Consider the following 144,179-nt stretch of genomic DNA (forward strand, 5'->3'; position numbering starts at 1 on the left):
TAATCTAGTGGGAAAGTAAAACTCATATATATGTAAAGCATAAAGGAAAAGTCATCTCTTCATGGTCTAAGTTTTAGAAGCTCTTAGGAAACAATTCTATCCTTTAGGATACATGCAGCAAGCTATTATTGATTGGCAGCATCTGAGGCAAGGTAAAGGGCAAAGTGTTCAGGAGTTTACTCAGGAGTTCAGAAAGAAAGCATTGGCGCTTGGTATTTCATTGGATACACGTGAAACTTTGTTAAAATACATCGGCATTTTACATTCATATTTGTAGCATACATTATTGATGTTTAATCCTGACGATTTTGGTTAAGTGTGTGTTCAGGCCATACATATTGAATCAGGTGGAAGACCATTCAAGTTTTCATCACAGACATCCAAAGAGTTGGAAACCAAATATTCCACTGATAGTAAGGGGAAGAACATTTCGAAGAGAAAGAAATCAGTGATAGTTCAGAAGGAAATACCTACTTGTTCTCATTGCCAGAGAATTGGTCATGATGAATCTAAGTGTTGGAAACTTCATCCAGAACTTAAGCCCAAAAAGTTCCTTAAGAGAAAGGATGAAAAGAAGGCAATTGCAGCAATCCAACAATATCTAGGTTCATATTCAGGTGATGGAAGGAGGAGAACTGCTATGGTTATGATAGGTAAAACTTCTAACACTGGTTCAAGTTCGAAAACTATTGCATCTTCATCAAACATAAATCCTTCAAATGAGGATAAAAGAGTTGAATTGTTTAACATAAGGATAACTTCTAAGCATACAGAGATAGATACAATGTTTCACAGTGGATCACAGGTGAATCTAATATCTAAATATTTAGTTAAAAGTTTGGGTTTGGAAACATGAAATCATACAAGACCTTACCCATTAGGATGGCTAAATAAATCAACTCAGATAAAAGTCACCAAACAGTGTCAATTAAGATTTTCCATTACAACTAATTACATTGATGAAGTGGAATTAAATGTGATTCCACTAGACATATGTGGTGTTGTCTTAGGAAGTCCTTATCTTTATGATCGTGATGCAGTATTTTACAGGAGAGAACATAAATATCACCTTAAGAAAGATGGGGTTGAATTTATTGTCAGGGCACATCAAAACAAAAATCACTTGAATTCTATTAATATTAATCAGATGAAGCGATTAATAAGTTCAAATAAAAGATTGGTAATCATGTGTGTAAAGGAGCAACATAACAATCAACATGATGCTTGTTTAAGTTATGAGACTCAACTTAAAGATGGTTTGATTAAAGAGATAAAAACTATTTCAGTTCTATGTAAAACCAAACATCTTACTCATAAGCAGGGAATACAACATGAATTACAGTTTGTGCCTAAAGCTCCTCTTCCTAATGTCAGAATGAATCAATTCAGTTCAAGTTTGGAAATTAATAGTTACAGGGATACAAGTCAGTATTGGGGAAAATCAGTGTTCAATTTCTCTTGTATTTTGTCGCCATTTCATGTTTCGAACAGTTTGGAAACCTCTTTTCAAGTGGAGAGGAAACCTATTTGTTTTCATATCCAAGCCTTTTCTAAAGCAGTGTCAAAGTGTCTAATGGGAACTTATGCATCAGAGGAAAGTGCTAATCAATGGAAACATCATTTAATAAATGAAGGAAAAGTGATTCAAACAAATCAACAACTAATTCAATACTTTCAAAGACAAACTAAGTTGCAGTAGATTTCACCTTACAGTTTGATAGGTTCATTGCAGCAAGTTCACTTAGTAATCAGGAAGCAGGAAAGTATGTTTAATCAAGTAGCTGGTTTGATGTCAAGAGTATCTTTGATTGTCTCTGTTATTCCACAAAATAGATTGTTTATACATGTTGATGGTATTAAACAACATCCAGTAGAGACTGTCGTCAAAGATGTTTATGAATCACTAACTCATGGTTCTTCATGGAAAGAATTCAATTGCCATGTTTATAACAAGTTGTTTTCCCATTGTCGCAAGTTGTTTATAATGCAGATGGAGAGAACAGGTCACCGGATCAAAATGTGCCATGGTCAGCATCATCAAGGTCATCACTTATAGGTGATTGATCGGATGTATTGGTACATCATCAGGTCAAGGTGGAAAGAGAGGGAGTTCTACCCTTATCGACTATTTGTTTAGTCAAAATTTTTGTGGTCCAAAAGCTTTCAAGTGGAGACGATTGATCTAGGAGGATCTCGTCAGATCAGTTGCACAGGTGTTCAAATTCAGTTCAGTGTCATCATCATTCAGTTCAGTTCTGACAGTTTCGACAGTGTTAGTTATGGATCAAGTTGTTCAGGTAATGTTTATGGTTTTTCATGGCGTTCAGTTGATATGGGTTTGTACCTGACTGTCGACTTGTGTTCATCGATAGTTCCGCTAGGATTGGTCGACAACATGTGTCTTTTCGTTCGCATCGCAGGATTTGGGTTGTCGTTCACTCGCAGGTTTTGTTGTCGACAGGTTCGTCGTCATGTGACAAAAGTCGCTAATGTCGCTTGGTGACGTTTGATTGTAAATGGGTTTTGATAAAATTTATATATTAAAACCTAATCTACATCTAAACCTAATCAAAATCCTAATAAAAAAACTAAAGCCTAAAACCCTAGCCCAAAACCAACTCCATTACAAAGATATGCATTACAACTCATGTAATAAACCTAATCCTAAAGTCCTAAACACCAAAACTATGCCTAAACCTAAGTCAGAACCCTTTGGTTAACTCTCGGCATATGTAATTGCAAACTAAAAACATTATAAAACCATAAACAGTCACCTTTGACCGCGCGGGTAGCCTAACCGCGTCGGAGGTCATGTGATCAAAGCATTGATAACCGTTGGAGTGTTAAAAACCGTGGGGTTAACAGTCAGTTGAAAACCGCGTCGGAAGGTCATGTGAACAGGGTTTGGATAAGACCGCGGAGTTAGCACCGCAACATTGAAACCATCGGAGTATTAACGTGGAGGTTAGCTACCAGATGGAACCGCTGGACAGTTGTCACATGCGAGCAGTTAGCGAAGCCATCGCCGGAACCGTCGGGGAGACCGCGGAGGTGGCATCTAGTGGTTAGACCGTCGACACTCACATGCAACGGTTTCAACCTCCGCCCGGTTAGCCTGACCGCCAGTGGTTAAGTACTTATCCAATGTTTATTTTGGGTTTATATGGTTTGTTTTGTTCAGAACTAATTCAAGGACCTTGTAACCAACATCCTAGGTGTCCTCTTGCAATTAGACCGAGCACAAACCTATCCACATTGCAACCAAATTCACCTCGAACTTAGCCAAGGTGGTTTTGATGAACCTAAAAGCCTTTAAAAGGCATTTTTTCTTCATTGAACAGAGAGGAGAGTGGTTTTGATATTTGTTTGCAGATTCTGGAGGTCATAGGCAATTTTGTTTTTAGTGTAATAGGAGCATCCGGAGTCGGAATTGGGAACCGTGACATGCGTTGGAACACTGGTTCAAAGGGCTATCTGATAATATTGATCAGAAGTGCCTTCGTGTACATTCAGACTGATCAAATCTTTGTGTAATCGAACTCATCAGTTTCAATCCTAATAAAGTGGTCGCCCATCTTGAAAGCGAACCTGGAGACGTAGTCCATCAGGGACGAACTTCGTAATCAATTTTGATGTCTGGTATCAATGTGTTTTTACTATTTTCACTTATATTATACATCTATCTTGTGTTTAATAAATTGTCGTAAAGTCTTCTTCTCAAGAAGTTTTCCTCGATTTTTGTGCTTTGAGCTAACATTCAAATCATTAATGGTTAATGAATTCTACATCAATTTAAGTCTATGATCATTTTCAGATCAATCTTTAACACTCATTGTCAATGATTTATTGAGAATATATATTGCATTAGCAATAAATTCAACCAATTCCTTTGAATGAAGGATGCATCTTGCCACATTCATGATTGATTGCTTTTTTCTTTCAACTACTCCATTCCACTGTAGAGTGTATCTGGTTGTGATTTGCATGATGATGCCTCATTGTTGATAAAATGTTGCAAAATCATTGGAACTATATTCTTCTCCTCTATCTGTCCTAAGTACTTTCAAAAACTTGCCACTTTGTTTTTCTTCTTCTGCTTTGAATTGTTTGACCTTTGAGAAAGTATCGAACTTATTTTTAAGAAAATAAATCCCTATTTTATTGCTAGTCATCAATAAAGGTAAAAATAAAATATAAATAAATAAATAAAAATTTACCACCAATTAATTGTGTATGCATTGGTCCACAGATATATGTGTGGAGTAGTTCTAAGGGTTCTTTTTCTCTACTAAAATATGTGTGAAAATTGTCTCTTTTATGCTTTCCAAGAATACAAAATTCCACATTGACAATCTTGTTCTTTCACAACAGGAAGACCTATGACCATAGAATGTTTTGAAGAAGACTAAGACTCTTGAAGGGAATATGGCAGTTATTAATAGATTTAATTAACAGTCACTTGATGGTGGCTTTGTCTACCAAGAATACAGTTTTCCCTAGTTTTTTTTTTTTTGAATCTAGGTATTTTTATTTTCAAAAAATCTAACCATAGAAGTGTTTAGATCATCTTTTTTATTGCAAAAATAGATTCAACAATATCAAAAGAAAATTATAAGTCACCAAAACCCTGAAATTTAACAGATATAATTGTCAAACTTTCTGCCAATTTTTTTTATCAAAATCATATCTAAATTTCACTCAACAAAATTGTAGCCTCTTTCAACTACTCTCTTCAAAATAGTCGATAGTGGATTTAATTATCAGTGACTTTGACAATTGCACGCGACTCCTATGCTGTATTGACACGTTAAAATATTTTAGCAATTTAATTATTAGTCACTTGACAAATGCAGGCGACTCATATACCGTATTGACTCGTGCATGCTAGTCATAACCGTATGGACTGGTTTAGCGATTTAATTATTAGTCACTTGACAAACGCAGGTGACTCATATACCGTATTGACTCGTGCATGCTAGTCATAACCGTATGGACTGGTTGAAATTTATTAGTGGATTTATTTATTACCATTCAAGGCCACTCATATACCATGGACCGTATTGACTCGTTGAAATTTATTAATGGATTTAATTATTAGCTATTTGAAAATTGAAGGCCAATCATATACAATAGAGCGTATTGACTCATTGAAATTTATTAGTGGATTTAATTATTAGCCACTCGACAATTGAAGGCCACTCATATACCGTATGGACTCGTTCAAATTGAGTATGGACTCGTTCAAATTGAATAACGGAAGCCCTACAACATTCGACGTATTGGTCTGTTCAAGCTGGACAGATTATAAGATCAGAGGTCAGGACTATGTTAATGCACAATACGAGTGGATTGTTACGTATTAGAGTATGCTGTGGCAGCAAAGCAGCTTATTGATTTCATAATGGCTACTAGAATTTCGATGACAGAGAAACACCCAATCTCACAGGTTCTGTCTTCTTTTCGTCTCTTCTTAGTGCTCCTACTTCACATAAAATGGGGTTATGCCGCTGACGTAGCTTCAAACAGCATTGTGCTAGGGGCCTCTTTGACAGGCATTGACACCCGCATTTCTAAGGGCGGGACATTCACTTTGGGATTCTTCAATCTCAACAACAACAACAATGCTAAAAATTGGTATGTGGGTATTTGGTATGCCATCTCACCACAGACAATTGTTTGGGTGGCCAACAGAGAGCAGCCACTGCAGAACAACTCAGGCGTTCTCAATCTCACAATGGACGGTAGTCTCCTCCTGTCTTATGGGGGATCCATCCTGTGGTCCACGAAAGGAAACATGAGGAAACCTTCTTCTGCTATGATAATGGATTCTGGTAACTTGGTTGTTCTGAGTTCGAAGAATAGCGCTGATATCATCTGGCAGAGCTTCGACCATCCGGGAAATACATGGTTACCAGGGATGATGGTTAGTATGAGCCAGGCTGTGAAGTCGTGGCGGAGCCCATGGGATCCTAGACCTGGGCGCATCTCCCTTCAAATGGATCCTAAAGGATCCAACCAATACGTTTTGTTGTGGAAGAATCGAATTAAGTACTGGGAAACCGGTGTCTGGAATGGCCAAATCTTCAGCGAAATACCGGAGATGACGCATAATTTCAACTACGATTTCAAATTTTTCAATAACGGTTCGTACAAGTATTTCACTTTTTCTATGAAACCCCACTTTCCATCCTATCTATCACGTTTTGTCGTGGAAGAGGAGGGACAATATCGAATGTACATTATGCTCGGAGATAACAAATGGACCATGTTCTGGGCAGAACCCAAGGATCGGTGCAAGGTGTATGCCCTATGCGGTGCTTATGGATCATGTAACAATGACAATCTCCAGGCCTGCAGCTGCGTTACCTGCTTTGTCCCCAAAGACAGCCATGCATGGGAGTCTCAAAGGTGGTCGAGTGGCTGTGTTCGGAAGATGCCGTTACGATGCATCCACGCTAGAAATGAGACCACCACCGATGGATTTGTAGAGTTGAGTGGCAAATCTACGCCCCCTGAAAGGGTTCCATACAAAGGGAAACGGCAGTGCCAGGCGGTCTGTCTCAGCCATTGTTCGTGCACTGCATATGCCTACCTTGCTAACGGCACTTCGCAGACATGTGTAATGTGGTTTGGTGAACTTCTAGATATCTACGATACCCCCAATGGGATATCTCTCTTTTTACGCTTAGATGCCTCCGATTTGACCGAAAACTATAATGCCAACACAACGGCGACTCTGGCTGGCGTAGTAGGTGGCGTGGTGGGCGGACTTGGGGCTATTCTGGCCATTGTGCTTCTATTTGTCTGGTGGCGTAGGCGCCCTGATTTGTCTGCAACAGAATATGCGCCGGTTGCACTTACTGTATTCAGTTACAGAGAGCTGCAGATTGCAACGAAGAATTTTTCCGAGCGTCTTGGTGGTGGAGGCTTCGGCTCCGTCTTCAAGGGAACTCTACGAGACAGCTCAGTCGTGGCTGTTAAGAACTTGGAGGGGGTTAACCAAGGAGAGAAGCAATTCTGCATGGAGGTGAGCACCATCGGAGTTATCCAGCATGTAAATTTGGTTAGATTGCGGGGATTTTGCAGCGAAGGTTCCAGAAGACTGTTGGTCTACGAATACATGCCAAATGGCTCTCTCAACTGCTTACTCCACAAAAGCCAAAGCGATGATGATGGGATTCAAAATAAGGTGCTGGACTGGAAAACGCGTTTCAGCATCGCGGTGGGGACTGCCCGGGCAATGATGTACTTGCATGAGGAGTGCAGGGACTGTATTATACACTGCGACATCAAGCCCAAGAACATCCTTTTGGATTCCAATTTCTGCCCCAAAGTGACCGATTTCGGGCTGGCGAAGCTTATGGGCAGAGAGTATAGTAAAGCGCTGACGACCGTTAGAGGAACCAGAGGGTGCTTGGCCCCAGAGTGGCTCTCTGGCCTACCAATCACTGTAAAGGCCGATGTCTACAGCTTCGGCATGACATTGCTCGAAATAATTGCAGGGCGAAGAAACGTGGACGTGGACTCAGAATCCAGCGATCAGGTGTACTTTCCTGCGTGGGCTGCAACTCAAATCAATGGCGGCAACGCGATGGAGGTGCTGGACAAGAAATTGATGAACAATGCAGACGCAGATCTGTGATTTTGCTGCTGATTTTTCTGATTTGAATCAGATCTGTGATTTTTATTGTGGCTGCCATCATGCACAGCAAGTGCATGTGCTTTTGGAGGTTTGATTTTCCCCATGCCAATGAGTTTATCTTGCTCAAAAATAAGGGACTCCATAAATTCTTTGAGAGAAGGCATAGTGTAGGATTTACTTGTTGCGAGCCTTACTGAATGAAATGTAGACACAAAGACGGAGTATTCTGGTCCGAGCTTTGACATAATAGAGAGAACTTGGCGACTCTCCTCCTTGGATTTGTCAATTCCACAACCCTTGAGTTGCAGCGATAGATCATTATATTTGGTGAAGAAGTCTTGAATTCTGTCATAGTTCCGTGGATCCAATGATAGTAGTTCCACTTCGAGCAGATGTCCTTTCATCTCATCCTGTTTCCCGTAGAGCTCTTCAACCTTTTTCCAAATCTCATTGGGAGTATTGCAGGCAGATAGATGAAACTGCAACTCTGGAGAGATGCACATGCATATGGATCCGTGGGCCTCATCCATACGGTTGAGGTACTTGGATTTCTCTATGGCTGAAGTGGGTTCCACTTCTGTAGCCATGGTAATCCTGTACAACCCTTTATGACGAAGGTATCGAGCCATTTGATCCTTCCATTCATGATAGTTGTACGGTGTTAGGATCGATGCTTTTGGAAACTCCATTTTTCTGTCAATCTTCGATCTCCAAACTGTAATGCTTGCAAAATAAAGTACTGGTGCACCTTTTATCTAGCAACCTGTGGGCTCTGATACCATGTAAATGTGTTAGAAAACCTGCACAGATGAATCTAGCTAGTAAAGGTTGAACACACAGCTTTGCAGAGCAAAAGCACTAAAAGAAAATCGAAAGAAGAAAAGAATGATTCAATAGAAAATTATGTTACAATGCTCATGATATAACATTACTGGGTGAAGATCCCAAGGTAATGACTATAGTGGTGATCAATGAGAAGACTCAATACCTACAACAAGTTCCGGAGATAACTAGTCAGTTGCGGAGTTAAAGAAGGAGCAAATCAAGGAGTAAATCAAGGAGTAAATCCCATGCTCTAACTAAAAGTCCGCATGTAGATGTGTAGTAGTTCCAACATGCAAAAGGAATCTTGCATGCAGTCACATGCTCTAACTAAGAGTCTGCATGTAGGTGTGTGCAAGATTCCTTTTGCATGTTGGAACTACTACACATCTACATGCGGACTTTTAGTTAGAGCATGGGATTGCATGCAAAATTCCTTTTGCATGATTTACTCCTTGATTTACTCCTTGATTTGCTCCTTCTTTAACTCCGCAACTGACTAGTTATCTCCGGAACTTGTTGTAGGTGTTGAGTCTTCTCATTGATCACCACTATAGTCATTACCTTGGGATCTTCACCCAGTAATGCTATATCATGAGCATTGTAACATAATTTTCTATTGAATCATTCTTTTCTTCTTTCGATTTTCTTTTAGTGCTTTTGCTCTGCAAAGCTGTGTGTTCAACCTTTACTAGCTAGATTCATCTGTGCAGGTTTTCTAACACATTTACATGGTATCAAAGCCCACAGGTTGCTAGATAAAAGGCGCACCAGTACTTTATTTTGCAATCATTACAGTTTGGAGATCGAAGATTGACAGAAAAATGGAGTTTCCAAAAGCATCGATCCTAACACCGTACAACTATCATGAATGGAAGGATCAAATGGCTCGATACCTTCGTCATAAAGGGTTGTACAGGATTACCATGGCTACAGAAGTGGAACCCACTTCAGCCATAGAGAAATCCAAGTACCTCAACCGTATGGATGAGGCCCACGGATGAATCTAGCTAGTAAAGGTTGAACACACAGCTTTGCAGAGAAAAAGCACTAAAAGAAAATCGAAAGAAGAAAAGAATGATTCAATAGAAAATTATGTTACAATGCTCATGATATAGCATTACTGGGTGAAGATCCCAAGGTAATGACTATAGTGGTGATCAATGAGAAGACTCAACACCTACAACAAGTTCCGGAGATAACTAGTCAGTTGCGGAGTTAAAGAAGGAGCAAATCAAGGAGTAAATCATGCAAAAGGAATTTTGCATGCAATCCCATGCTCTAACTAAAAGTCCGCATGTAGATGTGTAGTAGTTCCAACATGCAAAAGGAATCTTGCATGCAGTCACATGCTCTAACTAAGAGTTTGCATGTAGGTGTGTGATAGTTCCAACACCCCCCATAAACACCACTATGGGGAAAAATAAAAAATGGGCCCTGGAAACTAAGGCCAAAGGTCACCCAAAATACAGTGCAACTTGTACTAAAATTGAGGAAAGAGGGAAAACCTCGTGGGAAAAACCCCCCCTCAAAATACAATGTAATCAAAAGAGAAGAGGAAGAAAAATATAGTTGCTAAGCAATCGTGTCCTTCACTCCAAGACGATCACGCAAAGAGCGAAACTTTTGCTCAGTGAATGTCTTGGTGAAGATGTCTGCAGTCTGTTCTGCTGAAGGACAGAACTGCAAATCAATGACCCGATCATGTACTAAGTCTCTGATGTAGTGCATATGGATCTCTATATGCTTCGTCCGCTGCCGCTGTACTGGATCCCTGCAAAATTTGAGAGTGCTCTGGTTGTCACACCAGATGACAATGGGCTGGTGGAACTGGACGCCCAACTCAATGAGGAAGTGTTGTAGCCACAGAGCCTGAATGGTGATGTTGACTACACCTCGGTACTCAGCCTCAGCTGAAGAGAGAGCAATAGCAGCCTGCTTCTTGCTCGACCAACAGATAGGGCCAGATCCTAGACTGAGTGAATATCCGGAGGTGGACTTGCGATCAATGCTGTTTCCCGCCCAATCAGAATCTGTGAAGCCAAGGAGATTCAATGCAGTGCCTGCTGCATAGTGAATCCCGAAGGTGATGGTGCCCTGCACATATCGGAGGATGCGCTTGGCAGCATTCCAGTGTAGCTCATGCGGCTCCTGCATGTATCTGGAAACTGCCCCTATTGCATATGAGAGATCTGGTCTGGAGTGGGTGAGGTACAATAAGCTCCCCACTAGCTGTCGGTAGAGAGTGCTGTCAACTAATGGAGTGTCACCTCCATCCTCAAGGCGGACCCCAGACAGAAAAGGAGTCGGTGCTGGCTTGCAGTCAGTCATGTGAAATCTCTCGAGGAGATCCCGTGCATACTTAGCCTGAGAGAGTTTGATGCCTGTGGCATCCTGGCTGATCTCAAGACCAAGAAAGAAGTGTAATGGACCCATGTCCGTCATCAAGAACCTATCATGCAAGGCCCTCTTGACTGTAGCAATGGCTGAAGCTGAGCTGCCAGTGATTAGGAGATCATCTACATACAAAACTAAGATAAGAAGATAATCATGTGTCCTAAGAATGTAAACATTCGGATCAGACTTACATCTTTCAAAGTTTTGTGATAAGAGAAAAGAATCCATCTTCGCGTACCAAGCTCTCGGGGCTTGCTTAAGGCCGTAGAGAGATTTCTTCAGTCTGCAGACCAAAGATGAATCCTGAATGAAACCATGTGGCTGCTCCATGTAGATCTCCTCAGATAGGTCTCCGTGAAGAAAGGCATTCTTCACATCCATCTGATGTACTTCCCACCGCTGGGCAGCTGCAATGGCAAGTGTAAGGCGTATGGAATCCATCTTTGCTACTGGAGCAAAGGTCTCGTCATAATCAATGCCATGCACTTGTTGGAAGCCTTTGGCTACTAGCCTTGCTTTCCGTCTGGTGATTTGCCCATCTGCAGCACTCTTGGTCTTGTAGACCCATTTGCATCGGACAAGTTTCCTTCCTGAAGGAAGGGGGACCAGATCCCAAGTCTGGTTCTCGAGGAGGGAGTTATACTCCTCCTCCATGGCGGACTCCCAAGACGGATGCCCAGCAGCCTCAGCATAAGACTGTGGATCAGAAGACTGAACCAAATGACAATGCCAGGAGGGCGATGGTTCAGTGGCAGTGAAGACAAGAGGAGGCTCAATAAACTCTGAGCTAGTCCTCTGTAGATCAGAATTATCCCCCACAAGACCATTTCTAGCAGCTGGTTGGTCTTGTGCATATATCTCACGTAAGCTCCTTGTTCTCTGATTTATGACAGGGGAATATGATTCACTGCTGGAAGCCCGATCTGGGCTTGGATGTGGATCATCATTTGCATGCACTAGATTTGTATCTGAAGACTCTGTCTTTGTATCTGCATGCTCTTCCTCGGCATCTGCATGATCTGTATCTGCATCTGAATGCACTGAGTCATCATCTCGGACATGAGTTAGATAAAAAGTGTCTGCATGCGGTGCTTGAGGTGCATGCGAGAGACTTTCCTCAAATTTGACACTTCGCTCAATGATGAGCTTGTCCGTAGAGGGAATCAGTAGTCGATATCCCTTCACACCATCAGGGTATCCAACAAAGATGCACTCAATGCTCTGTGGATCAAGAGCTTTCCTCTTTTCAGAGGGGATTCGGGCCCATGCTCGAGAGCCAAAAACACGGAGGTGAGTGACCTCTGGTTTAGTGCCGCTCCAAGCCTCAAAGGGGGTCTGATCCTTGACAGACCTATGAGGAGATCTGTTCTGGATGTAGTTAGCACAATTAAGTGCTTCGGCCCAAAGCTTATGAGGCAATGACTTGGCATGCAACATGCAGGAAGCCATCTCTTTGAGAAATCGATTCTTTCTCTCAGCAACTCCGTTTTGCTGCGGAGTGTATGGAACTGTATACTGCAACTGTATGCCGGACTGAAGGCAAAGGTTCTGAAGTGCTGTGTTAACATATTCCCCCCCATTGTCTGTACGGAGGGCTTTGATCTTTCTCTCTGACTGTGTCTCAACTAGTGCTTTGAAATCTTCAAAGTGCTCAAAAACTTCAGATTTGTTCCTGAGAAGATACACCCAAGTATACCGTGAGAAATCATCAATAAATGTAAGCACATACCTTGCTTTGTTGATGGAAGGATGAGGAAAGGCCCCATGAGATCACTATGGATCAGATCTAGAGGAGAGGATGCTCTGTGAGTCTTGCCGGTGTCAAACTTTTCTCTAGGATGTTTGCCAAGAACACACCCTTCACAAACTCCTTTGGAGAAACTGATATTTGGCAAGCCTTCCACCATCTCATTCTTGCTTAGTTGCTGCATATACCTGTAATTTAAGTGACCAAACCTCTCGTGCCAAAGCCTACTACTATCATTAGCATGTGTAAGCAATAAGGAGGATTCAGATTCAATAAATTCAGAAAATGTATACAGTCTGGCTCCATTGTTTACCTCACCAGTTGCAATTTTGTCATTGCTATGTAGATCATATATGTTCACTGCATCTGGAGTGAATTCCACTCTCTTTCCGGTGCCGGAATGAGTGATCTGATAAACTGAAAGCAGGTTTACCGAAAGTTTTGGAACATGAAGCACATCTTCAAAGCTTCCGTGTAAAAGTTCCACTCTACCTTTTCCGGTGACCTCAATAGGTGAGTCATCTCCCATGAGGATGGGAGGTCCTTTGCATGCATCCAAAGAGGAATATACTTCCTTTGCAGCAGCCATATGATGTGATGCACCAGAATCTATAATCCATGCATCAGGAGAAGAATTAATTGCAACTAAAGCATGAAAATTGTTACCTTTCCCGTGTGGCGGATCCTCAGTTTTCTTCTTGGCGCCCTGAGGGATGTGGTCCCCAAGGTTGTGCTTCTGAAGAATTTCTGCCATTTGGTCGATTTGTTTCTTCATGCAAGAGGATTCTGGATGGAATCCTCTTTGACAGTAGGTGCATCTGTTTCCTTTCTTCCCTTTCTCATTTCTCGAGCCAGAGGAGTCATTGAAGGGCTTGGTGTACCCTTCCTTCTTTGGATGGGAATGTGCTTTTCCTTTGTCTTTTTGCTGCTGATTTTTCTGATTTGAATCAGATCTGTGATTTTTATTGTGGCTGCCATCATGCACAGCAAGTGCATGTGCTTTTGGAGGTTTGATTTTCCCCATGCCAATGAGTTTATCTTGCTCAAAAATAAGGGACTCCATAAATTCTTTGAGAGAAGGCATAGTGTAGGATTTACCTGTTGTGAGCCTTACTGAATGAAATGTAGACACAAAGACGGAGTATTCTGGTCCGAGCTTTGACATAATAGAGAGAACTTGGCGACTCTCCTCCTTGGATTTGTCAGTTCCACAACCCTTGAGTTGCAGCAATAGATCATTATATTTGGTGAAGAAGTCTTGAATTCTGTCATAGTTCCATGGATCCAATGATAGCAGTTCCACTTCGAGCAGATGTCCTTTCATCTCATCCTGTTTCCCGTAGAGCTCTTCAACCTTTTTCCAAATCTCATTGGGAGTATTGCAGGCAGATAGATGAAACTGCAACTCTGGAGAGATGCACATGCATATGGATCCGTGGGCCTCATCCATACGGTTGAGGTACTTGGATTTCTCTATGGCTGAAGTGGGTTCCACTTCTGTAGCCATGGTAATCCTGTACAACCCTTTATGACGAAGGTATCGAGCCATTTGATCCTTCCATTCATGATAGTTGTACGGTGTTAGGATCAATGTTTTTGGAAACTCCATTTTTCTGTCAATCTTCGATCTCCAAACTGTAATGCTTGCAAAATAAAGTACTGGTGCGCCTTTTATCTAGCAACCTGTGGGCTCTGATACCATGTAAATGTGTTAGAAAACCTGCACAGATGAATCTAGCTAGTAAAGGTTGAACACACAGCTTTGCAGAGCAAAAGCACTAAAAGAAAATCGAAAGAAGAAAAGAATGATTCAATAGAAAATTATGTTACAATGCTCATGATATAGCATTACTGGGTGAAGATCCCAAGGTAATGACTATAGTGGTGATCAATGAGAAGACTCAACACCTACAACAAGTTCCGGAGATAACTAGTCAGTTGCGGAGTTAAAGAAGGAGCAAATCAAGGAGTAAATCATGCAAAAGGAATTTTGCATGCAATCCCATGCTCTAACTAAAAGTCCGCATGTAGATGTGTAGTAGTTCCAACATGCAAAAGGAATCTTGCATGCAGTCACATGCTCTAACTAAGAGTCTGCATGTAGGTGTGTGATAGTTCCAACACAGAGGAGGTCAAAAGGGCCGCCATCGTTGCGGGATGGTGCATCCAGGACGACGAAGATGAGAGGCCATCGATGAGTCAAGCGCTGCAAATATTGGAAGGTATTGTAGACGTGCCCTCTCCGCCCCCAATTCCCGTCTCTCTACAGACCTTTGCCTTAAAACCCGAGAGTCTGGTGCTTTTCTTTTGGGATAAAGATACTTCTGCGCATGCACGCAACAACAACCGTGATCATCCGTCGAATCCTCTGTAGGATTTCACTTGGTATTCTATCTTCATTTCCTTTACGTCTAAATATTTTAGACTAGAGTTTAAAGTAGATTACAATCATCCCAAGAGTGGCAGCTTAATTTTGAACGACTTCAACGCGGGCTTCCCCGTGGATATTTTTTCTTTGCTCTTTAATAACAATTTGTACATGGTCGAGCGAGTGGGGTAATGTGTGTAGGTATGGCGGGATGTTATGTTGTCTTCTTTCCGATTATTGTTGGAAGCTTACGTTATGACGTTGGTTTATAATGTGATTTTTATATTAGGAATTTTTTTGGCAGGTAGATGTTGTTTGTGGACATATATTGTGTGTATATTTTTTATTTAGTATAATTAATTATATTTTAAAAATTTATTATAATAAATTTACATTATTAAAAAATAGTATACATCACAATTTTAGTTTAATTTTTAGAAAAAATAATTTTTTTATTAGAATTTATTAAAATCTAAAATATAATTTCAAGATTTTTTTGGTCGTCTAAAATATATATTAAAAAATATAATATATCATTTTTATTTTTCCAAAAGCAAAACAATTAAAGCATATTCAAATAAGTTTATAGCATATTCAAAAAAGATAAACTTATTTGTGAAACAATTTTTCTAAAGTAATTGTCACACTTACTTCATAGAAAAATAATTACTAACTGCGCCTACTCAACTTAATAGTAAGAGTATGGAAGTTTACTAATATTTATAAATTTTGATATAAGTGAAAACATTCAATAAAATCGACAACTCACTTTAAATTATATTCATATTTTCAATTTACTAATGCAATATTCTTCAAAATGTCATACATTTGCTTATATCTCAATTTCTATATTTATTTTTCCTAAAATCAATGCCAAACTCACTTTAAATCATATTCATATTATCAATTACACTTTAAATCATATTCATATTTTCAATTTGTTGATGCAATGTTTCTCAATTACTAGATATGTAGCTATATCTCAACTCCTATGTTTGAGTGCCAAAGTCCATTAATCATTAACCAACATGTATCCATTAAGCATTACGTTGGAAAGAAACGTTAGTAAGATTTGGGTTGGCATGAAGTATCGACCAACAAAACCCTCTGAAGCATCGACCTTTTCAGTGTCACCGACAAAGTGGATGAATACTCACTCGAGGTGCATATGGGAGACTATTGGAAGTAGGTTTTCTTAGGTTTACAAATTATTTTCTTATACTCCTCAAATATAAATGACAAGGTTATGAAAAGTGTACTTAATTGCTAAGTTGTACAACACTTTACGAAAGCATAGGCATAAAAACATTAATTATATAAAGCAACAACATAGAGTATGCATAATTCACATATTGGGATCCAATAAAAACATAAAAAAAAATATAGAGAATACCCCAAACATGACTTCCATTATTCCTTCAAAACAATGCGTAGTGTGCTACAAAAATGTACTCCATACACTGACTGACTACCCTTACATACACTATAAGCAAAGACAATGATAGAGTTCAACACAATAGAGTATTAACTAGCCATGCACACATCAAACAGTCAGACACAGGACTAACATAGAGACTCAAGCATTAAACATTCAGATACAAAAAGCCAATGAGAACAATCTCTGGAACAACAAAACTTAGGTTGACAAAACTCTTCACCACTTGAACTCATCGACTGACTAACTGACTAAACTACAGAGCCAACTAGATTGAACTAAACTCCCTTGAGCTCAACCTCCCTTCCTTCCAACCCTCCAACCCCCAAGCTAAATAAATCTCATCCTTTTGTACACCTACAACGTCGTTCTTGTCATCATTCATCCAGATTTTGTCCAGCGTGACGAGTCTCCCATGTCGGCCCAACTACCCTAATAGTTTTTGACACCATCATCCAACTATCCCACACAACTTGCTTGATAGGTGGTCCATAATTGAATTATCTCCTAATTATTTCTTCTCCACCCGTTGGCTTTCCCTTTCAAAATATCTTCAATGTCACCTCATCATGGAGATTCATTCCACTTCTGTGTACCACCTTTGGATCTTAACTGTTGTGATTTCCCTCTACATGCATTATCGCCTAGCTAGCACTCGGTATGTTGCATGCGATATTCTCCATTCTTCGGTAAAATTGAAGGAAAAAGCAAATATTTTACTCCATGGCCCCAATACTTCCCGCTGATAGCGATAGTGCATTGAATTATGTCCTTGATTGTTCCATAAACACAACATGACATCTACTTTTAACTATTGAACCATCACTTGTAATTGATATAATTTAATATAGATGTGGTTATTGTGGTTTCACTGAACTATTCACTTGATTTGAGTAAGACAAACCATGATTTGAATATGAGGAGTCTTTTCCAAAACACCTATGAAAAAATGAAAAAATCGCAACTCCTATGTTTGAGTGCCAAAGTCCATTAATCATTAACCAACATGTATCCATTAAGCATTACGTTGGAAAGAAACATTAGTAAGACTTGGGTTGGCATGAAGTATCAACCAACAAACCCTCTGAAGCATCGACCTTTTCAGTGTCACCCACAAAGTGGATGAATACTCACTCGAGGTGCATATGGGAGACTATTGGAAGTAGGTTTTCTTAGGTTTATAAATTATTTTCTTATACTCCTAAAATATAAATGACAAGGTTATGAAAAGTGTACTTAATTGCTAAGTTGTACAACACTTTACGAAAGCATAGGCCTAAAAACATTAATTATATAAAGCAACAACATAGAGTATGCATAATTCACATATTGGGATCCAATAAAAACATAAAAAAAAAATATAGAGAATACCCCAAACATAACTTCCATTATTCCTTCAAAACAATGCGTAGTGTGCTACAAAAATGTACTCCATACACTGATTGACTAGCCTTACATACACTATAAGCAAAGACAATGATAGAGTTCAACACAATAGAGTATTAACTAGCCATGCACACATCAAACAGTCAGACACAGGACTAACATAGAGACTCAAGCATTAAACATTCAGATACAAAACCATTAGAGAGACTCAAGCCAATGAGAACAATCTCTGGAACAACAAAACTTAGGTTGACAAAACTCTTCACCACTTGAACTCATCAACTGACTAACTGACTAAACTACAGAACCAACTAGATTGAACTGAACTCCCTTGAGCTCAACCTCCCTTCCTTACAACCCTCCAACCCCCAAGCTAAATAAATCTCATCCTTTTGTACACCTACAACGTCGTTCTTGTCATCATTCATCCAAATTTTGTCCAGCGTGACGAGTCTCCCATGTCGGCCCAACTACCCTAATAGTTTTTTACACCATCGTCCAACTATCCCATGCAACTTGCTTGATAGGTGGTCCATAATTGAGTTATCTCCTAATTATTTCTTCTCCACCCGTTGGTTTTCCCTTTCAAAATATCTTCAATGTCACCTCATCATGGAGATTCATTCCACTTCTGTGTACCACCTTTGGATCTTAACTGTTGTGATTTCCCTCTACATGCATTACCGCCTAGCTAGCACTCGGTATGTTGCATGTGATATTCTCCATTCTTCGGTAAAATTGAAAAAAATTCAAAATTTTACTCCATGACCCCAACACTTCCCGTTGATAGCGATAGTGCATTGAATTATGTCCTTGATTGTTCCATAAACACACCATGACATCTACTTTTAACTATTGAACCATCACTTGTAATTGATATAATTTAATCTAGATGTGGTTATTGTGGTAAATTCCTTGAACTATTGACTTGATTTGAGCAAGACATACCATGATTTGAATATGAGGAGTCTTTTCCAAAAAACCTATGCAAAAATGAAAAAATCCCATATGTCAACAATTGCATCGGTAAGGTCTTCAGTAATGAAATAAAAATAAAATGAAAAATAACATGTTAAATACCTCATTGAGTGATTTTTCTTCTACCAATTTTCTATAAGGACTTTGTAGTTGCCTAAATGGGGTGGGAGTGGAATTTTAATAATGGTATGACATACAATAGCTATATTGAGAGATATTCCCATTACATTATGCAATCACATTGAAGGAAAATAGTAATAACTACCAATTTCACGAAAATAGTAATAACTACAAATTTTACCCTTTAATGGAAGTTTATGTGTAATCTCTTCCAAGTGGGATTGGGATCTTGGTCCCTAGCATTACCATCTTGCCATAGTTTTTTCTTTGTTGAATTTCATTACCATCCCAATAGAGAAATGTATTTGAAGCCTCAAGTACAAACTAAAAGCAAGCATATTAAGACACTGTCTAGAGAGACCTAGCAAATAACTTACAGTAAATTTCACTTACATGGTGTTGTATTCTAAGGAAAAGTATGCATGGTTAATAGTATTAAGGACATCAAACATTCACGTAGAAAAGAACATAATTAAAGGGAGAAGGAAAAGACACAAGTAGCGGAGAAACAGTGGAAGCACACTTTGCATTATATCTCTTAAAAGCCAATAAGTACTAAGACATTGATACATTTGTAGATATTTATACCATGTCGAGAGAGTTACAACAGTCTAATTGTCCGACCAAACTTAGCTTGATACAACTTAGTCGTAGACTTAACAGGTTTGTCGACTGACTTACAATATGTTTTTTTCCACTCGACTTGGTTAGTTGTCTCATTCGACTAGCCTCTCCAACATCTCCCCACCCTTAAAGCCTTCTTCATTTTGAAGAAGGGGGTATTTTGTAACAACCCATCGGTGAATGGCTTGATTTGGCCATGTAATTTTGTCATGTAATTGAATTTTAAAAATTAAATGGGCTGGGAGGGACACAGATTCCAAAAGATATAGGGAAGTCAATTTCTTGGGAAACGCAGCGTGCTTAAGGGAAGAGATAGATAGTTTTGGAAAACCATTGAAGGATGGTGGTTAAGCCTTAATTGTGTTGGAATCATGTGTTGAATGGAACGACTTTGGTACATTTATTAACTACAAAATAAAGGACAAAGCCCATGCTGGCTTAGGAAACCCAGCACAACAAGAGGACAAAAATCACATGCTACAGACTCTGCGTTAACAGGAACTATGTAGCAACAAAAAAAGAAAAGAGTAGGGAGGGAAAATGGGGTCATCATTTTTTAGAGGAGAAGCTCAACTTCAGGAGAGGGCCATAGAGAAAAAGGGGCAGAGCTCTAATTCTACATAGGAGATCGCTAAATCTGACTGCATATTAAGAACAAAAAAGGAAGGGATGAAGAAACGAGGAATTCTTGTTAGCAGAAGGTACACCAAGCAATGAAGGGGATAGCTAATCCTAATTTACAGATTTTGAGCAGATAGATGAAAACAAGGGGGGCTCAAATTTTGTAGGGGATACAACAAAAAGAGTGAGAGGGAAACAAACGCAAGCCATAAACAAAGTTGGGAAGGGAGCTCGAATCAACAGTGACAACCATAGAAAATTGGTATCTGGGCATTTGGTTTGCCACGGCCTCACCACAGACAATTGTTTGGGTGGCCAACAGCGAGTAGCCACTGCAGAACAACTCAGGCGTTTTCAATCTAAGCGAGGACAGTAGTCTCCTCCTATCTTGTCGGGGATCCATCCTCTGGTCCACTAAAGGAAACATGAAGAAGCCTTCTTCTGCTGTGATAATGGATTCTGGTAACTTGGTTGTGCTGATCAGTTCCAAGAATAGCTTTGATATCATCTGGCAGAGCTTCGACCATCCGGGAAATACATGGTTACCAGGGATGAAGGTTAGTATGAGCCAGGCTGTGACGTCGTGGAGGAGCCCTTGGGATCCGAGTCCTAGGCGCTTCTCCCTTCGGATGGATCCAAAAGGATCCGACCAATATGTTTTGTTGTGGAAGAATCAAATCAAGTACTGGGAAAGCGGTGTCTGGAATGGCCAAATATTCAACGAAATTCAGGAGATGACGCAGAATTACATCTATGATTTCAACTTTTTCAATAATGGTTCCTACAAGTATTTCACTATTTCTGTTAAACCCAACTTCACGTCCTCTCTCTCGCGTTTTGTCGTGGGAGAGGAGGGACAACTTCGAGTGTACATTATGCTCGGAAATAAAAAATGGAGCATGTTCTGGGCACAGCCCAAGGATCAGTGCAAATTCTATGCCGTATGCGGGGCTTATGGGTCATGTAACAATGACAATCTCCAGTCCTACAACTGTGTGACAGGCTTTGTCCCTAAAGACCGCCATGGATGGGAGTCTCAACAGTGGTCGAGCGCCTGTGTTCGGAAGACGCCATTACGATGCATCCACGACAGAAATGAGACAACCAATGATGGATTTGTAGAGTTGAGTGGTAAATCTACGCCCCCTGAAGGGGTTCCATACAGAGGGGAAGGGCAGTGCCAGGCGGCCTGTCTCAGCGATTGTTCGTGCACTACATATGCCTTTGTTGCTAACGGCTCTTCGCACACGTGTGTAATGTGGTTTGGAGAACTGCTAGATATTTACGATACCCCCAGTAGGATATCTCTCTTTTTATGGTTCGATGCCTCCGATTTGACCGAAAACTATAATGCCAACACCAAGGTGACTCTGGCTGGCATAGTATGCGGCGTCGTGGGCGGGCTGGGTGCTATTCTGCCATTGTGCTTCTATTTTTCTGGTGTTGTAGGCGCCCTGGTTTGTCTGCAACAGAATACGCGCTGACAACCATTAGAAGAACCAGAGGGTACTTGGCCCCAGAGTGGCTCTCTGGCCTACCAATCACTGTAAAGGTTGATGTCTACAGCTTCGGCATGACATTGCTCGAAATAATTGCAGGGCGAAGAAACATGGACGTGGACTCAGAATCCAGCGATCAGGTGTACTTTCCTGCGTGGGCTGCAATTCAATTCAATGGCGGAAACGCCATCGAGGTGCTAGACAAGAAATTGATGAATGTTGCAGATGCAGAGGAGGTCAAAAGGGTCGCCATCGTTGCGGGATGGTGCATCCAGGACGACGAAGATGAGAGGCCATCGATGAGTCGAGCGCTGCAAATATTGGAAGGTATTGTAGACGTGACCCCTCTCCCACTAATTCCCCTCTCTCTACAAACATTTGTGTTAAAACCTAAGAGTCTGGTGCTTTTCTCCTTGGATGAAGATACTTCTGCACGTGCACGCAACAACAACGATCATCCCTCGAATCCTCTGTAGCATTTCACAGAGTATTCTCTCTTCATTTTCCAGCTATAGTGCATTGAATTATGTCCCTCATTGTTTCATAAACACGCCATGACATCTACTTTTAACTATTGAACCATCACTTGTAATTGATATAACTTAATCTGGATGTGGTTATTGTGGTAAATTCACTAAACTATTTCACTTGCTTTGAGTAAGACAAACCATGATTTGAATATGATGAGTCTTTTCCAAAACACTAATGCAAAAATGAAAAAATCCCATATGTCAACAATTGCATCGGTAAGGTCTTCGGTAAAAAATAAAAATTAACATGCTAAATATCTCATTGAGTGATTTTTCTTCTACCAATTTTCTATAAGGACTTTGTAGTTGCCTAAATGGGTGGGAGTGGAATTTGAATAATGGGATGACATACAATATTTATATTGAGAAATATCTCGCTTACATTATGCAATCACATTGAAGGAAAATAGTAATAACTACCCATTTGACTTTTTATTTGAAGTTTATGTGTAATCTCTTCCAGGTGGGATTGGGATCATGGTCCCTAGCATTACCATTTTGCCATAGTTTCTTCTTTGTTGAATTTCATTACCATCCCAATAGAGAAATGTATTGGAAGCCTCAAGTACAAATTAAAAGCAAGCACATTAAGAGAATGTCTAGAGAGACCTAGCAAATAACTTGCAGTAAATTTCACTTACATGGCATTGTAATCTAAGGAAAAGTATGCATGGTTACTAGTATTAAGGACATCAAACATTCACGTAACAAAGAACATAAGTAAAGGGAGAAGGAAAAGACACAAGTAGCAGAGAAATAATGGAAGCACACTTTGTATTATATCTCTTAAAAGCCAATAAGTACCGAGACATTGATACATTTGCAGATATTTATACCTTGTCGAGAGAGTTACAACAGTTTAATTGTCCGACCAAACTTAGTTTGATACAACTTAGTCGTCGACTTAACACGTTTTTCGATCGACTTACAATATGTTTTTTTCAACTCGACTGGGCTAGTTGTCTAATTCGACTAGCTTCTCCAACATCTACCCCACCATTAGAGATTTTGTAACAACCAATCCCATGAATGGCTTGATTTGACCATGTAATTTCATCATGTAATTGAATTTTTAAAAGTTAAATGGGTTGAGTGAGCGACACAGATTCCAAAAGGTATAGGGAGGTCAATTACTTGGGAAATGCAGCTTACTTACTGGAGGGAGGAGATATATAGTTTTGGAAAACCATTGATGGTTGGTTGTTAATCCTTAATTGCACTGGAACTGTGTTTTGAATGGAACGACGTTGGTACATTTATTAACTACAAAATAAAGGACAAAGCCCAATGGCTTAGGAAACCCAACACACAACAAGACGACTAAAATTATGTGTTGCCGATTCTGAACTCATAGGAACTACGCAACAACAAAAATTTTTAGAGGAGAGGCTCAACTTATGGAGAGGGCCATAGAGAAAAAGGGGGAGAGCTAGAATTCTACATAGGAGCTTGCTAAATCTGACTATGTATTAAGAAAAAGGGAAGGGATGAAGATGTGAGGAATTCTTGTTAGCAGAGGGCAGAACAAGCAAGGAAGGGGAGGTTTTATTCTAATTTACAGATTTTGAGCAGATAGATGAAAAAAACAAGGGCTCGGATTATGTAGGGGATACAACAAAAAGAGTGAGAGGGAAACAACTGCAAGCCATAGAAACAAAGTTGGGAAGGGATCTCGACTCAATAGTGACAACCATATAAAACTAAATGATAAGAGAGACTTTGAAGTGGAGAGAGGAGAGAAAATAGGGGAAAGCTCGAAGTTTGTAGGAAGAAGAAAAGCAGTAAGTTCGATCTCACCCATCACATAGCCATAAGAAAAAGAGTAGAGAAGCTCGAATTTGTAGACAACAAACTTACAAGCAAAAAGGAAAAGAGAGAGACAACACAAAGGTGGATACACGCAACAACAAGCCTTTGGTTCTCTCCGTTAATTGTTTAGCCATTATTGGATAGTTAGTGGGTGGATGCATTTGGAATATTGAATTTCCTGAACATCATTGAACTGTTTAGTAGTTTGTGGGTGGAGGAAGAGGAACCTTTGGAGTCCCTATTTTAGCTTGTATAATGGTGTTTATTCCCTTGAGCAAGACCACCTCAGACCCTTGTAATATAGCTCGAGGGTGACAATTGTAAGTAGCTTGGTTGCATCTTGTCTATGGTTGGGTGTAGAGTTGAAGTCCCAAACTCATATTCATTGTAATCCAAGATAAGTTTCCTAGAACATACTCATGTGTAGATATCATTTTGCAGTGTAAAGGAATGGAGTGTTATTTCTTGCATGATAGGTTTGGCTTACATATGTTTATCTGTTGAATGGATGGTAATGATCCATGTAAGGATGTGTGAGTGAATATGGATGTTTCATGTTCTCAATGGCCACTAATGAGTGTTTACATTTCTGATGTGAGCTGATATTATTCTTGTTTGAAGTTTGGGTTGAGTTTCATTGCTTAGGTAGGCTAACTGATTATGTTACTTGGCAGTATTGAAGAGTTGTTGGAATCAACCAATGGCATTATGAATTGTGAGTTGCCTATGTTTCTGATGCTCAACCAAAGTCTCCTTGCGAATAATATATATATGTTGATCATCCCTTGATAGCTTGAATGAATTGATTTATACCCATGTATTTAATCCAACATTGCATCCCTATTATGCACATGAAGAGCTCATATTTCTCATAGATGTATGTTCTCCTCCATGTGTGTTCCTTGGTATGGTAATGGTAATGAAGTCTAGGTTGAGAACCTTAATGGATTACATATGCTAGAAAGTGGGTTTGGAATGCATTGCATTGTTTTTATGAAGTACTACCGGAATGGCATGTAAAGCATATTAACTGTTACATAAATTTTAGCATGAGTATCTTTATTGACTGCTCACGTTAATGAGGTGCACATGTTCATTGTATGGGTTATATTTCTATGTTGTTTTCAAGGAATGTGGTTTCTTGTTTGTAGGAAAGGGAAGTTGGATTTCGTGGAGTGACTCTTGTTGAATGGTTAATACATTGATTATATGCATGGGATGGTTTGTCACTTATATTTATATATTGAATGGTTGATAATTACCCACATGAGATTATGTGGATGAACGAAAACATTTCACAGAGTTATTAGTCTTATACTAACATTATGATGCAGGGAAGGGGTTCACCACTATTAGTGTTGGGATTACTCTAGTGATATGTTTGAGCCACGAGGAGAATTTCCTTATAGTCTAATTGTTTTAGCATGATGACTGAATGTTATGAATTGAGCCCTATTATCATGGAAGTGTTGTAATTTCTGCATTGCTAACTCCATGGTTGTATGTTTGTTGTTAATAACACTAGTTAGTGCATCTATTTCACTTGGGTATGAATGTATGCATGGCCATGTGCTTCTATGTTCACTATTGCTCACTTGGATAGAATGATAGAGCCAAGAAGGCTAATTTTCATGTTGTTATAGAGTTGTTTGTTCCTCTGTGTCTTTAGGAGAATCACTCTTAAAAGGAACTATATTTTTGGTGACTTTCCTTGAGGGAATGATCATCATTTGTTCATGAGAATTTTCCCTTAGAGTTCAGTGGCCCCGAGGTGTGGTTATCAGTCCTTAAAATCCCTTAGAATGCTAAAAAACCCTTGAAGAAAACTAGCACCGGAATGCGTTGTAATGCTAGAAAAGCAACAAAATTTGTAACTCTTTAATGCATAGGCCAGAGGTTAGGACCTTGACCTAAGTCGGAGGTCAAGGGTTGGGGCAATGCAAAAGGGAGTAGGAAGATGGCTCGAGTTGACCTCAGCTAAGTCGGAGGTCAGACGTCGGGACCCCAACCAATGTTGGGAGTCGGGGGTCGAGGAAGCATTAAAAAGGTAACTAGCGGGTAGATTTGTGGGTCAACCTTGACTAGGTTGGGAGCATGGAAAATTTTAGGGGCTAATGTTCGCCTAGTGGGCTAATTTTCCATTATTTTTCCACAAAAAAGATTCACCAATTTCCAATTTTATAAAAGGTGATTCGCCCAAATTTAAGAATATAAATTTATTTTACCTTAAAAATCGCCAACATTATATAAAGACTATATATAAAATCATTATAAATTTGAATAATTTTGCAAATATATCAATAAACATTTTATAGTTTGCATATTAGGGATTAGTGAGATTCACCAATGTTTTTAAACTTCAAGAAAAATTTCCGTCCTTAAAATTTTCCTTCCTTGGGAGTTAGTGGTCGGTGTAACAACCCTAGTCAAAATTCCATTTAAAAATTAATAAAGGAAAAATAAGACCTTGGTCATGGGACACATATTCCAAGCTAAATGTTGAGCGAAAACATGGTGACAAGGATCACGTTTGATTAATTAATGGCCATGGAAATTGGCAAAGGTAATGGCTAAGGCTTTGGAAAGACAAAATGACATTTATTGGCATTTATTTATAAAAATAGTGGAAATTAGGACAAAAAGAAGGTGAAAGGTCATAGGTTGCATGTGAGAAAGAAAATGAAGGAAAATAATGGAAAATGAAGAAAATAAAGGCCTCATTAATAAAAAGGCTTCTGAGGATCAATTCATGGCTTTTGATCAATTCAATGTTGGAGCTCTCTCTCTATTCTCTCTATCATACTCTTGGACACTTAGAGTTTACTTGGAGAACTCTTGGAGGAGTGTGGCATACTTTAGATTTGGAGCAAGAAGGAAAAAAAAAAAAGGTAGGAATGCGCAAGAGGACATTGGAATCAATAAATACATCAGGTTGTGCTTGCAGGTACCGAGTTGCATGTATGATTTCCTTTATATTTTTGGCATGCATGACATATGCATGTGGTTATTTGGTTATGATGTATCATTGGCATGGAAGATTTCGTTGATTGACATTGGTTTTTCCTAGCCTTGACATTTCTTGGATAGTCATGGTGTTGTGGGTTTCTCTTTTGTTTTATGTTTGGTTCTCTTGTGTCTTTGGCTGTGGGTTGGGTTATTAGTTCCTGGAAGCCTCGGTTGGATAGACACTCTCCAAGACCTATAATAACTTGGGTTGATTTAGTAGTCTTGGAAACTTTGGTTGGAAAAACACTTTGGAATCCCTTAGTGGGTTGAGTTACTAGCCCTGAAAGCCTTGGTTGGACAAACATTCTAGAAGCTCGATGATAGCAGTGGGTTGAGGTACTAATCCTGGAAGCCCTGGTTGGAACAAGCGCTCTGGAGCCCTGGACAACTTGGGTAGAGACCAATCCGGTGATGGTTAGTGATGTCCGACCATGAGGTGGAATCATTGGTTGAGGGTTGAGCTAGTTTGGCCTTTGGAAGCCTTGGATGGTTTTGATTGATTTGTTTTATGAGATCCCACATTCATGCTTGGAATATGGCATGGGGGTGACTGGCTGAAAGAAAGATTTGGTTTAGCCTAGTCTATGGTCAGGTGGTTCGTGGAAGTCTCATACTTGGTTGACTTATGCAATCATCAATAAGATCTCTCTTTATCCTAGGTATTTCATGTGTAAATATACTTGTTTATATGTGGCTTATATGGTTGTTATATCCTTGATATTTCTGTTGGTTATATTGTGGTTATGAAAGAGTTTTATGAAAGTGAAAATGTATGGCTCTCATCATGTTTTGGTTAATCATTGAATGTACAATTAATATATGGTAATGCAATTATTGTGATGAGAAATCAATGCTTCTTAGTGATTATCAGATAAGTATGAGACCCCTATGCTTAATTTCTTGTTTAAAAATGTAGAATACATATTTGTGACATGTTTGAAAAAATGCCTGTCATGGTTAGTAGGGGTCTATTCAAGTCATTGTTCAAGTATTTTCATTCGTATCATTTTTTTAATGCTATTTTTCATTTCTGTAAGTTTCATGGAGTTTTGGGAAGTGCATGAGTCCTGGCCCTAAAAAAGTGGCACGGAAACCGGAGTCGCTGGCACAGAACTACCTGGAAAAGTCCCGAGGTCGCACACATGCCTTTCCATGGGAGTGACTGGAGGGTCCCAGTTGCATGCATTCCCATGTCAAGGGAGCCAATGAGGCTTTAATATAGCAAAAAGTCAGTTTGTCTCAGGGGTTGGTCACCTGGATAAGTTGGGTGGCTCCTGGGGGTTATGTTGCATGTGTAGAAGGTCAAGTTGTTCATGTTCCATAGGTTCCACTTCCTTAACTACTACATATTGAGGTGAGCACCATCGGAATTATGCAACATGTGAATTTGGTTAGGTTGCGGGGATTTTGCATCGAGGGCTCAAGAAAATTTTTGGTCTATGAATACATGCACAATGGCTCCCTCAACTCCTTACTCCACAAAAGCCAAGGCGATGATGATGAGATTGAGAACAAGTTCCTAGATTGGAAAACACGCTTTAGCATAGCGGTGGGGACTTCCCGGGAAATTGTGTACTTGCATGAAGAGTGCAGGGACTGCATCATTCACTGCGACATCAAGCCAAAAAGCATCCTTCTGGATTCCAATTTTTGGAAAAGTTTATGGACAAAGAGTATAGTAAAGTGTTGATGACCATTAGAGGATCAAGAGGGTACTTGGCCCCACGGTGGCTCTCTATGTTATCGGGAAAACTAGTGTCTATGCAGAGTTGCTAGTCCCACTAAGGCTGGTAGCTACCTTGGAAACAAACAAACTAAAACCACTTTCGTTTTCCTTTATGAGAAGTAGATGAGAGAAGAATAAAGGGGACCAACCTCAGTCTTGCGCTTGATTCCTTGCTTGATTCCTCTCCCTTCTGATAGTCCTTTGCTACTTGCTTCCTTGTATACCCAGCTTCAAAGAGCACCTATACAATCAAAGAAGCATAACACTATCCGAGAACATAGATCTACTATCATAAAAAATATAGGACCAGATATATATTAACCACACAAATGCATATAACATCAATCATACAAGAATGTGGAGGAAAACTTGAATAGCTTTATTGATAATCAAGAAAGAGCAAAGAGAATTACAACCAATTGTTCTGACCTAGCATCATCCTCTCAGCAAGAAGCCCTTCTTCACCTCATGAAAAGCTTAGATCACCCAACACTATGATATTGCACTAAGAAACCAGCAGCACTTCCTTACAAGATACAAAATTCCAACCTCTGGATCTCTGGGATGAGGGATCCATATATAGATGTTTGCAAGGGAGGTGAGTAAGCTTTTGAGATTTGATTAGTGTCCTCCCTCTGATAGTTCTTGATTCCACTTGGAGACTGATGATCTCTTACTCACCCCTGGGCGAATGCAGAGAGGCAAGTGTCACAGGGGAAGTTTCTGGAAGATTCCATGCTCCTCCACCTTGCGGATTGACCCTGCCATTTGTCCACTCTCACCCATCGCAACCCATAGAAGGGCTTTTCAACATGCATTGCACCTACTGTGTGTCAGTAGGTGGGATGCAATGCAATGCACTTTGACTATGGAGCAGGTGAAATGGTCCAGTTTTGACCAGTTCTAAGTAGTTTTTCATGGAAAACTTTTGGAAGATGCTGTAATCAGTTGAACTTGTTCTTTTACGGGTTGGAAAAAAACATTTAGGGACTTAGGAGCCCTTGGTTTATGGACATTTATGATTGGGGTTGCAGTGCCCAAAAACGTCTATAACAGTTGCCCCCTAACGCATGAGGTCGCTAATCTGTTGATGTCGGGTGAAATTCTTTATCATGAGGATCCGAAGTTTTTTCAAGCTGGAAGGTGACCTGTAATAAGATACAATACAATACATTATCTTCATAATATTTTCATGATCTAGTTGAGGCGGGAATTTCCCATGCTCAGCTTTATAAATTCATTTTCATGTACATGAGATAGACAATTGTCTGAGTGTAGACTGATGATTCTGGTAGAGCCATCATCCCTTAGATTGGATGATCATGTGTGCAGCAATGATGTACATTTGATGTCTTTATTTTCCTGAATATATATCGCATCCCGGATGGATGAAACTAGATCCGGGGTCTTCAATCTCATTCGATCTTCACTTAAAGTACAAGTCGATCCATGTGAGAGATGTTCTGGAGTCAAACATGGAAAGACATCGCCTGATTACCAGCCAATGATGTAAGTTGTTAACAGGCGTGAGAGGAATCACCGATAATGATGATGACCCTCAAGGTACTACAGTACAATTCACGTGGTGTGAATAAGGGACTTGGCATTGAACCCCACGTAAAATCTTTCGGTCGAAGGCCATTGATGTAAACCTATCGTCGGAAGTGAGAAACTTGCCATTAAGGCATGCAAGCTTCAAAGTACTGAAAGGGTTGTTCCTATATCGACTTCTTGGATAATGAGCTGATGTCGACAAGAAGCGATCTGTCATAGGAGGGCCTTAGTGAATCCCACATCAATGACATGGAACGGAGCAAATGATTTTAATGGAGGTGAAAACGATCTGGTGATATAAGGTTTAGGGTGGCGGTCATAAAAGAATGGAGCGTAAATGTATTGCAGTGGGTGAGACACACGTGAATTCTCTGAGCGACTTCTCTTGAACATATCGGCGACACTGACATGATGGATCGGTAGCATTAACCCCAAATATGGATGGTGTGACGGAACCATGGTGATATGACCAGTGAATGGAACAACCCAACCCGACTCAGATGCAGAGTGAAAGTGTCATGTTCAAGAGCGACTTGCTACGAATAAAGTTTCTTCAAGTTTTCTTCCCAATTTTTCCCCAGTCATTGCTGACCAGTACCTATTTATTTTTGTCAAGCTTGAGGAGGATAACATATGCTTGTTCTATAATTTTCCCTTCGGGAAAACCCATCACTATGTTTTAACGAGCCTAGCGATAGTGAAACTCGTTCTTGTCTGTATGGACAAGTTTGTCGCTATTCAGTTTTAACGAGTTTAACGACAAAGATAACTCAGTCCTTTTCAATTTTAGAGATTCTGAAAAGGGACGTAAAGGAAACTCCAAAAATTCTTTTTCGTCACATAATCCCTTGAGTCCGAAAAAGTATAAAACAATACAAAAGGGATGAATTTTTGGTATTTGTAACGAGCCGAACAAAACAAGCGCTCGATATTTTTGTGTAATAATCCCTTAGGTCCAAAAAGATTAAAATCTAAAGGAGGGATAGCACTTCCGGTCACTTTAATGAGCTGGAGAGGCCAATGGCTCGACAATCTTTTCATATTTTACGAGTCAGTTGAAAAGAGCTTAAAGGAGACTTGTTTCTAGAGGAACAAGTGATAGATTCGGGTAGCAGCTGATTCCAGGTAAGGGTTGGAATTTTCCAATCACGGCAGTGTCACAAGGATGGCTAACAGGATCATTCTTCGCAGTTGTTCCGTAAAAGGGGTAAACAATCAATTGGAGGTGAATGATCGGCCAATACAGAGTGGAGGTGATGATGAGAACACGACCAAGGCTTAGAAGGCTGATGATAATACATTCACGATGGTTATTTACCGGAGATTGGTTCATTTTTTATTTTAAAATGAGCTTAAACTCTGGAGGAACATTTGCTCATTGCTTATGTTTATTTTTTAACAAGCTTGAATTCCGCATTAAAACTGCTCGATCTTTTGGTCATTGATTTTCTTGATTTTACCATTAATAACTTTGTTCCTTCAAAGGTTGTACTGCCTGCTCAATTGCTTCATCAAACTAGTTATAAATGAACAATATATGTTTGAAAAATGAGTCAAGACACTAATATTTTACTTGAATTACGTAAAAAGTAATTTGAAAGTGCTTATTCCCCTCATTTTACCATTTCATTTGAACTTTGGTTTTTTGGAGCTTTGGAGGTGCTTTCCCCCTTGATTTTCACTAGCTGATTCCGGGAGATTCTGTGGACAATTCTTGGTGCCGTCTGAACCAAGTAGGAGCTAAACCTGAGCTCTTAAGTTTCATTCTTTCCTTTTTGAATTTTGAGCATGTTTTCTGGTTTTTCTGAGCCTCTGGGGTTTGAAAAACTCGCCCTGGCTCCATCGCACCATTTCTATATCGAAAGGTGCATTGCATGTTGGCCTGACCATTGGCTAGTTAGCATGCAACACACCCAGAACACTGTTGGGGGTGCGATGGGCGCAAGGAGGGAAATTTTTGCACAGTTTTCCATGGAAATTTTTGCCTGTTTTTCACCAAATCAGGATCTAACTCTTCTCTTGTTCGTTTTCAGAGATTCATTGGAGCAAAATGCCTGTTACATGGAGAGAATGTGAGCATGAAGAAGAGGACATGCTTGCTTTACATGATCCAGTTACGGTAAATGCACTGCGGAACTGTGGCTTGTTCAAGTTTTTCCGCATCTCAAGCATGAGGCAATAAATCAACTTTTTGCAATATTTGCTCGATGCATGGGATCCTACCAGCCAGGTGTTCCAGATTAGGGGCAAATCTATCCCCTTGACTGTCGTGGACATCTATTTTTTGACCGGATTATTGAGGCGGGGTGCCCCTATCTCATTATCAGGTTCAGCCCGTGGGGGTGAATCTGTGAGAGATTACGTTCGTAGGTATTGCAGAGAGGGATCTCAGCTGAGTAAGGACGGAAAGATCAATATCCGAGATGTCATTGACAGGCCCTTGAGGACCATTCTGTTCACTTTTTCTAGGATGGCCGGTAGTGCGGCTCTTCATGTGGCCAATCGGTCTTATATGCAGTATGCCTTAGAATGCCTTGAACCAAATGTGTTCAACTGGTGTGATGCAATACTCTTTGTGATGAAAGAACAATTGACCAAGGTGAAAAATGGAAGATTGAAGAGCTTTGGATATGGTTCTATTTTGACCACTTTTGCCTTGGAAAAGATCTCGCTGTTGCAGCCGCAGTATATTTCACTTGGTTTACCTCCACCGACTGAGCCACGAATGCAGAGATGGGTCGACCATATGTCTAGACATGCTGGTAAATCTCAGGTTTCCTTTTCTGATACCTTCTTCAGGTGGTTCGATCGTCAGGAGATGGTTTTTTCCGAGTATCCATATGTTGGCGTGGATTTCCAGGGTGACCCGGATTTGGTACTGCTGGCTGGCGAGCAGTGGGGCGCTATTGGTAAAATTTTTGACCATATCTCTGTTTATTGTTTCTCTTTATAATTTTCTTGTGCTTTATTATATCAAGACTAATCAGAACTCATGTTCTCATGCAGATGTTGGACCATTCGGCCAGTAGTACGCCTGAGAGTGCCAGCTGTCACTCCAGTAGGAGAGGCTGTGGGAAGGGCTATCCTTCGCGACCTTGATGTGGCCGAGACTCTTTCAGCATTACAGGATCAAGTCAAGGGCCTCACTCTTGGTATTCTAGATGTGAGGACTAACGAGCTCCCTTTGAGGTTGCAACAACATACTACTGGCGTGCCGAGTCAATGGACTAGGCATTTACGCATGATTGCACAGGCGGTGACTTGTTATCACCAGCATCATTAGACTAGGGTTCCCCCTAGCGTTTTGAGTTTTGGGTCATTTGACCAATTTTTTCTTGGTTACAGAACATTATGTGTAAACCATAAACAATTATGTATATATTTTTGATTTTCGGAGTTTTATTTTGGTTAAGTTACATGATCCTGATGCAAATATTGATGAAATGGTTCTTTTTATAAATGTTGCAAATGTCTATCTAACACATAATTTGCCAATGAGTTTGTTAATGTGTTTAAGTTTCTGGAAATATGCTGATATTGAATAAAATCAAATTGCCTTTCCAAAATCTTGACCCTTAGGAACATGTGATAGATAGCTGGATTTCGGACGGAGTAGATACCAATGAGTTGTAGTATGACGAGCTGTGAGTCTAGCCTGACGAGAAGTCGGCGTATGCCATGTGTGATGGCATCAAAGAGAAGTTCTATCAACGAGCTATATTCAGTGATGTTATTCGTTGATCGACCAATACATACCCCTCTGAAACTTACTAACTCGCCGCTTGGATCAAAAGTGGCCCAGGCCGTAGAAGATAGGTTCCGCAAACTACGACTTGCTCTATCGGCATATCCAACAAAAGATTCCAATAGGTTCGACATCTACAACAAATGTAAAAAGTGGATTACTTGACCAAAACGATTACCCTTAGCGAAAATAAAAATGTAACAAAAGCATATGGGTTACTACACTGCATCATGCGTAGTAACGCTTAAGGTACAACCCGTTACGGGGTTGCGCCAACGGAATCCCATCATAATCCATTAACTCGTAGGCTCCTTTTGCTAATACATGTTTAACAATATAGGGGCCCATCCATAAAGACTTGAACTTACCTGCTCCCAATTTATCGGATTCTTGGTCGTAAAGTAAGACCAAGTCACCTTCTGAGAAGACACAGGGTTTGAAATTCTTGTCGAATTGCGCCTTGACTCATTTCTTATGGGCTTCGTTAGCCAAAGAAGCATCACGGAAGGTTTCATCCAATTGGATTAGTTCCAAGAAACGAGCCTCCTCTTTTGAAGTTCCAGGGAGAAGGTCGACTGCGAGTTTGAGGGACGAGATTTCACACTGAACTGGTAAGATTGCTTCTAGGCCATACACCAGTTGGAAGGGTGTAAACTTGGTTGCATTCCTTACCGATGTTCGGTATGCCCACAAGGCTGAGTACAGGATCAGGTGCCAACTCCTTTTGTGGACTCCAATCATCCTTTGCAGCATCCGCTTTAGGACCTTGTTGATTGCTTCAACTTGTCCGTTGGCCTGCGGATAATATGGAGTAGAGCTGTCGTGGGACAACCCTAATTTGGCAGCCAATTCAACCATCATGTGATTGCGAAAATGCGATCCATGATCTGTGACTATAGCCTGTGGAACGCCGAATCTGGTGACTACATGATTGAAAAAGAAAAGGGCAGTTGTTTCACCAGTGTTATCTAATGTAGGCATCGCCTTGGCCCATTTGGTAAAATAGTCTACTGCGACTATGATATACCCATGCCCCCCAGTCGAGGTGGGGTTACATGTCATGAAATCAATGCCCCATTTGGCGAATGGCCCAACAGCAACTATTGGCTGCAGAGGTGCGGGTGGTCTTCTGGTTTTGCTATCGAAAATTTGACATGCATGACAACTTCTAACTGTGGTTATGCAATCTTTGAACATTGTTGGCCAGAAGTATCCTGCTCTTAAAATTTTTGGCACCGTAGCGTAACCAGATTAATGCCCCCCACACGCGCCTGAATGGCAATCATTCAAGACTTTTTCAGCCTCCTCATGGGTGAGGCACCTCCTTAGAACTGTGTCGACACCACGACGGTAAAGCGTGTCACCGACGATCATGTAGTCTTTTGATTGGTATCAAATACGTTTTTTTTTTCCAAGCGGGAGGTATTAGGCCTATATTTTTGGGTTTGGAGATAGATGATTATATCTTCATACCACGAATTGCTTGAAGATATCAGAAACAAAGATTCATCCACGATGGTTTCTTCGGATGTTTCATCGTTGGACGACGATGGGAGATCGCATAGTAATTCTGCGAATACCAGGGATTTCTTCGATTTGGATTTTACGAATTCCAGATCGAACTCTTGAAAAATTGCTATCCATTTTGAATATTTTCCCCCCAGCAACTGTCGTGACAATATATAAGTCATGGGGTTGCAATCTGACAGAACGGTAGTTTTTCAAAAGAGGATATAGTGTCGAAATCTCTGCATCGCTTGAACAGCTGCGAGAGCCAGCTTTTCAACATAGGAATATTTTCTTTCTGTGTTATTTAAGTTTCTACTTAAATAATATATGGGATGTTCAATTCCAGTGTCTTCTTGAACTAAAACCATTGCTATGGTTGTATCTGTTGTAGCCAGATACAGGTTAAAGTCTTTTTGATAATTAGGAGCGTACATTAATGATGCTTTCATTAGGGATTCTTTTAAAGCATCAAAGGAAGCTTGCGCGACCTGATCCAAAATGAAGGGCACTTCCTTTTTCAATAGACGTGTATAACCTTTAGCAAGTTCGGCGTAATTTGGAATGAACCTCCTTAGAAAGTTTGCTTTCCCTTGGAGTTTCAGAATCTGAAGCAAATTTGAAGGTCGAGGCAAATTAATGATTGCCTGAACCTTACATGGGTTGAGACGAATTCCGTCCTTTGAGACTATAAAGCCAAGCAAACGACCAGAACTGACACAGAACACACATTTGTGTGGATTGAGTCATATTTTGTAGTGTCGGAAACGTAGAAATATCGCTCTTAAATACTGTGGATGATCGGTCTGCTTTCGCGAATGAGCTGGAAGGTCGTCAAGATATGGTTGAAAGATGTTTTTTATGTCATGGAAGGCATAATTCATTGCCCTCTGAAAATGTTGCCCCTGCGTTCTTTAAACCAAAGGGTAATTTGCGATATGCAAATGTGCCCCATGGACAAATAAATGCAGTCTTTGACTGGTCCTATGGGCGGATAATTATTTGATTATACCCGGAGAATCCATCCATGAATGAAAAGATTTCACATCCAGCGCATTCATCAATTATCTGGTCAATAAAGGGTGTAGGATAGTTGTCTTTTGGACAAGCTTGATTTACATCCATATAATCGACGCACACTCTAATCGTTCCTTGTTTTTTCATAACTGGAACAATGTTCGATACCCAATCAGTTAGAGGAACCGGGTAAATGAAACCAGCATGGAGAAGCTTTTCAACTTCTTCCTTGATGGCAGCGGCTTTCTTAGGGTGCACCTGCTGTAGCCGTTGTCGTATCGGTTTGACATCTAGATACATCTTGATTTCAGGTTCAACTATACTCGAGTCAATGCCTGGAATTTCATCATATGACCAAGCAAAGACATCTTTGAATTCACGAAAAAGAGCGTTATATATTTCCAGTTCTGAAGGAGAACAACATTTTCCAACATAAATATTCTCTACAACATCCGTTTTGGTCGAGATATTTATGGTGATAGTCTCTTCAATATTTGACAAGTTTCGCTCTGAATCCACCGTGTTTACAGTATTTGATAGGAAATCAAAAATTGAAGGATGATGAAGGTCATCAGGAGTATCTTCTTGATAATCCAGAAGATGGGAACGATGGTGGTAATCTTCCCATGGCGCCCCTTCAGTTATCATTGACTGAACAATTATTTCGTCGGTGTGATGCACTTGCGACCAAGGATCTAAAGGGGTGTCATATTCCTTAGACCTATCTATCCAGACGCTTGATGAGCATTGATTCGGGTCTGCCTCCCATGCCGAAAACATTGATTGCTACAATATTTCTATTGGGCTTGGAGGCAATACCTGCGGATGATCCATGTTAATATCATTTTCTGAGATCTTTTGAATTGAAGATATCATATTGCAGGTTCCTACCATCACCACTTTCGCCATATTGATTGGAGGTGGGAGGGCAAAAGTCCCCATTAATATAGGGTCTTTTAGTAGGCCTACTTCGATATTTTGAAGCGTATGGGGGCTTCCATGGATCATCGGAATGCTTCTTGTAACTTGGGAACTATTGGGGAGAAATGTTTGTTGGTCGATGATTGTAATTCCTCCTTGAAAAGGAAATGCAATCTTCCTAAAGTAGGTCGACACAACTGCAGCCATAGCATATATCCATGGTCTTCCCAGTAGGATGTTGTAATCGAGGTTTTCGTCGATTACTTCGACATCTATTTCTACTATTTTCCCCACTAGTTCAACTTGCAAGTTACTTAGAATACCGTATGGGGTATACGTTCGTCTGTCAAATGCTTTTAATGTTGTTGAAGATCGCGACAAGGTTGGAGATCCTAAAGTTTTCCAGCAACTCATCGACATAATACATGTAAATGCCCCCTCATCAATAATTGTTCGATGAACAGTTTTGTTGAGGGCTTTCACTTGAATGAGGAAAGCTAGTTGAGCTGGTAACTGAGGATTGTATCCTTTATGATTAAAGGACACAAGATTAGAATCCTTTGGGTCTATCCCATCGATAGCTAATAATAAAGCCTGCTTTTGGGATGGGCAATTTTGTAGTACCTCAAGTGTCGACATAGCGGATGGCGATTGGGCCAGATCTTCCACTATATTACAATACTGTGCTGCTCTGGCATGAGGATTAAATGTCGACTTGTGTACTACTCCCTTTGGCGGTTTTATTGTCAGTTCTGGAATGATGGGCGGCGCAACTTCTGTCAAAGTTGTTGTCAAACTACTAGGTTAATCTTTATCCTTGTTGTTCGACAGCTGTGGATTCCCATAATCTTTATTCCTTGTCGATATCAAAGCATCATTTTGTTGTTTCGAAACTAACAACATCAGCACTTGGGACAGGGAAGCATTTCCTCTGGCAACCAGATTTGTTCCTGGATTTGGAAACGGATCAGTTAATACTGCCGAGGTTTTTGAATTCTTGCAGAATTTCTTAAGCTCAGCTTTATATGGACAATCTCTTGTCCAATGATCCTCATCACATACTAACCATGGATATTTTGGTTTCCTATCTCCAAGAGTATTTGCAGAAGATTTTTCAGGTGATGATTCCTCCTATTTCTTCTTCTTCCCTTTGTTTTTCTTCTTGCCTCCTGGTCGCTTGGTTTCTTCGCCTTTATCAGTCGAGACGACGTTTACTTCCGAGGCGAGTTCTTTCGCATTTTGACTGGAAATCTTACGGGCCTTTTTAGATGTAGCCTTTGTCGATTTCATGTCTGTCGCACCAATCACACCATCGCCAGCATGAGAGTCATTGTTTGATTTAGGAGGAGGGGGATGGAAAATTCTGGTCTGGGAGCATCAGGGATTTTATCGTAGAGCGTGCCAGACTGAGTATAAATCAAGTCTAAATATTGCGCACGAGCAATAACCTGCTCTTTAGTGACGACTCCTCCTTTTTCCACATCTTTTGTAATGGAAGGTAATAATGACTTAATAAACAATTCAGCTAAAAGCTGATCAGGAACATACGTTTTTACCATTCTACGACAACGTTGCCACTCATGAATATGATCGGATATGTGAGTGGCAGTTGTTTTTTTGAAATTGGTAAGAAGTTCTGTTCTCGTTTCGTACCTTATGGGTAACTGAAAATGGGTTAAAAAGGTTGTGGCTAGGGTACTGAATTTGTCAAACGAAGCTCTGGGTAACTCGATATACCATTTTGCTGCCGGACCAGTTGATGTCCTCTTAAAAAGGCGAAGCCTAATCGAATCATCATTTAGGGTGTTTGATGAACACCACAGATGAAAGGTCATCACATGATTCGACAGATCTTTACCCGGATTTCCATTAAATTTAGGAATATCTTATGGAAGTTTATGCGGAATCGCTAGCCACCAAGGGGCGTAAGCAATTGGATCGTTTGTTAGCCGATTTAGATCCGGTAACTCTAAAGTCGCCACGAAGGGTAACTGTTGATTCAGGTTTGGCGAAGCATACCTAGGATAATATGGAATCGCCTGAGCCGTTGGTCTTTGCATACCAGCATAATGCATTTGATGTTGGTAACTTTGGTAAGGTTGATGGGCATAACCATTGTAGAATGGTTGATTTTGACCGTTTTGAATATACGGCTGCCCACTATTTGCAAAGATTTGTTGCTCGGATCCTTGGTATACTTGTTGGAATTGCGGTTGTTGGTATTGCACCAGCCATGGTTGCGAAGCCATGTGCTGTTGTCCAATACTGACTGTTTGACCAAGATGAGGGGTAATTGTACTCGTTTGGGCATGTGTCATTCCACTACTTGGTGATTGTGGTTGAGTCACAGGGACAAGAGGCTGTTGCATTACAACATGAGAAACCTGAGGTTGGCATACAACAGACAACGCTTGTACTTGCGACACCGTCACAATAGCCGGTGTAGTTGGTATATTTGACATAGGTAAACATTGTGGCATCGAATATACAACTCTTGGTTGTTGAGGCAGTATTGGCACCCAATCGCTAGATGTAATTCCAGCATAACCTGAATTTTGTTGTAAACTCTCATATGGTTGTCCTCCTGGAGGAGACAATGAAAGGGTACACTGCCCCCCATACGGCGGTAATCTAGTACTTAAAGGTATTGTTTGCCCTTGAGGACCAGACTGCCCAAATTGACACCCTGAAGGATCAATTTGCTGAGACTCAACATAAGAGTTCCTGGATACTATTCCGGATGAACAAACAGGAACGGACCATACTGTCGAAATAGCCCCTGGGTGGGCTCCTTCTAGCGATTGAGAGCTAGTTGGGATAGATGGTATGCTGGCAAACATTGTTGGAGTGACAGCAAGAAGCTCTGTTATCGCTGTGTCGGATGACACAGTCCTAGATATCGACGGTTGTTCAGACATTTCTAGTCTATCCAAAAGATTGCCTAGTGATTCTACAGGAGCTTCTGATGATGGTAGACTAATTTCTGATGAAGAAGGATATAGAGTGATCCCGACTCCAAATCGCGATGGAGTACTAGATGGAGGATCCTCCATAATTTCTTCTATAGCAATCAGACTAGGTGGAAAAGGTAGACCGTCTAGTCCGTAAAATATTTCTGGTGTCGAAGAAGGTATAGAATCTGCAGCGACAGATGCTTGGGGAATAACACCTTCCGAATCAGTTGTAGATGGAGCTGGTTCAGTAATACAAGTGTTTACCTTCACACTAGGATCAGTTCTACTGTCCTCTGGTGGCTGTTGAACTTCTTCTGTAAAGGCAGGGATACCAGAAATGTTTGGATTAACTGGAGTCTCCGATGGTGTTGGAACACTTGTTCTAACTTTACCAGGGGATTTGGAACCGGTTAAATGAGTTCGTTTTGTCCGTAACAGTTTCGACTCTGGAGACAAAGACAGTTGACTCGTAAGCCTCCGCGAATGACGGGGTTTCAATTGACTTTCTTCCACGATTATGGATTACTCGATCAAATAAAAATCAAGGGGAAGTATGTTTCCGAATTAGATGAATTTTAGACGCTTTGACACAGCTTGATTTTTCAATTTTTAAGAGTCGAGAAAAAATAAAAGATGACTCTAGTCGCCTTCAATTTTTAATGAGCTTGAAGTGAGAAGTGCTCAGATGGACCTTTTCTGTTAAGGAGTCTGAAAAAGAATGAAAGGGACTGCTCTGGAAATCTAGACAGAGGGACTACTAAACCAATCACAAAACTGCAGAATACTTTTTATGGTACGACAGTCAATCTTCCCGAATGCTGTGTTCAGTGCATTGCAATCGATAAGGCGGCATACACGGCTTCCTATGGATAAAGGATAAAGCCTATTGTGGTCTCCCAAAATATACTCGACGGTACGTGGGAGCACAAGTCCGTACTGACACTTGTCATCTCAAAGTGGAGGAATCACCCAACCAATAGTGAAAACAACAATTACCAGGCTTTACGACGTCGGAATACGTCTCTAGCCTAGACTTCTAGATGTTGTGCGTTAGGTTCCAAAGCATTTTTAGATTAATTAAATTTATTTTATAGTTGATCTTGCTTAAGAAATTTTCCTTTCAGGTTCACCGCGTGATGTAGATGTACAATTCCTAAAATGAAATCTAAGATGATAAACAATCGTTTAATCTTCTTTTTGCAATGAAAATCTTAGCTACTAAGGAAAGAGAGATGATTCTTTCAACAAAGAGAAAAAAGCACACACTATATGCACTGTCCCAAATCAAACCAACAAACAGTCTAAATGCAAATGCACATGCATGTATTTGTTTTCAGCCTTCTTAATGTGTGAATGATAAAAAGAAAGCTAATGCACAAATCTGAATTATTTTTCAAAGCGACAATTACTAACAAGCTTCTTTTCAAAATAAAATGAAGACAATGAAGACACTTTGCGATTTGGAATTGAAAACTTGCTTTTGACACTAGAAAAACTACTAATTCAGATCAAATACAAGAGTAATAGTGTAATCGACTATCAAGAACAATCAGATTCTCTTCTATGACTGAAAATGACACTTGCAACACTTTCAAATCAAGAAACGACAATATAATTACGCTACTTCTTTGTAAAGGAGAACTGAAAATGACTCAAAATACACAAAAACACTTACATTTCTTTGCACAATGGAGGCGGAATAATGGCAAGGAAGGGGATTTCAACAGAGGTGTACTGACTACAGGCAACAAAACTCCTGAATAGAGCTGAAAATAATGAACACAGAAGCCAAAATCTAAGAGCAGAAGAGGTCTGATTAGCGCACCTGTAGCACGGGGAAACTGAAATGCAATGCACTTATCACACTCGGGAAGTGCGATGCATTCAAGTTTCAAAGAAGACACAGTGCGATGGACCAGGGACGAGACTTTAGCTGGGTTCCGGGTCACAGTTTGCAGCTCAGTTCAGGGATTTAGGCCGGGTAAGTGGTAATCAGTAAATCAATCACAGGGGTATATCTAAGGAGGTTACTAGAGCCACCACAAGGGCAATTAGAGAGCTTGTAAATCAATTGTTTAATTCATAAAAAAAACCCAGAGATAGACTGAAGTAGCATTGATCTACTTTGCACTTGCATAGCAAATGCAGTTCGAAGGCTAGCTGGCTTGACTTCAGGCTCCGTCTCTAAGTTTATAAAGTAAACAAATGTAGATAAACAAACAATCTATTTTCTCCCCAGTGGAGTCGCCATTTTGTTATCGGGAAAACTAGTGTCTATGCAGAGCTGCTAGTCCCACTAAGGCTGGTAGCTACCTTAGAAACAAACAAACTAAAACCACTTTCGTTTTCCTTTATGAGAAGTAGATGAAAGAAGAATAAAGGGGACCAACCTCAGTCTTGCGCTTGATTCCTCTCCCTTCTGATAGTCCTTTGCTACTTGCTTCCTTGTATACCTAGCTTCAAAGAGCGCCTATAGAATCAAAGCAACATAAGACTATCCGAGAACATAGATCTACTATCATAAACAATATAGGACCAGATATATATTAACCACACAAATGCATATAACATCAATCATACAAGAATGTGGAGGAAAACTTGAATAGCTTTATTGATAATCAAGAAAGAGCAAAGAGAATTACAACCAATTGTTCTAACCCAGCATCATCCTCTCAGCAAGAAGCCCTTCTTCACCTCATGAAAAGCTTAGATCACCCAACACTATGATATTGCACTAAGAAACCAGCAGCACTTCCTTACAAGATACAAAATTCCAGCCTCTGGATCTCTGGGATGAGGGATCCATATATAGATGTTTGCAAGGGAGGTGAGTCAGCTTTTGAGATTTGATTAGTGTCCTCCCTCTGATAGTTCTTGATTCCACTTGGAGACTGATGATCTCTTACTCACCCTTGGGCGAATGCAGAGAGGCAAGTGTCATAGGGGAAGTTTCTGGAAGATTCCATGCTCCTCCACCTTGCGGATTGACCCTGCCATTTGTCCACTCTCTCCCATCGCACCCCATAGAAGGGCTTTTCAACATGCATCGAACCTACTGTGTGTAGGTAGGTGGGATGCAACGCACTTTGACTATGGAGCAGGTGAAATGGTCCAGTTTTGACCAGTTCTGAGTAGTTTTTCATGGAGAACTTATGGGAGATGTTGTAATCAGTTGACCTTGTTCTTTTAGGGGTTGGAACAACACCTTTAGGGACTTAGGAGCCCTTGGTTTATGGACATTTATGATTGGGGTTGCAGTGCCCAAAAATGTCTATAACACTCTGACATACCAATCACTGTAAAGGCCAACGTTTACAGTTTTAGCATGACATTGCTCGAAATAATTGCAGGGCGAAGAAACATAAACATGGACTCAGAATCCAGCGATCAAGTGTACTTTCCTGTGTGGATTGCAACTCAAATCAATGACAGAAACGCCATGGAAGTGCTTAACAATAAATTTGTGAACGATGCAGATGCAAAGCATGTGAAAAGGGTTGTCAACATTGGAGGATGGTACATCCAAGATGGTGAAGATATGAAGCCATCGATGAGTCAAGCGATGCAGCTATTGAAAGGTATAGTAGACGTGCCCCCTCTCTTTACAAACCTTTTCCTTAAAAACTGATAGTATTGTGCTTTTATTCTGGGCTAAAGATACTTCTGCACATGCACGCAACAACAGTTATGATCATCCCTTGAATACATTGTAGCATTTCACTGAGTATTCTCTCTTCATTTTCCTTTATATCTAAATATTTTTCGGAAGTCTAAAGTAGAATAGAATCACGCCAAGAGTGGTAGTTCACAATAAAAAAAACTTAAATAGATGAATGAAAGACTTAGACTCACATTCTCGATAAAATGATTGCAACGTAGTCATCGCCCGTGGGTATTTTCCATTATTGTTATACCTAATGTAGGCATTGTATAACGCATTTAGTTTTTCCTTTGAATGGATATTAGTTTGTCTTTGACCAAAAAATTATGACGCTTATCCATAGTTTAACATTAGGAATTCAATTTTTATTGTTTTTTATTATTAATGAAATTTACTTATTTGTAAAGTGATTGATTGAGGTCTTATTATGGGTTGCTTAGTAACTTCCATTTCTATTAGTTACTAATTTTTTGTTTTTTGTTTTATTTACTTTTTATTTAATTTTTTTATTTATTTCTTTTTCTTTTTCTATTTTATGAATTATAATTTTTTCACAATATTTTCAATTTAAGGTGACTTATTATTATATTAAAAACATATTTTAATAAATTTAATTATAGACAATTATATATATATATATATATATATATATATATATATATATATATATATATATAATGCACATATAGTTATGTGTATTTTAATATAAACAATATTAGTTAATCATATTTCTTAATTTTTGGTGATGGCATTCAACAATATAATATTTTATTAGTTGTTTTATTTTTGCGTTGAAATATTTGTATTTGTTTATTTTTTGTCTCATTAAACTATATTTACTCTAAGAGACAGGTACTAGCTACTATGTAATTTTTATTTAATAATCATTTGTACACCAAAAAACAATATAATTATTAATTATTGCAATTTAAATTATATTTCATTAATAAATTAACTATTTTTTAAATTTATTTTTATATAAAATAATATTACATTTTAATCATTCATTTTTAAAATGTTTTACGTTAATAATGATATATAATATATTGAAAATAAAATAAAATAATGGTGAATGTATATAGTATATTGAAAAATAAAATAAAATAACGGTGAATGTATAGCATGAAAACTTTGAAATTATATATATATATATATATATATATATATATATATATATATATATATATTATTTTTCTTAAGATTTGTTTTTTATCTTTTTGTTAAGGTTAGTAGTTATTATGGGTTCAAATTATGTTCACACGTTGGAGATTAGGTAGGTTAGTTTGTTTTTTAATAATAATATTTAATTTTTGTATTTTATTAATTTATTGTTATAATATTAATAAGAGTGTTTATTTTAAAATAAGATTTTTAGAGTTTTAATTTAATTAGTATATTTATATAAATTAAATTTTTAATAAATATAGATAGATATCAAAATATTTATTTTATAATAAATTTCATAAAATTAGGAAAAAATTCACTTAACTAAAATATGGAAATTTATCCATGACTTTTTATAATTATAATTTATTTAATTTTTATGATGTTTTTTAACCTTGGCAATGTGAGATGTATGGTGAAATAAGTGTTTTGATATTTTTTACTAATTATTTAATTTATATATATGCTTTATATACATTTTCATGTTGAATATTTATAATTAAAATTAATTGTTTTTAAATAAATTAAAAAAAGTAATATAATGCAAATTGAAATATATTTGAGGAGTCCACATGGGGTAGCTCAACCGGCAAGGGCCGTGGAAATGAAGTCTCAGCGAACCGGAAGTCTTGGGTTCAAATCTTGGGCTACCCTTCCCCCGTAGAGGGGTACATAATGGACATGTAAATCGGAGAATCCCACCCCAGCTTACAAAAAATATATATATATATATATATATATATATATATTTGAGGAGGAAATATTTACCAAGATATGTAGATAAATTAAGATTTCTAAAAATCTTGTACACTATATTTTCAAATATTTTTTAAAAAACTAACTACCATTTAAAAAATGAAAAATAAAATACAAATTCTGGATACACGAAACCAAAATATATGAAACAATAAAACCAAAAATCAGTCATATTAAAGAAATAGATCCACTTAACTCTATATTATTAAAGAAAGTTATATATATGTATATACACACACACACACACATATAGATAGATAGATATATAAATATATATAACCTTTTATTTCATTAATAATATATAAAAAAATCATAATATATATTTTATAAGAAAAATAACTAACCACATTAAAATAGGATAAAATTATTTATAAAATAAATTTGTTGGAGTAATGGTCATATTTTTCTCATCAAGAATCAAGTTCACTAACCTTTCTCTTGAGAACATGAGGTTAACCTACATTCTAGAGAATGGTAAGGGTTTGGAAGCTTACTAATATGTATGGATTTTTGTGAAACAAAAACCTTAATATGTTATTAGAGCCTTGGCCAGACTTGATTTTCCAACTTACTTTTGAGAAATAGTATTGGAGTAATTATCACACTCACATTATAAAAAAATCAATTACTAACCCCACTCAAAACAATAATAAGACTTAGAAATTTTACTAATATTTATAAATTTTAATATAACTAAAACATTCAATAAAATCAACAACTCACTTTAAAGTTTAAGCCATATTCATATTTTCAATTTACTGTTGTAATATTTTTCAAATTTCAAAAATCTAATTATATTTCATTTCCTATATTTATTTTTCCTAAAATCAATATCAAACCCACTTTAAATCATATTATTTCGTTAATTACACTTCAAATCATATTCATATTTTCAATTTACAAATACAATATTTCTCAATTTCTAAATATATCTCGTTATATCTCAACTCCTATATTTATCTTGCATAAAATCAATGTCAATTAGTAAATATCTAGTTATATCTCAACTTCTATGTTTACCTGGCATAAAATCAATGCCAATTAGTAAATATCTAGTTGTATATCAACTCCTATGTTTATCTTGCATAAAATCAATGCCAATGTCCAACTACTAGAGCAGTAAGAGAGAATAATATGTTTATCTTGCATGAAATCAACGGCAATGTCCGACTATTGGAGCAGTAAGAGAGAATAAGAAATGATTACATTGAAACGAATAACTAAATTTTGGATAAAAAATAATCAACCGACACACATCCATTAATCACTGATATAACTGAACTGTCAACATCAGTAGGGGCTTCAATGATGGCCGTTACAAGGTATACAATAATTGTCATCTTTATGTTGTCCGTATAAGTAAGGCATATCAGATTGCTCATCTATTTCTAACAAAACTAATTTGTGTTTTTTTTTTTTTCCTAATTATCACCGGCTTAATTTTTCACTTTCTTTTTTCTTGGTTTATGCGAAAGAAAGCAATGCACATTTGGAGCGCTATTTCTCTACAAATTTAATGATTAAAAAGTATATGCACAAACTATCAACCAACATAACTATGTCATATAAATTAATGATTTAAAAGTATATGCACAAACTATCAACCAACATAACTATGTCATATAAATTAAATTATCAGGGTAAAAAAATTCATTAAAAAGGTAAATTATGACTCTATTTAATTATTAGTTATAAAAATTATTAATATATTGAATATATAATAAAAAACAAAAAAATATAGTAAAATAATTAAAAATAATATGAGTTTAATGTCATAAATAAAAATTAAATGGATATTTGTGAATATGGCGGTTTTTTAATTGAAAAACAAAAAAGACATAACTATATTTGAAATAAATCTCAACACTCTATTAATGGCTAGCACTAAAAGTATTCCATGGATATTACGTGGAGGTCTAACATCCATCTAATAATTATTGACAGTTAAATTAACATTCTCGAAGCCCTATTCCAAAATAGACAGTCTATCAACATAATAAAATACTTTAATAACTTCCAAATAAAACAAAAAATACATCCAATGTTACATGAAATTAGTGTGTACAAAACCACATTATGCAAAAAAGGTTCATCACTGACTTTTGAGATTAGCAATTATTGATTCTAGTTAAGGTAGGAAGAGGTGGAGTAGATACACACATTTATTAATTAATATAGCATATAAAAGAAGTATCGATTAGTATATGAGTGGTGTACTATGTAAATGCAACTAGGTAATGGTGCCAAGGAAACCAGTTTGCAATGATGATTAAAAAGGAGGATTCAGACACACTGATGTCTAAAGAGTCCTATATATTTTGAATTCTATGAGACCCTTCCACTTCCTCTACCTTTATTTTATGCCCTTAAAAATTTAAGGTTAGAGAGCTTGCCAAACCCACATTGGATCTATATAAACACATATTCCTTTCCTATGAAATGTTAAATTTCAGTGGTTAGTATTTTGATCCAAATTGAGTTAAAATTACATGTTTTCATTGCAAATTTGATGAAACATATCTCCTTTCAAGGATCCAACAATTAGGTAGATAATCTACAATAAACGATGTTCCAATTAAGGCATGACTGTTTGTGAGAAACCCATCAGGGATGTCAATGGAAACCAAAAAACACCAGAGAAAAATGTTTGTGAAACACAAATAACATAACCCCATTAGATAGTAATGAAATTTAAAATAAAAATAAATACAAAACATGTTAAAGACTTCTTCGAGTTCTTGTACTCGTTTTCTATAAGGGCTTTGTATTTTCCTACATGGGGTGAGGGTGAAATTGGAATCATGAGATGACTTAGAATCTTTATATTGGGAAATATTCCCATTACTTTGTAGAATCACAATGAAGGAAAGTAGTAATAAATGTGAATTTGACCCTTTATTTGAATTTTATATGTGTAATCTCTTCAAGATCGGATTGGGATATTGGGTCCTAGCATTACCATTTTGCCATAATTTCTTCATTGTTGAATTTCATTACCATCCAAATAGCGAAATGCATTAAAATCATCAAGTACAAACATAAAGCAAGAATATTAATAGAATGTCAACATAGACCTAGAAAATAACGTACAATACATTTTGGTAACATGATAATAGCATTTAACAACCATGAGAGAAGGAAAGGGTCATGGAAGTTGTTAAAAACATTCACAATAACATTATCATTTGTTACACTGTCAATTGGAGGCCTTAGAAATTAGTCATTGATAATAATCCCTACCATATATATATGTATATATAAATAACAAGGAAATGAAGTATCCTTCCATTTTTATAACTACAAAATTAAACACCATTTTTGTATAACATTATTTCCAACAAAGCATTAAATGAAGCAACAATTAAAACATTAAATGGAGCAATAAATTACCATTTTCAACTCTCAAAGGGAGTAAATACTTCCATAAGTAATGTTCCATGCTCTACAAATTTAGCTATGAACCCACAAAAGGATGTACATGTTTTTCGTGATCCCTTTTAGAATTGTTCAATATAGGAGTAAAGCTAGTCTAACCTCAAATAAACAAAAGCTAGGCATTTCCTTTTCTCTTGCGATAAACTTATATGTTGTGACAAACTCATAAAATGGAAATACAAACCATGAAATGTAGATGGTTAGTCAAAGTGGAAAATATAGTTGAAGCCCTTTTTGGGTGATTGGTTTTGTACTAATCTTAATATTATGTATTGAATGTAAGAGGTGGGAGTGGAAATATAATTAAGGGGTGAGCTACAATATTTATATTGAAAAATCTCCAACTAATTTATAGAATTACTTTATAAGAAAGTAGTAATAACACTCAATATGAGCCCTCATCCATAAAATATTTGTGAAAATCTTTCAAGACAGGATTAGGTAGTTAGTCCTTGCCATACCATTTTGCCATGGATTTGCTCCTTGAATTCCATTTCTACTTCAATAAATAAATGCATTGTTAACCTCAAGTACAAACTAGAAACACACATTTTAAGAGAATCTCTGAGCAGCCTTAAAAACCAAAGAGAAGGAAAGGATTGGGAAAGTTATTGAAACCATTGATGATAATGTTATTATTGGCTACATTGTTAATTGGATGACCTAGAAATTGGCCATTAATAAGAATCTTACCAAACTTAGAAAAATATGTATAAATTTCAGGAAAACGTAAACGACTATGATTGTTATAGCTAAAAAATCAAATATAATTTGCATCTATGGAGTTATTACCAATAACAATTTAAATGAAGAAACAAACTACTAATTCAGGAACCTCAAGGGGGTAAATAGTGTCATAAGTAATGCTGCATGTAAAGAACTTGTAAAGATGTTCTATATTAACAAACAATCTAACAATTCTAATGCAAATATGGATATCAACAACTCCCATGAATTTCTTTGAACTAAATCTATATGGGATTATTAACACCTTTGTTGCAATTATGATAAACTTTGTTTCTTCAAGACTACTTGATATAGTAACTGGTCTAAAAAGGATAGAACGATCATGAAGCTTGAGGACATAATACACAATTCAACTATGAATCCATGAAAAAAGAACATATATGCCACAATTTCATCCACATTTGTTCACTTCACGAGTAAATAAAGCACCTAAAATGGACCAAAGTTGGACATTTCCAATTTTATTGCAATAAACATGTATACCTAAACATAACTTTTAAAATGAGAAACCAAACCTTTAAATGTATATCATGGCTCAGAGTTGAAAATATATGCATAGATTTCCATTTTTCTATAAATGTATCCATCAAATCCATCCTTTCATCCAAATATTATTAATAAATACCTTATAGTGGCTATGTAAACTATCCTTACTTCTGCCATATACCACAAATGGTCTATTTGCATGAGAAATTTTTTTTTAGAATTGGCTTAAGAGTTGACATCACTCCATATCTATTACCTTTTTAAATGACTTTTCCCATTACTTTCCTTATCCACGTAAGAGCTGACTATATCCCTCAATGGTAACACCAAAGGAGTTTTACATGACTTTTTCAAGCCTTTAGTACTTTCATCAGAGCACTTTTTCATGAATTTTCCAAGCCTTTCATAGCTGCACCAAAGGAATTTTTGCATGAATTTTCTATGCCCTTAATAATTTCACATGATTCCATTCTTTTTTACCAAAAACATGTACATGGACTAACCCGCGTTTATAAGTACCATACCCTAAATGAAAGGGAAAGGGAAGATTTAAGTGAATCGGGGTGGTTATTGTTGGAAAATCAAAGATATTATATTAAGGTTTGATTTTCATTTCTTAATAATTACTTGTGAGTGTGTTTCCTTCTTTTACTTCTTTATTATATTATCTTTCATCAAGAAATTACTATATTATGTGTGTATAAAGATCACAAAACAAGAGACACAAGATATATGCACATGCTAGGGAAAAACGCCCTCGAGGGGAAAACCCAGTCAAGATAATTTTTCCTTTCAAGAGTATTATTTGAGACTCTTTACCCTAGACCAAGACAGACTTACCCTCCACACCATGCCAGCCTCCCAGATCTTCAACTCCTTCCAACAACTTCAACTATGCAATAGCTTCTGACAATAGTGAAATGTTAGGAGACTTCGATCTCCCAACAAAGACCTTGAAACAGAGAGAGATAGGGACCAAAATCTTGATTTTCTTCCTCTCTATAGAATTCCCCAAACTTACACTTCTTTCGACCTCCCGACAATAGACTTCGCACTTCTCCAACTCTTCTTGAGATATCAAACTTGCTTGAGAGTGAATGCTTCAAATGACTTCGACCTCCTTGTATATATAGGCTTCTTATGGGTCAATTGAGGGTCCTTAGTCCAACTTGATCTCTCTTAGGCTAACATGATGTGGAGGGTACATAATTCATATTTGACTTGATACAAAACCTTTTTACATGGTTCAAAAGCCCAAGAACGATGTCTTTAAATGTAGAATGACTCTATAAACTCAATATTAATACTAGGAGTCCACAATGGGGACTTTGAATGATATAATTATGACCCAAGCATGAAACCCATGCTTTAATAAGTAATTGTTACAATAATAAAAATGATTTTCTTTATTCTTTTGACAAGTACATTACATAATGACTCAAGTAAATTATTGAAAAACGAATATAGTTACATTTTTTAACACTCCCTCTTAACTAAGGAGGTATTCATAATGTACAGATACAATGGAAGATCTGAAACTATATGAAAACATGAAGAAATTTTAGGCACCACAATGCCATGGACTAGATTCTTAACCAAGGCAATCTATCCAACCAATCACTCAACAATTTAGGCATGGCAATGCCATGGACTAGATCCCTAACCAGGGAAATCTATCTAGGTGGGACTAAGGTGGACTCGAGCTTTCATCCCATCTAGGTGCCATCAGCCTTACTTGCTAACCACCAACCCAAACATACAAGTGTGTATCCAAAACAGAGCTCAAAAACCAACATCGCCCTTTCAACGTCAGGATTTAGATATCAACATTGAGTGTTGACGTGATGTCTCCCCAGGAAATGATTCACTCACAAAGCCTCGACAAATCTCTTCCATTTCCTTATCATAAATACAATCACCAATATATACCAAACCCAGCAAGTTCCTTAGATATTCAAACTTCTTATTAGGAAGAGCCTTTGTTAGTATGTTTGCTACCTGTTCATCTATCGGGACATACTCTAACTTCACGATCCCATCCTACACCAAGTTTTTGAGTTGGGATTTTCTTTCTATCATGAATTCACTGTGTTACATATTTCACCAATAAGGCTTTCTTAACTTCTTCCACCATGCTATGGTTAGAAGGCTAAGATAAAAAGGTAGTTTTGTTTTATACTAATTATGGCATAATTGAAATTATATTGCATTTCATGTTTTATTTGGAATGCTTGTTTTATTTATAATGCTTTATAGAGACAAAGGCATAGTTTGCTTCAAATGATAGAACTTATGTGTAGAGAGCTCATAGCTCATGGAGTTCCAAGTACCATAAGTTCAAACAATGATTTAGTTCTGTTGTGCTTTGTGTGGAGAGCATTGAAAGAACACAAATAATAGTCAATAGTTATGCATATGATAGAGCGAAGTACAAAGAATTCTTGAGCGAATCCAATGTGTACATATATGACTCATATTTTTTATACAATATTTGTTAGTATGTTACCGCATAGTGTGTGGATTTTAGGGTTTATTCATCTATTGCAGAAGTCTATGATGCCTTTATATGCATTTCAATTGCAATTGCTAAGTGAGAGAGGCTTTTACTGCTTATGTTTCACATAACAGACTTACCAAAATATTGACATTTGATGTTGAGCCATCTCTTGCAGCTAGGTGACCCTTCACAATATGAAGGTTTTTTATTTCTATAGTGATGAGGAGAGTGGAATGGATAAGAAACCGTGAGATCATAAAATTGCAAAAATTTTTCTTTTTTCTTCTATGCTACTCTTTGTTGTTTCCTTATGGCATTTCCTTTGCAACATGTGGTGCAATTGCTGGTTTAATAAGTTAAGAATAAAAGCATAAAAGTAATCATAAACTGTTAAATCAATATCTCTAACAAATTCACTCAACTAAAACATTCATAATAAAATTCATTAACCCTTAGCAAATTGTAACCGATAAGCCCCATGGGTTACTTGAAATGGTCAGTCCCATTCTATAAGCACCTCACTAATAAGAGGTCATGGGTCAATTCTCCTCAACACTCTTGGGATTAGGCTAGTTAAATAAGCCTACGGTATTTAAAGTGATCCTTCGGGGATTAGCCCATGATTATTTTCGTAGACGTAATAACCATAAACCATATTAAAAATAAATTGTAACCAATATATATATATATATATAACCAAATATTGATAACTCATTATGTATATTAACTTGTCATTCTCACCCTTGATAACACATTATTATGTATATTAGATTGCGATTCACACTTTTTTAAAATTAATTTACGAATTAAATAAAAATGTTTCTTTCGTTACCAAATTGATCAAATTATCAAGCGTCACCCTCTCGTAGGCAGCGTATGTATCCAATGACGAAAAACAACGTTCGGGAAATCACGTCTGACTACAAAGGGACCTTACTGAATTAAGAATGTTTTTCCGCCGTGAGGGTCGTCATTGCTTTCACTTGAAGAAACAGGAGCCCCAAATGCCACAGTAATGACATCAACCCGAAGTATTATTGATGTTACGACAATAAGGACAGAATCGACCCACTCTTATAGCATGGTTGTTTTGTTGCGACTAATCACTTGGTCAAAGGAGTTAGCCGATGCCTTTGCCTAGAAGCCAGAGAAAAGCACGTGGAATCCTTCTCTTAGGATAGAATACCCTCAGATCTAAACACAGATGGTTGATGAACCTTCTACATAATACGTAATCCATCTGGCCCGAAATAAGATTGGTTTGAACATGTCATGTGTTGTTGATGATTGAATATAATTGTCACAAAATGTAAGTCATGGGTTGGTTTCATTTTATATTGTAATATTTGATTATCATCGCCATCGACTTGCTTTGCTTCGTTTTATCCAACACATGATCAGTTTTGTTGTTTCTAGTCAGTTTAATTATGCTATGATATCTCGATATCAAAAACTTTTGTGGTCATAACCTTTGGCGATGGGAAACTAATTAAACTGGGTTGAATCTTGTAATCCAAGAAACTTCCTGAAGGAATATAAATTGGGGTCGTCAAAAAAAAAGTTGATTGACATAGATTACTTTAAGAATATTGGAGCTATGCGTGTATACTTATGCTAAATAAAACGACTCATTTAATTAATATGATTTACTGTTATTGTTAATTAACATTTTGGGTTTTTTTTTTTTTTTTTCAATCTTTGCTTTGTTCCCTATGCCTACATACCCGAAAAATCATCCATATATGTCTCATGATATAGCAATGTGTCCATCTGTTACAAAAATATCAACGCGTCCACCTTTTACATAAAAGAGAAATGTATCTAGGATGGTAAAAGACACATAGATTACTTTAAGGATATTGAGCTATACGTGTATACTTATGCTAAATAAAATGATTGGTTTAATTAATATGACTTATTGTTAATTAACGTTTTGGGGTTTTCTGTGTTTTTTTTTCAATTTTTTTGTTTCCCTATCACTACATAACCCGAAAAATCATCCATATGTCGCATGATATGGTAATGTGTCCATCTGTTGCACAAAATATCAACATGTCCACTTTTTACATAAAAGAGAAATGTATCTATGATGGAAAAAGACATCTGCCTCAACCCTCTATCTAACTCTATGTTAACAAAAACATTGAAGACTGTATGAAAAGAGCTTATTATTTCATTACTAAACATTGTTATTTATAGATACATACGCAGGAGTGTTGGCTTGAGGGGGCTTGACCCAAGTTCAGAGTTAATTAGCCAAACAAATCCCTGTACTATTGTCTCTTTCGGCAACAGCCTGCAGAGCGTGCACTGAGGTCTCGCCCGAAGCAGTATGGGGGGATGCTGGAACCAAATTTCTGCACCTTTGAGATGTCTGAGGGGTCGGTTTAGTCAAACTGTGAATACCTTCGTGCAGGTTACTTCACGCATTGTCTTCACATGCGAAACCTTCACGATCTGTTATAATCATCTTTGCGGAGCCCTAACTAGGGGCTGACATGATTTTGTGCTGCCCTAGCAACGCTCTGCGCTACTTCCCCAAGTTACACCACGTATCTTACTTATCTTCTTATAACAGTTAGTTACCTTTGCATAAATAGATACTTTATCTTATATTCACTTTATCAACACATTCATGTAGGTTCGCACATCATATAAACAATAGAAATGCAATTTATATCTGATACATTCAATGCACAAAACAGGAAAAAGATACAGAGAAACGATGTAAGACTTTTCTTTATTACTTCTCCAACAGTTACAAACTCGAATCGCCCTACACACTCAGCTGCAGGGGTCCACGCACTCAGTTGCGGACGACTAGGCCTCTGCGCACTCAGCTATAGAGCCTTCTGATACTGTACAACCCAAAGACTTGACTCTACACTTATATAAGACTTAATTCTCTATCTATTGCTTTCTTTTCTCTAACTTATCTACAACTTAGAGCCTCACTCTATTTATACAATCCCATGGTCCGCGGATTTCTAAAGCCAACATTACATTACAAAAATGAGGGCGGACAACCCTATGACTCATTTACAATCTTCACGCTCCGCACCCACAAAACGAGGAGTATTTACATTTAATTTGGTCAAAATATGGGCTTTAAGCCCCAAAACTTCCCTTATGGGATCTTGCGCCCAACAGGGCCTTGTTGACTTGAAGGGGTCTGACCCAGGTTCGAAGTTAATTAGCCAAACAAATCCCTGTACTAGTGGCCCTTTTGGTAATAGTTTGCAGAGCGTGGACTGAGGTCTCACCCGAAGCAGTATGGGGGGATGTTGGAACCAAGTTTCCACACGCTTTAGATGTCTAAGGGGTCGGTTTAGTTCAACTGTGAATACCTTCGCGCAAGTTACTTCACGTGCTGTCCTAACCTATGAGACCTTCGCGCAAGTTACTTCACGTGCTGTCCTAACCTATGAGACCTTCGCAATCATTTATAATTGTCTTCACGCATCTCTAACTAGGGGCTGAGGTGAGGGCAGAAATTTGCGCTACTTCCCCAAGTTACACAACGTATCTTACTTATCTTCTTATAGCAGTTAGTTATCTTCACGTAAACAAATACTTTATCTTATATTCACTTTATCAACACATTCATATAAGTTCATGCATCATATAAACAACAGAAATTCAATTTATATCTGATACATTCAATACACAAAACAGGAAAAGGATACACAGAAATGATGTAAAACTTCTCTTTATTACTTCTCCAACAGTTACAGACTCGACTCACCCTACACACTCAGCTACAGGGGTCCGTGCACTCAGTTGTGGACTACTAGGCCTCTGCACACTTAGTTGCAGAGCCTTCTCCTACTCTATGATCCAAAGACTCGACTCTACACTTAGATAAGACTTAATTCTCCATCTATTGCTTTCTTCTCTCTTACGTTTTTTTTACAACTTAGAGCCTCGCTCTATTTATACAATCCCATGGTCCACAGACCATGGGTAGATCTCTAAATCCGACATTACATTACAAAAATGAGGGCGGACAACCTTATGACTCATTTATAAGCTCGCGCTCCACGCTCACAAAACGTAGAGTCTTTACATCGGATTTGGTCAAAATCTGGGCTTTAATCGCCAAAACTTGCCTTGGGGGATCCCACACTGACAGAGTGACTCGAGGGTGAGTCACGATGTTTGTTTTGGGGGTGCAAAGGGGTCGGTTTAGTCCAACTGTGAATACCTTCACACGGGTTACTTTGCACACTGTCCTGACCTGCGAGACCTTCGCAATCTATTATAATCATCTTCACGCAGCCCTAGCCGTGATCTGCGCTACTTCCCCAAGTTACACCGCATATCTTACTTATATTCTTATAACAGTTAGTTATCTTCGCGTAAACAGATACTTTATCTTATATTCACTTTATCAACACATTCATATAAGTTCGTGCATCATATAAACAATAGAAATGCAATTTATATCTGCTACATTCAATGCACAAAATAGGAAAAAGATACACAGAAATGATGTAAAAATTCTCTTTATTACTTCTCCAATGGTTATAGACTCAACTCGCCCTACCCACTCAGCTGCAAGGGTCCGCGCATTTAGTTGCGGACTACTAGGCCTCTACGCACTCAGTTGCAGAGCTTTCTCCTACTCTACGACCCAAAGACTCGACTCTACACTTAGATAAGACTTAATTCTCTATCTATTTCTTTCTTGTCTCTAACTTATATACAACTTAGAGCTTTTCTCTATTTATACAATCCCATGGTCTGCGAACCATGGGTATATTTCTAAAGCTGACATTACATTACAAAAATGAGGGCGGAAAACCCTATGACTCACTTACAATCTTCGCGCTCCGCGCCCACAAAACGTGGAGTCTTTACATCGGATTTGGTCAAAATATGGGCTTTAAGCCCAAAAACTTCCCTTGGGGGATCCCATGCCCAATAGGATCCCAACACAAACATCATGACTTTCCCTCGAGTCACTCTGTTGATGAAGAGATCTTCACGCAGAGACCTCCCAACTCTGCTCAGAGTGTTGCAAGGTCAACAACGCACTGAGGAGCTGCCTGTTGTACCTCATGCACGCGTTATTTAGAGACTACGGTATCTGAGTTATTCCTTACATCTACTCCTGCGTTCCCTGCATCTGTGCGAGCTTGGCTTCGATCAAAATTGTAATGACGAATGCCTCATCAATCCAAGGTTGGCCGCACACCTTCAAAACCTCTTCTTTGTGTCACACCACATCTACCTGCTCCTTAAGCACTTTTTCCTGTTCCATTCACGTGAGCCTCTGTGTAAGGGCCACCATCTGCATGTTCCCTTTTATATCATCATACTATTGCTGCAACTCACGCACTTCTGTTTCTAAGCGTTGTATGTTAGGGTCCTCCTGTAGAGTGGTGAGGACCTCGAACGACTCTTCCAACATTTTGGTGCAGTTCTTCACTGCACTACTGATCTTCTACATCCTCGATGTAATGGCGTTGGCGCGATTTTCCCTCACCTCTGGAGAAGTTGAAGGTTGTGTCTTCAACCACAGCTCTGATATCTAAAGGTTTAGCTCCGGCTGAACCATAGCCATCTCTTCTCGTGCTTCGCGCACCCCTACTGCTAACCTTTGTATGTGCACCTTTGTTGGGATGACCAACTCAGGGACCATCTGACAAGCCTCCTCAATCACCTGCACCATCTACCGGTTCTGTGCGACTACCTCATCGCACTGTAGGCTCACTTGTTCCATATTAATTTTCTTTTCACTCAACACCTGTAGTGCGTGACCCTCCATAACTCGCAGCTTTGTAGTCACTCCGTCCTGTAGGACATAGAGTGTCTCCGAAGGGACCACAGCCATGTGATCGCTACTCCCTTCAATGCACTGACCGTAGGCCTATTGGCCTCATTCTCTATAACTAGTGCCCCCTCTGGCAGCACTATGGTGTTGGTCATGTGGGCGCACAGCATTTCCCCAGCCGCAGTTGTTCCTACCGCAAGGATAGTCGAGAGAGTACCAGCGTAAGGAGTGCACACCTACAACTCCTGTATCTCTGCCCGGAGGTCCCCCAACACAATCTGATTCTCCTTCGCAAACTGTTGGAGGGCCTCTGTGGTGACGTCATGCACCGTCTCCCCTATATCATGGAGATCTCCTTCTGTGAGGGTGATTGGGTCAAAAGAAGTCTTAGAATCTTTCGACTTCTTTCGCAGCCCCACCTGCTCTCTCAAGCACCGACGCTTCAACTGTGTAGATGTTTTTTTTGGGTCCGTGTCACCTTCCTTTATCTCGGGCTCTTCCTCAGGCGAGGGTGACTTATGGCCTTCGCGCTCCTTCTCTACTGCCTATTGTTGCTCGGCTGTTGCTTTCTGTTGTTTTGCTACTGCCTTCGCGGCGTCTCGTGCCTCCTGTGCCTTTGTTGCTGTTGACTCTTTTCTTCTTTTCTCTGCCAACTGTGCCATCCACATTTTTGCCTCCTCCTTCTTCCGTTGTGCAACATAATTTTCCGTTTCCAACACGGAGATGGTTGGTGCGCGCCACTATGGCAACCAGAACTCAAGTATGGAGAATATGACATCGTCCATGGCCAAGTACAAGAGTTCATTCCACTTCTTCACGAGGTCCTTGCCTGCCTTGACATACACGTGGTGGAAGTCTGCCTTGAACTCTGTGAAGATTTGTAGGCTATTGTAGACAGTGAGAGATAACCGCGGCTTGTGGTTAATCCCCATTCTGATGTTTATCTCCATGAACACCTAGAATATCTTATTGTTTTGTTTTGTTTTTTAATTAACATTTTGGGTTCTTTTGGTTTTTTTTTCAATCTTTGTTTTGTTTCGTTATCCCTACATACCCGAAAAATCATCCATATGTCTCATGATATAGCAATGTGTCCATCTATTTCAAAAAATATCAACGCGTCCACCTTTTACATAAAAGAGAAATGTATCTAGGATGGTAAAAGACACATAGATTACTTTAAGGATATTGGAGCTATACGTGTATACTTATGCTAAATAAAATGATTGGTTTAATTAATATGACTTATTGTTAATTAATGTTTTGGGGTTTTCTGTGTTTTTTTTTCAATCCCTTTTTGTTTCCCTATCACTACATAACCCGAAAAATCATCCATATGTCGCATGATATGGTAATGTGTCCATCTGTTACACAAAATATCAACATGTCCAATTTTTCCATAAAAGAGAAATGTATCTATAATGGAAAAAGACATCTGCCTCAACCCTCTATCTAACTCTATGCTGACAGAAACATTGAAGACTCTATGAAAAGAGCTTATTATTTCATTACTAAACATTATTATTTATAACTACATACGTAGGAGTGTTGGTTTGAGGGGGCTTGACCCAAGTTCAGAGTTAATTAGCCAAACAAATCCTTGTACTATTGGCCCTTTCAGCAACAGCCCGCGGAGCGTGGACTGAGGTCTCGCCCGAAGTAGTATGGGGGGATGCTGGAACCAAGTTTCCACACCTTTGAGATGTCTGAGGGGTCAGTTTAGTCAAACTGTGAATACCTTCGTGCGGATTACTTCACGCACTGTCCTGACCTGCAAGACCTTCGTAATCTGTTATAATCATCTTCGCGGAGCCCTAACCAGGGGCTGAGGTGATTTCACGCTGCCCTAACAACGATCTGCGCTACTTCCCCAAGTTACACCGTGTATCTTACTTGTATTCTTATAACAGTTAGTTACCTTTGCATAAATAGATACTTTATCTTATATTCACTTTATCAACACATTCATATAAGTTCACACATCATATAAACAATAGAAATGCAATTTATATCTGATACATTCAATGCACAAAATAAGGAAAAGATACACATAAATGATGTAAAACTTCTCTTTATTACTTCTCCAATGGTTACAGACTCGACTCGCTCTGCGCACTCAGTTGCAGGGATCCGCGCACTCAGTTGCAGACTACTAGGCCTCTGCGCACTCAGCTGCAGAGCCTTCTGCTACTGTACAACCCAAAGACTTGACTCTACACTTAGATAAGACTTAATTCTCTATCTATTGCTTTCTTTTCTCTAATTTATTTACAACTTAGAGCCACACTCTATTTATACAATCCCATGGTTCGCGGACCAAGGTTAGATTTCTAAAGCTGACATTACATTACAAAAATGAAGGTGGACAACCCTGTGAGTCATTTACAATCTCTGCGCTCCGCGCCCACAAAATGCGGAGTCTTTACATCGAATTTGGTCAAAATATGGGCTTTAAGCCCCAAAACTTCCCTTAGGGGATCTCATTCCTAACAAGCCCTTATTGGCTTGAAGGGGTCTGATCCAGGTTGAGAGTTAATTAACCAAACAAATCCCTGTACTACTGGCCCTTTCAGCAATAGCATGCGGAGCGTGGAATAAGGTCTCACCCGGAGCAGTATGGGGGGATGTTGGAACCAAGTTTCTGCACCCTTGAGATGTCTGAGGGGTTGGTTTAGTCCAACTATGAATACCTTCGCGCAGGTTACCTCGTGCGTTGTCTTAACCTACGAGACCTTCACGATCTGTTATAATATCATCTTCATGCAACCATAACCAGGGGCTGTGGTGATCCCGAGCTGCCCGAGCAGTGATTTGCGCTACTTCCCCAAGTTACACCGCTTATCTTACTTATCTTCTTATAACAATTAGTTACCTTTGCATAAACAAATACTTTATCTTATATTCACTTTATCAACACATTCATATAAGTTCACGCATCATCTAAACAATAGAAATGCAATTTATATCTGATACATTCAATGCACAAAATAGGAAAAAGATACACAGAAATGATGTAAAACTTCTCTTTATTACTTCTCCAACGGTTACAAACTCGATTCGCCTTACACACTCAGCTGCAGGGGTCCACGCACTCAATTGCGGACTACTAGGCCTCTACGCACTCAGCTGCAAAGCCTTCTGCTACTGTACGACCAAAAGACTCGACTCTACACTTAGATAAGACTTAATTCTCTATCTATTGATTTCTTTTCTCTAACTTATTTACAACTTAGAGCCTTGCTCTATTTATACAATCCCATGGTCCACGGACCATGGGTAGATTTCTAAAGCCAACATTACATTACAAAAATGAGGGCAGACAACCCTATGACTCATTTACGATCTTCACGCTCCGCGCCCACAAAACGCGGAGTTTTTACATTGAATTTGGTCAAAATATGGGCTTTAAGCCCCAAAACTTCCCTTACTGGATCTCGCGCCCAATAAGGCCTTGTTGACTTGAAGGGGCCTGACCCAGGTTCGAAGTTAATTAGCCAAACAAATCCCTGTACTAGTGGCCCTTTCGGTAATAGCCTGCGGAGCGCGGACTGAGGTCTCACCCGGAGCAGTATGGGGGGGATGCTGGAACCAAGTTTCCGCACGCTTTAGATGTCTAAGGGGTCGGTTTAGTTCAACTGTGAATACCTTTGTGCAGGTTACTTCGCGCGTTGTCCTGACCTGCGAGACCTTCGCGATCATTTATAATCGTCTTGACGCAGCCCTAACTAGGGGCTGAGCTGATAGGGCAGCGATTTGCGCTACTTCCCCAAGTTACACAACATATCTTACTTATCTTCTTATAACAGTTAGTTATCTTCACGTAAACAGATACTTTATCTTATATTCACTTTATCAAAACATTCATATAAGTTCACACATCATATAAACAACAAAAATGCAATTTATATCTGATACATTCAATGCACAAAACAGGAAAAGGATACACAGAAATGATGTAAAACTTCTCTTTATTACTTCTCCAATGGTTACAGACTTGACTCACCCTACACACTCAGCTGCAGGGGTCCGTGCACTCAGCTGTAGACTACTAGGCCTCTGCACACTCATTTGCAGAGCCTTCTCCTACTCTACGATCCAAAGACTCGACTCTACACTTAGATAAGACTTAATTCTCCATCTATTGCTTTCTTCTCTCTTACGTTTTTTTACAACTTAGAGCCTCACTCTATTTATAAAATCCCATGGTCCGCGGACCATGGGTAGATCTCTAAATCCGACATTACATTACAAAAATGAGGGCAAACAACCTTATGACTCATTTACAAGCTCGCGCTCCACGCTCACAAAACGCGGAGTCTTTATATCGGATTTGGTCAAAATTTGGGCTTTAATCCCCAAAACTTGCCTTGGAGGATCCCGCACTGACAGAGTGACTCAAGGGCGAGTCGCGATGTTTGTGTTGGGGGTGCAAATGGGTTGGTTTAGTCCAACTGTGAATACCTTCATTCAGGTTACTTTGCGCACTGTCCTGACTTGTGAGACCTTCGCGATGTATTATAATCATCTTCATGCAGCCCTAGTCGCGATCTGTGCTACTTCCCCAAGTTACACCGCATATCTTACTTATCTTCTTATAACAATTAGTTATCTTCACGTAAACAGATAGTTTATCTTATATTCAATTTATCAACACATTCATATAAGTTCGCGCATCATATAAACAATAGAAATGAAATTTATATCCGATACATTCAATGCACAAAATAGGAAAAAGATACACAGAAATGATGTAAAAATTCTCTTTATTACTTCTCTAATGGTTGTAGACTCGACTCGCCCTACGCGCTCAGCTGCACGGGTCCGCGCATTTAGTTGCGGACTACTAGGCCTCTACGCACTCAACTACAGAGCCTTCTCCTACTCTATGACCCAAAGACTCAACTCTACACTTAGATAAGACTTAATTCTCTATCTATTTCTTTCTTTTCTCTAGCTTATTTACAACTTAGAGCTTTGCTCTATTTATACAATCCCATGGTCTGTGGACCATAGGTAGGTTTCTAAAGCTGACATTACATTACAAAAATGAGGGTGGACAACCCTATGACTCATTTACAATCTTCGCGCTCTGCGCCCACAAAACGCGGAGTCTTTACATCGGATTTGGTCAAAATATGGGCTTTAAACCCAAAAACTTCCCTTGGGGGATCCCACGCCCAATAGGCTCCCAACACAAACATCGTGACTCGCCCTCGAGTCACTCTGTCGATGAAGAGATCTTTGCGCGGAGACCTCCCAACTCTGCTCAGACTGCTGCAAGGTCAACAACGCATTGAGCAGTTGCATGTTGTACCTCATGCATGCATTATTTAGAGACTACGGTATCTGAGCTATTCCTTACATATACTCCTGTGTTCCCTACATCTGTGCGAGGTTGGCTTCGATCGAAGTTGTAATGATGAATGCCTCATCAATCCAAGGTTGGATGCACACCTTCAAAACCGATTCTTTGTGTCTCACCACATCTACCTGCTCCTTAAGCGCTTTTGCCTGTTCCATCTGCGCGAGCCTCTGTGTAAGGGCCACCATTTGCACGGTCCCTTTTATATCATACAACTCACACACTTCTGTTTCTAAGCATTGTATGTTCGAGTCCTCCTGTAGAGTGGTGAGGACCTCAAACGACTCTTCCAACATTTTGGTGCAGTCCTTCACTGCAGTACTGATCTCCTCCATCCTCGATGTAATGGCATTGGTGCGATGTTCCCTCACCTCTGGAGAAGTTGAAGGTTGTGCCTTCAACCACAGCTCTGATGTCTAAAGGTTCAGCTCCAGCTGAACCTTAGCCATCTCTTCTCGTGCTTTGCACACCCCTACTGCTAATCTCTATATGCATGCCCGTGTTGGGATGACCAACTCAGGGACCATCTGACAGGCCTCCTCAATTACCTACACCATCTACCAGTTCTGTGCCACTACCTCGTCGTGTTGCAGGCTCACTTGTTCCATATTAATTTTTTGCTCACTCAACACCTATAGTGCGCAACCCTCCCTAGCTCACAGCTCTCCAGTCACTCTGTCCTATAGGACATAGAGTGTTTCTTAAGGGACCACAGCCATGTTGATCTCTACTCCCTTCAACGCACTGACTGAAGGCCTGTTGGCCTCGTTCTCTATAACCAGTGCCCCCTCTGGCAGCACTATGGTGTTGGTCATGCGGGTGCACAACATTTCCTCAGCCGCGGTTTTTCCTACCGAAAGGCTGGTCAAGAGAGTACTAACCTAAGTAGTGCACACCTACAACTCCTGTATCTCTACGCAGAGGGCCCCCAACACAATCTGATTCTCCTTCACAAATTGCTGGAGGGCCTCTATGGTGACACCATGCACCGTCTTCGCTATATCATGGATATCTCCTTTTGTAAGGGTGATTGGGTCAAAAGAAGTCTTAGAATCTTTCGACTTCTTTCGCGGCCCCACCTGCTCTCTCAAGTGCCAGTGCTTCAACTGTGTAGATGTTGTTTCTGGGTCCACGTCACCTTCCTTTATCTCGGGCTCTTCCTTAGGCGATGGTGACTTATGGCCTTCGCACTCCTTCTCTACTGCCTATTTCTACTCGGCTGTTGCTTCCTGTTTTTCTGCTACTGCCTTCACGGCGTCCCGCGCCTCCTGTACCTTTGCTGCTGCTGACTCTTTTCTTCTTTTCTCTGCCAACTGTGCCATCCACAGTTTTGCCTCCTCCTTCTTCCGTTGTACAGCAGAATTTTCCGTTTCCAACACGGAGATGGTTGGAGCACGCCACTATGTCGACCACAACTCAAGTAAGAAGAATATGACATCGTCTGTGGCCAGGTACAAGAGTTCATTCCACTTCTTCACAGGGTCCTTGCGTGCCTTGACATACTGTTAAAATTGGAAACCAGGGAAAAACTTCATGTGGGTCATCTTATTCATGGCTAATAATATTTTTATTAGATTCCTCTCGTCGAGAGGTGTAGGATTGATATAAAGATCATCCAATTCCGATAAGTATTCATGGAGATATGAATTTATTTTGATTATGGAATTATTATCAAGCCGACCTACAACTCATGTAGGCTCAAAAGCCCAACAGTCGCATCTATTCACCCACCAACATTGTGTATAAATATAAGAGGACTTTTCCTCATTTGGACTCACTCATCTCATCACATCTCTCTCTCTCTACTGCGCAGATATGAGTCTCTTCTCTACTGCACTGAAATGGGTCTCTCTCTCTCACACATGTGAAGCCGGAAGCTGTTGAATTTGAAGTTGCAACTGCAGAAGTAAAGATTGACTTGCATGGCCTAGAAGATATCCTCTTTGGAACTGCGTTGTAGGTTCATCTGAACCTCCTTTGAAAGCCGCAACTTTTGGTGGTGGAATGAAGTCAATCCGACGAACGGTTGGCAAGATATCGACTGCCCTAGTTTGAAGCCGGAAACTGCTGAAACTGAAGCTGCAACTGCAGAAGTAAAGATTGAATTGCGTGGCCTAGAAGATCTCCTCTTTGGAACTATGCTGTAGGTTCATCTGAACCTCCTTTGAAAGCTGCAACTTTTGGTGGTGGAATGAATTCAATCCGACGAACGGTTTGCAAGATATCGACTGCCCTAGTTTGAAGACGGAAACTGCTGAAACTGAAGCTACAACCGCAGAAGTAAAGATTGACTTGCGTGGCCTAGAAGATCTCCTCATCTGAACTGCGTTGTAGGTTCATCTGAACCTCCTCTAGAAGCCAAAACTTTTGGTGGTGGAATGAAGTCAATCCGACTGTCGGTTTGTGAGATATGGTCTGCCCTAGTTTGATAATGAAGCCGCTAATGCTGATGCTACTGATCTAGGGTTTGCTACTGCTGATATGAATAAGATTTATTGTACTATTTCTCTCTGCTGAATTATTGAAGATAAAAGAAGATTTGATCAAAGGGTTTCCCCACACATTGTGGGGTTTGTCCCTGGCTAGCCGCCACATCTTGTGTCTCTTGTCTTGGCTTGTTTTCTGTCGATCGTTTAATGTTCTATCTGCACTTTACTTTATGTACATGTGATTGCTAATCGGTGGAATATAATAAGAAAAAGAAGTAAATTGTTATAAGCATAGAACATACCATAACTTAACATGGTGTCAGAGCTGAGGTGAAGACAAAGCCCAAGCAAGAGTAAGAGCAATCATTGAAGAGAAGATTCGCAAGGCTATCTTAAAAGAACTATGGGGTCCTCAACACTCTTTCCTGCCGAAGACAAGCTCCGTGAGAAAGCTGACTATCACGGATGAAAGATGTCTATCGATCTAACCCTTGAAGATCAAGGAGTGCTGGACCATGTAAGAGGCAATATTGTTGAGCCTTCATCAAATGCATCTGCTGCTGCCTGGAACAAATGGAAAAATGGAGAAGTCAAAACAAAGAAGATCATCCGGGACTCTATCGACAAGTGCTTGGTGGCCTACATCTCTAATCTAGACACCTCCAAGGAAATCTACGACAGACTGGTGAGTTTATTTAAAGTTAATGATGCAAATCAAGTTTTTTTTTTAGAAATAAGCTAAGGGAAATCAAGAAGGGTAAAGATGAAAGTATGCAAGCATACTTCTTAAGAATCATCGAGATCAAGAACGATCTCCTATCTATTGGGGAAACTATTAATGACAGAGAAATGGCACTCACAACTCTTGAAGGATTACCATCTGAATGGTATGTGTTCAGGACTACTCTTCTGAACTAAAATGTAATTCCTGGTTTCGAGGAATTAATGGCTAGATGCATTCAAGAAGAAACAAGGGAAGAAGTGTAAGAAATGCCCATGCCTAAAGGTCCTCCTGTTGCCTTTTCTTTTCATGCAAAGAAAAGAAATAATTTCGGGACTAAATCAAAAGGAAAGGCTGGACCTAAGGCTAGAAGAAAATGATGATGTTACATTTGCGATAAAGCAAGTCACTATGCAAGGGAGTGCCCTGATAGAAAGGACTCACTCTAGGACGATGATCAAAATCCCTCTGATGGCAATCAAAGGAATGACAAATTCAACAGCAAAGGTAAGAGGAGAGCTGGGAATCAAGGAAGAGGACAAGCATTCAAGAAGGCCAGAAATTCCAGGATGTATTAAATGCACCTGACCTCAAAAAGAACCTAGTGTCCATCTCGGGAACAGAAGACAAAGGCTTCAAGGTAACCTTCAGCGATGGCAAGGTATGTATATGGAAAAATAATGTTAAAGATGCCTTTACTCTTGGGTTTAGTGTTGATTCATTATATCAGGTCAATGGAAGTATGCTAGGTGTCATGTCTTATGACACATCTCTTCAGTTCGAACTTTGGCATCGGAGGTTTGCCCACCTTCATTATAAAGCTATACTTGGTGTAAGACAAATGGTGATAGGGATGCCCGAATTCTAAATAGAGAATGAAGGTGTATGTCCAGGATGTGGTGAAGGAAAGCTCAAAAGGGGACCATTCCCCTCAAGCCAAAGCAAGACCTCTGATATATTACAATTGGTTCACTCAGGCATATCTGAGGTTGGCATTAAGAGGGAGACTACTACACCACATACTCCTAAGCAGAATGGTGTGGTGGGAAGGAAGAACCGCACGATGTTGGAAGCTGTCTGGGCCATGCTACATGATCAAAGACTTTTGATGTTTCTATGGGATGAAACTACAATCACCGTTGTATATGTACAAAATTGATGCCCACATCAAGCATTGGGTTCCAAGACTCCTGAAGAAAAATTCACCGGCAAGAAACCTAATGTTTCTCATTTTAAAATTTTTTGGAAGCCCTGTATACTTTCATGTGCCGAAAGAGAAAAGAAATAAATTGGGAGCATCTGGAAAGAAGGGAATTTTCGTGGGCTATGGTGAAAATACTAAAGGCTATAGAATCTATGTAGCCAGTCAAAGGGAAGTCATAATTAGTCATGATGTCACCTTTGACGAAGATATGGCTCTCAACAAGGTGATCAATCTTTCGACTTTGAGGAGCTCTCAAGAAGCCGACACCAGGGAACCGAAAGAAAAGGATGATGAATCAATGCCTGATGTAGAAGAACCCATGGATCTAATTGATCCTCCTCCATATGAGCCTTCCTCTTCTAGGAAGAGGCCTTCATGACTTAAGGGGTTACTTGATGATGCTGAAGGACATGCTGCACCCTGAGGAACCTTCCGTCAAAGTAAGAAACTTAATAGGTATCAAGGATACCTGACCATCATGAGCACGATCATACAAAACGAGCCTTCGTCATTCTCAGATGCCGTCAAGCATCAAGTATGGAAGGATGCTATGACCGAAGAATATGAGTCTATCATAAAGAATGATGTTTGAGAAGTAGTTCCCAGACCCCAGGACAAGACTGTTGTTACTTCCAAATGGCTTTACAAGATAAAGCATACAGCAGATGGAAGCACGGAAAAGTATAAGGCTCGTTTTGTTGCTCAAGGTTTCTCCCAAAAGGAAGGTATAGACTATGATGAGATATTTGCACCTGTTGCCAGATTTACAATCTTCGCGCTCCGCGCCCACAAAACACGGAGTCTTTACATCGGATTTGGTCAAAATATGGGCTTGAAGCCCAAAAACTTCCCTTGGGGGATCCTACGCCCAACAGGCTCCCAACACAAACATCGTGACTCGCCCTCGAGTCACTCTATTGATGAATAGATCTTCACGCGGAGACCTCCCAACTCTGCTCAGACCGCTGCAAGGTCAACAACGCACTGAGCAGCTACCTGTTGTACCTCATGCATGCGTTATTTAGAGACTGCAGTATCTAAGCTATTCCTCACATCTACTCCTGTGTTCCCTGCATCTGTGCGAGCTTGGCTTCGATCGAAGTTGTAATGACGAATGCCTCATCAATCCAAGGTTGGACGCACACCTTCAAAACCGCTTCTTTGTGTCACACCACATCTACCTACTCCTTAAGCATTTTTTCCTATTCCATTCGCGTGAGCCTCTGTGTAAGGGCCACCATCTACATGGTCCCTTTTATATCATCATACTATTGCTGCAACTCACGCACTTCTGTTTCTAAGCATTGTATGTTCGGGTCCTCCTGTAGAGTGGTGAGGACCTCGAATGACTCTTCCAACATTTTGGTGTAGTCCTTCACTGCACTACTGATCTCCTACATCCTCGATGTAATGGTGTTGGCGCGATGTTCCCTCACCTCTAGAGAAGTTGAAGGTTGTGCCTTCAACCACAGCTCTGATATCTAAAGGTTCAGCTCCAGCTGAACCATAGCCATCTCTTCTCATGCTTCGCGCACCCCTACTGCTAACCTCTGTATGCGCGCCTTTGTTGGGATAACCAACTCAGGGACCATCTGACAGGCCTCCTCAATCACCTGCACCATCTGCCGGTTCTGTGCCACTACCTCGTCGCGCTGTAGGCTCACTTGTTCCATATTAATTTTCTGCTCACTCAACACCTATAGTGCGTGATCCTCCATAGCTCGCAGCTTTGCAGTCACTCCGTCCTGCAAGACATAGAGTGTTTCTGAAGGGACCACAGCCATGTTGATCGCTACTCCCTTCAATGCACTCACCATAGGCCTGTTGGCCTCTTTCTCTATAACCAGTGCCCCCTCTAGCAGCACTATGGTGTTGGTCATGCGGTTACACAACATTTCCTCAGCCACAGTTGTTCCTACCACAAGGCTAGTCGAGGGAGTACTAACCTAAGGAGTGCACACCTGCAACTCCTGTATCTCTACCTGAAGGGCCCCCAACACAATCTGATTCTCCTTTGCAAACTATTGGAGGGCCTCTATGGTGACGTCATGCACCGTCTCCCCTATATCATGGAGATCTCCTTCTGTGAGGGTGATTGGGTCAAAAGAAGTCTTAGAATCTTTCGACTTCTTTCGCAGCCCCACCTACTCTCTCGAGCACTGGCGCGTCAACTATGTAGATGTTGTTTCTGGTTCCATGTCACCTTCCTTTGTCTCAGGCTCTTCCTCAGGCGAGGGTGACTTATGGCCTTCGCTCCTTCTCTACTGCCTGTTGCTACTCGGTCGTTGCTTTCTGTTGTTCTGCAACTGCCTTCACGACGTCCTGCACCTCCTGTGCCTTTGCTGTTGCTGACTCTTTTCTTCTTTTCTCTACCAACTGTGCCATTCACATTTTTGCCTCCTCCTTCTTCTGTTGTGCAGCAGAATTTTCCGTTTCCAACACGGAGATGGTTGGAGCGCGCCACTATGGTGACCACAACTCAATTACGGAGAATATGACATCATTCGTGGCCAGGTACAAGAGTTCATTCCACTTCTTCATGGGGTCCTTGCATGCCTTGACATACACGTGGTGGAAGTCTGCCTTGAACTCTGTGAAGCTTTGTAGGCTATTGTAGACAGTGAGAGATAACCACGGCTTGCGGTTAATTCCCATTCTGATGTTTATCTCCATGAACACCTAGAATATCTAATTGTTTTGTTTTGTTCTTAATTAACATTTTGGGTTTTTTTGGTTTTTTTTTTCAATCTTTGTTTTGTTTCCCTATCTCTACATACCCGAAAAATCATCCATATGTCTCATTATATAGCAATGTGTCCATCTGTTACAAAAAATATCAACGTGTCCACCTTTTACATAAAAGAAAAATGTATCTAGGATGGTAAAAGACACATAGATTACTTTAAGGATATTGGAGCTATATGTGTATACTTATGCTAAATAAAATGATTGGTTTAATTAATATGAATTATTGTTAATTAATGTTTTGGGGTTTTCTGTGTTTTTTTTTCAATCTTTTTTTGTTTCCCTATCACTACATAACCCTAAAAATCATCCATATGTCGCATGATATGGTAATGTGTCCATCTGTTACACAAAATATCAACATGTCCACTTTTTACATAAAAGAGAAATGTATCTATGATGGAAAAAGACATCTGCCTCAACCCTCTATCTAACTCTATGCTGACAGAAACATTGAAGACTTTATGAAAAGAGCTTATTATTTCATTACTAAACATTGTTATTTATAGATACATACGCAGGAGTGTTGGCTTAAGGGGGCTTGACCCAAGTTCAGAGTTAATTAACCAAACAAATCCCTGTACTATTGGCCCTTTCGGCAACAACCCGTGGAGCGTGCACTGAGGTCTCGCCCAAAGCAGTATGGGGGGATGCTGGAACAGGGTTTCTGCACCCTTGAGATGTCTGAGTGGTCAGTTTAGTCAAATTGTCAATACCTTCGTGCAGGTTACTTCACGCGCTGTCCTGACCTGCAAGACCTTCGCAATCTGTTATAATCATCTTCTTGGAGCCCTAACCAGGGGCTGAGGTGATTTCGCGCTGCCCTAGCAACGATCTGCGCTACTTCTCCAAGTTACACCACGTATCTTACTTATCTTCTTATAACAGTTAGTTACCTTTGCATAAATAGATACTTTATCTTATATTCACTTTATCAACACATTCATATAAGTTCACACATCATATAAACAATAGAAATTCAATTTATATCGGACACATTGAATGCACAAAACAAGAAAAAGATACACAGAAATGATGTAAAACTTCTCTTTATTACTTCTCCAATGGTTACAGACTTGACTCACCCTACACACTCAGCTGCAGGGGTCCGTGCACTCAGCTGTAGACTACTAGGCCTCTGCACACTCATTTGCAGAGCCTTCTCCTACTCTACGATCCAAAGACTCGACTCTACACTTAGATAAGACTTAATTCTCCATCTATTGCTTTCTTCTCTCTTACGTTTTTTTACAACTTAGAGCCTCACTCTATTTATAAAATCCCATGGTCCGCGGACCATGGTAGATCTCTAAATCCGACATTACATTACAAAAATGAGGGCAAACAACCTTATGACTCATTTACAAGCTCGCGCTCCACGCTCACAAAACGCGGAGTCTTTATATCGGATTTGGTAAAAATTTGGGCTTTAATCCCCAAAACTTGCCTTGGAGGATCCCGCACTGACAGAGTGACTCAAGGGCGAGTCGCGATGTTTGTGTTGGGGGTGCAAATGGGTTGGTTTAGTCCAACTGTGAATACCTTCATGCAGGTTACTTTGCGCACTGTCCTGACTTGTGAGACCTTCGTGATCTATTATAATCATCTTCATGCAGCCCTAGTCGCGATCTGTGCTACTTCCCCAAGTTACACCGCATATCTTACTTATCTTCTTATAACAGTTAGTTATCTTCACGTAAACAGATAGTTTATCTTATATTCACTTTATCAACACATTCATATAAGTTCGTGCATCATATAAACAATAGAAATGCAATTTATATCCGATACATTCAATGCACAAAATAGGAAAAAGATACACAAAAATGATGTAAAAATTCTCTTTATTACTTCTCTAATGGTTGTAGACTCGACTCGCCCTACGCGCTCAGCTGCAGGGGTCCGCGCATTTAGTTGCGGACTACTAGGCCTCTACGCACTCAGCTACAGAGCCTTCTCCTACTCTACGACCCAAAGACTCAACTCTACACTTAGATAAGACTTAATTCTCTATCTATTTCTTTCTTTTCTCTAGCTTATTTACAACTTAGAGCTTTGCTCTATTTATACAATCCCATGGTCTGTGGACCATAGGTAGGTTTCTAAAGCTGACATTACATTACAAAAATGAGGGTGGACAACCCTACGACTCATTTACAATCTTCGCGCTCTGCGCCCACAAAACGCGGAGTCTTTACATCGGATTTGGTCAAAATATGGGCTTTAAACCCAAAAACTTCCCTTGGGGGATCCCACGCCCAATAGGCTCCCAACACAAACATCGTGACTTGCCCTCGAGTCACTTTGTCGATGAAGAGATCTTTGCGCGGAGACCTCCCAACTCTGCTCAGACCGCTGCAAGGTCAACAACGCATTGAGAAGTTGCCTGTTGTACCTCATGCATGCATTATTTAGAGACTACGGTATCTGAGCTATTCCTTACATATACTCCTATGTTCCCTACATCTGTGCGAGGTTGGCTTCGATCGAAGTTGTAATGATGAATACCTCATCAATCCAAGGTTGGACGCACACCTTCAAAACCGCTTCTTTGTGTCTCACCACATCTACCTTCTCCTTAAGCGCTTTTACCTGTTCCATCTGCGCGAGCCTCTGTGTAAGTGCCACCATTTGTATGGTCCCTTTTATATCATACAACTCACACACTTTTGTTTCTAAGCATTGTATGTTCGAGTCCTCCTGTAGAGTGGTGAGGACCTCGAACGACTCTTCCAACATTTTGGTGTAGTCCTTCACTGCAGTACTGATCTCCTCCATCCTCGATGTAATGGCATTGGTGCGATGTTCCCTCACCTCTGGAGAAGTTGAAGGCTGTGCCTTCAACCACAGCTCTGATGTCTAAAGGTTCAGCTCCAGCTGAACCTTAGCCATCTCTTCTCGTGCTTTGCGCACCCCTACTGCTAATCTCTATATGAATGCCCGTGTTGGGATGACCAACTCAGGGACCATCTGACAAGCCTCCTCAATCACCTACACCATCTACCGTTTCTGTGCCACTACCTCGTCGCGCTGCAGGCTCACTTGTTCCATATTAATTTTTTGCTCACTCAACACCTATAGTGCGCAACCGTCCCTAGCTCACAGCTCTCCAGTCACTCCGTCCTATAGGACATAGAGTGTTTCTGAAGGGACCACAGCCATGTTGATCTCTACTCCCTTCAACGCACTGACCGAAGGCCTGTTGGCCTCGTTCTCTATAACCAGTGCCCCCTCTGGCAGCACTATGGTGTTGGTCATGCGGGCGCACAGCATTTCCTCAACCGTGGTTTTTCCTACCGAAAGGCTGGTCGAGAGAGTACTAACCTAAGTAGTGCACACCTGCAACTCCTATATCTCTACGCAGAGGGCCCCCAACACAATCTGATTCTCCTTCGCAAACTGCTGGAGGGCCTCTATGGTGACACCATGCACCGTCTTCCCTATATCATGGATATCTCCTTTTGTAAGGGTGATTGGGTCAAAAGAATTCTTAGAATCTTTCGACTTCTTTCGCGGCCCCACCTGCTCTCTCAAGTGCCAGTGCTTCAACTGTGTAGATGTTGTTTCTGGGTCCACGTCACCTTCCTTTATCTCGGGCTCTTCCTTAGGCGAGGGTGACTTATGGCCTTCGCACTCCTTCTCTACTGCCTATTGCTACTCAGCTGTTGCTTCCTGTTTTTCTGCTACTGCCTTCACGGCGTCCCGCGCCTCCTGTACCTTTGCTGCTGCTGACTCTTTTCTTCTTTTCTCTACCAACTGTGCCATCCACAGTTTTGCCTCCTCCTTCTTCCGTTGTACAACAGAATTTTCTGTTTCCAACACGGAGATGGTTGGAGTGCGCCACTATGTCGACCACAACTCAAGTAAGAAGAATATGACATCGTCTGTGGCCAGGTACAAGAGTTCATTCCACTTCTTCACAGGGTCCTTGCGTGCCTTGACATACTGTTAAAATTGGAAACCAGGGAAAAACTTCATGTGGGTCATCTTATTCATGGCTAATAATATTTTTATTAGATTCCTCTCGTCGAGAGGTGTAGGATTGATATAAAGATCATCCAATTCCGATAAGTATTCATGGAGATATGAATTTATTTTGATTATAGAATTATTATCAAACCGACCTACAACTCATGTAGGCTCAGAAGCCCAACAGTCGCATCTATTCACCCACCAACATTGTGTATAAATATAAGAGGAATTTTCCTCATTTGGACTCACTCATCTCATCACATCTCTCTCTCTCTCTACTGCGCAGATATGAGTCTCTTCTCTACTGCACTGAAATGGGTCTCTCTCTCTCTCACATGTGAAGCCGGAAGCTGTTGAATTTGAAGTTGCAACTGCAGAAGTAAAGATTGACTTGTGTGGCCTAGAAGATCTCCTCTTTGGAACTGCGTTGTAGGTTCATCTGAACCTCCTTTGAAAGCCGCAACTTTTGGGGGTGGAATGAAGTCAATCCGACGAACGGTTGGCAAGATATCGACTGCCCTAGTTTGAAGCCGGAAACTGCTGAAACTGAAGCTGCAACTGCAGAAGTAAAGATTGACTTGCGTGGCCTAGAAGATCTCCTCTTTGGAACTACGCTGTAGGTTCATCTGAACCTCCTTTGAAAGCTGCAACTTTTGGTGGTGGAATGAAGTCAATCCGACGAACGATTTGCAAGATATCGACTGCCCTAGTTTGAAGCCGGAAACTGCTGAAACTGAAGCTACAACCGCATAAGTAAAGATTGACTTGCGTGGCCTAGAATATCTCCTCATCTGAACTGCGTTGTAGGTTCATCTGAACCTCCTCTAGAAGCCGAAACTTTTGGTGGTGGAATGAAGTCAATCCGACTGTCGGTTTGTGAGATATGGTCTGCCCTAGTTTGATAATGAAGCCGCTAATGCTGATGCTACTGATCTAGGGTTTGCTACTGCTGATATGAATAAGATTTATTGTACTATTTCTCTCTGCTGAATTATTGAAGATAAAAGAAGATTTGATCAAAGGGTTTCCCCACACATTGTGGGGTTTGTCCCTGGCTAGCCGCCACATCTTGTGTCTCTTGTCTTGGCTTGTTTTCTGTCGATCGTTTAATGTTCTATCTGCACTTTACTTTATGTACATGTGATTGCTAATCGGTGGAATATAATAAGAAAAAGAAGTAAATTGTTATAAGCATAGAACATACCATAACTTAACATGGTGTCAGAGCTGAGGTGAAGACAAAGCACAAGCAAGAGTAAGAGCAATCATTGAAGAGAAGATTGGCAAGGCTATCCTAAAAGAACTATGGGGTCCTCAACACTCTTTCCTGCCGAAGACAAGCTCCGTGAGAAAGCTGACTATCACGGATGAAAGATGTCTATCGATCTAACCCTTGAAGATCAAGGAGTGCTGGACCATGTAAGAGGCAATATTGTTGAGCCTTCATCAAATGCATCTGCTGCTGCCTGGAACAAATGGAAAAATGGAGAAGTCAAAACAAAGAAGATCATCCGGGACTCTATCAACAAGCGCTTGGTGGCCTACATCTCTGATCTAGACACCTCCAAGGAAATCTACGACAGACTGGTGAGTTTATTTAAAGTTAATGATGCAAATCAAGTTTTTTTTTTAGAAATAAGCTAAGGGAAATCAAGAAGGGTAAAGATGAAAGTATGCAAGCATACTTCTTAAGAATCATCGAGATCAAGAACGATCTCCTATCTATTGGGGAAACTATTACTGATAGAGAAATGGCACTCACAACTCTTGAAGGATTACCATCTGAATGGTATGTGTTCAGGACTACTCTTCTGAACTATAGTGTAATTCCTGGTTTCGAAGAATTAATGGCTAGATGCATTCAAGAAGAAACAAGGGAAGAAGTGTAAGAAATTCCCATGCCTAAAGGTCCTCCTGCTGCCTTTTCTTTTCATGCAAAGAAAAGAAATAATTCCGGGACTAAATCAAAAGGAAAGGCTGGACCTAAGGCTAGGAGAAAATGACGATGTTACATTTGTGATAAAGCAAGTCACTATGCAAGGGAGTGCCCTGATAGAAAGAACTCACTCTAGGACGATGATCAAAATCCTTCTGATTGCAATCAAAGGAATGACAAATTCAACAGCAAAGGTAAGAGGAGAGCTGGGAATCAAGGAAGAGGACAAGCATTCAAGAAGGCCAGAAATTCCAGGATGTATTAAATGCACCTGACCTCAAAAAGAACCTAGTGTCCATCTCGGGAACGGAAGACAAAGGCTTCAAGGTAACCTTCAGCGATGGCAAGGTATGTATATGGAAAAATAATGTTAAAGATGCCTTTACTCTTGGGTTTAGTGTTGATTCATTATATCAGGTCAATGGAAGTCTGCTAGGTGTCATGTCTTATGACACATCTCTTCAGTCCGAACTTTGGCATCGGAGGTTTGCCCACCTTCATTATAAAGCTATACTCGGTGTAAGACAAATGGTGATAGGGATGCCCGAATTCTAAATAGAGAATGAAGGTGTATGTCCAGGATGTGGTGAAGGAAAGCTCAAAAGGGGACCATTCCCCTCAAGCCAAAGCAAGACCTCTGATATATTACAATTGGTTCACTCGGGCATACCTGAGGTTGGCATTAAGAGGGAGACTACTACACCACATACTCCTGAGCAGAATGGTGTGGTGGGAAGGAAGAACCGCACGATGATGGAAGCTGTCTGGGCCATGCTACATGATCAAAGACTTCTGATGTTTCTATGGGATGAAACTACAATCACCGTCGTATATGTACAAAATTGATGCCCACATCAAGCATTGGGTTCCAAGACTCCTGAAGAAAAATTCACCGGCAAGAAACGTGATGTTTCTCATTTTAAAATTTTGTGAAGCCCTGTATACTTTCATGTGCCAAAAGAGAAAAGAAATAAATTGGGAGCATCTGGAAAGAAGGGAATTTTCGTGGGCTATGGTGAAAATACTAAAGGCTATAGAATCTATGTAGCCTGTCAAAGGGAAGTCATAATTAGTCATGATGTCACCTTTGACGAAGATATGGCTCTCAACAAGGTGATCAATCTTCCGACTTTGAGGAGCTCTCAAGAAGCCGACACCAGGGAACCGAAAGAAAAGGATGATGAATCAATGCCTGATGTAGAAGAACCCATGGATCTGATTGATCCTCCTCCATATGAGCCTTCCTCTTCTAGGAAGAGGCCTTCATGACTTAAGGGGTTACTTGATGATGCTGAAGGACATGCTGCACCCTGAGGAACCTTCCGTCAAAGTAAGAAACTTAATAGGTATCAAGGATACCTGACCATCATGAGCACGATCATACAAAATGAGCCTTCGTCATTCTCAGATGCCGTCAAGCATCAAGTATGGAAGGATGCTATGACCAAAGAATAGGAGTCTATCATAAAGAATGATGTTTGAGAAGTAGTTCCCAGACCCCAGGACAAGACTGTTGTTACTTCCAAATGGCTTTACAAGATAAAGCATACAACAGATGGAAGCACGGAAAAGTATAAGGCTCGTTTTGTTGCTCGAGGTTTCTCCCAAAAGGAAGGTATAGACTATGATGAGATATTTGCACCTGTTGCCAGATTTACAATCTTCGCGCTCCGCGCCCACAAAACACGGAGTCTTTACATCGGATTTGGTCAAAATACGGGCTTTAAGCCCAAAAACTTCCCTTAGGGGATCCTACGCCCAACAAGCTCCCAACACAAACATCGTGACTTGCCCTCGAGTCACTCTATTGATGAATAGATCTTCACGTGGATACCTCCCAACTCTGCTCAGACCGCTGCAAGGTCAACAACGCACTGAGCAGCTGCCTGTTGTACCTCATGCATGCGTTATTTAGAGACTGCAGTATCTAAGCTATTCCTTACATCTACTCCTGCGTTCCCTACATCTGTGCGAGCTTGGCTTCGATCGAAGTTGTAATGACGAATGCCTCATCAATCCAAGGTTCGACGCACACCTTCAAAACCGCTTCTTTGTGTCACACCACATCTACCTGCTCCTTAAGCACTTTTTCCTATTCCATTCGCCTGAGCCTCTGTGTAAGGGCCACCATCTACATGGTCCCTTTTATATCATCATACTATTGCTGCAACTCACGCACTTCTGTTTCTAAGCATTGTATGTTCGGGTCCTCCTGTAGAGTGGTGAGGACCTCGAATGACTCTTCCAACATTTTGGTGTAGTCCTTCACTGCACTACTGATCTCCTACATCCTCGATGTAATGGTGTTGGCGCGATGTTCCCTCACCTCTAGAGAAGTTGAAGGTTGTGCCTTCAACCACAGCTCTGATATCTAAAGGTTCAGCTCCAACTGAACCATAGCCATCTCTTCTCATGCTTCGTGCACCCCTACTGCTAACCTCTGTATGCGCGCCTTTTTTGGGATAACCAACTCAGGGACCATCTGACAGGCCTCCTCAATCACCTGCACCATCTGCCGGTTCTGTGCCACTACCTCGTCGCGTTGTAGGCTCACTTGTTCCATATTAATTTTCTGCTCACTCAACACCTATAGTGCGTGATCCTCCATAGCTCGCAGCTTTGCAGTCACTCCGTCCTGCAGGACATAGAGTGTTTCTGAAGGGACCACAGCCATGTTGATCGCTACTCCCTTCAATGCACTCACCATAGGCCTGTTGGCCTCGTTCTCTGTAACCAGTGCCCCCTCTAGCAGCACTATGGTGTTGGTCATGCGGGCACACAACATTTCCTCAGCCACAGTTGTTCCTACCGCAAGGCTAGTCGAGGGAGTACTAGCCTAAGGAGTGCACACCTGCAACTCCTGTATCTCTACCCGAAGGGCCCCCAACACAATCTGATTCTCCTTTGCAAACTATTGGAGGGCCTCTATGGTGACGTCATGCATCGTCTCCCCTATATCATGGAGATCTCCTTCTGTGAGGGTGATTGGGTCAAAAGAAGTCTTAGAATCTTTCGACTTCTTTCGCAGCCCCACCTACTCTCTCGAGCACTGGCGCTTCAACTATGTAGATGTTTTTTCTGGTTCCATGTCACCTTCCTTTGTCTCAGGCTCTTCCTAAGGCGAGGGTGACTTATGGCCTTCGCGCTCCTTCTCTACTGCCTGTTGCTACTCGGTCGTTGCTTTCTGTTGTTCTGCAACTGCCTTCACGACGTCCTGCACCTCTTGTGCCTTTGCTGCTGCTGACTCTTTTCTTCTTTTCTCTACCAACTGTGCCATTCACATTTTTGCCTCCTCCTTCTTCTGTTGTGCAGCAGAATTTTCCGTTTCCAACACGGAGATGGTTGGAGCGCGCCACTATGGTGACCACAACTCAATTACGGAGAATATGACATCATTCGTGGCCAGGTACAAGAGTTCATTCCACTTCTTCATGGGGTCCTTGCATGCCTTGACATACACGTGGTGGAAGTCTGCCTTGAACTCTGTGAAGCTTTGTAGGCTATTGTAGACAGTGAGAGATAACCACGGCTTGCGGTTAATTCCCATTCTGATGTTTATCTCCATGAACACCTAGAATATCTAATTGTTTTGTTTTGTTTTTAATTAACATTTTGGGTTTTTTTGGTTTTTTTTTTCAATCTTTGTTTTGTTTCCCTATCTCTACATACCCGAAAAATCATCCATATGTCTCATTATATAGCAATGTGTCCATCTGTTACAAAAAATATCAACGTGTCCACCTTTTACATAAAAGAAAAATGTATCTAGGATGGTAAAAGACACATAGATTACTTTAAGGATATTGGAGCTATATGTGTATACTTATGCTAAATAAAATGATTGGTTTAATTAATATGAATTATTGTTAATTAATGTTTTGGGGTTTTCTGTGTTTTTTTTTCAATCTTTTTTTGTTTCCCTATCACTACATAACCCTAAAAATCATCCATATGTCGCATGATATGGTAATGTGTCCATCTGTTACACAAAATATCAACATGTCCACTTTTTACATAAAAGAGAAATGTATCTATGATGGAAAAAGACATCTGCCTCAACCCTCTATGTAACTCTATGCTGACAGAAACATTGAAGACTCTATGAAAAGAGCTTATTATTTCATTACTAAACATTGTTATTTATAGATACATACGCATGAGTGTTGGCTTAAGGGGGCTTGACCCAAGTTCAGAGTTAATTAACAAAACAAATCCCTGTACTATTGGCCCTTTCGGCAACAACCCGCGGAGCGTGCACTGAGGTCTTGCCCGAAGCAGTATGGGGGGATGCTGGAACAGGGTTTCTGCACCCTTGAGATGTCTGAGGGGTCAGTTTAGTCAAATTGTAAATACCTTCGTGCAGGTTACTTCACGCGCTGTCCTGACCTGCAAGACCTTCGCAATCTGTTATAATCATCTTCGTGGAGCCCTAACCAGGGGCTGAGGTGATTTCGCGCTGCCCTAGCAACGATCTGCACTACTTCTCCAAGTTACACCACGTATCTTACTTATCTTCTTATAACAGTTAGTTACCTTTGCATAAATAGATACTTTATCTTATATTCACTTTATCAACACATTCATATAAGTTCACACATCATATAAACAATAGAAATGCAATTTATATCTGACACATTCAATGCACAAAATAAGAAAAAGATACATAGAAATGATGTAAAACTTCTCTTTATTACTTCTCCAATGGTTACAGACTCGACTCGCTCTGCTCACTCAGCTGCAGGGATCCCTGCACTCAGTTGCGGACTACTAGGCCTCTGCGCACTCAGCTGCAGAGCCTTCTGCTACTGTACGACCCAAAGACTCGACTCTACACTTAGATAAGACTTAATTCTCTATCTATTGCTTTCTTTTCTCTAACTTATTTACAACTTAGAGCCACACTCTATTTACACAATCCCATGGCCCGTGGACCATGGGTAGATTTCTAAAGCCGACATTACATTACAAAAATTAAGGTGGACAACCCTATGACTCATTTACAATCTCTACGCTCCGTGCCCACAAAATGCGGAGTCTTTACATCGAATTTGGTCAAAATATGGGCTTTAGGCCCCAAAACTTCCCTTAGGGGATCTCGTGCCTAACAAGCCCTTATTGGCTTGAAGGGGCCTGACCCAGGTTCAAAGTTAATTAACCAAACAAATCCCTGTACTACTGGCCCTTTCAGCAATAGCATGCAGAGCGCGGAATAAGGTCTCACCCGGAGCAGTATGGGGGGATGCTGGAACCAAGTTTCTGCACCCTTGAGATGTTTGAGGGGTTGGTTTAGTCCAACTGTGAATACCTTCGCGCAGGTTACTTCGTGCGCTGTCCTGACCTACGAGACCTTCACGATCTGTTATAATATCATCTTCGCGCAGCCTTAACCAGGGGCTTAGGTGATTTCGAGTTGCCCTAGCAGCAATTTGCGCTACTTCCCCAAGTTACACCGCCTATCTTACTTATCTTCTTATAACAATTAGTTACCTTTGCATGAAAAAAATACTTTATCTTATATTCACTTTATCAACACATTCATATAAGTTCACGCATCATATAAACAATAGAAATGCAATTTATATCTTATACATTCAATGCACAAAATAGGAAAAAGATACATAGAAATGATGTAAAAATTCTCTTTATTACTTCTCCAACGGTTACAGACTTGACTTGCCTTACACACTTAGCTGCAGGGGTCCACGCACTCAGTTGCAGACTACTAGGCCTCTGTGCACTCAGCTGCAGAGCCTTCTGCTACTGTACGACCCAAAGGCTCAACTCTACACTTAGATAAGACTGAATTCTCTATCTATTGCTTTCTTTTCTATAACTTATTTGCAACTTAGAGCCTTGCTCTATTTATACAATCCCATGGTCCATGGACCATGGGTGGATTTCTAAAGCCAACATTACATTACAAAAATGAGGGTGGACAACCCTATGACTCATTTAAAATCTTCACGCTCTGCGCCCACAAAACGCGGAGTTTTTACATTGAATTTGGTCAAAATATGGGCTTTAAGCCCCAAAACTTCCCTTACGGGATCTCGCGCCCAACAGGGCCTTGTTGAATTGAAGGGGCCTGACCCAGGTTCAGAGTTAATTAGCCAAACAAATCCCTGTACTAGTGGCCCATTCGGTAATAGCCTACGGGGCGCGGACTGAGGTCTCACCTGGAGCAGTATGGGGGGATGCTGGAACCAAGTTTCTGCATGGTTTAGATGTCTAAAGGGTCGGTTTAGTTCAACTGTGAATACCTTTGCACAGGTTACTTTGCGCACTGTCCTGACCTACGAGACCTTCGCGATCATTTATAATCGTCTTCACACAGCCCTAACCAGGGGCTGAGGTGATAGGGCAGTGATTTGCACTACTTCCCCAAGTTACACAACGTATCTTTATTATCGTCTTATAACAGTTAGTTATCTTCACGTAAACAGATACTTTATCTTATATTCACTTTATCAACACATTCATATAAGTTCACACATCATATAAACAACAAAAATGCAATTTATATATGATACATTCAATGCACAAAACAGGAAAAGGATACACAGAAATGATGTAAAACTTCTCTTTATTACTTCTCCAACGGTTATAGACTTGACTCACCCTGCAAACTCAGTTGCAGGTGTCCGTGCACTTAGCTGTGGACTACTAAGCCTCTGCACAGTTAGTTGCAGAACCTTCTCCTACTCTACGATCCAAAGACTCGACTCTACACTTAGATAAGACTTAATTCTCCATCTATTGCTTTTTTCTTTGTTACGTTTTTTTACAACTTAGAGCCTCACTCTATTTATACAATCCCATGGTCCGCGGACCATGGGTAGATATCTAAATCCGACATTACATTACAAAAATGAGGGCAGAGAACCTTATGACTCATTTACAATCTCGCGCTCCACGCTCACAAAACGCGGAGTCTTTACGTCGGATTTGGTCAAAATTTGGGCTTTAATCCCCAAAACTTGCCTTGGGGGATCCCGCACTAACAGAATGACTCGAGGGCGAGTCACGGTGTTTGTGTTGGGGGTGCAAAGGGGTTGGTTTAGTCCAATTGTGAATACCTTCACGCGGGTTACTTTGCACACTGTCCTGACTTGCGAGACCTTCGCAATCTATTATAATCATCTTCACGCAGCCCTAGTCGCGATATGTGCTACTTCCCCAAGTTACACCACATATCTTACTTATCTTCTTATAACAGTTAGTTATCTTCACGTAAACAGATACTTTATCTTATATCCACATAATCAACACATTCATATAAGTTCGTGCATCATATAAACAATAGAAATGCAATTTATATCCGATACATTCAATGCACAAAATAGGAAAAAGATACACAGAAATGATGTAAAAATTCTCCTTATTACTTCTTCAACGGTTATAGACTCAACTCGCCCTACGCACTCAGCTGCAGGGGTCCGCGCATTTAGTTGCGGACTACTAGGCCTCTACGCACTCAGCTGTAGAGCCTTCTCCAACTCTGCGACCAAAAGACTCGACTCTACACTTAGATAAGACTTAATTCTCTATCTATTGCTTTCTTTTCTCTAACTTATTTACAACTTAGAGCTTTGCTCTATTTATACAATCCCATGGTCTGCGGACCATGGGTAGATTTCTAAAGCCAACATTACATTACAAAAATGAGGGTGGACAACCCTATGACTCATTTACAATCTTCGCGCTCCGCGCCCACAAAACGCGGAGTCTTTACATCGGATTTGGTCAAAATATGGGCTTTAAGCCCAAAAACTTCCCTTGGGGGATCCCACACCCAACAGGCCCCCAACACAAACATCATAACTCGCCCTCGAGTCACTCTGTCGATGAAGAGATCTTCGCACGGACGCCTCCCAACTCTGCTCAAACCGCTGCAAGGTCAACAACGCACTGAGCAGCTGCCTGTTGTACCTCATGCATGCGTTATTTAGAGACTACAGTATATGAGCTATTCCTTACATCTACTCCTACGTTCCCTACATCTGTGCGAGCTTGGCTTGGATCGAAGTTGTAATGACGAATGCCTCATCAATCCAAGGTTGACGCACACCTTCAAAACCGCTTCTTTGTGTCGCACCACATCTATCTGCTCCTTAAGCGCTTTTGCCTGTTCCATCTGTGTGAGCCTCTGTGTAAGGGCCACCATCTGCACGGTCCCTTTTATATCATCATACTATTGCTGCAACTCATGCACTTATGTTTCTAAGCATTGTATGTTCAGGTCCTCCTGTAGAGTGGTGACGACCTCGAACGACTCTTCCAACATTTTGGTGTAGTCCTTCACTGCAATACTGATCTCCTCCATCCTCGATGTAATGGTGTTGGCGCGATGTTCCCTCACCTATGGAGAAGTTGAAGGTTGTGCCTTCAACCACAGCTCTGATATCTAAAGGTTCAACTCCAGCTGAACCATAGCCATCTCTTCTCGCGCTTTGCGCACCCCTACTGCTAATCTCTATATGCATGGCCTGTTGGGATGACCAACTCAGGGACCATCTGACAGGCCTCCTCAATCACCTGCACCATTTACCAGTTCTGTGCCACTACCTCGTCGCGTTGCAAGCTCAATTGTTCCATATTAATTTTCTGCTCACTCAACACCTGTAGTGCACAACCCTCCCTAGCTCGCAGCTCTCCAGTCACTCCGTCCTGCAGGACATAGAGTGTCTCTGAAGGGACCACATCCATGTTGATCTCTACTCCCTTCAACGCACTAACCGTAGGCTTGTTGGCCTCGTCCTCTATAACTAGTGCCCCCTTTGGCAGCACTATGGTGTTGGTCATGCGAGCGCACAACATTTCCTCAACCGCGGTTGTTCCTACCACAAGGCTGGTTGAGACAGTACCAATCTAAGGAGTGCACACCTGCAACTCCTGTATCTCTACCCGGAGGGCCCCCAACACAATCTGATTCTCCTTCGCAAACTGTTGGAGGCCCTCTATGGTGACGTCATGCACCGTCTCCCCCATATCATGGAGATCTCCTTTTGTGAGGGTGATTGGGTCAAAAGAAGTCTTAGAATCTTTCGACTTCTTTTGCGGCCTCACCTGCTCTCTCGAGTGCTGGTGCTTCAACTGTGTAGATGTTGTTTCTAGGTCCATGTCACCTTCCTTTGTCTCAAGCTCTTCCTCAGGTGAGGGTGACTTATGGCCTTCGCGCTCCTTCTCTACTGCCTATTGCTACTCGGCTGTTGCTTTCTGTTGTTCTGCTACTGCCTTCGCAGCGTCCCGCGCCTCTTGTACCTTTGCTGTTGCTTACTCTTTTCTTCTTTTCTCTGCCAACTGTTCCATCCACAGTTTTGCCTCCTCCTTCTTCCGTTGTGTAGCATAATTTTCCATTTCCAACACGGAGATGGTTGGAGTGCGCCACTATGGCGACCACAACTCAAGTATGAAGAATATGACATCGTTTGTGGCCAGGTACAAGAGTTCATTCCACTTCTTCATGGGGTCCTTGCATGCCTTGAAATACATGTGGTGGAAGTCTGCCTTGAACTCCGCAAAGCTTTGTAAGCTATTGTAGATAGTGAGAGATAACCACGGCTTGCGGTTAATCCCCGTTTTGATGTTTATCTCCATGAACACCCAAAATATCTTATTGTCTTGGATCCTCTTCGCATCTTTAGTGGTCCACAGTGAAGCGTACTTCGCTGCCTCCAGCACTATGGACAACAGAAGCCATGCAGAGTGGAAGGTCTTCCCCTGTTCCTGTGCCTCGTGGAAATTCTCAAGGAACTCCTTACACAAGTACTCGGACCAGTTAAACTGGACCCCATCTATGCATTGCGCAGGAAGTGCTATCACTGGCGTGGGCACCTCATCTGTGCGACACTTCCACATAACCTTGACAGCTAGTATCTGGGTGGCAACTTTGACTGCCTTGTTGTTGATACTAGAGATCGTGTACCCTCTCTTCTTTTTCTCCAGCTTGAATTTTGCCTTCATGCCCTCCGAGATGGCCAAGTCGTTGCTCTTACCCTCCGAAATATCTGTGGGGTCCTCCCCCTTATAAGGGAGTCGGGTAATTCTATGAATCAGGTGGTCCATGATGGGGATGGGCTCCCCCAACCATAAACACCCATCATGCACCAGGCAGAGTAGTTGCCTGATGAAAAATATAGTTACTAGGGCACGTTGGTAATACGCACCTAGAGCAGGTTTAAAAACCCTACTTTCTCAACTCCGTGTAACTACTTATGCGGCTCCAACTTTACGACTCCTGCGGCAATGTTTTCCTTTGGCCTCATGAGTTGGGAGGTTTCCAAGTGTGGGAACTTCTTGTGCTCTGTGAGATCCCAATCTTCAAACTTTAGACTTGGCACCCGTCCCAAGTGCGCTCCTTCAAAAACAATATTGTCAGGTAGCAGCGGAGTCTACAGAGAGCTCTTTCTCTCATCTAGGTCCTTGGGCACTCTTGCCTTTCCCTTCCACGGAGGAACATACACGGGTATCCTGGTTAGAGGGTCCGCGCCCTTGGTTTCCACCTCCATGTCTTCATCTTCCTCCTCTTCAACAAGGATTTCCTCAATGTCTTCCTCCTCCTCATTGATTTCCACATTAACTGCTTTCCCCTTTTCTTCCATGGTCAGTTTAGTTCGCAGCAGGTTTCTAGGGGACATGCACACCAAAACCATGGGTTGCTTATATTTCTTGGGTCTCAGTGTGCTCAATGATTTATGGATTTCTGCGACTATCTCGGTGCTCTTAGGGGCATCTCTTGTTGTCATGGCTTGCACGGCTTCTTCAACAGCCATTTCACCGCTCTCCATGGCTTCCTCTGGTGTGGTCTTACTGTTGTTCCACAAATATCTCAATGGATTAGGTAAGTGCTCAATCAACACCTTCAAATTCAAAAAATCAAAAAAATATGGGTTCATAGATCTCTAGGCGCGCAATAGCTCAATTCTCAAATGGCCAAGTTTTGTTTGTTGGGCAGCCCTTTGCAATTTATAGCACCTTTTGAATTCGAATTTGACCATTCCCCCCAAATATGGTTCATTAATTCTCCCTTGGCAGCAGATTTTCCCAAATCTAACCCATAAATCCTGCCTTAAATGCCTACTGCCAGCTCCATTTGGTCTCAAACTAAGCATCACATCATGAATAGTGATTATAACGGTCACTTTCCAGCTAACCCGTGTGATAGCACAGCTACCCTTGCGCTATCATGGACCTTGTGACACTTCGCTCCTGTGCACAGCCCTGACATCGCGTAGGTACCGAGCATAGTGGTTTATAGTCTCGTACCTCCTTTCAATTGCCTGGGGCACTAAGATTGTGCTTCTTATGGGTAGTCAGGTGGCTAGGCCACCTATATACGGCTTCAACTGACCATCACTCACTTTTCCTGAGAAATGTTTGCCTTTTAACTCTACTATCTACATCACACACTTTACCATCTACATCGCACCACCATCAGTGATCCCTTTAGTAACATATGGCCTGATCCAAGGCATCACACTGATCAACTCTTGGCAGTAGCTCCTAAATTTGTCAATGGAATCGTGCGCCTCCTGTTTTATCACCATGATTTTCTTATCAAGAAAGTCCTTCTATATTCCTCCCTCAAGCTTCTTGACTTCTGCTTCCACCATGACACTTTTCTCCCTCAACCGAACCCTTTCATTCATGAGTTCTTGGTTCCTAAGATTACCTTGTTGGATCTCTTCATTAGGTCCCAAGCATTCCTCTTCGAGCTCTTCCAACTGCGTGATCCCTTCTTCCAAGGCTCTACGAACTGTCATATCTGGGGGCGCTGCTACACACGGACTAGGCATGATATACTCCATTGGCATTACAACGTTCGCTCCATAGGTCAACCTAGAAGGCATCTGTTCCACCAGTTTATTGCACGTTTCCCTATAAGCCCATAAGACTGTTGGTATGCGCAGGTCCTAATCACTTCGCTATGCATTACATACCTTGTTCAGTGCTTCACACACTTCGTTAAATGCTTCCGTGTGGATAACCTTCTGCACGCTCGTTCTCTCCACAGTCTATCATTCCAATTTGAGGAATCGTTTGCACATTTCCCCCCCCCAACACATGCTTATTGACCATATTTTCCAACGCGCAATTCATGTGTATCCATGCAGGTTGTTTACCATATGCCTGTACCCACCTGGACAGATGCGCGCGTGGACCATCCCGTCTATTCTATTTATCTGCCAATCACACTATAGGTTTCCCAAATTGTGTGTGCAACATTTTTCTACATGCACGCCAGTCTTCAAAGCTTCCTCTGTGCATACCCCACCACCTTGCAGGCGTAGCACGCAGTACCCAATTCAAGGCCCGTAAACGTTGCTTTTCTGACACCTTCCTTTCGAATTTGTCCAAGAAAGTATCTACCTCACCTAATCTATCATAAGTAGGGAGATCTCTCACTTCTATTGTTACGCAGTGCATTGACCTTGTCATCATGTTACAATTAAGCGTAGTTACCTCGCGTAACTGATTCTGCCATTGTTCTATCTCTTCATCAGAATCTAAAGTGTAGGAGCTTTCGCACTCCCCTGATATTCGTCCATCCACGGTGGGATTTACCTAGTCATGCTCTTGCGCAGTTATCTTGTAGATGCAGTCCAAATCATCGTCGCTTTCATAGTTGCGCACTGACTCAGTGTAGTTCGATCCCTCAGCAAGGTCTAAGGGTATAGCTATGCGCAGAGACTTCTTCTCAAAAATTATCTTATGCTTCTTCAGATTAATCACCCTGTTCATGTTAGTGGCCCAATCAATTCCTATGAGCGCAGGGTAGGGATCGTTTTCATCAACAATCTCTATCACCTCAATGTCTGCTAGCGCACTCGCTCCCTCAATATCCACGGTGATTCCCTACAATCACCGCAGGGGTATTACCTTCTGTTGGTTCACCATTCACGGTTCAATAGGAGACCACTGCAGTGTGGGCCTCCCCATGCGCTCCCATGTTTGCTTCGGAAGAACGTTCATGTCTGATCCTAAGTCTAGAATTACTTGGTCCATCTCATATCCTCCAATCTGCGTGGTTAGCCTCATTTCTCTCCCCATCCTTCTCTTATGCCTTCCAATCTTTCGAATTACATGCATTTCTCCTGCCGCAATCCCAACACATCTATTAATGAGTTCTTGTAGTCCCTTTACAGCCTTATTGTCACGCAGTAGCTTCATGCATGTTTCCAAGAATGTCATAAGCATAAATGGGTCCATTTCTGACTCCGATCTATCTTTTCTTCCTGAAGTAGAGGCATCATCGAAGCTCTTCGTAGCTTCCATGAAGGTTTCCTTAGCGCGCTCCAAATCAAACTCTGCTTCCTTTGCCGGAGCTTTGCGAACCCAAGTGCTATCTTCAGGTTTTTTTCCTTTGTCATCTCCCATCATAATTCCACTTCAGAGCACAATATTCACATTCGGATCTTCCTCGCGCGTCTCAAACCTCATCATCTGCAGGTTCTGATTCGGGGGAGGTGGTAGCGCTCCCTTGTCACGTATCCTAGCTATCAGCGTCGAACAATCCTCCATCTCATGATCAAACAAAGTACAATACAGACATGATGGGTGCGTTGGATTCGTACAAATGCGAGCATAATGTCCTGACCCACTACAATTGTAGCATATTAGTTGTCCGCGACCTCTTCCAGGTCCTCCTCCACCTCGGCTTCGTCTGCGTCCCTGAAATCTTGTTCGTGTCATCATTGCACTCGGGTCTAAGGGTCGCAATTCAGCCTAAACTCTGTAGGTGGGAGTTCTATCCATCATTAACTCATAGCTTCTACAAGTGCACTCATCATGTCCTACTGACCTACAAAAGTTACAGAACAATTGTTGCGAATTTTGTGTATACTTTTGTAACAAATGGCAGTTTCTTGTATCATGTTTCCCTCCTATTTTTCAAATCACGCACCACAAAGTAGGCATCGCACTAGGTCCCGCTTGTGCTTCCGACCTTAGTGGCATCGGTCTTCCTCCCGTGAGGTAATTCATGAACATCAGGAAGTGGTCCTTGTCATGACCCTAACCCTTACAGTTAACGCACCATACCTCTTCACGCACTTCTGGTCGAGTTGTCCTATCCTGTTTCAGACTCTACATTTCAAGGCATAAGTTTTTCAACTGCGCGTGGATCTAATAAACTCCCAAGTTAGGATCCTGTATTGGGGTCTCATGCAGCCTCATTGTGATCTCCAAGGCCTCTACCTGAGTCGTTAACCTCCATTGCGATAACACGTTCCTCAAATGCGGCGTTAACGATGCTACAAACCATTCACGGTGTTGTCCATCCATTAAAGTCATATTAGCTTCGCGAATTATGCACTTCAGCCTCTGATCCAACTCCCATGGAGTCTCGCCTGGTAGCACTGTGATCTCTTTGAATCTAATGATCAACTGTGCTTCTCACTTCAGCCTGCTAAATTCCTTATTTACTGTAGTTTGGATATCCACGATCCTCGTATTCAAATTGTCATTAGAATGCTTAATATACTAGGTCCACATGCGGTCCTGCAGGGTGCTAACCTGTGTCTCTTTCTTTATATTGTCATTTGTAACTCCCTGTGCTTCCCATATGGCTCTTATCATGAACCAAAATTGGTTCGAATCTTCATTTCCTACTCCCTTGAACACAGGCAACCTTATCATCTTGCCATATTGACTTGTGGTGGTGGTAGAGGTGGTACGGGTGAAAATGGAGGTGAAGGCAGTGAAACTAGTGGTGGTGTGGGCGAGGGTGGTATGCATGGAATCCTTTGCCTTATCAAATGGATCGCACTTCGTGGCAAGACCTTTGCGAGCTCTTCCTCGTCCCCTCGTGGAGGTGAAATCAAAGGGTTATTATCTGGTCCCTTACTTCGTTCGTTACTGTAGGTTTTTCCACTTCGCGTAGCTTCGGACATCAAGGTAATTCCATAACCCTCTTTTCACACAATAACATTTTAATCCAAGTATTCAGAGACTTTACATACTTACCTCATGGTCCTTTGAGAAAGCATCGCTCTGCCTTGCTATAGCTAACTGAAGTATCTACGTGAACTCAATAATGAATCCTCCTATAATTTAGCCAGTGATTAATAGTGCGCACGAACTTATTCTCTGATGCTTCCAATTTGCACACCAATTCTAGGGTCCACACAATACGGTTGTCGAGTTTCCACCTTCCTTAGCTATCTGCTAACTTTGCGATCCACTCGTACAACTCAGTAGGGAAAGATGCGAAGAATATTTTATATATCTCTATGTACAGGTAGCAGTCTAACAACTCTTCCTTTGATACTCACAGATTCCTGTTCTCCTGCGCTGCGAACTCTTGAATTCTCCTATCCAACCAACCTTCAATTTCCTTCTTAGTTAGATTCCAATGATATGACATCAGACATCTCTATGCAGATTCTGGTTCTGGCAATAGAACCATTTGTTGGCTTGAGGGGGCCTGACCTAGGTTTGGAGTTAATTAGCTAAACAAATCCCTGTACTACTGGCCCTTTTGGCAACATCACACGAAGCTCGGACTGAGGTCTCACCCGAAGCAGTATGGGGGGATGTTGGAACCAAGTTTCCGCACCCTTGAGATGTCTAAGGGGTCGGTTTAGTCCAACTATGAATACCTTTGCACAGCTTACTTCGTGCGTTGTCCTGACCTGCAAGACCTTTGCGATCTATTAAAATCGTCTTTGCGCAGCCCTGACCAGGGGCTTAGGTGATTTCACGCTACCCTAGCATCGATCTGCGCTACTTCCCCAAGTTACACCGCGTATCTTACTTATCTTCTTATAACAGTTATTTATCTTCACATAAACAGATACTTTATCTTATATTCACTTTATCAACACATTCATATAAGTTCGCACATCATATAAACAATAGAAATGCAATTTATATCCAATACATTCAATGCACAAAACAAGAAAAAAATACACAGAAATGATGTAAAACTTCCTTTTATTACTTCTCCAACGGTTACAGACTCGACTCGCCCTGTGCATTCAGCTGCAGGGGTCCGCACACTCAGCTGCGGACTACTAGGCCTCTGCACACTCAGTTGTAGAGCCTTCTCCTACTCTACGATCCAAATACTCGACTCTACACTTAGATAATACTTAATTCTCTATCTATTTCTTTCTTTTATCTAACTTACTTACAAATTAGAGCCTCGCTCTATTTATACAATCCCATGGTCTGTCGACCATGGGTAGATTTCTAAAGTCGACATTACATTACAAAATTGAGGGTGAACAACCCTATGACTCATTTACAATATTCACACTCTGCGCCCCAAAAATGCGGAGTCTTTACATCAAATTTGGTCAAAATATGGGTTTTAAGCCCCAAAACTTCCCTTGGGGGATCCCGCACCCAACAAGGAGAATTAATAATGATCTCCGCCAACTTGAACTGATGTCTTACTGACTCCTGCATACTTACATTAAACTTTTCGACTCACATTAAACTTGATGACGTGGGAACTGTGGGCGGCACCATTGGCGCCATCGTGATTAATGTTCTAACACCTCCCCTTAATCATGATGACCTAAACTTTAATTTGCCTGCTGGTCTAAGTCTCAGCTAGGCTTACAACAAAACATTTCATTTTTTCCTTCTTGCTAAAGGGTCAATGCTTGTTCATTTACTGGTACAGTTTCATCTTCACCTTTCTTGTCATAAGATAGTGATGGAGGTTCTCCTTTCTTGATTGCGGGATAACATTCTTTGTATTCAACATCGCTGCAGGTTCTTGAGACTTATACTTGTCCTTAATGCTTGCAATTTCTTCAAGTTTTGTTGCTTTTTATTGATTGTCAATATATGAACACTCAAAAACAACATTAGATTCATAAAAAGAGCCATACTGATTCTTGTCATCGTGCTCTTTGAAGAGAGCTTTGCTTCCTTCATTTTTCTTTGCTGACACAATTGGTTGATTCATGTCTTCAACCTCTTTAGTCAATTTTGTTGCTGCAAACATGTTGTCCTGCATTTGATTTGTGTATGGAAGTAGGCAACTCTTCTCACCAAACAACAGTTCATCAATAAGATGCTCTTCATGCATCATATTGAACCACTCTTCATGAGATACATTATTCTCATCAAATTTGACTTCATAAGTCTCTGCATCACAGGGAGATTACTTAATATCACATACTACTCTATTGTCATCTACAAACATATTTTCATCCTTAATCCTAGTTATGATGTTTTCAATACAATCAACTTTAGCAACAACACCTTCATCAACTTCAACTTTCTCACTCATATCCATACTGTACTTCATTTCAAGAACATCCCAAAATATTTTTGCATTATATATTTCACCAAATTCATGCAAAATATTAGACAAAATGTTTTCATCTAGAGTTGATATAATGAGAAGTAATGCTACTGCACTTCTACACTTATCTTGGGGATTTATGGATGTTTCTTCAACAAATTGCCATAAATCTACTTAACCAAGTAATCCTTCCATTATCATTGCCCAAAGCTTAAATTTTCTACCCGAGAATGATGGTAGAATTGGAATTAATCGCTTCAATATTACCTCTGTCTCTTCAAACTTTTTTGGCTAATCTAGATTTGCATTTTGATACTCAAGTATGGATTCCTCTTGGAAATATTTCATATTTTCTAGCGGCTTCTTCCATTTGATTTTTTTTCAATGCTCTTCAAGACTTTTTGAACCTCCTTTGCTGACCCATGACTTGTTCCACACGCTTTCACTTGTTCGCAAAAAGTTTTATCACTTTTTGGTAACAACTAACCACATGATGCTCCAATATATGGCTCACTTGCCTCTCCTTAAACACACAAACTTGCTTCTCATGATTCCAACAGTGCTCCAACATTGCTCCCTTAACCAACAACACTCTACTTCTCACAATCTACGCTAGCTGCTTCTCCAGGTAGTTCCTCTCCTCCTTTACGCCTCTTCCAATGGCTCCACTAGACAGCAAAACGATGCAAGGCTTCTCTGACTTCAAAGCCTATGCTTGCTGCTCCTCATCATTGCTTCTCCACACCTCTTCCTAGCTTGTAATGCAGTGCCCAACAGCACGACACACTGTCTCACTTCACAAAATAGCACATAACACTTCCTCCACACCACACTCAGCTTTTCTCCAAGTAGCTCACCGGCGCCAAGTGTTAAGTCATAAAGAGCACACAACTCCATAACGTTCCCACACTTTCGACTATGTCTCCACACAACTATTACTCCACACAACAGCGTCTACTTAATAGTCACAAGCGCTTCCAACTCAAGGGGATCTACTATTCTTATCACACCACTTCCCCTTTTAACATTGCTCAGTCACTAATGTTCAATTTATAAAGCTCGAGAATAGCAATGCACTTAGCTCTTCACACAACTGATTCCTCACAACCTTAAAGCACTTGGCAGTGTCTATTAATGGCACAACGAACTCACAATAGCCATAACGGGCATAATAATTTGCTCAGCTTTGCAACTCTCCAACATATTACAGCGCCAAACAGTATGCTCGCATTCTGGCCAGCTCCACGAGTGGCTCAGCGCTCTACGATCACTGCCAACTCCCTCACACTGCTCTACGCACAACAACATGTTTTCTCCACACTTTGATTTGTAGTGGCTCCGACAACCACTCTGCATGCACACAAGGATTAACTAGCCATTCATGCTGTCGCTAGCTCCATTCTTACACACAACCACCTCAGAGCCCACAACTCTCTCTCTTCCTCAAACAGCAGCCACAGCCAAAACCCTCGGCTCTGATACTGTAACACAAACATTGAAGACTCTATGAAAAGAGATTATTGTTTCATTATTAAATATCGTTATTTATAAATACACACGAGAATCAATAAGGATCTTCGTCAACTTGAACTGATGTCTTACCGACTACTGCAGACTCACATTAAACTTGATGATGTGGGAACAGTGGGCGACGTTGTTGGCGCCGTTGTGATTAATGTTCTAATAGATGGTGGTTGGAATTAATGTTTTCCAACATATGCCTCCTCTTGAATAAACAATAAAACCCTTGGTGTCTGGCCGCTAGTTTCTCCAAAGACCCTTTCTTTCAAGCTTGGTTTGAAAGCGCAGTTTCTGAGATTAAAGGGAGAATCGAAAATTCAATTTCATCACAACGTCTACCATGGTGAAGCCCACTCAAATGTCACAGAAAAGACTTAAATTTATGGTTTTGGGTCGTGATTTTTCCAGGGATTGCGTGAATGCCATCGAGAGCTAAATTTTCAAGGCTAAATTCAGGTTGGATCCATCCACAAATGAAGCCTTACCATCTCGAAATGAAGAAAAGTTTTATGTTAACGAGAGAAGCGAAGCTGTAAGAAAGAACTTGGATCGGTTGGACTCAAAGAAGAGGCCACCAAGAGAACTCATGGTTGTAGTGTAGGTGTTGATAATATTTTTCTAGAACATGCTTTTATGTCGATTTGTGGAAGGAGAAGAGAAATGGAGGACGTTGTTTCAATTATCACAACTTTTAATTCCACAATAAAATGAAAGCAATACGAAGAGCATTCTTGCGCTGCACTTTTTTGGCATCTACGATGGCCATGATGGATTGCAGGTCTGTACCATAGTGTTTTCTTTGCATTTCTTGTCCCGTTTCTTCATAGTTTTTCAACAAAATGATGAATGTGCTCATATGACTCCACTAGGCAGCCTTGTTCTGTAAACAATGCCTCCGCGAAATTCTCACGACGGAGTTGAAGATTCTCGGAGTTGAAGATTCAAACATCATCAAAGGTTGGTTAACATTTTATTTCCCCTCCCATAACGTTTCATTGAACAACAGTGTCCAGGGGATAAATTCTATGGGTGATGGGTACACCTAACTCAATTTTTTATAACAAGAAACCTCTCAAATGACTTAGGGACGACGAAGAAATAGGGACTGCTTTTAGGGATCATCTTTGTCATTTTAAATTATTATGGTATTGTTTAAATATGATATATTTTAGAGTTTTTAGTTTGAATTTTGTTGGGGACTACTTTTAGGGATCATTTGTCATTTTAAATTATTATGGTTTGTTTGAATATTATATATTTGGGAGTTTTTAGTTTAAATTTTGTTGGCAAAATTCCTTCTTCTGATTCATTCTTCTGCGCTCATTGCTTCCATGAAGGCATGGAATTTGACAGAGGAATTGCCCGACATGGGGCAATGCCGTCAAAACTCTCCAATTCCCGTCATCAAAGCTTGTTGAAATTCCTAATGCAGGGACAAGTTCATATTAATTCTAGAATTAGTATCAAGGATTTGATATTAATTTCTGAAGTAATATTAAGGAATTATCAATTTAAATTTAAGTTCTTACAAAAATTTAAGTTTGTTTTTTTGAATTGGTCAGAGTCATTTTTAAAAAGGGCGCCTAGGGTTTCTACGAACGAAATAATTATTAATATTATATTAGTTTTTATTATTATTTAAAATACGATTTTTTTAATTTCTGCTATAAGTAAATAATAATTACTACATGACTTCTATAAGGAATTAATAATAATTAATTTGATTGCTATAAATAATTAATAATTAAGTTGATTGCTATAAATAATAATTAATAATTAAGTTTTACTAATATAAACGTATTTTCAGCATTTTTGTTTAAATGTTTTTTTGGGGTGGCTATTCTGAAAATTTTCTGAGACATTTCAATATAACAGGTAAGCTACGTCAGTTATTTGTCGATTTAATTATTAATAACTTGACAATCGCAGGGGACGCATATACCGTATAGACTCGTTCAAATTTTTTAGTAGATTTAATTATCAGTTACTGACAATTGCAGGCGACACTTATAGCGTATTTGACTCGTTTAAATTTTGCAGGGGACTCTTATAGCGTATTTGACTCGTTTAAATTTGGCAGACGACTCTTATAGCGTATTTGACTCGTTTAAATTTTGCAGGCGACTCTTATAGCGTATTTGACTCGTTTAAATTTTGCAGGCGACTCTTATAGCGTATTGACTCGTTTAAATTTTGCAGGCGACTCTTATAACGTATTGACTCGTTTAACTTTATTAGTCCATTTAATTACCGGTCACTTCACAATTCTAGGCGAGTTATAGACTGTATTAGTGTATTTAATTACCCGTCACTTGACAATTGAAGGCCTACTCCAATATACCGTATTGACTCGTTCGAATTGAATAGCCTCTAACATTCACCCTATCCATTTGTTCAAATTGGGCAGATTACAGGATTCTAGTTCGGGATTAAGTTAACGCACAATACGAGTGGCTTGTTTTTTTCAGTTGGTCACTTGACAATTGAAGGCCTACTCCAATATACGGTATTGACTGACTCGTTTGAATTGAATAGCCTCTAACATTCACCCTATCCATTTGTTCAAATTGGACAGATTATTAGATTCACAATACTAGTGGCTTGTTCTGTTTCAGTGTATGCTGTCGCAGCAGAGCAGCTAATTGATTTCATAATGGCTACTACAATTTGCATGATACAGCAACACCCAGACTCGCGGGTTCTGTCCTGTTTTTTTCTCTTCTTCGTTTTGCTACTTCACATAAAACAGGGTGACGCCGCTGACGCCGCTTCAAACAACATTGTGTTAGGGGCCTCTTTGAAGGGCAATGAGACCCGCGTTTCCAAGGGCGGGAAGTTTACTTTGGGATTCTTCAATCTCATCAACAACAACAACAATGTTAAAAATTGGTATGTGGGTATTTGGTATGCCACTGCCTCACCACAGACACTTGTTTGGGTGGCCAACAGCGAGCAACCACTGCAGAACAACTCAGCTGTTTTCAATCTCACAATGGACGGTAGTCTCCTCCTGTCTTATGGGGGATCAATCCTGTGGTCCACGAAAGGAAACATGAGAAAACCTTCTTCTGCTATGATAATGGATTCTGGTAACTTGGTTGTTCTGAGTTCGAAGAATAGCGCTGATATCATCTGGCAGAGCTTCGACCATCCGGGAAATACGTGGTTACCAGGGATGAAGGTTAGTATGAGCCAGGCTGTGACGTCGTGGCGGAGCCCTTGGGATCCGAGACCTGGGCGCTTCTCCATTCAGATGGATCCAAAAGGATCCGACCAATACGTTTTGTTGTGGAAGAATCGAATCAAGTGCTGGGAAAGCGGTGTCTGGAATGGCCAAGTCTTCAGCGAAATTCCGGAGATGACGCATAATTACATCTACAATTTCAACTTTTTCAATAACGGTTCGTACAAATATTTCACTATTTCTGTGAAACCCAAGTTCACGTCCTATCTGACACGTTTTGTCGTGGAAGAGAAGGGACAACTTCGACTGTACATTATGTTGGGAAATAACAAATGGAGCATGTTCTGGGCACAGCCCACGGATCAGTGCAAGATGTATGCCCTGTGCGGCGCTTATGGATCATGTAACAATGACAATCTCCAGTCCTGCAGCTGCGTGACCGGCTTTGTCCCTAAAAACAGACATGCTTGGGAGTCGCAACAGTGGTCGAGCGGATGTGTTCGGAAAACGCCATTACGATGCATCCACGCCAGAAATGAGACCATCACCGATGGATTTGTAGAGTTGAGTGGCAAATCTACGCCCCCTGAAGGGATTCCATATAGAGGGGAAATGCAGTGCCAAGCGGCCTGTCTCAGCAATTGTTCGTGCACTGCATATTCCTTCGTTGCTAACGGCACTTCGCAGACGTGTGTAATGTGGTTTGGTGAATTGCTAGATATCTACGATACCTCCAATGGGATATCTCTCTTTTTACGCTTAGATGCCTCGGATTTGACAGGACTCTATAATGCCGACAAGAAAGTGACTTTGGCCGGCGTAGTGGGTGGCGTGGTGGGCGGACTGGGTGCAATTCTAGCCATACTGCTGCTATTTCTCTGGTGTTGTAGGCGCCCTGGTTTGTCTGCAACAGAATATGCGCCGGCTGCACTTGCTGCATTCACTTACAGAGATCTGCAGATTGCAACGAAGAATTTTTCTGAGCGTATTGGAGGTGGAGGTTTCGGCTCGGTCTTCAAGGGGACTCTACCGGACGGTTCTGTCGTGGCTGTTAAGATGTTGGAGTGTGTGAACCAAGGGGAGAAGCAATTCCGCATGGAGGTGAGCACCATCGGAATTATACAGCATGTGAATTTGGTTAGGCTGCGAGGATTTTGCACCCAGGGCTCCAGAAGACTGTTGGTCTATGAATACATGCCCAATGGCTCCCTCAACTCCTTACTCCAGAAAAGCCAAAGCGATGATGATGAGATTGAGAAGAAGGTGCTGGACTGGAAAACGCGCTTTAGCATTGCCGTGGGCACTGCCCGGGCAATCGTGTACTTGCATGAGGAGTGCAGGGACTGCATCATCCACTGCGACATCAAGCCGGAAAACATCCTTCTGGACTCTATGTTCTGCCCCAAGGTGGCCGATTTCGGGCTGGCGAAGCTTCTGGGCAGAGAGTATAGTAAGGTGCTGACCACAGTTAGAGGAACCAGAGGGTACTTGGCCCCAGAGTGGCTCTCCGGCCTACCAATCACTGTGAAGGCCGACGTCTACAGCTTCGGCATGACATTGCTCGAAATAATTGCAGGCCGAAGAAACATGCACGTCGATTCAGAATCCAGCGATCAGGTGTACTTTCCTTCGTGGGCCGCAACTCAAATCAATTGTGGAAACGCAATGGAGGTGCTGGACAAGAAATTGATGAACGATGCAGACGCAGAGGAGGTCAAAAGGGCCGCCATCGTTGCGGGATGGTGCATTCAGGACGATGAACATGCGAGGCCATCGATGAGTGAAGTGCTGCAAATATTGCAAGGTATTGTAGACGTGCCCCCTCTCCCACCGATTCCCCTCTCTCTACAAACATTTGCATTAAAACCCGACAGTCTGGTGCTTTTCTTCTGGGACAAAGATACTTCTGCACATGCAGTACATGCACGCAACAGCGATAATCCTTAGAATCCGCTGTAGAACCTTCACAGAGTATTGTCTGTTTACTTGCAGTATAGAATCATTCTCAACCATAAAGATCCTTTTATGATGGACGAGTCACGAAAACCCTAGTGACCTTCTGATAAAACGAATTCAACGCCGCGTGGCGATTTAATTTGTATTTCATTAATAATTTAGTTATTTTATGGATTAAGCTATATAATTGTGGCGATTTATTTGTATTTCATTTATACTTTAGTTATTTTTTTATGGATTTGAATTTATTTATTTCTAGCATGTTAAAAAATAATATTATATTTTAATCATGCACTTTTTAAAATTGTTTTAATATAATAGTATACATATTTTTAATGAGAAAAAAAAATACCATTCCATATTTTTCGAAATTTAAAATTAATATATACATAATTTATTTTTATAATTTATAATATTTTTTTTTTATTCAAAAAAATCTATTGATATTAATTCACAATAAGTATCAAAATATTTTATTACATGTCGAGTTAAAAAAAAATATGATAGTTAATTAAATTATAATTTTATTTAAGATAATAATTATTATTAATGATAAAAATAATTAGTTCATAAGTTAAATATATATTCATAAGTTAAATATATATCTATGTTAAAATAATATGTAACAATATTATTAATTATAAAGATTCATTGGTATTTAGAGATTTTTAATATGTAAATAAGTGTTACATGGAAGAGTAGTACATGTCACTTAAGTCCTAATTATGCTTTCATAAAATTTGCAATTTAATATGTGAAATGGAAAAATAAATTTACATCTAAGGGGCATGGAGTTGTATAAATTTTGATGGGTAATAATGATGGTGAGCTAAAAATATGTTGTACTAATTAAGTGAGCCTAAAACCCACCATGTCAATCTTTTGGTCAAAAGGCACTTCCTTAATACCAATTTAAGAAGATAAATCCTTGTGTAATCCTCGTTTGAAATTAAGTGGAAGGATCCTCAAGGGTGGAGGATTTCCCCAAAAAATCACCGAATTCAAGAGTTTTGGGTATAACCCCAAAGCCAAAGCTTTCCATATAATATGTACGGCCCAAACCATAGAACAACCATAGAAAAAACTCTCCGATATAACAAGCACATGAGGAGAAATTACAACTTTAAAGGCCTTACCTTTCTTGTAGCTCATTTGGAATTATTCCCAACGATTTCCCGCAACAAGCAAATCTTTGATGCCTCGATTAACTCATAAGCGACCAAGGTCTATGACCTCGGTCTCTTTGGCTTCCTTATATGCACAACATTAAACCTTCTGGGATAGTTCAACAATTATGCCACATACCCATGTCCTACTTGTCGTTTCTCTCTTTATTTTTCGTTGGACGTTTGTTTTCGCCTTTCCACGTGAGCTTGGATCTATGCCACCCCGACCTTCCTCAACTATGTACTCAACTATTCCTTTGGTGAAAAGATATGATGTAAATAGATATGCAGGACCCGACTCCACTTGCCTTTGCTTTCTTCTCGCCTTCCCATACTCAACTTGGCCCAAATGCCATGTTTGCCTAGTCCTCTTAAGCCCAGTCATCTCTAAAAGTGTGCACAAGTTTCCTCTTTCGTGAGACAGATTCAGGGAAATGGAAACATTTCCATTTGCTATTGATCCCTGCTCTTGTGAGCTATCATCCCCAGTTCTTTTCTAAATGTGTGCACGCCTTTTTCCTCAGGGATGAGTCAACAGTATTTGTGGCCCACTTTACTCTGCTTGTTCCATGCAAAAGGTTTCCACGTCACCTCTGTCCTCTTTGTATTGGCCAATCTTCACACGTCGACTCGATGCCTAGTCAGCCTGGTTGTTTCTTTGTATGTTCTTCTCTTTATCTTTCGAAGGAGACCTCTAAGGACATGTCATCTCGGTGCCACCAATTGACGATATTTTTTTGATAGAACTCGGTTTCATCTCCTCCACCTTCGTTAATTAAAGTACTCTAAAAAAAGTCGTAATAAAACTAAGTCTTTTTCTCCTCTCCGTTACATTTTGCGATCGGCTTCTACTACAAACTCACACTCTGTACTCAATCTTTCATCTGCAAGCTCCACTTAAGTCTCACACTTCTTATCTCTCCCTCTTCTGGATATTAGATTCCACTGCTTTTGTTGTGCCACTCTAATATTTGCTATAATTGGCCTTGTCATAGGTTTATTGTCTCAATCACATCTTTGTCATAGACTTGCACTCCTCTTTAATTCTTTTTTGACTCTAGATCATTGACCATTCTGTGAATCAATGATAAACAACTTTGACCATCCTTATTTTAAAGGTAATGGTTTTTCCCATTTCAAAAGCTCTCATTCCTCATCACAGATTCTAATGCCCGTTCTCAAAATTCTCTCCCCTAGAGCTTAAATCTCACCCAAATATGTAATCAAAATCAATGCTTGATGACTATAGGGAATAACAATGCATATAATAGATAAGGCTCGATTTACACAGATTCCAACTACTCGACAGAATGTTCAATTATATTATTATATATACAATTTACAAAAGTCCCTTCCTTGGCCTAATTTACATTAGTTCATCCCTTCTCTGTCTTGTGGCCCTACTTTTCCTCACTCCTATACTCTAAATCTCTCCACACTTATACTTACACATTACATCCTTTGATTACATAATTATACATAAAATCCTCAACTATTCCTATTTCTAGATCCTCTTGATCCACATATCCACCAAGAGATCTAACTTACCCTCAAACCTCTCGAACTCTCTAAAATATTCTCAATACTTCTCTTGTTTAATATATTCATCACTTTAATACATGAAAGCATAGGAAAATACAATAAAATAATTAACTAGGGAATCAACTTCCTTGCTAATTGAAAGACCCTTATCTCTAGTCAAAATGTGTTTTTACTTGGAGGTAAGATGATCCTGCACCATTCTCCCAAGGCAGAAAAATTTCATGGCCACCTGACCATGTGCCTTCATATGCTAATAAAAATCCTCCTGGATCCCAAAATTTATGTTGCAGCTGGCCTTTTGCTCTTTTTTGTTACTTTCATGCTTTTGTTGTTGTCTCCTTTCCTCTTCCAGGTTTTCGAATCTTATGTTTTAGTTGTCCACCTTCTTTGTTGATGTATACTTGTTCAGCCAAATGCAATATGTTGTTAACCTTCCTTCTTTATGCAATATGCCTCCTCTGAGACACCTTCATCATTAGCTTCCTCATTTCTTCAATCTCTATGCTTAGATGGTCTTTTGGTTGATACATACTCTACAAATCTCTATTGCTTTCTTGGTGAACTTTTCTACTAATATTCCTCATTGGTTGTTACTGCACCTTCACCTCATTTTTCTTCAAACTACCGAAACTTGTCACTTTTGCACTTTATTCGTCTCTTGGTTTTAGATTGTCCAACCAATCCTCTAAAAATCTATGGTCTTCTACGAGATCACTAACATTTACGATGCTAGTCTTAAACTCTAATTTATTTGTCATTAAATTTCTCTTCCTTACTCTATCTTCCATATAATCATCTTCTTAAATAAATTTAGCACCATCATCATCTTCCATGGTAGCTTCTAATAATTGTCCATCATTGTCATCTGCAAACACATGCTTAAGCATGAATTCCTCAATCTCATCCATCTCCTCCAACATCTTCATGTCTTCATCAATCTGTATACACATGTCAATTGAGTGTTTTTCATTACCTGTAATCACACAAAATCATTATTTTAAAAAACACAAGGCTCCTTAGCCTCATTTAACGTGTTTATTAGCACACCCTCATGGTGATCTCAACTAATCCAATAGTTAATCATACTCTCAATAAATCTCTCTTCTACATCTCTGGCTTATTCTTCATTAATGAACAAGCCTTGTCCATAACCAATTAAATTATACTAAACTGCTATGAGTTCTTCCTTCACCTTCTCATATATTCTTACCTCAAATATTTTTGTAGTGGAGGCCATCTCACAGTATTTTGCTTCATTGTCCAACCATAACTCTGATATTCATGGCTTTTCTATCACAATTGCTTCACATGAATGGGTTCTTCCCTTAATTCAACCATCCCCTTCTCGAATTCCTCATCACCCATCTCCTTTATTTCAGCCACTTTAGCACTCTTTCTTCTTTGATTGCGACTTTCCTGTGAACCTATCACATGACCATTAATAGTCATATTTACCTTTCCTTCTTATGAACTCTCCTTGTCCACATGTGAGCTGCAACAAGCCTTCTTCATCATGTAGCAAGTTTTCCACTTGCCACAGTAACAAGTTCTCATCATGGTATCCTTCTCTTCTCTTTCTCTTGGCAATTCTACCCACACTCATTATGGAATTGCCTTTGGAAACTTCTACCCAAACTTTGCTTTTGGAAGTTGTTCTCTTCTAGTTCTCTGTAGGAGAACCTTTTCTTCTCCTAGAGCACATATACTCAGCTTTCAAACTTTTCAGGCTTCTGCAATTTCATCAGCTCACTTATATCTTCCCCTTTACTATCCTTGCTTCAGAAATTTCATCTTGATGTTAGGTTCCTGTCAAACACAAATACTTAAGGCCAAGGTTAACATAAATCATAAATACTTGTCAATATTCTCTTCAAGACCTTATTCTTTTGATAGTCCTCTACACATCGCCTCTGTATTTTCATTATGCATTCCTCCGTATATATTCTCCCATTTAGGAGCATTTCAACCTTCTCCATTATCTGCAACTTTTATTCTTCCAAAATCAACTTCAATCCTCTATCCTCCCAAACAAACATCCTTCAATCCAGAAACAAATTTTACACTCACTCAATGGCTTAAAGAACACAATTGTTCTACCCGCAATCATCTATATTTAGTAAAAAAATTAAAACAACACCCAAACCTACTTTTCTGCAAAGTCTATTTCTTTAAAGAGCTTCATGTATCCTCCTATTGTTGTTGCTACAACACCCTCCAAAATTTCACTACATTCAAACTTTGGAGTGTACTTTATCGACGTGTCAAGCATCTCCTTAATTGTCAAGTGTTGTTTCATGTTTTCCTATGTGTTTGAACATTTCTTGAATGCTCTCAAGTGTCATCGCACTAATTAGAACATCTTATGTGCATTTCAGAGTCGTAACATCTTTGTTGTTGTAAAATGACACTTTTTGGTCACAGTCACACAAACTTCACCCGTTGTACTTGGGGAGTTCATGCAAAGTGGAATTTTGATGTATACTTATCATTGTTCAAGCTTGTCTAAGGTTTCTTGATGAGTTGGTATGTGTCACACATGGTTTTATGTCTAAAACATATCATGTTCGCCCCTTTTCCTATCTTCCAGACTTAGAAAATTTGTGGTTTCAAAGAAAACCCATTGAGGCCAAGAGCACATGAGCACACTCTGAAACCTTGATCAGGAATCCTTCATTTTTCACCCTCCAAGAGCACAAAGAGTACTCCTTAAGCCCTTTCTCCTTCCTTGTTCTCAACTACACCCTTCAAGAAACCTAGTATTTCTTTGAGTGCACTCCTTTGGGTTGAAGAAGTACACCCTCATTGAGCACATGAGAATTCCCTAAATGCCTTAAGCTCAACCCTTCAGCCTTCCACAATGTGTCATGCACCCTCCTGTTCCTTTGAGCGCATGACCACACTATGAAGGCACAAAACTCCACCTCCATTGTTCAGACTTGCACCATGCTCCCTCTTGTGCCTCTTGAGCGGATGGGCACACCTCGAAGGCACAAGGCCTTCCTCCTTCAGCCTTCAAGAGTGCTCCCTATGCCCTCCCTCTCACCCTTATGTGCACAACGCACTTGGGAAGCCCAATGCCTTCCCCTTTTTCCTTTGGACTCACGCCATGTGCTTTGCCTATATTTTCTCTTTCTCTTGAGTCAATGAGCGCATGTCAAATCCCTGAAGCCTTTGCCTCTTAACCCTTCATCCTTTAGAGGTGCACCCTTGTGCCAAGAATCTCTCATTTCTCTTTCAAAAGCACAATGTTAAGGCATCAACCGAAAATCTACATGAACATGTTAGAATGGGAAATTTTCAGGTTGATGGTTGCTTGTCAGGATTGATTGCAGAAACAAGTATTTCAGGAACATCATGGTAGGCATGCATGAGGATGATCAGGTAAAAAATACAGATAAAGGAATAATTAAAGAAAAAAGAACACCTTGAAATCTTGATGATCGAAGCACCCTAAAGACTCCAAGATCAAAGACCCTTTCGAGGGTGTAGACATCAATGATCAGAAGTTGCATAAATAATGAAGACATAGGTGGCAACCATGTTACTACTGAAGAAAGTCCATGTCATCAGTCACTTTTAGTCCCAGTGATCAAAGATAGTGACTTGTCATTTTTTCATCACACGATGAGGTGGAAGTTATAATGTAATGTTGTAGTCATTGTAAAGACAAATAAGTTGAAATCCAAGAGTCATATGTGGACAAAAGATCCATGGAAGTCCAAAATAAATGTTCATAATTGATGCCTAAGTTTAACTTCTCTTGGCTCTATGTGTCCAAATACAACCTCCCTTATACTTGAGAACCTTGCATGAGGAAACCATTCCTAAATAAGAAGAGGACACAGAGAGAAATATCTAGGCAAATGCTAGTGAAATTCTAAAGGGAGTCTTTTTGGATGTCCAAGTTAGCCAAACTGTGAATTATAACATAAGGAGGATCCAAGTCCAAGGTACGAGAGGGGTAGATCTCATCTAAGGTAACCATTGTATTGCATTCTAATTTCCATAATGTCACATTTAGTATATGTCCCATAACATTTGTTACCATTTGAATGCATTTTATTGGATTTGGATTCCTTAGAAAATATAACTTAGACCTAGTGATTTAGTCTCATATATATTTGGTAGTAGTGTACATATAAGTTCTTTGGTTGCAATGTCTATAATATATAGTTGGGAATAGTAAGGACAGGATATCTATTAGTTGGAGTGGGATTCTTAGCAACTACATCAACTAGGATCTATAATACACTTTATAGGTAAAGGTATGCAAGTCACGCCTCTCTTCTTTGAATGTATCAAATATTAATAAAGTCCAGATGTAGAGAATCTATTGAATTGTATATCCTTTTATCTATACAAATTTTGGGTTGATCTATAGAGTATAACTCTTAGACATAGGAAGAAAAGTTGGATAATGATACCTTAGGAAGTTAGGGTTTGTTACTAATCTTGAAATCACTTCCCAATGCATAATCTTGGTGATTGTACTATAATTTTTTTCTTGAAAAACTTCAAATATGTATTTTTTTGTGAAACTAAGGAGATATATAAAGATACATGTGGTGAAATTTTCAAGTACATATTAATTTTACTTTCAAAGATACCACCTTTTGTAGGGTAGGGTTGGTAACTAATTCAAAAAATCAATTTTAGATAAGACATATTGATATTTTTGTTATAACCTTTCTTAGAGAAATTTTATACTACGAAATTTATAGCACTTTGAAATAAAATACTAAAGTACCTTTGGTATAAATTTCATCATCATATTTGAAATTTTGGAGATGCAACATGTTGTATAGGTGTGTTCATGAGAAAATGTAAAAACTAAACAAGTTTGGGAATGTTACTATAAGTTTCTCCTAGCACCTCAATTTTTTCTCATACTTATATACTTGCAAAGAAGGCATGCCATCATATCGTATACCAAAATTTCTCACTCATAACCCATGTCCATTTGTTCTTGCATGTTGTGTGGTGGTAAGGGTTTAACACTGTCACCTTTCATTTATTGAGACTCAATCTCCTGACCTACTATCTAGCTTACATGATTGTGCCCAAACATTCCTTATCGAGGGATGTGGTTCCATGACTAATATCAAAGACACTGAAAATATTGTTAAGAAAAAAATGTATAATTACACTTCGTCTCATCATACAGGCTAACTAAACCTACTTGTCTCAAGTGTCTTTGCCCTAAATATTCCAACACAAGAGTAGGATGATATTTGACCTTGACCAGAGCCTTAGCACTTGCTACAAACATTTGACGAAAGAGGGAGATGCAAAAATGTGAGGCTTTGACTTATCATGTCATATGAGACCCCACTCTAATACCACAAACAACCAACTCCCATAGGCTCCTATCCATTTTACAAAAAGTGATTTGATTTGAATTATTGAATTTAAGGAGTCGATTGGGATTATTTTGTTCCAGAAGTGGAGGAAAATGCCAACAATAAAGTGTTTCATAAGTGCAAGCACCACGTTTTACAAAGATTGAATGCAACTATAAATGTAGGTATCACGTTTGACAAGTTAAGGAAAAATAGTTTATATTTTCTTCTTATTTGATCCAAGTCACCTTAGTTGTGAAGAACATTTTTTAATGTAAAGAAACCAAACATCCAATGTACCTTCATAATTTTTTTTTGTTTTTTTTTTTTAAATTTCATTTTCTCTAATTATCATATGTAGTGATAGACAATTCATACAATAAATTTTTAATCATATTTTTTTATCATATGTAATGATAAACAGTTATTAGTGAAGATTCTATTAGTTGATTTAAAAATAATTAGAATACACCGCATCTTATATTCTCAATTCTAAAATTAAAATTTCTAATTAAGAAAATAATTAATATACCCACTTTCAATAATAATAATAAAAAATACATATCAACATAAAAACCTACTTTCCAATTGTATAAATCAAAGTTTATATATCAAGCAAAATTCAATTGACTTTAAACTTCAATAATATACCATACATATTGAAACTCCATTATCTCTTGGACTTTAATAATATATAATGTTTTAATAATATATCATACACATTAAAACTCCATTATTTGAAGAGAATTTGATGATATTACTCCTTTCTCATGCAAACAGAGTACTTTGATATTTATCAATTTAGAATGACTGCATAGCTCTTCGAGCTCGAACTGCGAACATTACAGAAAAGAGATACACCTACATACAAAGACAAGGCAATTCTGAACGTTATATATATATATATATATATAAGTGATATATATATATATGAGAGAGATATGCTACAGTGGGTAGTAATCATCATGATGACTGCTATATGAATCTATGATAATTATGAAGACCATGTGAAAGAGGTGGGGAAACCAATCACCAGATTGTATAGTATGTTTTTATGGGATAGTTTTGGTATTTCATTTTATTTATTGTTAATTTTATTTTTGAAATTTGAATTGTTTTATTATTTATATATATATATATATATATATATATATATATTATACAGTGGGCGGTAATCATTATGATGACTGTTATCTGAATTTATGATAATTATGAAGATCGTGTGAAACAGGAAGAGAAAACAATGACCAGATTGTATAATATGTTTTAATGGGATAATTTTGGTATTTCATTTTATTTCCTGTGAATTTTATTTCTGAAATTTGAATTGTTTTATAAAATTTAAACTTTATATTTAATGGAAGATGAGATATTACAAAAATTATTATTCAAAATTAAATATTATAAACATTATTATTCAATAAAAATAAAAATTTATAAAAATTAATTAATTTATATTAACATTTCTATATTATGACAACTATATTTCAAAATTCTTTTGGACACATGCATAGAGAAGTTTTAATATGATAAATGTTATTGCTCTTAAATTTTTATAAAAGATATGGAGAAGATTTAATATATCTATATAATTTGCTTGATAAGTTCATATTAACATTAATTCTAATTTACATCAAATAAATTTTCATTTTTTTTATTTAATCTTTTTTTTATTTTTTTGTTTTTCTAAACCATCTTGTAAGTTAATTACTAATCTAGTATTTTTCAATTTATATCTAAAGCATATCAAAGAAATAAGTTATTGATTAATTTATAAAATAGTGTTTAGTATATGTCTATCACAAACCATTTTAGCGCTTTTTCAATTTATATCTAACGCATATCAAAGAAATAAGTTACTGATTAATTTATAAAATAGTGTTTAGTATATGTTTATCACAAACCATTTTATTGCTTTACAGTTTTTATGAAATGCATAAAAATAACCACCTACATCTATTTTAACATTAGATCTACCAAAAATAAAAATAAAAATCAATTTTTTATTTTAAGAAAATTAATATAACATAGATATATTTGGTAAATCTATAATGAAGATAAATATATGATTATTTAATTATTAATTATAGTTATTTTTTATTTAATTTTTATATAATTAAATAAAATCAAAATATTTTAGTTAATAATTATAATTATTATTTTTCTTATTTTAATTTTAATTTTTTATACATATTTACACACTGAACTCAAAGGATCCAACAATAAACCAATCATTCACTAAAAAAAAATGATTAATATTTGTTTATCACAATCATGATAACGAAAAATAATACACTTACTTTACATTCCCACACTCTGCATTGAGTTGCTTGTATCAGAAACATATTTGTCACGGTGCTCGTGTTAAAGTCGCAGCCTGTGGCTTTTAACCCAAAACATGATATCATATCAAACGACATAGAGTAACGAAATGGATAAAACGATTTGGTAGATGAATCTTGATTCCTGGGATAAACCGACATCCTTTGCTCCAAATACGACCTTAGAAACGAAGAGGGATACATTGATGATCTGGTAAATCGCTATGATCTCAAACCATTACGCACTGATCCACTCGTGCCTCGGCTGCACGAGGCAACACTGCTCATTAAAACCTGCTTTGAAAGGCGAGGGTCGGTTTCAGAGGTGTAAGGGCCCTGAGAAAGCGCAGTAATTCCTTTGCAGACCTGGTTTCAGGCCTTCTGCTGTGCAAATATACCATTTCGTGGCCAACTGATCGGACTCCTTGCGCAGCCTCACCAGAGAATGCCCCGTGGAGTACGAGTGACGAAATTTCTTTCCCTAATCCAGGTCGAGCCTGGAGAGAGATTCTTTAGAATCGGCTCCCTCTGGTGCCACGGGGGTTTCGACATCGTTGTCAATGCGAACTCTCCAGTTCCTCGCTCCATCCACCACAGTCGTTACCTCCTATGGTGGCGTGATCTTGGACGGCTCTATGATTCGGTAGCCGGTGCCTGTGGGGTTCGTGTCGTCCGTCGTCACTGTATCGGCTCAGTAGATTGGACATGTTATGTGTGAGAAGAGCCACATATCAATGAAGAGCCACATATCAATGTAGTCCGGGTGGAAAACGTGGTTGCATCTGGGCAGGAAGCAGAGGTTCTCTAAATTTTATCTGTAGTAATGTTGTAGTTTTCATTCGTTGGAACAATGATAGTATGTTGCTGACAACTTGGAATTACGAAACAATGGTTATTGGATCCTTTGCAACCGCTAAGCGTCATCTTTTTAATAGGTCCGCCTGTTGTTGTGTACATTTGAGAATTGTTCCGGTAACATATCCTTGAGACAACTTGAAGAATCGGCCATTAATTAACCAATCATACATAGTAGAGGGATCACCTATATAATCTTGGGAGATTTCGAGGGTGTGGGACCTCGGCCTCAAGGCCCAGATTCTGTGTGTCAACAATTTTGGGGATGCCCGGCCTTTCGGCAAAAGTTCCGTAACATCCAAATCGTCAACGGTGACGTCATGCTATTTTCTACTAGTTCATGTAAAACGTGGCGTCCATGAATTTGACGGGCATCGAGACACGACAGGGGAACTGAGGGCATTGTGCGAGTGGGGGGCCGGGGTCTATGCGGATCTCGTGAAGGTGAACGATGCCCACGCTTTTCATTCAGCGTGGGTGGATATCAATGGGGGGAAGCCTTATTTTATTCATATTATAATACACTGCGGAAGTAATGCGCCTTTCTTAATGTGCATTGAGTTGTAAGAAGTTCTTTCGTAAGAGTGATCTTAATGGGTATCTTGTTTATGTTTGATTTCAACCCGGGCCAGGTTTGCAGTGAATCCTGGATCAAAGTTGCGGGTGGAAATCCTTAGAGTGTTAGAAGTAAACAAGAATGATCATGACAATGGAAACCCTTTGTATTTGTGGCTAATATAATGAAAGATCAGTGCCACCACATCGTGTAGATACAGAACCCATTATACCGATTTGTAGAAACCAACCAAAAAAGTTATTTAGAAAATCATGTTCCAACAGCATAAGACCTATAGGTTTGGTTATCAAAAAATAGGATTTCATCCTCGAACAAGTATCTTATTGATTTCTATAGCATATGAACATTATTTCTGGGATTGAGTGTATACCCTCCCACTGCAACTGCAGCATCATCACCATATTTGAAGCTTTTCATGCACGACCCACTCACGGACTCGTCCATTATTTTAGTTGGGCTATCATAGATTAATGTACTGTTAGGCAGGCAGTACCAAAAACATGAATCTGAGCCATTGGAAGAAGTAAATTGAAATTGGATAACTGGTTTTGGCGAAGATGAGGAAATCAGACTTATAACGAATTTCAAAGGACATCGTTGCGAAGCGGATCAATTTCCTTCTTCTCATGGATTTCTTGCAATCTTTTATCCATGTTGATAAATTGTTGAAAAAAAAAAAAGGGAAAATTGAACTTGAGAAATAACCACCGGTCCAGTCACGAAGCAAAACACCCAAGGAATATCACTTATGTAGATCTCGTTCTTTTTATTCCAAATATGCAATTTACAAATGAAACTCTTCACACAGAGCACTATGAAAGAAAGCTTATAAATTGGATGATACCCTAAAACAACATTCGTGTTAGAAATTGTAATTACTTCCACATCAGGAGTTAGCTAAAATTAGAGAGTGAGTTAATTAAGCGTTGAGTGTTGAGTCAAGTTAAGTGATGGATAAAGAGTTAAGTGCAGACTGTATTTAGAGTGTGTATTTAGAGTGTGAGTTAACTGAGTTAAGTGAATATCAAGATATTTTAGGCAAGTTGCTATTGGAAAAAGGTTAAATACATTTCACCGGGTTCATTGTAAGAATCATGTTTTGTGTGATCAATAGAACAACAGCAATTAGTGGATTTGTGTTTAAATTTGTGTTTTATCTCCTGTTTTTCCAACAAATTGATATCAGAGCCAGGTTTGAAAAGTTAAATTGGAAAATCTGAGGATAGTTGGGAAATTAATCGGAAATTTTTCTGCTCGAGCTGGTTTTTTTTAAAGAGGGTGGTAACCGTAAGGTCATAAACCATATTTAGTGTCGCCATATAGGCCCGTTCTCATCATCGTTTCCGTGAAGAACAATCAAGCTCTGGCAAGTCAGACATCTGCCTATCGAAAAGTCCAAGCCTGTGTTAGCCTGGGCACTGCCGGTTGATAAGCCACATTTGCAAAGAATCCACATGTTCGTAAAAAGTGTCGCCCTACCATTGTGAGTTTGGGTAGACTTTTCATTGCCGTAAAACAACTCGGTTGAAATTATTTTTTGGAAACTTTATTTAATATTATTTCACTTTTAAGTGCTTTTTAGTTGTCATATGAAAAGTTCATGGAAGTAAATGGTTGAAGGTGAAGCCTATTATACGTTGGTTAAAGGATTATTGAAGTTTCATTTTTAGGTTGGAGATATTAAAAGTAGGTTCAAGAAAGTGTATGATTTATTTGAAAAATAATTGGAAATTTTATTGGAAAGTGAGTTTGGGAATTTGCAAAAGTCTTGTCGCGTACAAAAGTATTTTAGCTGTTTTTTGAGTGATTATTGTGCTTTATGTGGGTGAATAGTGAAAATTATATTTTTTCCGGGGGCCATAGACAATTTCATGTAATCATAAAAAAAAACTATAAGAAAAATAATGACAAAAGTCATGAGATTGAGAAGGTGGTGTTGGACTGGAAAAATCGCTTTAGCATTGCCGTGGGGACTGCGCGGGCAATCGTGTACTTGCATGAGGAGTGCAGGGACTGCATCATCCACTGCGACATCAAGCCAGAAAACATTCTTCTAGACTCTATGTTCTACCCCAAGGTGGCCGATTTCGGGCTGGCAAAGCTTCTGGGCAGAGAGTATAGTAAGGTGCTGACCACAATTAGAGGACCCAGAGGGTACTTGGCCCCAGAGTGGCTCTCCGGCCTACCAGTCACTGTAAAGGCCGACGTCTACAGCTTCGGCATGACATTGCTCGAAATAATTGCAAGCTGAAGAAACATCGAAGTGGATTCAGATCCAGCGATCAGGTGTACTTTCCTGCGTGGGCTGCAACTCAAATCAATGGCAGAAACACAATGCTGAACAAGAAATTGATGAACGATGCAGACGCAGAGGAGGTGAAAAGGGCCGCCATCGTTGCGGGATGGTGCATCCAGGACGATGAACATGCGAGGCCACCGATGAGTGAATCGCTGCAAATATTGGAAGGTATTGTAGACGTGCCCCCTCTCCCACCGATTCCCCTCTCTCTACATACATTTGCGTTAAAACCCGATAGTCTTGTGCTTTTCTTCCGGGACAAAGATACTTCTGCACATGCAGTACATGCACACAACAACAAGAACAACGATAATCCCTAGAATCCGCTGTAGAACCTTCATAGAGTATTGTCTGTTTACTTGCAGTGTAGAATCATTTTCAACCATAAAGATCCTTTTATGATGGACGACTCACGAAACGCTAGTTGTAAGGTCCTTGAGTTCTAACCAGACACGGGGGCGCGGGCGCACAAGTGGACAGGGCGCGCGGTTGGAGTGTACATGGGCGCGGGCGCGATGGGCGAACATGGGCGCACGGTGAACGAGCGCGGGCGCGCGGTGAACGAGCATGGGCGCGCGGTGCACAACCCGGGCGGGCGATGCGACGGAGGGCGCGCACGACCGAACGCGGGTGGAGCGCGGGCAGAAGTGCGACGAGAAGGCGAGCTGCGTGCAACGATGGAAAAATGACTAAGGCAAAAGTGCGATGGTGACTTATACCCAACAAGCGTGGAGGAGTATGGGCGAGGCCGACTTGCAAGTGCGGGCGGGCCGACACATACATGGGCGCATGTAAGGGTGTGATAGCATTGTTTTGGGGGTCGGCTGGAGAGCCATCACCCACGGTGGAACCACAATGAAACACATATATATTGTGTGCGTTGGAACTTCATTTGCAATGAATCAAGTCGAACAAGACAACTTCGCATAGAGCTCAGGAGTAAAAGGAAGTGCGCAGATTTGAAGGGAATGCGCATTATTCAAGAGCGCATTCTTGGTGATACTTAGAGCCGGTCGAAGGTTGGGCAAGGTGTGCCCAGGGTTGTCTCAAGTGCAGATTTGTGTCGGGATTGACAAGGGTGTCTTGGTGGCTCGGGTGAGCACCCACCCTTCGTGCAAGGCACGCACATGGTTATTGTAAAAGGATGATTTGCCTATATTGTAAAAAAAGCTAAGTATTGGCTTGGAGTTTGCCAAGCATTACTTGTGATGATTGTATTATTAAAAGAAGATTGATTATTATATATTGTTAGGCAAACTCATTGTTCAGGGAGTTGCCCCTCCCTTTATACTGTGCAATTGTTGTTCTTGTTATAATTGTTGTTGATAATGAATGGGTATGGGTGTTCATTAGTATAAAGGATAAATATAATTTTACTTGGTTGTGAAACACAAACTAAGTAAGGACAAGAGAATTAGGCGTAGTCCATGAATGTTAGTATTGGTGAAAAGAAAGCATTCGATGGTGCCGCACCTCGCTATAAGCGGTTGGAAGACTACCGCAGGTGTAGGGGCGTGACAGGTGGTATCAGAGCACGTTCACAATGAGTAAAGCCGGTGTATGATGAAGATGATACACACCTGCACTTCGTGACAGGTGGTATTAGAGCAGCTGGTTCAGGGTATTGAAGGTTGAAGTTGCTACACTGAAGTTTGTGAACAGGTTCAAGTGTTGAAGCATTGAAGCTAACACACACTTGACAGGTGGGAACAGAACTTCGGTTTGAAGCCGGTGAGTAGGGTTGCTTGTGACAGTGGAAAGGGTACTTGCAGGTGAAGGAAGCCGTTTCACACAAGTGGAACAAGGGTTGGTTCAGGTTGCAGGTGACTTGGTGAAGCTGGTAAAGAATCGTGAAGGATGTCTATCTTGCAGGAAATGGGTTTTGCAACCTTCAAGGAATTTGAAGGGAGTCTACTTGAAGAATCAAGGGAGGTTGAACAAAAGTTTGCAGAATGGGGCAAAGGCTTGTTCAAAGCAAAGGATGCTCTTCGTGCCTTGGCCAAGGAAGGGATTTCTGACAGGAATAGGGACGAAGCCTATCAACTTGCAAAGGAAGTGGACTTGTTTGAAGCAGAACTCAAGGAATTGGAGATAAGGCGGAAATTGATTCGAAAGAAGTGGGAATGGCTAACTCTTGAGGTGAAGCATTCCATAGCTTTGACTCATAAGGAGAAAGCTGCAAAAGATAAGAAGAATGAAGATGCTTCTGTGGGGATGATGCAGATACTTGGTGCTTCTGCTACTACGGAGGTGGCCTCTAGGAGGGATCCTGAGAGGAACAGATTAGAGTATGTTCGAATGAAGGTTGGAGGTGCTGATGTACTCACTATGGTGGATAGTGGGGCTTCTCACAACTTCATGGGTGAAGATACTACGAGAAGAATTGGGCTGAAATTTGTACCGGAAAAGGCACAAATGAAGACAGTGAATTCTCCTCCTATTGAGATTCTTGGTATAGCTGAGAGGGTGGACACTACACTTGGTGAATGGACAAGGAAAGTTGACTTCAATATAGTGCGGATTGATGACTATGAGGCTGTATTGGGGATGGAATTCATGAAACAATTTGATGCTATGATTGTTCCACATTTGAAGAAGCTCTATATTTACGATGGAAGAGAAGATGTACCCATTGGTGTGACAAGGCCTGATTGTAAATTGGGAGTGATGCAAATGGAGGATGAGAAGAGAATGGGAGACATGAGTAAGTGATTGTCTACTATTGAGGCAAAGCTTACCGAGCAGTCATTAGTCATCAGATCACTTTCAGATAGCATCTTGGACTTGTCAAGAAGGCTAGAGTTGGTTGAGGATGATGATGATGATGAGGAGGTATATGTGAGGCCGGATGTCTAGAAGGAAGACCAGGTTGCTTATCTACAAAGGATGGAGATTGAGGATCCTAATAGGTGGATCGAGTTGATTAGTGAGGGAGAGCCTTCAGGCTCTACTCCCTCTACATCTTCTTAGATGGATGAGAAGATGGGGCTCATTGTTAGCTACTCATGGCAGTGAGTCCCTAAACATGTGGAGCAGGTATGATTGATGATGCAGGGATGGCTTGGCATCAAGCATCATGACATGTTGCAGAGGGATGGAGTTCCATGGACCTGAGCATGGATTGTGGAGATAGATTCTTGACGAATCAAGAATGTGGCAGGATGTTTGAGGAACAACTGATGATGGCATGAGGATGTTCACTCTCATGGTTTGAGCGTGACAGTTGGATTAGCTACCCAACTAGTTCAGACATGGGGTCGCGAAGTGTGCAGAGATGTGTTAACATTTTGTTGGAGTATCACGACAGAGGTTCACATGACACATGATGAGGTCGACACGAGATGTTGCAGTGAAGATTGTGACAAAGGGGTCGATGATCATGGATCGAGATGATATCTGATGGAGGACATACCGTTGAGGTGTATACCTTGGTATGGTGAGCTTGGTGGCAGTTGGTCACTAAGTTGGAGACATGATGGAGATGGGGTCCTACATATGTTGCAAGGATGTTTGCCATATGAGGGGAGAGTTGACATCATGGATATAGGTACTTGGAGGATGGGATGTTGTCGAGGACGACAACGACTTCAGGTGGAGGAGGATGTAAGGTCCTCGAGTTCTAACTGAGCATGGGCACACGGGCGCACAAGTGGACAGGGTGCGCGGTTGGAGTGTACACGGGTGCCGGCGCGATGGGTGAACATGGCCACACGGTGAACGAGTGCGGGCGTGCGGTGAACGAGCATGGGCGTGCGGTGCACGACCCGGGCGGGCGATGCGACGGAGGGCGCACACGACAGAACGTGGGTGGAGTGCGGGCAGAAGTGCGACAAGAAAGCGAGCTGCGTGCGACAATGGAAAAATGACTAAGGCAAAAGTGTGACGGTGACTTATACCCAACAAGCGTGGAGGAGTATGGGCGAGGCCGACTTGCAAGTGCGGGCAGGTTGACACATACATGGGCGCATGTAAGGGTGTGATAACATTGTTTTGGGGGTCGGCTGGAGAGCCATCACCCACGGTGGAACCACAATGAAACGCATATATATTGTGTGTGTTGGAACTTCATTTGCAACGAATCAAGTCAAACGAGACAACTTCGCATAGAGCTCAGGAGTAAAAGGAAGTGCGCAGATTTGAAGGGAATGCGCATAACTCATGCGCATTGTTCAAGAGCGCATTCTTGGTGATACTTAGAGCCGGTCGAAGGTTGGGCAAGGTGTGCCCAGGGTTGTATCAAGTGCAGATTTGTGCCGGGATTGACAAGGGCGTCTTGGTGGCTCGGGTGAGCACCCACCCTTCGTGTAAGGCGCACACATGGTTATTGTAAAAGGCTGATTTGCCTATATTGTAAAAAAAGCTAAGTATTGGCTTGGAGTTTGCCAAGCATTACTTGTGATGATTGTATTATTAAAAGAAGATTGATTATTATATATTGTTGGGAAGACTCATTGTTCAGGGAGTTGCCCCTCCCTTTATACTGTGCAATTGTTGTTCTTGTTATAATTGTTGTTGATAATGAATGAGTATGGGTGTTCATTAGTATAAAGGATAAACATAATTTTACTTGGTTGCAAAACACAAACTAAGTAAGGACAAGTGAATTAGGCATAGTCCATGAATGTTAGTATTGGTGAAAAGAAAGCATTCGGTGGTGCCGCACCTCGCTATAAGTGGTTGGAAGACTACCGCAGGTGTAGGGGCGTGACACTAGTGACCTTATGGATAAAACAAATTCAACGCTGCGTCAGTATATCATTGTTTCATAACAATTTGCAGATACAAAAAGCTATATAATTGTGGCCATTTAATTTGTATTTCATTAATAATTTAGTTATTTTATGGATTAAGCTATATAATTGTGGAGATTTAATTGTATTTCATTAATAATTTAATTATTTTTATGGATTTGAATTTATTTATTTCTAGCATATTATAAAGTAATATTATATTTTAATCATGCACTTTATAAAATTGTTTTAATATAATAGCTATATATATATATATATATATATATATATATATATATATATTTATGAGAAAAGAAATTTACCATTTCATATTTTTGGAATTCTAAAATATATTTATATAATTTAGAATTATATATATATATATATATATATATATATATATATATATATATATATATATATATTGATTATTTATAATTTACAATATTTGTTTTTTTCTCTTAAATATTTATCTACATTAATTCACAATAAGTCTCAAAACATTTTATTAGATTTCAAGTTTAAAAAAACATGAGAGTTAACTAAATTATAATTTTATTTAAGAAAATAATTATTATTAATGATAAAAATAATTAGTCTATAAGTTAAATATATATGCATGTTAAATCATATATAACAATATTATTAAGTGGTAATTATGCTTTCATAAAAATTATAAATTAATATATAAAATGGAAAAATAAATTTACAACTAAAAACATAGAGTTGTATAAACTTTGATGGGTAGTAATGATAGTGAGCTAAAAATATGTTGTACCAATTAAGCCAGCCTAAAATCCTACAATGTCAATCTCTTGGTCAAAAGGCACTTCCTTAATCCCAATTTAGGAAAATAAATCGCTATGCAATCCTTGTTTCAAATTAAGTGGGACGATTCGCGAGGGTGGAAGATTTCTACAAAAAACCACCGAACTCAAGAGTTTTGGGTATAACCCCAAAGCCAAATATTTCCATATAATATGTGGGGCCCAAACCATAGAACAACCGTAGAAAAAACTCTCCAATATAACAAGCACACAAGGAGAAATTACAACTTTAAAGGCCTTACCTTTCTTGTAGCTCCTTTGGAATTATTCCCAATGCTTCTCCGCAATAACACACAAACCATTGATGCCTCGATTAAATCATACGCAACCAAGGTCTATGACCTCGACTAACATTAAACCTCCTGGGATAGTTCAACAATTATGTCACATACCCATGGCCCACTTTTGGTTGCTCTCTTTAATTTTCATTGGATGTTTATTTTTGCCTTTCCACGTGACCCTGGATCTATGCCACCCAGACCTTCCTCAACTAAGTGCTCAAGCATTCCTTTAGTGAAAAGATATGATGTAAATAGATATGCAGGACCCAACTCCACTTGCCTTGCTTTCCTCTCGCCTTCCCATACTCAACTTGGCCCGAACACCATGTTCACCTAGTCCTCTTCAATCCGGTCCTCTCTAAAAGTGTGCACATGTTTCCTCTTTCGCGAGACAGATTCTGGGAAATGGAAACATTTCCACCGGCTATTGATCCTGGTTCATGTTAACTATCGTCCCCGGTCCTTTTCCAAATGTGTGCACGCTTTTTTCATCTAGCATGAGTCAGCAGTATTTGTGGTCGACTTTACTCTGCTTGTTCCATACAAAAAGTTTCCACGTCACCTCGCTCCTCTTCATATTGGCCAATCTTCACACGTCGACTCGATGCCTAGTTAGCCTGATTGTCTCTTTGTATGTTCCTATCTATATCTTTCGAAGGAAACCTCCCAAGACATGTCATCTCGGCACTGCCAATTGTGATAGAACTCGGTTTTGTCTCCTCGACCTTCGTTAATTAAAGTACTCTCAACAAATTCCTAACAAAACTAAGTTTTTAACTCCTGTCCATTACATTTTGTGCTCGGCTTCCACTACAGAATCACATTCTGTACTCAGTCTTTCGTCTGCAAGCTCCACTTAAGTCTCACACTTCTTATCTCTCTCTCCACTCTAATATTTCCTGTAATTGGTCTTCTCATAGGTTTATTATCGCGGTCACGTCTTTGTCATAGACTTGCACTCCTTTTGATTCTTTCTTGACTCTAGATCATTGGCCACTCTATGGATCAATGATAAACAACTTTGATCATCCTTATTTTAAAGGGAATGATTTTTCCCATTTCAAAAGCTTTGATTCCTCATCACAGATTCGAATGCTCATTCTCAAAATTCTCTCCCTCGAGAGCTTAAATCTCACCCAAATATGTAATCAAAATCAATACTTGACGACTATAGGGAATAACAATGCATATAATAGACAAGGCCCGATTTACACAAATTCCAACTACTCAACATAATGTTCACTTATATTATTATACATATAATTTACAAAAGGCCCTTCCTTGGCCTAATTTACATTATTTCATCCCTTCTCCGCCTTGTGGCCCTACTTTGCCTCACTCCTCTACTCTAAATCTCTCCACACTTATACTTACACATTACATCCTTTGGTTACATAATTATACCAAATTGAATTTTCTACTAAATTCTGGTTCAGATCCATAAATCCTCAACTATTTCTATTTCTAGATCCTCTAGATCCACATATCCACCAAGAGATCTAACTAACCCTCAAACCTTTCTAGCCCTCTAAAATATTCTCAATACTTCTCCTATTTACAATATTCATCACTTATATACATGAAAGCATAGGGAAATACAATAAAATAATTAATTAGATAATCAACTTCCTTACTAATTGAAAGACCCTTATCTTTAGTCAAAATGTGTTTTTACTTGGAGGTAAGATGCTCCTGCATCATTCTCCCAAGGAAGAAAAATTTCATGGCCACATGACCATGTGCCTTCATATGCTAATAAAAATCCTCTCAGATCCCAAAATTTATGTTGCATCTAGCCTTTTGCTCTTTTTTGTTGCTTTCATTCTTTTATTGTTGTCTCCTTTCCTATTCTAGGTTTTCAAATCTTATGTTGTAGTTGTCCACCTTCTTTTTTGATGTAGACTTGTTCAGCCAAATTAAATCTGTTGTTAACCTTCCTTCTTTCTGCAATATGCCTCCTTTGAGATACCTTTATCATTAGCTTCCTCATTTCTTCAATCTCTATGTCTATTTGGTCCTTTAGCTAGTACATACTCTACATATCTCTATTGTTTTCTTGTTGAACTTTGCTACTAATATTCCTCATTGGTTGTTACTACACCTTCACCTCATTTTTCTTCAAACTATTAAAACTTGTCATCTTTTCACTTTCTTCATCTCTTGGCTTTAGATTGTCCAACCAATCCTCTAAAAATCTCAGCTCTTCTACGAGATCACTAACATTTACCATGCTAGTCTTAAACTCTATTTCTTTGTCATGGAATTTCTCTTCCTTACTCTATCTTCCATATCATTATCTTCTTAAAGAAATTTTGCACCATCATCATCTTCCATGGTAGCTTCTAATAATTGTCCATCGTTGTCATCTACAAGCACATGCTTAAGAAGGAATTCCTCAATCTCATCCATCTCCTCCAACATCGTCATGTCTTCATCAATCTATATAAACATGTCAATTGTGTGTTGTTCACTACGTGTAATCACACAAAAATCATTATTTTCAGAAACACAAGGCTCCTTAGCCTCATTTAATGTGTCTATTAGCAAACCCTCATGATGATCTTAACTTATCCAATAGTTAATCGGATTCTCAATAAATCTCGCTTCCATGTCTCTGCCTTATTCTTCATTAATGTACAAGCCTTGTCCATAACCAATTGAATTATGCTCAACTACTATGGGTTCTTCCTTCACCTTCTCATATATTCTCTGCCTCAAAACTTTTTGTAGTGGAGGCCATCTCACCTTATTTTGCTTCATTGTCCAACCATACTTCTGATATTTACGGATTTTCTATCACAACGCCTTCACATGATTGAGTTCTTCCCTTAATTCAACCATCTCATTCTTGAATTCCTCATCACTCATCTCCTTTATGCTAGCCACTTTAGCATTATTTTTTCTCTAATTGCAACTTTCCTTTGAACCTATCACATGACCATTAATAGTCATATTTACCTTTCCTTCTTATGAACTCTCCTTGTTCACTTGTGAGCTACAACAACCCTTTTCATCTTGTAACAAGTTTTCCACTTGCCACAGTAACAAGTTCTATGTCATTGTATCCTTCTCTTCTCTTTCTCTTGGAAATTCTACCCACACTCACTATGGAATTTCCTTTGGAAACTTCTACCCAAACTTTTCTTTTTGAAGTTTTCCTCATCTAATTCTTTGTAGGAGAACCTTTTCTTCTCCTAGAGCACATATACTCAACTTTCAAAATTTTCAGGATTCTGCAATTTCATCAGCTCACTTCTATCTTCTCCTTTACTATCCTTGCTTTAGAAATTTCATCTTGATGTTGGGTTCCTTTCACAATTATCCCTCTGAGAGCTCAGCTTATTATATGGCTGCTACCTGCAAACACAAATACTTATGACCAGGGTCAACATAAATCATAAATACTTGTCAATGTGTTCTTCAAGACCTTATTCTTTTGATAGTCCTCTGCACATCGCCTCTGTATTTTCATTATGCATTCCTCCATATATATTCTCCCATTTAAGATCATTTCAACCTACTCCAATATCTGCAAATTTTATCCTTCCAAAATCAACTTCACATGAAAGTCAAATTCTTATTCAATTTCTCTCCTCCCAAACAAACATCCTCCAATCCAGAAACAAATTTTACACTCACTCAATGCCTTAAAGAACAAAATTGTTCTTCTTGCAATCATCTATATTTAGTACAAAAATTAAAACAACGTCCAAACCTATTTTTCTACAAAACTTATTTCCTCAAAGAGATTCATGTAACCTCCTATTTCCGTTGCTACAACACCCTCCAAAATTTCACTACATTCAAAATTTGGAGCGTACTTTTTCGCCGTGTCGAGCATCTCCTTCATTGTCAAGTGTTGTTTCATTTTTTCCTACATGTTTCAACATTTCTTGAATGCTCTCAAGTGTCATCGCACTAATTAGAACATCTTATGTGTATTTCAGGGTCGTAACATCTTTGTTGTTGTAAAATGACACTTTTTGGTCGCAGTCACACACACTTCACCCGTTGTACTTGGGGAGTGCATGCAAAGTGGGATTTTGATGTATACTTATCATTGTTCAAGCTTTTCTAAGTTTTCTCGATGAGTTGGTATGTGTCACACATGGTTTTATGTCTAAAACTCATCATTCACCCCTTTCCCTATCTTCCAGACTTAGAAAATTTGTGGTTTCAAAACAAACCCATTGAGGCCAAGAGCACACAAGCACAGTCTGAAACCTTTGATCAAGAATACTTCACTTTTTGGAAGTGCACCATGCACCCTCCAAGAGCACAAAGTGCACTCCTTAAGCCCTTTCTCCCTCCTTGTTCTGAACTACACCCTTCAAGAAACCTAGTCTTTCTTTGAGCACACTCCTTCGGGTTGAAGAAATGCACCCTCCTTGAGTGCATGAGCATGCCCTAAAGGCCTTAATCTCAACCTTTCATCCTTCCACAATACGCATGTGTGCTACTGACCCTTTGAGCACATGAGCACATTATGAAGGCACAAAACACCACCCTTCAGCGTTAAGACTTGTGCCATTCTCCCTCATGTGCCTCTTGAGCACATGAGCACACCCCGAAGGCACAAAGACTTCCTCCTTAAGCCTTCAAGAGTGCTCTCTATTCCCTCCCTCTCTCCCTTGAGTACACAATGCACTTGGGAAGCCCGATGCCTTCCCCTTTGTCCTTTGGACTCATGCCATGCGCCCTACCTGGATTTTCTCTTTCTCTTGATCCAATGAGCGCATGTTGAAGCCCCGAAGCCTCTACCTCTTAGCCCTTCAACCTTTAGAAGTGCACTGTTGTGCCAAGAAGTCTCCTTGCTCCTTCCAAAGTGCACTATTAAGGTATTAACTAAAAATCTACATGAACATGTTAGAATATGAGATTTTCAGGTTGATGGTTGCTTTTCATGAGTGATTACATCAATAAGTATTCTAGTAACATCGTGGTAGGCATGCATGAGGAAGATCGAGCAAAGAAGATGAACAAAGGAAGCATTTAAGAACAAAGAACACATTGAAATATTGATGATCGAAGCACCCTAAAGAATCCAAGATCAAAGACCCTTTGGAAGGTGTAGACATCAATGATCAGAAGTTGCATGAATAATGAAGACATAGGTGGCAGGTATGTCACTACTCAAGAAAGCCCATGTCATCAGTCACTATTAGTCCTAGTCAACAAAGATAGTGAATTTTCATTTCTGCATCACACAATGATGTGGAAGTTATAATGTAATGTTGTAGTCATTGTAAAGACAATTAAGTTGAAATCCAAGAGTCATATGTGGATAAAAGATCCAAGGAAGTCCAAAATAAATGTTCATAATTGATGCCTAATTTTAACTTCTCTTGGTTGTAGGTGTCCAAATACATCCTCCCTTATCCTCGAGAAGCTTGCATGAGGAAACCATTCCTAGATGAGAATAGGAGATAGAGAGAAATATCTAGGAAAATTCTAGTGAAATTCTCATGGGAGTCCTTTTGGAAGTCCAAGTTAGCCTAACTGTGAATTATAACATAAGGAGGATCCAATTCCAAGGCACCAGAGGGGATGGATCTCATCTAAGGTAACCATTGCATTTCACTCAATTTCCATAATGTCAACGTTTAGTATATGTCCCATAACATTTGTTACCATTTGAATGCATTTTATTGGATTTGGATTCCTTGGAAAATATAACTTAGACCTAGTGATTTACTCTCATATATATTTGGTAGTAGCGTACATATATATTCTTTGGTTGTGATATCTATAATATATAGTTGGTTGTAGTAAGGACAAGAGCTCTAGCACCTTGAGTGGGATTCTCAGCAATTACATCAACTCTAAGGATTTATACTAAACTTTATAGGTAAAGGTATGCAAGTCACGCCTCTTTGCTTTCAATGTATCAAACATTAATAAAGTCCATATGTAGGGACATCTATTGAATTGTACATCCTTTTATCTATACAAATTTTGTGTTGATCTATTGAGTATAACTCTTATACATAGGAAGAAAATTTGGATAATGATACCTTAGGAAGTTAGGGTTTGCTGCTAATCTTGAAATCACTTTCCAATGCATCATCTAGGTAATTTTACTATAACTTTTTTCTTGAAAAACTTCAAATATCTATTTTTTTTTTAAACTAAGGAGATATATAAAGATACATGTGGTGAAATTTTCAAGTACATATTAATTATACTTTCAAAGATACCACCTTTTGCAGGGTAGGGTTGGTAACTATTTCAAAAATCAATTTTAAATAATACATATTGATATTTTGTTATAACCTTTCGTAGATAATTTTTGTACTACAAACTTTATAACACTTTGAAATAAAATACTAAAGTACCTTCGGTATAAATTTCATCATCATATTTGAAATTTTGGAGATGCAACATGTTGTATAGGTGTGTTCATAAGAAAATGTAAAAAGTAAACAAGTTTGGGAATGTTACTATAAGTTTCTCTTAGCACCTCAATTTTTTTTCATACTTATATAATTGCAAAGAAGACATAAGATCATATCGTATGCCAAAATTTCTCACTCATAACCCATGTCCATTTTTTCTTGCATGTTGTGTGGTGGTAAGTGTTTAATATTGTCACCTTTCAGTCATTGAGACTAGATCTCCTAACCTACTATCTAGCTTATGTGATTGTGCCCAAAAATTCCTTATCGAGGCCTGTGGTTCCATGGCTAATCTCAAAGACACCAAAAATATTGTTGAGAAAAAAATATATAATTACACTTCGTCTCATCATTCAGGCTAACTAAACCTACATGTATCAAGTGAGCGTCTTCGCCCTAAATATGCCAACACAAGAGTAGGGTGATATTTGACCTTGGCCAGAACCTTAGCACTTGCTACAAACATGTGACGAAGAATAGAGATGCAGGAATGTTAGGATTGAATTTATCATGGCAGATGAGACCCCACGTTAATACCACAAACAATCCTATGTTTTGAACCAACTCCCATAGGCTCCTATCCATTTTACACAAAGTGACTCAATATGAATTATTGAATTTAAGGAGTCGATTGGGATTATTTTGTTCCACGAGCGGAGGAAAATGCCAACAATAAAGTGTTTCATAAGTGCAAGCACCACCTTTTACAAAGATTGAATGCAACTATAAGTGCAAGTACCACATTTCACAAGCTAAAGAAAAATGGTTTATCGTTTCTTCTTGTTTGATCCCAGTTGCCTTAGTTGAGTAGAACATTTTTTAATGTAAAGAAATGAAACATCCAATATATGCTTCATAATTTATTTATTTTTAATTTCATTTTCTCTAATCATCATATATAATGATAAACAACTCATACAATAAATTTTTAATCACATTTTGTAATTAATTAAATAAATATGATTTAAAATTAAAATTTGTAATTAAGAAAATAATTAAAATGCACACTTCCAATAAAACAATACCTATCAACATAAAAACCTAATTTCCTAGAACTTATAAATTAAAATTTATATATCAATCAAAATTCAATTAACTTTGGACTTTAATAATATACCATACATATTGCTTGAACTTTAATAATATACCATACACATTAAAACTACATTATTTGAAGAGAATGTGATGATATTACTCATTTCTAATGCAAACAGACTACTTTGATGTTTATCAATTTAGAAATGACTACATCGCTACTCGAGCTTGAACTGCCAACATTACATGAAAGATACACCTACGCATAAAGACAACGCAATTCCAACCGTAATCAAATATATTAATCTTAATATTAATACTAGCAATTGTCCCAAAAGGTACAAAGAGAGGCCGATAGGATTATTAAATTGGAAGTGTTGAATTTTTTTAGAAGAGTTAATTGGTTTGTGGAAAACCTTGTTTTCTTGGACTGGATCATTGTGCAATTACTTTTCTTTAAATGTTTTGTTTATATCTATATTACAAGGAGCACATTGAATGTCTTATTTCATTTTAGAGTAAGTTAATTACCCAAAATCAAGAGGTTAAGTTAATTACCCAAAATCAAGAAACCTTTATAGATGGCCAAGCATATACGAAGCTTGCTAGTGACCGAGGCAATAACCACCATGACTATCCCCTACCAATATATTTCATTGAAAACCATAATTGTATATTGCATTTAGAAAGTCAAAACATAATATTAGAAAACATGTTGATATATTGCTATTAAAAAATTAATTCCATTAGAAACCATGATATTATTATTATTATATCATGTTGATATTATTATCAGTTTTTAAGCGCATGGATCTAGCTGAAGTTGAAACTTTATGCTCATCAAATCCCTTATTTTTCTACTCAGAGCTGAGTGTCGAGTTGCAGGTGCATTCGTGCATTTATTTCACAAGGCCAAAGTCAGATTCGTTGTATTCCTTTTCGGGAGAAACTGTCTCTGGCGGTATGATAGGGCCCTTGTAAATCTTGTGTACTCCAACGAAACACTTCAAGGCTATTGAAGTTGGTGCTCAAATAAATTTCACCCCTAACTTAACGTCTAGAACTATAGACTTCAAGGAGGCTAAGAGTTGGGAATAAATTGTGATATTCAAAGTGGTGGATTGTCTTTATTTTTCATTTCCCCGTTATTATGGTAAAAGGGAAAAGGGATCTAGCTGAAGTTATTATGGTAATGATATCTCGAGGCTGTTATTTTATGGTATTTTTATTTTAGTGAGGAAGTGGGGGAGAGTGGTTGAACATTGAGAGAGTCATACAATCTTTAGTCGGCTAATGGATATGCAAATCTAAGGATGTGTAAAGGAATGGCGGTAGAGATTCAAGGAATGAATTGTTCGATGAGATTCAAAGAGTTTTAGAGTCTTTAATTTTTGGTATTTTTGGTAATTTTGAAAAAAGAAAATCTATAAGAGAATTTAGTAATCAAAAAATAACAAGATTCACTTATTTTTAATATTTGACAATTTTGAGAGGGAAAAGTCCAAAAAAACTTAATAATCAAAGAAATAACAAAACGAAAATCACTTTTTAAAATTAGACCAGAGAGATTGATGATGGAGACAATTCTAGACCCATTTCAAGAGTTTTAAGTTCTATTATTATGATCAATCTAACAAAATATAAAATAATAATGTTTCATGTTTCTGAGCAAATGACTCCCCGTAACATGAAGGACTAGGGTTTCCCTTGGAAGCATCAAAATTTAGTCTGATAAATTTAATAGGAAAAGAATACGGGCAAAAGTTTGATAAAATTAATAAGAGAAGAATACCGATGCAAGAGAGAAGAGGGAGTCCATATAGAAAGAGAATTTAACAAGAAAAATGAGAAGATTGAAAGCTACCGCCCTTAGTCTTGAACATGTCTTTTCATATTTTAATTAACTTTACTTTAAAAGCTATAATTTTCAATGGGGATTTTTATGGATTTCGTTTTTATGTCTCTGACTTTGTTTTGATTGGTGTTAAAAGATTATTGTTAGAGACGTTTATTATTTTGTAAAGAATTTGGAAATTTGGTTAAAAATATTGGTACTTTTTACAGACATTCTACACATTTCTAAATGGGGAGTTTTTTTAAAGGGGAACTGGGGTTCGAAGGTATAAAATAATGGGAATAATATGTTAGAGATATATTTTATGTTGTTGATAAGCAATTTTTTCCAAAGAAATTTGATTTATAAAGGGAGTAATTTGATAAGGAATTGCTTATTGAGGATAGTCATTTTTCATTCAAATTTGGTTTTGGTTTTTGTTTTTTTTTTTTTTTGTGATTATGGAATTGTTTGAATATTTTATTTTTTTTTATGGTGGAAGTGGAATCAGCACTATCAAAAATTTCTGAGCACCCAAAATTCTGAAACTTGACAGTTATAACCAAGATTTCCCAAAATTTCCACCTGATTTTATCAAAATTATACCTGAAATTCCATTGTTTCCAACAAAAATGTAACCTCCTTTAATTAAAAATATCTGAATTTGAATACGGAAATTTAAAAAACCAGAAGGGTTTGCTGATCCATTCGATAACTGAGTCTATATTAAAGAATATCTCTACTCATGAAATTAAAAACCAAACATAAATAGTTTAAAAAACTATACACTATAACGCATATTTCAACTGTGAAAGAGTTATGTAGAGGGAATGCAAATAGTTATTCTTTAGATACAAATAGATGCAATGCAAAACTCGTTACGTCTAAATCATCTTGATGTTTAGATACAAACAGATGAAATGCAAAACTCTTTACGTCTAAATCATCTTCCTTTGCAAAAATCTCAGGTTCCTTCTCTACCAGAGAATAACGTCTACTTGCACATAGCAACCAGTACTTGACGTGGAGGCTTCGAAGGTCTTCTCGCATGCTGAACAACCAGGTTATCCAGCAACAATACATCCCCTTCCTCTCACCTTAAATTTACGCACTCTTCATCAACAATGGCCTTGAATGCCTCCGCTGCTTCACCAGAAATATGACACCCATCTCCAAAAGACAGTGACAGGTTTCTTTCGCCATAGCCGGTTATGGTGTTAAACCAGACTTGCCTCCCTCCATATCCCTCGAATGCTCTGATCGCCTCCCGAGGGCCGAACACGAACTCAGCTGATCCGTCCTCTAGGCACTTAAAGTTCGTACAACCCATCACCTCTACTGCTCTGCTTATCATTCATTCAAATGCAGAGGCATTAAACTTTGAAAGCAATAATAACTGAACAACAAAATGAAAAATGAGATGATGAGCTTAAATGCAGTGAAATAATAAAGTTATGACAAAGCCATGTGAACCCGAGGTCTCATCTGAAGATCATGTCAAGTTGATACCCAGGATTAATACCCATCCTCAAACTGTGAAGTTCGCACCTCCAAAATTGCCAGATAAAATTATATGCACCTCCAAAATTGCCGCGTTGGTACCGAAGTTTGTTTATATAATGGGATGTTTATTATCAGAATTGTGTGAAAGTTTAGGGGAGGCTAGATAAGATTGGGGAAATTTAATTCCCAACAAATTTTCATTTTCAACCCTTCCCAAAAGGTTTAAATTTATAATGTAAACTGATACCAAACCCACTAAAACCAACTAATATACACACCATGTGAAACCAACTAGTATACACACCATGTGAATTGAGATTCTGAAAGCTATACCAGGTGGTACTTTAAATGGAACCAACTAATATACACACCATGTGAAACCAACTGGTATACACACCATGTGAATTGAGATTCTGAAAGCTATACCAGGTGGTACTTTAAATGGACTTACGCTAATTAATGCTAGCAGCATGTGAAACCAACTGGTATACACACCATGTGAATTGAGATTCTGAAAGCTATACCAGGTGGTACTTTAAATGGACTTACGCTAATTAATGCCTTCTAGCAGCTACATTGCACTTACCTCTTTTTCGCCTCAATTGGGTCGTTCGTTTCCAGAAAAGTCTGCCAGTTTCCGGTAGAGAAGGAAGCAAATGTGTTTAGGGTGGGAGCCATTACTTTAGACATGACCAACCCTGTATCCTTCACTCTTCTTACAAATTCAGGCATTCTGACTTCCATTCGCTGCGCAATGCCTTGGCTGAGAGCTATGGCAGTCTCTCCACCCGTGGGAGGTGCAGTCTCGCAGAAGAAAAACAGCTTAGACGGCCACTCATCCATCTGCATCGAACCATTGTAACAGAAAATTGAATAGTAGACAAAGATGGAAAATTGGCACAACACAAGTTTCAACTTCAGCTAGATCCATGCTCTTAAAAACTGAAACACCCAACCCCAAAATTCATGGCCATGTTTAGCTATAGGTTCATTTCCATCTTGATATATTAACCCATAAATGAATAATAGACATCAATCCATTCTAGCTTGGGTTTTGGTAACTATCCCAAGATTTAGAAAACCCCAAAACTTTGGGCATTCTAATTGGTGAGATGGCAGTATTTGTTGGGAGAATTCAAATTAACACAGCAAAAGAGAGAATTCGTTCCTGGTTTTGGAATATTCTGGAGATATGGAGGATAAGAGGGTAACCAAATTCAGTAACAGCAAAATGTGGGTCTCAAAAGTGGAGTAACAGCAAAGCGGAAAATTTGTTGCAGAAGTTTTTAAATTCAATTGTGGCGAACAGAAATTGAATTGAAAAACAGAAAAGGGTCATTTTATTGTATAGGTCTCACATTGAATAATAGAAAAGGGGCAATTTATTGTATAGGTCTAAAATTGAATAACACCAAAGGGGGAAATCTGTTGTAAAAGTTGTTGAAGTTCACTTGGTACCAAATAATAGATTAGGGAAACAAGGCATTGAAGATTTGTATTTCAAATAACATATCTTTGTACATCTATCAAATAACATATCTTTTATATATTTCCTAGATATTATAAGAGGTTGAATGATATTTTGACTTGTTCTTTCATAACGTTGCTCCTCCCACCCAAACGCTTTAACAAATGAGCTGAAATCTGCGGCGGATCTGAGAGGGAATCCTCTGAAAAGCAGAGCGCCGTGATCCGTGAGTTGATGCTGTATCCAATCTCTGTTATTGCGTATGTTGTGGGTTACATCTGCAATCCCTCCTTTGCGATCGTGGGAGGTAGCGCATTGCTGAGCAGGGAGAAGAACCTTGGGGAATAATCTGTTTTCTTCCGACGCTCCTGCAATCGTCATCTTCTGCTCTGGTATTCGACCTTCTAAGAAAGTGTGCATGGTTGCAAATGATTCAGATGCAATCTCCATGTTCTAAATTACAAAACAAAATACAAAACTCGAGGGAACCTTGTGCTTTTGCAGAACAACGAGACGACTAAAAGGTCAGGGCTGGTAGGTAACACAATCTCTTTGCGAGATGACATTACTATAATTTAAATGTGCAGATTAGCTGGGCTTCGCTTCCTCTCAAACAACCTGAAATTCGAGATTTTGCTTAAAATGAGACATTCAAATCCAAAATTTGAGAAATGCTCTATCAGTTTAGTTCAAATACGATAATGAATGAACCATGCAGCTATAGAGCTTAGAAACACAACTTCAAGATGCACCAGATCACGGCTTTGGGGGTTTGGGGATTAAGTCTGCAGAGATACAACTAAAGAGTTCGCCACAGGTAGTTTTAATGGGTGTATGGGGTATATAATTTAATACTAATCAGTGCTTGCCAAAAGCCAGGGAAGAAGAACAACAACAACAACTGGCATACCAAAGAAACAAAGGGCAAGAGTGACATAAAAGAATGGGAAAAAGCAGTAAAAATATCTTCAAGAGTGACATAAAAAAATGGGAAAAAGCAGTAAAAATATCTTGCCATGCCAAGAAGGAAACTCAATCGATATTTGGAAAAAGCAGTCACACTTCAAATCAATGGTTGAAAGTGTCTCACCTGATCTAACGGAGCAGGGTAAAAGTGTTGACGATTGTTGATGCATAGGAAGGCCATCTATGATGGAAAAAGACATCTGCCTCAACCCTCTATCTAACTCTATGCTGACAGAAACACTGAAGACTCTATGAAAAGAGCTTATTATTTCATTACTAAACATTCTTATTTATAGATACATATGCAGGAGTGTTGGCTTGAGGGGGCTTGACCCAAGTTTAGAGTTAATTAGCCAAACAAATCCCTGTACTATTGGCCCTTTCGGCAACAGCTAGTAGAGCGTGGACTGAGGTCTCACTCGAAGCAGTATGGCGGGATGCTAGAACCAAGTTTCTGCACCCTTGAGATGTCTAAGGGGTCGGTTTAGTCAAACTATGAGTACCTTCGTGCATGTTACTTCATGCGTTGTCATGACCTGCGAGAACTTCGCAATCTTTTATAATCATCTTCGCGGAGCCCTAACCAGGGGCTGAGGTGATTTCACGCTGCCCTAGCAACGATCTGCGCTACTTCCCCAAGTTACACTGTGTATCTTACTTATCTTCTTATAGCAGTTAGTTACCTTTGCATAAATAGATACTTTATCTTATATTCACTTTATCAACACATTCATATAAGTTCGCACATCATATAAACAATAGAAATGCAATTTATTTACGATACATTCAATGCACAAAACAAGAAAAAGATACACATAAATGATGTAAAACTTCTCTTTATTACTTCTCCAATGGTTACAGACTCGACTCGCTCTGCGCACTCAGCTGTAGGGACCCGCGCACTCGATTGTGGACTACTAGACATCTACGCACTTAGCTGCAGAGCCTTCTGCTACTGTACGACCCAAAGACTCGACTCTACACTTGGATAAGACTTAATTCTCTATCTATTGCTTTCTTTTCTCTAACTTATTTACAACTTAGAGCAGCGCTCTATTTATACAATCCCATGGTCCACAGACCATGGGTAGATTTCTAAAGCCGACATTACATTACAAAAACGAAGGTGGACAACCCTATGACTCATTTACAATCTCCACGCTCTGTGCCCACAAAATGCGGAGTCTTTACATCTTATTTGGTCAAAATATGGGCTTTAAGCCCCAAAACTTCCCTTAGGGGATCTCGCGCCTAACAAGCCCTTACTCGCTTGAAGGGGCCTGACCCAGGTTCAGAGTTAATTAACCAAACAAATTCTTGTACTATTGGCCCTTTCAGCAATAGCATGCAGAGCGCGAAATAAGGTCTCACCTAGAGCAGTATGGGGGGATGCTGGAACCAAGTTTCTGCACCCATGAGATGTCTGAGGGGTTGGTTTAGTCCAACTGTGAATACCTTCATGCAGGTTACTTCGTGCGCTCTCTTGACCTACGAGACCTTCACGATCTGTTATAATATCATCTTCGCACAACCCTAACCAGGGGCTAAGGTGATTTCGAGTTGCCCTAGCAGTGATTTGCGCTACTTCCCCAAGTTACACCGCCTATCTTACTTATCTTCCTATAACAATTAGTTACCTTTTCATAAACAAATACTTTATCTTATATTCACTTTATCAACACATTCATATAAGCTCACGCATCATATAAACAATAGAAATGCAATTTATATTTGATACATTCAATCCACAAAATAGGAAAAAGATACACAGAAATGATGTAAAACTTCTCTTTATTACTTCTCCAACGATTACAGACTCGACTCGCCCTACACACTCAACTGCAGGGGTCCACGCACTCAGTTGTGAACTACTACGCCTCTGTGCACTTAGTTGCAGAGCCTTATTCTATTGTACGACCCAAAGACTCGACTCTACACTTATATAAGACTTAATTCTCTATCTATTGCTTTCTTTTCTCTAACTTATTTACAAATTAGAGCCTCGCTCAGGTAGATTTCTAAGCCAACATTACATTACAAAAATGAGGGCGGACAACCCTATGACTCATTTACAATCTTCACGCTCCGCACCCACAAAATGCGGAGTCTTTACATCAAATTTGGTCAAAATATGGGCTTTAAGCCCCAAAACTTCCCTTACAGGATCTTGCGCCCAACAGGGCCTTGTTGACTTGAAGGGGCTTGACCCAGGTTCGGAATTAATTAGCCAAACAAATCCCTGTACTAGTGGCCCTTTCGGTAATATCCTGCGGAGCACGGACTAAGGTCTCACTCGGAGCAGTATGGGGGGATGCTGGAACCAAGTTTCCGCAAGCTTTAGATGTCTAAGGGGTCGGTTTAGTTCAAATGTGAATACCTTTGCGCAGGTTACTTCACGCGCTGTCCTGACCTGCGAGACCTTCGCGATCATTTATAATCGTCTTCACGTAGCCCTAACCAGGGGCTGAGGTGATTTTGCACTGCCCTAGCAGCGATTTGCGCTACTTCTCCAAGTTACACAACGTATCTTACTTATCTTCTTATAACAGTTAGTTATCTTCACGTAAACAGATACTTTATCTTATATTCGCTTTATCAACACATTCATATAAGTTCACGCATCATATAAACAATAGAAATGCAATTTATATCTGATACATTCAATGCACAAAACATGAAAGGATACACAGAAATTATGTAAAACTTCTCTTTATTACTTCTCCAACAGTTACAGACTTGACTCACCCTGCACACTCAGCTGCAGGGGTTCGTGCACTCAGCTGTGGACTACTAGGCCTTTGCACACTTAGTTGCAGAGCCTTCTCCTACTCTACGATCCAAAGACTCGACTCTACACTTAGATAAGACTTAATTATCCATCTATTGCTTTCTTCTCTCTTACATTTTTTTACAACTTAGAGCCTCGCTCTATTTATACAATCCCATGGTCTGTGTACCATGGGTAGATCTCTAAATCCGACATTACATTACAAAAATGAGGGCAGACAACCTTATGACTCATTTACAAGCTCGCGCTCCACGCTCACAAAACAAGGAGTCTTTACATCATATTTGGTCAAAATCTGGGCTTTAATCTCCAAAACTTGCCTTGGGGGATCCCGCACTGACAGAGTAACTCAAGGGCGAGTCACGAAGTTTGTGTTTGGGGTGCAAAGGGGTCGGTTTAGTCCAACTATGAATACCTTCACGCGGGTTACTTTGCACACTGTCCTGACCTACGAGACCTTCACGATCTATTATAATCATCTTCACGCATCCCTAGCCGCGATCTGTGGTACTTCCCCAAGTTACACCGCATATCTTACTTATCTTTTTATAACAGTTAGTTATCTTCTCGTAAATAGATACTTTATCTTATATTCACTTTATCAACACATTCATATAATTTCGTGCATCATATAAACAATAGAAATGCAATTGATATCCAATACATTCAATGCACAAAATAAGAAAAGGATACACAGAAATGATGTGAAAATTCTCTTTATTACTTCTCCAAAGGTTATAAACTCGACTCGCCCTATGCACTCAGCTGCAGGGGTCCGCACATTTAGTTGCGGACTACTAGGCCTCTACGTACTCAGCTGTAGAGCCTTCTCCTACTCTACGACCCAAAGACTCTACTCTACACTTAGATAAGACTTAATTCTCTATCTATTGCTTTCTTTTCTCTAACTTATTTACAACTTAGAGCTTTGCTCTATCTATACAATCCCATGGTTTGCGGACCATGGGCAGATTTATAAAGCCGACATTACATTACAAAAATGATGGCGGACAACCCTATGACTCATTTACAATCTTCGCGCTCCGCGTCCACAAAACGCGGAGTCTTTACATCGGATTTGGTCAAAATATGGGCTTTAAGCCCAAAAACTTCCCTTGGGGGATCCCACGCCCCACAGGCCCCCAACACAAACATCGTGACTCGCCCTAGAGTCACTCTTTCGATGAAGAGATCTTTGCGCGGAGACCTCCCAACTCTGCTCAGACTGCTGCAAGGTCAACAACGCACTAAGCAGCTGCCTGTTGTACCTCATGCATGCGTTATTTAGAGACTGCGGTATCTGAGCTATTCCTTACATCTACTCTTGTGTTCCCTGCATCTGTGCGAGCTTGGCTTCAATCGAAGTTGTAATGACGAATGCCTCATCAATCTAAGGTTGGATGCACACCTTCAAAACTGCTTCTTTTTGTCGCACCACATCTACCTACTCCTTAAGCGCTTTTGCCTATTCCATCCGCGTGAGCCTCTGTGTAAGGGCCACCATCTGCACAATCCCTTTTATATCATCATACTATTGCTGCAACTCATGCACTTCTGTTTCTAAGCGTTGTATGTTCAGGTCCTCCTATAGAGTGGTGAGGACCTCGAACGACTCTTCCAACATTTTGGTGCAGTCCTTCACTGCACTACTGATCTCCTCCATCCTCGATATAATGGCGCTAGCGTGATGTTCCCTCACCTCTGGAGAAGTTGAAGGTTGTGCCTTCAACCACAGCTCTGATATCTAAAGGTTCAGCTGCAGCTGAACCATAGCCATCTCTTCTCGCGCTTTGCACACCCCTACTGCTAACCTCTGTATGCGCGCCCCTGTTGGGATGACCAACTTAGGGACCATCTGACAGGCCTCCTCAATCACCTGCACCATCTACTGGTTCTGTGCCACTACCTCATCGCATTGCAGGCTCACTTGTTCCACATTAATTTTTTGATCACTCAACACCTGTAGTGCGCGACCCTCCCTAGCTCGCAACCCTGCATTCACTCCGTCCTACAAGACATAGAGTGTCTCCGAAGGGACCACAGCCATGTTGATCGCTACTCTCTTCAACGCACTGACTGTAGGCCTGTTGGCCTCGTTCTCTGTAACCAGTGCCCCCTCTGGCAACACTATGGTGTTGGTCATGCGGGCGCACAACATTTCCTCAGCCGCAGTTGTGCCTACCGCAAGGCTGGTCGAGAGAGTACCAGCCTAAGGAGTGCACACATGCAACTCCTGTATCTCTGCCCGGAGGGCCCCCAACACAATTCCATTCTCATTCGCAAACTGATGGAGGGCCTCTGTGGTGACATCATGCACCGTCTCCCCTATATAATGGAGATCTCCTTTTGTGAGGGTGATTGGGTCAAAAGAAGTCTTAGAATTTTTCGACTTCTTTCGCGGCCCTGCCTTCTCTCTCGAGCGCTAGTGCTTCAACTGTGTAGATGTTGTTTCTGGGTCCGTGTCACCTTCCTTTGTCTCGGGCTCTTCCTCAGGCGAGGGTGACTTATGGCCTTTGCACTCCTTCTCTACTACCTATTGTTGCTCGACTGTTGCTTTTTTTTGTTCTACTACTACCTTCGCGACGTCCCGTGCCTCCTGTACCTTTTCTGCTACTAACTCTTTTCTTCTTTTCTCTACCAACTGTGCCATCCACAGTTTTGCCTCCTCCTTCTTCCGTTATGCAGCAAAATTTTCCATTTCCAACATGGAGATGGTTGGAGCATGCCACTATGGCGACCACAACTCAAGTACGGAGAATATGACATCGTATGTGGCTAGGTACAAGAGTTCATTCCACTTCTTCATGGGGTCCTTTCGTGCCTTCACATACACGTGGTGGAAGTCTGCCTTGAACAACGCGAAGCTTTGTAGGCTATTGTAGATAGTGAGAGATAACCACGGCTTGCGGTTAATCCCCATTCTGATGTTTATCTCCATGAACACCCAGAATATCTTATTGTCTTGGATCCTCTATGCATATTTAGTGGTCCACAGCGAAGCGTACTTCGCTGCCTCTAGAATATTCCACGCAATTGTGGGGAACTGGTTGGCCTCAGGCAATTCCCAAGCCACCAGCACTATGGACAACAGAATCCATGCATAGTGGAAGGTCTTCCCCCGTTCCTGTGCATCGTGGCGATTCTCAAGGAACTCCTTGCACAAGTACTCGGACCAGTTAAACTGGACCCCCTCCATGCATTGCGCGAGAAGTGCTATCACCAGTGCGGGCACCTCATCCGTGCGACACTTCCACATAACCTTGCCAGCCGGTATCTGGGTGGCAACTTTCACTGCCTTGTTGTTGATACTAGAGATCGTGTACCCTCTCTTCTTTTTCTCCAGCTTGAATTTTGCCTTCATGGCCTCCGAGATGGCCAAGTCATTGCTCTTACCCTCTGAAATATCTATGGGGTCCTCCCCCTTACAAGGGAGTCGTGTAATTCTATGAATCAGCTTGTCCATGATGGGGATGGGCTCCTCCAACCATAAACACCCATCATGCACCAGGCATAGTAGTTTCCTGATAACAAAGATAGTTACTAGGGCATGATGGTAATGCGCACCCAGAGTAGGTTTAACAACCCTACTTTCTCAACTCCGTGCAACCACTTGTGCGGCTCCAACTTTATGACTCCCACCGCAATGTTTTTCTTTGGCCTCATGAGCTGGGAAGTTTCCAAGTGTGGGAACTTCTTGTGCTCTGCGAGATCCCTGTTAGGATATTCCGACACATAGGATATAGTTAAGTTCAACTTGGTCTAGTGTAGAGTTAGGTATAGAGTTAGGTAAAGTGTGTTTCTTTACCGTTGTACATTTTGTAACTTACAATCCGACGGTCACGATATGTAGTGATCCGACGGTTCATTCTCTCCTCGGTATTACCGACACTTGATCCGTGGCTTGACACCCGATTGGTCCATGAGTTCTATTTAAAGTGCATGGAGGGTCATTGTTCGGGTAATCCGTGCATGAGAGAAGCTTATGTAAATTTTCATTCCTTGATTAATAAATTGCCTGTAGTAGCCACGTTGGCGCAGGCCGTGGACTGTTTCCCTCTTTGAGGGTTTTAACCACGTCAAAAATACTGGTGTATTGATCTGTGATTTGGTTGTGAGCAGTGTCCTTTTGGTGTTCTTTCTGAGGAACTTACCCTGTAAATTCCTACATGGTATTAGAGCTATTTGAGGGCCGCGTCCGTTGGTGATCCAAATCTGAAGCCGGTAGAACTGCATGTGGCTGTTGTTTCCTAGATCTGCTATTTCTGACTGCTTTCGGGCCGAGAGGACTACTCTGTTGCATTCGGAGCATCTGTTCCAGTGAGGAACCCCTTTCGTTTCACGCGAAAAGGTTTCCGGTAGCCCTAGCTGCGTCATTTTTCAGATCGGGAGGTATACAATGTTTTTGCAGTTTACTGTTATTTTCTCTCTGCTTATTTCGGTTTCGGTTTATTTAGCCCTATTTTTTAACCGGATCTATACCTTTCATCTCTACGTATGCTCTTTGTCCTGCGACTCTGTGCGATCTGGGCAAATCAGAAACAGAAAGGAAGGATTTTTCTCATGCGTATGCTCTTTTCCCTGCACCTTAGTGTGATCTCGAAAAATCAGAAACATTGAGAAAAATATTTAGTTTTTCGGCTAAAGCTAACTTCGATCTGCAAGGTTCGTTTTTCTTTGCATATTCGTGTTGGTTTTTGTGTTTTGTGTTTTGTAGGGAAAAAGAGCTTTCTCAAGGCAAGCACGCAAACCAAGGCCCCCCCCTCTCTCTCTCTCTCTCTCTCTCTCTCTCTCTCTCAAATTTTTTGTATAGATTAATTGGTTCAAAGCTATTTTAAGAGAGTAGAGGTCTTGGGTTCAAGTCTCCATTTTGTGGGGGCGGATTTTTTCATTCCCGCACATTCGCGCACTTTGCCGGCAACTTCAACAATTTTTTTCAAAAAGCCATAACTTCTTCATCCGGAAGCCTTTTTCAGAGCCGTTTTTTTTTAAAACAGCCTAATTTTTCGAGATCTATCCATTGGAACACTTACTTTCAACATCTTCAGCTTCAGTTTTTTTTAAAATGGAAAGTCCATGCCAAGTCATTCTTGACAGCACTAACTACTTCCAATGGATAGCCTACATGGAAGATTTACTTAGAAGTAAAGGTCTCTACAGAATAGCCACAGACCAAGAGAAGAAACCAAAAGATGAAGACAAGGCTGCAAAATGGGAAAATAGACAAGATCAAGCACGTGGTTTGATAGGGATGTCTATTTCTCCTGATCTTAGATTCCATATTGCAGAGCTTGAGACTCCTCATGAAGCATTGGAAAAAATCGCTAAAGTTTTTGGGATTAAAAATGAAATTAGAGCCCATCAACTTGAAAATGAGTTGCTTACTTTGGATCCTAATAATTTTTCTTGCATTGAAGATTTCTTGTCCAAATTCAAGACCCTTAGATATCTCTTGGAAGGTGTTAAGGTTAAGAAAGAAGATGGTAACCTTATTTATTCCATCCTTACTAAGTTGGGACCAGCCTACTCTGTATTTGTTTCCACTTTCCATTCTACAAGGGAAGCTTTCATTTGTCAAGGAAAAGACTACAAGGCCCCTTCCTTTGACTCCTTTTGTGATTCCTTAATAAGAGAACAAGAAAAACTCTTACACCTTGGTCTTCTTAATCTTGGAAACTCTTCCACGAAAGCGTTAGCCGCCCAGTAGCAACCAAATTCAAATAATCCTAAGAAGTCATATCCTCAAAAGAATGGTCCTAAACCAACTCAGCCTCAAAATGAAAGATCATTTCAGCAAAATGATAGGACCAATAAAAACAAATGGAAGAAGACTGATAGACATTGTAACTTTTGTAATCGAGATGGCCACTTAGAATCTAAATGCTTTAAGAAGATGGAAGCCTTGGAAGCCGCAATGAAGAAACATAACATCCATGTGGAGCATTCTTCAACTTCAACTTCATCTTCAGGAATGGCACTTTCTGCATGTCGTTGTCAATCATCTCAGTCTGGTTATGCATTAAATGTATCTTCTTCTTCTCATTCTCATGAGTGGCTCATTGATTCTGGAGCCTCTTATCACATGGCCAAAAACCAAGCCATGTTTTCTTCTCTAAATGATTGTAACACCAAAAATATATATGTTGGTGATGATAGATCTCTTAATGTTGTAGGGACTAGAACTGTTCATCTAGACAATGGTTAGTTTAATGATGTACTATGTGTTCCAACCTTATCCTGCAACCTTCTATCTGTATATCAGATAACTCATTCAGGTGAAGGTAAAATTGTTTAATTTTCACCTCATGATGTTGTAATCAAGGATCTAAAAGATCCTAAACAGATTCTAGCTACTGGTCTTGCTGATGATTCCACAAGGTTGTATAAGTTTCACAACTTTGGGTCATCAAATCTTCCCTCAGTATTTGTTGCTCATAATGATGAAGTGAGCAAACTTTGGCATGAGCGATTTGGTCACTTAAACTATCGCTCCCTTCAGCATCTATGTAAAGAAAATATGGTGACAGGTCTTCCTATGGTATCTTGCAGAGATGGTGTTTGTTCCGGATGTGTACTCGGAAAACATCATCGGGACAGTTTTGACAAACGTGCCTCTTGGCACGCCTCAGCCCCTTTACAGCGTGTGCACAGTGATTTATGTGGTCCACTTCCTGTTGCTTCATTCTCTGGCTGCAAGTATTTCTTAACTTTCATTGATGATTTCTCCAGACGCACTTGGGTATACTTCTTAAAACTCAAGAGCAAAGTATTTAACACATTTTTGGCCTTCAAAGCCTTTGTTGAAAAATAATCTGGACATCAAATTCTTAAGCTAAGAACTGATAATGGTGGAGAATATGTTAAAAACACATTCATCAACTTTTGCACCAAAAATGGAATTCAAATGCAACATACTGTTCCATACACTCCACAACAAAATGGTGTAGCTGAAAGGAAAAATCGCACCTTAAAGGAAATGGCTAATTGTATGCTGCAATCTAAAGGACTCAGTCTTAGTTTTTGGGCCGAAGCAATTA

General features: G+C 39.7%; 3 protein-coding genes across 3 annotated transcripts; 2 read left to right on the top strand and 1 right to left on the bottom strand.

Annotated features, from left to right (window-relative positions):
- The first annotated feature begins 2,279 nt into the window (after window positions 1-2,279).
- Window positions 2,280-14,982, top strand: LOC149240177 (G-type lectin S-receptor-like serine/threonine-protein kinase At2g19130). The gene is made up of 4 exons (XM_089370093.1): window positions 2,280-2,297; window positions 2,870-2,888; window positions 5,517-7,638; window positions 14,724-14,982. The coding sequence occupies exons 1-4, from the start codon at window positions 2,280-2,282 to the stop codon at window positions 14,980-14,982; spliced, it is 2,418 nt and encodes an 805-aa protein (XP_089226219.1).
- Window positions 14,983-20,565: 5,583 nt separating this feature from the next.
- On the top strand, window positions 20,566-101,210 carry LOC149240178 (G-type lectin S-receptor-like serine/threonine-protein kinase At2g19130). Its single transcript, XM_089370094.1, has 4 exons — window positions 20,566-21,389; window positions 21,590-21,966; window positions 43,758-43,985; window positions 98,695-101,210. Exons 1-4 carry the CDS (start codon window positions 20,566-20,568, stop codon window positions 101,208-101,210), a joined length of 3,945 nt encoding a protein of 1,314 aa, XP_089226220.1.
- A 29,952-nt stretch (window positions 101,211-131,162) lies between these two features.
- On the bottom strand, window positions 131,163-133,112 carry LOC149240179 (clavaminate synthase-like protein At3g21360). The gene is made up of 2 exons (XM_089367267.1): window positions 132,510-133,112; window positions 131,163-131,763 (listed from the first exon to the last, which is right to left on the bottom strand). The coding sequence occupies exons 1-2, from the start codon at window positions 132,770-132,772 to the stop codon at window positions 131,514-131,516; spliced, it is 513 nt and encodes a 170-aa protein (XP_089223393.1). The 5' UTR covers window positions 132,773-133,112; the 3' UTR covers window positions 131,163-131,513.
- Window positions 133,113-144,179: the final 11,067 nt, after the last annotated feature.

This window comes from Pinus tabuliformis, chromosome 8 (assembly GCF_031772625.1).
Source record: "Pinus tabuliformis cultivar Carrire ecotype Pingquan chromosome 8, CPIR1, whole genome shotgun sequence".
NCBI lineage: Eukaryota > Viridiplantae > Streptophyta > Pinopsida > Pinales > Pinaceae > Pinus > Pinus tabuliformis.

Bases quoted from the DNA above. Each gene is read 5' to 3' on its own strand.
- LOC149240178 (XM_089370094.1), top strand. From the start codon at position 20,566: ATGAAGAAGCCTTCTTCTGCTGTGATAATGGATTCTGGTAACTTGGTT. The intron at 21,390-21,589 runs GTGTGTAATGTG...CTGGTGTTGTAG, and splicing joins GCTAACGGCTCTTCGCACAC to GCGCCCTGGTTTGTCTGCAA. The intron at 43,986-98,694 runs GTATAGTAGACG...GTTCTGTTTCAG, and splicing joins AGCGATGCAGCTATTGAAAG to TGTATGCTGTCGCAGCAGAG.
- LOC149240179 (XM_089367267.1), bottom strand. From the start codon at position 132,772: ATGCAGATGGATGAGTGGCCGTCTAAGCTGTTTTTCTTCTGCGAGACT. The intron at 131,764-132,509 runs GTAAGTGCAATG...AATGATAAGCAG, and splicing joins CCAATTGAGGCGAAAAAGAG to AGCAGTAGAGGTGATGGGTT.
- LOC149240177 (XM_089370093.1), top strand. The intron at 7,639-14,723 runs GTGATTTTGCTG...GGTGTGTGATAG, and splicing joins AACAATGCAGACGCAGATCT to TTCCAACACAGAGGAGGTCA.